The sequence below is a fragment of the Aedes albopictus genome, chromosome 3, assembly GCF_035046485.1.
Source record: "Aedes albopictus strain Foshan chromosome 3, AalbF5, whole genome shotgun sequence".
NCBI lineage: Eukaryota > Metazoa > Arthropoda > Insecta > Diptera > Culicidae > Aedes > Aedes albopictus.
In genome coordinates this window covers 180,177,443-180,321,621 of record NC_085138.1, presented here as the reverse complement: position 1 = coordinate 180,321,621, position 144,179 = coordinate 180,177,443, and the positions used below count along the sequence as shown (strand labels likewise).

At 39.0% G+C, this 144,179-nt stretch overlaps 9 protein-coding genes across 15 annotated transcripts; 4 read left to right on the top strand and 5 right to left on the bottom strand.

Moving 5' to 3' along the window:
• Nucleotides 1-8,749: 8,749 nt before the first annotated feature.
• On the bottom strand, nt 8,750-9,775 carry LOC134290468 (uncharacterized). Its single transcript, XM_062857617.1, has one exon. It carries the CDS (start codon nt 9,773-9,775, stop codon nt 8,750-8,752), a length of 1,026 nt encoding a protein of 341 aa, XP_062713601.1.
• Nucleotides 9,776-26,018: 16,243 nt separating this feature from the next.
• Nucleotides 26,019-30,406, bottom strand: LOC109403279 (protein unc-45 homolog B). 3 transcript variants are annotated; one of them, XM_029862786.2, is made up of 4 exons: nt 30,174-30,406; nt 29,216-29,421; nt 27,781-29,151; nt 26,019-27,705 (listed from the first exon to the last, which is right to left on the bottom strand). In XM_029862786.2, exons 3-4 carry the CDS (start codon nt 29,134-29,136, stop codon nt 26,188-26,190), a joined length of 2,874 nt encoding a protein of 957 aa, XP_029718646.1. In that variant the 5' UTR covers nt 29,137-29,151; nt 29,216-29,421; nt 30,174-30,406; the 3' UTR covers nt 26,019-26,187. The 3 variants fall into 3 exon arrangements, with proteins under 3 accessions (XP_029718646.1, XP_029718647.1, XP_019531629.2); XM_029862787.2 differs by having other exon boundaries at nt 29,216-29,375; XM_019676084.3 differs by having other exon boundaries at nt 27,781-29,126; nt 30,174-30,405.
• Nucleotides 30,407-44,682: 14,276 nt separating this feature from the next.
• On the top strand, nt 44,683-45,746 carry LOC109415065 (dnaJ homolog subfamily C member 30, mitochondrial-like). The gene is made up of 2 exons (XM_019688922.3): nt 44,683-44,826; nt 44,891-45,746. Exon 2 carries the CDS (start codon nt 44,909-44,911, stop codon nt 45,620-45,622), a length of 714 nt encoding a protein of 237 aa, XP_019544467.3. The 5' UTR covers nt 44,683-44,826; nt 44,891-44,908; the 3' UTR covers nt 45,623-45,746.
• A 6,307-nt stretch (nt 45,747-52,053) lies between these two features.
• On the bottom strand, nt 52,054-53,225 carry LOC109403285 (probable 18S rRNA (guanine-N(7))-methyltransferase). The gene is made up of 3 exons (XM_019676092.3): nt 53,069-53,225; nt 52,598-53,008; nt 52,054-52,477 (listed from the first exon to the last, which is right to left on the bottom strand). Exons 1-3 carry the CDS (start codon nt 53,105-53,107, stop codon nt 52,100-52,102), a joined length of 828 nt encoding a protein of 275 aa, XP_019531637.1. The 5' UTR covers nt 53,108-53,225; the 3' UTR covers nt 52,054-52,099.
• Nucleotides 53,226-57,363: 4,138 nt separating this feature from the next.
• LOC109415063 (uncharacterized protein C9orf85 homolog) lies at nt 57,364-58,207 on the top strand. Its single transcript, XM_019688920.3, has one exon. It carries the CDS (start codon nt 57,488-57,490, stop codon nt 58,145-58,147), a length of 660 nt encoding a protein of 219 aa, XP_019544465.3. The 5' UTR covers nt 57,364-57,487; the 3' UTR covers nt 58,148-58,207.
• Nucleotides 58,208-58,918: 711 nt separating this feature from the next.
• LOC109403287 (vacuolar protein sorting-associated protein 37B-like) lies at nt 58,919-59,908 on the bottom strand. The gene is made up of 3 exons (XM_019676094.3): nt 59,676-59,908; nt 59,405-59,576; nt 58,919-59,342 (listed from the first exon to the last, which is right to left on the bottom strand). The coding sequence occupies exons 1-3, from the start codon at nt 59,787-59,789 to the stop codon at nt 58,942-58,944; spliced, it is 687 nt and encodes a 228-aa protein (XP_019531639.3). The 5' UTR covers nt 59,790-59,908; the 3' UTR covers nt 58,919-58,941.
• A 15,952-nt stretch (nt 59,909-75,860) lies between these two features.
• LOC109415061 (alpha-tocopherol transfer protein-like) lies at nt 75,861-108,744 on the bottom strand. 2 transcript variants are annotated; one of them, XM_019688916.3, is made up of 4 exons: nt 108,293-108,744; nt 76,899-77,181; nt 76,475-76,835; nt 75,861-76,407 (listed from the first exon to the last, which is right to left on the bottom strand). In XM_019688916.3, exons 2-4 carry the CDS (start codon nt 77,171-77,173, stop codon nt 76,168-76,170), a joined length of 876 nt encoding a protein of 291 aa, XP_019544461.1. In that variant the 5' UTR covers nt 77,174-77,181; nt 108,293-108,744; the 3' UTR covers nt 75,861-76,167. The 2 variants fall into 2 exon arrangements, with proteins under 2 accessions (XP_019544461.1, XP_062711687.1); XM_062855703.1 differs by lacking the exon at nt 108,293-108,744 and adding an exon at nt 107,485-108,212.
• An 18,187-nt stretch (nt 108,745-126,931) lies between these two features.
• Nucleotides 126,932-128,673, top strand: LOC134290467 (uncharacterized). Its single transcript, XM_062857616.1, has 2 exons — nt 126,932-127,160; nt 127,214-128,673. Exons 1-2 carry the CDS (start codon nt 126,932-126,934, stop codon nt 128,671-128,673), a joined length of 1,689 nt encoding a protein of 562 aa, XP_062713600.1.
• On the top strand, nt 128,640-130,470 carry LOC134291802 (uncharacterized). 4 transcript variants are annotated; one of them, XM_062860023.1, is made up of 3 exons: nt 128,640-130,217; nt 130,275-130,344; nt 130,397-130,470. In XM_062860023.1, the coding sequence occupies exon 1, from the start codon at nt 128,720-128,722 to the stop codon at nt 129,746-129,748; it is 1,029 nt and encodes a 342-aa protein (XP_062716007.1). In that variant the 5' UTR covers nt 128,640-128,719; the 3' UTR covers nt 129,749-130,217; nt 130,275-130,344; nt 130,397-130,470. The 4 variants fall into 4 exon arrangements, with proteins under 4 accessions (XP_062716007.1, XP_062716008.1, XP_062716005.1 ...); XM_062860024.1 differs by having other exon boundaries at nt 128,640-130,089; nt 130,156-130,217; nt 130,275-130,464; XM_062860021.1 differs by having other exon boundaries at nt 128,640-130,344.
• The last annotated feature ends 13,709 nt before the right edge of the window (nt 130,471-144,179 follow it).

Genomic DNA, 144,179 nt, shown 5'->3' with positions numbered 1-144,179 from the left:
TCTTACGAAGAATATTTCAATAAATTCTTTTTACCCTTCTTACACCCATAAGAAGGGTATAAATATCGCTCGAAAAACCGACTTTCGATCCGAGGCCCGGAGGGCCGAGTCTCATATACCAATGAACTCAGCTCGACGAACTGAGCAAATGTCTGTATGTGTGTGTGTGTGTATGTGTGTATGTGTGTGTGTGTATGTGCGTTACAAAAAAAAGTCACGCACGTTTCTCAGCCGTCTGTCAACCGATTTGAGTTCTCTTGGAAGCAAATGAAAGCTACTATATCCTAGTAGAACGCTATTGAATTTTTTTTCGATTGGACGTTTGGTTACCGAGATATCTCTCGAAGAGTACTTATGAGTCATACTTCTAAACTTTTTAAGATTTTTGACCAAGTGTATCATAATAAATATTTCGACCGTTTGTCAATCGATTTGGGTTCTCTTGGCACCAAATGAAAGCTACAGCATCCTAGTAGATCGCCCAGAAATTTTATTTCGATTGGACATTTGGTTACAGAGATATCTTTCGAAGAGTACTTCGAATTTATACAACTAAACCTTTTGAGATTTTTGACCAAAAGTATCATAATAAATATCTTAGCCGTCTGTCAACCGATTTCGGATATCCTGGCACCAAATAAAAGCTACAACATTCTAGTAGAACCCTATACATTTTCATTAGGATTGGACATTTGGTTACCGAGATATCTTTCAAAGAGTACTTGGGAGTAATACAGGTTAACTTTTTGAGATTTTTGACCAAGGGAACCATTATAAATATCTCAGCCGTCTGTCAACCGATTTGGGTTCTCTAAGCACCAAATGAAAGCTACAATATGCTTGTATAAGGCCCTGAAATTTTATTTCGATTCGACATTTGATTAATGAGATATCTTACGTAGAGTATTTCAATAAATTATTTTTTTTATTATATTCACTTGTTATCTTGCATTTGTTTTTGACCAGTCTATGGGAAATTATTTTTCAATAAATAATGCTGATCTCATACAAAGTGTATTCTAGCAGGTTATTGTTTTCAACAAAATTATAATTAACAAATTACAAATACACAGGAATTTTATGAAAACTAACAATATGTTAAATGAAAGCTTTAAATTTATATATTGTGGGAAAAATGCAAGAACTGTACAGCCAAAATAACTAGTTAATGCCAAAACTGATTAACTTAGTAGATGTATCATTTTTGTCCTTTCAACACCATAACCATGAATACCAAGTACTTCGGAGTTAATTTATTCGACTGATTAAGAGATATTAGACAAAGTGCATCTTGCTGATTTTTTTATCCATTTGTTAATCGATTCAAGATTATTTGGCAGTTAACAAAAGATACAATATTCCAGAATATGAAAGCTATTTTTTTAACATTCCATATAAGATTCTTGGAGGTATCTGGCATTACTGGTAAGTCCATGGTCTATGCTATTTTGGGAACCATTTCACTAGATGTCAAATCCACAATATTTTCTAGAACTTTTGGCCAATCGCACAAAATAAATTTGCTTAATACGCATAATACAACAATATTTTTAATAAGTGTAAGAAGGGTTCTGTTCACCATAGGTGGATTAAATCGGGTTTTTTATTCCATTTCAGGTCCAAAATTTGAGCGCGATCTGTCATGCGATTTGTTAAGCCTACACTTTGCGCATCGCGATTTAACCCTTTGGAGACGGCATTTTCACCTCCCTGGATGCAACCTCGCTAGTCTAGAACACGATTGTGATGGTCGATTTTCTCGGCTGGGCCCATGCGACCCATCCGTCCCCAAAGGGTTAAATTTGTATGGGATTTTATATGGGAAATCTTACTTTTTTGTGTTTTCCTTATAAATGAATAATATTATGCTGAACATATGTAAATGTAAACCGATTATGTAAAAGTATAGCCTCAGATGTCCTTAAAATATTTACCAAATACCACAAAGCGATACGAGCCTTGTGACAAAACTTATAACCTACTGATCATCTGAGAAGGAACAACATCAATAATAAAATCTCAATTTTTAGTAAGAATTGCCAAGAGTATATCTTTTCCCAAATGCATCGGATCGCTTTGCGGTCTTTGACAAAAAATTTCGAATTATTCTGGGCTACACTTTACATGAGCGGTTACACAGCGCAACATTTTTTTGCCTCAAGAGCAAACTTGTGTGTCTCCGACAGATTTTGAGCCGTTGAATCCGAATCCGGGCACAGGTTTGCTCCAGCACGTCACAATTTTGAGCTATACCTCAGTTTATAGGACAAAGTATGCGATTTTGGGATTTTTTTTATTGCAAGCCTTTTGTATGCAATTCTCAATTGCAATTGGTAAATCGAATAAAATTGAATTTTTGAGGTAACTTTTATAGTGCCCAGAATAACATCATAAAACCCACATATTGTTCACGAATAAAAAATCATAAGAGAAGAAGTCATGTAGAGTATCTGGTTGAAATTTTATATCAAAACATGGATTTTTTTTTTAATTTTTATTTACGTGTTTTTTTTTTTTATTTAGGCTAATTCTACACTTAGGACATGGAATGATGATGAACCTGGACGTATTAGTGAAATACCTGTAAACACGAGAAACTGAAGACGACCTTGCAGTTGAGGTCAAATTACGTATATGTCAAAGGATGCAAATGCACGCAGAAAAATGGCGCTTGTTTAAAACAATAAAACGCATGGTTGATTTTCAAACTGAGAATTTACTTATTCCAAAGTTATATTTAATTGTTTTCATTTAGAGTTTATCGATAAAAACAACCGATTACAATCATTTCATATAATGTCAAAAATTTCATTTGTTTCAACAAAATAAAAACCATAAACATGGTCCGAAAGCACTCACACATCTATAAATGCTTACCGATGTTGGGCAATGTTGGGTCACAACGAAGAAAGTGTAGCAAATCCATCACGCCAACTTCCAAGTGCAGCTTTGGCCGTGATGGATAACGCGCAGGTACTCACGACAGCATCCACAAAAAGTTGATCGGTTTCGCCTTTTTTGTCTTTTTTTAGTCGTCATCCTCCCCATCCGCTTACCGACGCTCTAAAAATAGATTTCCGAACTGCCGCAGCTGCTGCCGTCACCAACACAATCACATTTCGGGTTTTTTAGTGGCAAAAGTGCAGTCGTTTGAATCAATCCATTATTTCATGTTGAAAATACCATATCTCTGTTTGTTTTAACAAACTGTCAAAAATTTCGACAAACGAAAATATTTGTATTATCAAACAATAGAACAGTTCTGTTTAAACTAGAAATCAGTTTGTCGCTATAGTAAACTGAAAAATCGGTTGATTTGAACTAGAATTTAATTATGTTTACAATTTATTTTTCTGCGTGTGCTTAGTGGAATTAAAAGGAAAAGTACTTAACCCGCTTTTCTTTCAAAAACATGCAATATTTGAGTTTGTGGGATACTGAATGAAAAATTATTTTACTTTATCAGAAATCATTATCTGTGTAAACTCTAACTTCTACAGTATTTTAACGTTTGGTTATGCTACACATAGTGACCACTCTTTATTTGATTTGCTTAAGAAATTCAAATTTGAGAAATGTTGAACACTGCAGGTGAAACTACATGAAATTACAAGGGCCATACATACATACTTTTATGGGGGGAGATTTCTGCTCCAGTTTATAAGTCCTTTTTTATTATTATTTTTGAGTGGTTTTCATCTCTCTCACTTGTTTGGAGCTGAATTGTATCTATACGGATCAGTATATAACGATAACGTAGAAGTTGTGCTGAAATAGAACTCTAAAACATTGTCAAGTATTGAGGACCTTCATTGAAGAATTTTTTTGCAACTAGACTTCCATTTTTTTCACCAAATCATGCTTATTTTATTCAAACTTGACTTTGACAACAAATTTATTTAGAAATTTAAATTGTGAGACACCCAGAAATTTAAATTGTAAGAAGCCCAAGGTCACATATTTTGCCCTATAATTGAGGTATAGCTCAAAATTGTGACGTGCTTGAGCAAATCTAAGCCCGGATTCCAATTCAGCGGCCCAAAATCTGTCAGAGACACATAAGCTCTTAAGACAAAAAAGTGTTGTGCTGAGTTACTCGTCTAAACGCCAACCGAAGACGTCCACCTTGCTTTCTGACGAGAATCTTCCCTGTTCTAATTAGCAGGTTGACAATAACATTAGGCCTCAGGAGAAACTTCACATGTGACAAGACATGCGACAGCAATCCTGATTGTAACGGTTCACGACACGAATGGGTCCAGCCAGACCAGGGAAATAATCAAAATAAAGCTTCCCGCACACCGATCATCGCATGGCGAACAACGACGCGGCATAAGTGGACTGCTGATGGGAAGCACACGTCCAAAAGGCACACTCCTCCCCCACAATAGTCCATTATTTTCGTGCTTTTTCTTTCTCTGACGTTTGTGCTCTTTTGGACCAGATGGGTTTTCCTGGTTAAGCCTCTTTTCCGCCCAAGCTTAACGCACAATGTCGGTCTCTTCCCAATTATTTGATTAATCTTCCAGCGTGCTCGTTGTTCGTTGCTTCCGTCTTAGTTTAATTTCACATCACGCTGGAAAAGTTAAATCATTAATCTAATTTCCCGGAAAGAAGTCTTCGGTTGGATTCTTTGTGTTGTAACGCGAGGGATGAGCTGCACATTGCATTGTTTTATGAGTTGCGATAACGTGATACACAATGAATGGATTTAAAAAAATTTAAATGGAAGTGGCTATGAGTAGGACGAGCCATGCGTTATTTAAAAAAAACCTCAATTTCAGCGCCTCTTCACTGATACATTCCCATGGATGAGTTCCTGGAGGAATCTATAAAGAAACCGCCTGAGTAATTCTTGAAGGAAGTTCCAGCAGTTTCTTCTGTAAGAATCCATAGGATTGCTTTTGAAGAAATCCCTGCTGAAATTCCAGGAGTAATTCTAGGAATATTGAAAAAGTCTCTAAGGATATTTCCAAAAGTATCGCTGAAGGAATTTCAAAAGAAATTTAGAAAAATTAAATAAAATTCTAAATCTGAAAATTTCTGAAAAATAGGAATATTTTAGGAATCCATAGATAAAGTTTCTGCAGAAATTCCAGAAGGAAAACAACACTATTACTTTCAAGCTTGATTTGCATAATGCTCTGGTTTTGTTATAGATTAGTAAAATTTACTCATTTAATAATTCGTATAGACTATGATTTGTTTTTGCTGTTTGTAATCGGCCAACATTATTAACGCCTAAATATGTTTCCTGATACCAAAGAAAAAAATAATTATTATTCTTTGCTGAAACACTTATATTACAGTTATAATAACTCTTGAAATTTTGATTTCACAAAATGTTTTTTGTGTTACTTGGGTAGAGATATCAATTGAGATTTATCTTATTTAATTTTCCATTGTTTTTGTATTATAATATATTACAATAGGACGCAATCAGTGAAGTACTAGATTGAAAGTAGTGAGCTGGATTTTTGTATGGTGAGATGATCAGTTCTCTATTTCTGCAATGAAATGGTGCAAACAGCGTGGGTTATATGCACTGATAAAAATAATGAGATTTACACGTCATGTAAACTTCATTTTAGTCAAGTAAATTTAGTGTTATTATGGTTTACATGATATATCATGTAAATTTGTGTTATATGTCATGTAAACTCTCAGAGTCATGCTGAATTACATGACATATAATGGAAGTTTACATGATATTTCATGAACTTCACATGCTAAGTCATGTAAACTTCTATGATATCCCACGCTCCAATCATGAGCATCATATGTCACAGAATTTTACACTCTTTTTTCGATCTGTGTGGTTTCTTGCCTAATTTGATGCTGTTTGAGCAAAACTTTGGGTAACTGTGTTGTTGAAGTTGCAAGAAATAAATAATACAACAACACAGTTATCCAAACTTTTGCTCAAATAGCATCAAATTAGTCAAGAAATCATATAACCCACGCTGTTTGGACCATTTCATTACAGAAATGGAGAACTGATCATCTCACCATACAAAAATCCAGCTCACTACTTTCAATCTAGTACTTCACTGATTGCTTCCTATTTCCATATGCATATGACGGGGTTTACACACCCCCGTATGTGTGGGGGGGGGGGGGGGTAGCCTAAGGGAGTTAAATGAACTGATGCCCGGACTTAAGTTCATTGAGTAGCCAGTCTTTTGTCATGAGTTAGCAACTTAATGTTGACTACCGAAGGAATTCAGGAATTTTAACTCACCCTGCTTCAACAAACCATCAGGTAGATCATTCCCTCCCGGAGTGATTCTGCAGTCATAGGTAATCCTTGCGCTGATGGTGGGTACACTTCAATCATCATCATCATCATCAAATTCCAGAAGGAAAACCCTTAGAAACACATGGAAATCCATAGTGGAATACCTAACAAAACCTATTGAGATATTAATGGAAAAAAGCTTAGAGAAATCCTCTAATAAAAATTCTAAACCATTTTTTAACGAATTCCTGTAGGAATCCATACAGAAATTCCTAGAGGTACACTTAGAGGGAATCCTGGAGGAATTTACCTATGAGACAATACAAAGCGGAATACCAGGCGGAATTTCCGATGAAATCTCTGTGTAAATTTCTGTAGGAATCTCTGCAAGAATGTTTTTCAGCTTTTCCATAAGAATCCTTATAAAAATCTCTGAAAGAATCTGTACAAAAATTTCTGAATCCTTGGAGAAATTTCTAAGCCATTCCGTGGAGAAATTTCTGGAAGAGATATGTCTTGAAGGAATATCTAAGGGAATGTAAAGAAATCTTGGGAATTTCTGTAATAATATCTTGTAGAATTTTAGAGCAATCCATGGAGAAAATTCTTTAGAAAAAAACTGAGAAAAATTTCGAAGGAATTCTGAATTTCTGATTCTCAATGTATCCGTGGAACATTTTCTAAAAAAAAATCCATGAAGTATTTTTGAGAATGTTTATGAAAGGTTTTCTAGATGAACGCTTTGAAAATTTTCTGGAAGAATCTATATGAAAAAAAATTGAAGAAATTCGTAGATGAATTTCTGGAACAATCTATGCAAGATTTTTTGAAAGGAATTCTTGAGGTATGTTCTAAAAGAATACATGCAACATTTTTGGAAGCTATTTTTGCAAGCTTTTCTTCAGGAGTTTTTGGAAAAATTTCTGGAGGACATTCTCAAGTCTAACGAAATACCTAGAAGATTTTGTGAAAGAATTTCTTCAGGATTTCATGGATGATTTATAAAGTAAACCAACGAAGAGTTTTCAAAGGTGTCCCTGAGATAGTTTCTATAAGAATCATCCCTGGGATAAGGACTTGAGGCCAACTCTGAACTATACAGCTTTCAAAAAACTTGACGAAGAGAACAAAACTGCCGAAAATACACAATTTCCCCTATTTCTGAAGAAATTATTAGTCGAATTTATAATAAAAGCCATGGGATTTTCCGTCAAAAATGTGTGAAGGATTCCCTAGAATTCTTGCAGAAAATTCCCATATCATATTTTTAAAGAGATTCTGGAGGAATTTCAAAACAAATCCCAGGAAGAATTTCTGAAAGGAATTCAGATTTTCAAAAAAAACCTTTTTTCCGAAGAGTCTTTCAGAAAAAAAAATCTAGTAAAGTCCCGAAAGGACAATCATTTTGTTTTTTATCCCTGTAGAAATTTCTGCAGAAACTCATACACAACTTTCTTACATAACTCTTTGTAAAACTTCTGGAGGAATCCCTAGTGGGAATCCATGGCAGAATTTCCAAAGTAACCCCACTTCGAACTTTTGACGAAACTTTCGAAACATATTCTGAAAAAAAAACTCTGGAATAGTTTCTGAAGGCATTGTTGAATGTAAAACTCTGGAGAATTTTCTTAATAAATTTCTAAAGAAATTTCTGAAAGAATCTGGAGGAGTTTCTGTTACAATTCATGGTTATGTTTTTGAAAAACATGGAGAAATTTCAGAAGTGAATCTTGCAAGATGCTTCGACAGAATTCTTTGTAGAATTTGTGAAATAGGAGAAAATTTCCGATTGAGTCCATGGAAGATTTTTTTAAAGAATCCGTGAGGGAATTTTTGTCCGAATACTCGAACAAATTTCCTAAAGAATTTTTTTTAGAAAGATTTTTTTCAAGAATTTCTGAAGAAATTTTTCGTAGATTTTCTAAAGAAATCTTCAATAGATGACCAACGAATGCCTAGAGAAATTTCTGAATAAATATACAAAGTAATCCCTGGGCGAATTTCTAAAAAAAAAAACTCTGAAATGATTTGCGAAAAATCATGGAGGAATTGGTAAAGTAATTCATGCCAGATTTCGTAAGGAATTCTTCAAACACGATGGTTTGATTTGGGAAGTTTTCTATGGAGACCGTCGTAATAAAGTTGAAAATTATGGGTTCACTTACTTTTATTTCACACCGCAGAATTGCAACAAAAGGCGACCGAGCAGATAGCGATAGAAACCTACACTACTCGTACCGAAAGATTGCTCGGCAAATACAGCACAACCAGTAACCAGGCTCTGTCAAGTGCTTGTCACGAAACTCTCAATTTCCAAAGGAACACGACATTCACAAGACGCGACACGCGAGACAAGACATAACACTTATCGTTCTTACAATCGTCAAAGGGTTAAAATTACCTTTGTTGTCGACCGGTTTCGGGTGCGATGTTACCCATCCTCGGGACAATGTCCGACTGGCTACGTCGAATAATTGTACGTTGTTCGTACTCGTCCGAGATGAAGAGAAATCAGTTGATCGTCGTCGTTTTTACCAGGCCAAAAAGACTTGATGTGATAGGGGGGTCATCTTCGTTCATCAATGGCTGCGTTTCGTTTGATATGAGCATAGACTCCCAGGCGTTGAGATGCGAAGCCTTTCTAACTGCCTTGATCAGCTTCGCATTCTTCCAGTCTATGCTATGGGTAGAAGCTACCGTATGTGCTGCAACTCCGGATTCGTTGGGTTTGTTGGTTTCCACTGCGTTTTTATGTTCTTTCAAACGTACCTTGACCTTGCGGCGTGTTTGGCCGATGTAAACCGCCGGGCAGTCGTTGCAAGGTACCTGATATATGCCAGATTGCTCTTCCGGTGGGACTTTGTCCTTCAAGTTACACAGTAGATCGCGTAACGTGTTGTCACTCTTATGTACAACATGAAGTCCTTGTCGTCGGAGTGTATTTTTAATTGGATTTGTGACTTTCGGGTAGAATGGGAGACTGATTCTTTTAACTTCTTCAGTTGCAGGTTGTAGGGTCGTGATGTTCTGCCGGCGTTTTTTCCGTTTATGTTTTTGGAGAATTTTGTCTACGAAACCCTTATCGTAGCCGTTAATTTCAGCTGCTTTAAAGATCCGAGACTTCTCTTCGTTAAATTCAATGTTATCCATGGGCACGTTGTGGAGTCTGTGTGCCATTGAATGAAATGCAGCTTTTTTCTGTGTGCCGTAGTGGTTAGAGTCGGCAGTAATGTATCGATCGGTTGATGTTGGCTTTCGATAGATACCAAACTTTAGCATGTCGTCATCGTTTCTACTGATCAGTAGATCTAGGAAGGGTAATTTTCCATCAACCTCCTTCTCGACAGTAAAGTTAATAGTGCTGTGCTGGGAGTTAAGCATTGCTAGCGTTTGGTCCAAATAGCGCTCTTTGATAGGGGCAAAAACATCATCTACATAGCGCTTCCAAACTCTTGGGAAGAGTTTGTGTTTTTGAGCTTCGGTTTCAAAATCGCTCATGAAAACATCTGCTAGCAGGGGCGATAGTTTGCTACCCATACTGAGCCCGAAATTTTGTTTGTAATATTTCCCTCTGAAGGAGAAGAAATTTTGATTCATACACACCTGTGCAACGGAGAGATACGCCTCGATGTGGTTGGGTGGTGCTCGGCTTCGTTCCAGGTGTCGGAAAGTCACAAATCCAATTAAAAATACACTCCGACGACAAGGACTTCATGTTGTACATAAGAGTGACAACACGTTACGCGATCTACTGTGTAACTTGAAGGACAAAGTCCCACCGGAAGAGCAATCTGGCATATATCAGGTACCTTGCAACGACTGCCCGGCGGTTTACATCGGCCAAACACGCCGCAAGGTCAAGGTACGTTTGAAAGAACATAAAAACGCAGTGGAAACCAACAAACCCAACGAATCCGGAGTTGCAGCACATACGGTAGCTTCTACCCATAGCATAGACTGGAAGAATGCGAAGCTGATCAAGGCAGTTAGAAAGGCTTCGCATCTCAACGCCTGGGAGTCTATGCTCATATCAAACGAAACGCAGCCATCGATGAACGAAGATGACCCCCCTATCACATCAAGTCTTTTTGGCCTGGTAAAAACGACGACGATCAACTGATTTCTCTTCATCTCGGACGAGTACGAACAACGTACAATTATTCGACGTAGCCAGTCGGACATTGTCCCGAGGATGGGTAACATCGCACCCGAAACCGGTCGACAACAAAGGTAATTTTAACCCTTTGACGATTGTAAGAACGATAAGTGTTATGTCTTGTCTCGCGTGTCGCGTCTTGTGAATGTCGTGTACCTAGTTCTTACGTTAGCAAAACAAACCAATAAGTGTTCCAAAGGAACCCTTTGAAGAATTCCAAAAGGGATTCCTGGAGGAATTTCTGAAGCAATTCGTGAAGTAATTCCAGGGTAAATCTTTGGAGACATTTTCAAAAGAATCCATGAATGAATTTCTAAACTTTTTGTTTTTTTGTTTACATTTGTGCAAATAACGTTATTGTGTATGTCCATTGCTCAAAATATTGTCTTTTGAATTAATCAAACATATTTTTTGGGACAAAAGAATTTGATCGTAAACAAGCTAGCGAGATAGTGGTTTATTCGTTATTTAGCGAGAATTACAAAATAAAAAATAAAATCCACGCAACGCACGATCTCTGTTATCGAGCACCCAAGATCATGAATAAAATTTAATAGATTTCAACGCCTCATCATCGTGCGTCAACAGGTGCGTGTGATCTGATAACAGCCGCAATGGCATTCATACACCATAAAAATAATAGGTAACCACGCACTGCACTATACACCGCATTCATGTTCCATTTCAATTAGCAGCCGTTAACGATAATAGAAACCTTAACATCAACATCGTAATTTGTAGCTGCATGAAATATTACACCATTACTCAGCGCTGCTCTACGCTCCTTCCGCTGGTGAAGTACGAGTGTGAACAAAGTAAAACATAAATAAGGTTAACCCAGTCTCCGATAATGTTTACACGATTGAGGGACGCTAGCTCGGTAGAATGTAGGTAAGTACTGCCACTCCACGGAAGACTCTCGTTTTGTCTCTCCCGTTCGACCCACGAGGAATTCCGATTCACATTGCATTCTCGTGATATTGTGCATTATTGCAATGCTCTGCTCAATGGACGCATCCTTTCGCTCCGGTACCGCATGTTGATAACTATACAGCGGGGAAATTGAGATTTTCTGAGCATACTCTCAGCAATACTTCCGGGTAGCATTCTCTTACTCACAATCGAATCCTTATGAAGGATAGGGGAGTACCGAACACGAAGTGAAAGGTGAACAAACTCACTTTTCACCAGTGAGCGAATGTGAGGCAAGTCCTATTTCATATTCTTCCCCTCTGAATGAAATCCACCAGTTGAAAGCTAGGGGAATCCAAACACGTGCTTGTGCCTAATGTTCATTCAAACCTCGGCGGTGCAACCGTTGGTATACACACATGCTATATAGACAGTAAAGAAAATGAATATCATTGACAGCTGAAGCTGAGGCAAAGCACATCTAAAAGAAACACATTAGGAAGAAAGTTGCAGCCTTTGCGATCCACAATAGGCATTCGATTAGTACAACGTCATTATATTCTTCTTCTGTTTTATGACATTACATCCTAACAGGGACAGGCCCTACTACTGAGTACTTTTAAAATTAAACTTAGAGTTTTTTCTCAATGCCACAGTGTTTCGGATCTACATTTAAGAGGAAAAATGGTTAGAAGCTACTAGAAGGTTTTATTGTTTTTCAGCAATCGCGTTTCATAATTCATCTTATGATTTTCATAATAATCTTCTTATGAGGTTTTTCATACGACAAGTCTTCTGGCTTTCGTTATCCCGTTTATGAAAAGCATACGAGAACTATGAAATCCTTAAAAAAACTGATTCATAAGGCGAAAACTATGAAAATCATAAGTGTAGTACCCAGTCAACCAATAAGCAGTTAAAATGGCATTAATTCGGCACTATATACGCCTTTACAGCAAGTCATTAAATGCCTATTTGCCATATATGCACCATAAGTGCTGATTAAATGCAGGTTTTGGCCCAATATACGGCTGATTAAATGCTTAAGTTTCATATCCCCCAGATTGTCAAAAACAAAAACCAAAATATTTTCCCCTGCCCATTTTACGGCTTCCCTCTCTTCTATTTTTATCCTCTCTCACGGTGTGCCAAAAACCGTTATTAACAAATAAAAATGTTCACCCAAATGGCACCCGGCATTCGAAAGATACACTATTCCAGTATCTCCTCTGAAAATTTGAAAATGTTTCATCGAGGGAAACTAAAGTTTTTGTTATTTGAAGATTTTGTGTTACTTCTATAGGATGTTCTTATACGAGTAAATATGCGCGCACGGGTTGCCTGAAACCGCTTTTGGCAATTAAAAATGTTCACCAAACTGAAACCCGGCATTCGTAAGATATACTATTATAGCATCACCTCCGAAAATTTGAAAATGTTTTATCGAGGGAAACCAAAGTTGTTACTGTTTTAAGTTTTTCCTCTTTTTCCATAGAATATTGTCATACGGTGCTCTTTATATCATAAACAAATAATAACACTGCTCGAAAAAACTTAAAAAAAGTGTTATGGGATGAGAAAAAAAGAACAGGGTTCTGGAATCGTAGAAGTGTCATAGTAAAAGAATTTTCGAAAAATTTTGGAATTGGACTTCACAGTTTATGCCCAAAGTTTGAATTAAGAACTCGGAACATTAGGGTTTCTAGGGTCCCAATCCCTCTTTTTTATCTCATCCCATAACGCAAACTAGTGTTGAACGGTGTAATGAGTTTTACAAATTCCAAAAGTACAATATTCAAGCAACTTCTCAGAAAATTAGACAACATTTTATAGAGAGGAATGTAAATTACCGTGGTTTGGGAATCTAAATTATATTTCATAGTTCTACCTGCTACTCGAATACAAATAAAAATGTGGCACGCCGTGAGCGTTGATTACATAAACTTTCTAAGAGTTTAGTACCCGTTTTATTTTGTTTTTAAGCACGTGGTATCTTGTCGGTAATTTTGAAAACGTTCATGGTGAAACGAGAGTTAATTCACAGTCCAAGGTTTTGGCATTCCTAGGAGGCTTTGTAAATCGTTGCTGTAATGTTAAAGATATTGAAGCTCTTAAAGTATACCTAAATGCTAATCGTTTTCCTAACCAGCTTTATATGTCATGTTACCAACGTGTTTTCCGTAAATTTATAAATATTTCATTTGAATGATCATCAGTAACAACGATTTCAAGCTTTGGGGATATGCAAACTATCGCTTTGTCTATAAGCACGTTAAAAACACATATTGAGTTTTGTAACAGTAATGCAAAAAATGTGATATGGTCTTGTACCGTTTGGGCAGGTGTACCTATTTTGGGCACTTGCCGCTATAACGAAGTCATTTCGAAACCCATGGAATTGATTTTTTGTATAGAGTTAGGCACGCGCAGTATCTAATTCTATACAAAAAATTAAATCAATCGGTTTGAAATTGACTTAGTTATACCAGTAAGTGCCCAAAATAGGTACACCTGCCCAAATGGTACAATACCCATATGATCAAAGTTCTAGATAAAGTACAAAAGATATATTCATTGCGAGGAATGATTAACATCTGAAATTTAAATAATATTCTATGAAGTTACTAACATTTTCAATATACTTTATCATATCTTATACTTTCAAACCACTGTAATTTGCCATTGTTTCAAAGTAATTTTATCAAATTTTCAGAGAAGTTGTTTGAAACGGTGTTTGTGAAACTATATCAGTTTTGTTTTATGATTTGAAGAACCATTGAAACACTCTATGACAATATTGCCATATACAGTCGGGTCTCCTATAAGACGCTGCCACCCCCTTTACGCCCACCACGTTTTTCAGGCTGTCTTCCAACCAATTTAGTTCATTTTTAGTATGTGATGAGTCTATAAAAAGCACTAACTGCACTCAAAAAATCAGCTGGATTGAATGCAAGACGGCTGAGAAATTGCGGTGGGCGTCAAGTGGGTGGCAGTGTCTAATAGGCGTCTCGACTGTATGAGCTAATAGAGGAGAATCTTCAAACAGTAAAAACTTTCGTTACCCTGGATGAAACGTTTTCAAATTTTCTGAGGTGATGCTATAATATTACATCTTTCGAATGCCGGGTGTCAATATGGTGTATATTTTTATTTGTTAATAGTGGTTTCAGGCACACCGTGCGCGCATATTTGCTCATATAGGAAAATTCTATGGAAATGGCTCAAAATCTTCAAATCACAAAAACTTTAGTTTCCCTCGATGAAACATTTTAAAATTTTCAGAGGAGATACTAGAATACCATATCTTTCGAATGCCGGGTGCCATTTGGGTGGACATTTTTATTTGTTAATTAACGGTTTTTTGCTCTCTCTCCTGTGCATCTTTTGAGGCTTGGGACACGTTTTGAAATGTTGTTGTTTCGGTGAAATTAGGATATGATCTCTCGATCCTTGGGTTGACGATGGTGCAGAACCGCGCTACAGGGTAAGCTAAAGATGATTTGATAATGTGCGCTGTTTTTTTTTTATCTATTTGAGGCTTGAATATTACACCGGCAGTTGCTTCGTTAAATATGCTATAGGCTCGGCATGTGCTGATAATTAACTCTCTTAAGATGTTAGGTTTCTGCCTGTCTGGGTCATGTTGACCCCAACATCCTACTAGAAAACTAACCATGGAATTTATTTGCCAAAGCGTGTTGTTTTCCATTGGTTTTTTTTTGTGGCTACCTATAAATGACCGAATGATAATGGCATCTACAGCCAGGGCACGTAAATTAGAAAGTGGAAATGTGTTGTGGGTTTAGCATCACTCATCTCACTTAGCAGTTCTATGGCAATAAAGTAGCAGTTAGGCGGCTTGTTATCCAAACATACCGTCAAGCATACCGTGCATTTGAAATGCTACATAACTGCTGTCACATTTTAAGTAGCATTTCAATTGCTAATATAGGGCAGTCTAGCAGTCCAACTGCTATGATACGGCAGTAAGCAGGTCTAATGCAGATGTATAACAAAAAAAAAATACGGCGTATTCAAATGCTTATTGGCTACCTGGGTATCCTCAGTGTTCCAAAGGAAATGACATATCATTTTCTAACCGAAAATCCGCATTTCTTCGTTCCTAATCGTCGCTAACCGCTGCTTATTGAGCAGCAGTTAGACGCAGTTAACGACGGTTAGCAACGGATAAATAAGGATTTTTCCGGTTAGTAAGGGAAGTGTCATTCCCCCTACTTCTTTTAAATTTACATGAAAATTAGTGTGGTCCATATTTTCAGGGAAGTCCGAAGCACCTTCTTCTCCCGCAAAGATAAACACAATGCCACCTGGAGATCACCCGACCATCAATCAGAAAACCAAATCGACCACTTTCTAATCGACGGAAAATTCTTTTCGGATATACAGCATCCTTTCGATAACTGACTGCTGTTTAACTGGACTGCTTTTTAACTGGACGCTCGATATATCGGAGACAAATTTCGTTCGTTTGAAACAAAAATATTCATGTTTATTCCGTAAACTTATAAAATATTTAAAACTAAAATATTAATTTTTAAAACAAACTCAATTACATATTGATTTCTACAATTCCCATTGAAGAGCCCCCCGTTCCGCCGTCGAGAACATAAACAAAACTCTCAAGTTCCAGCTGCATCACCCAACAAGATTTCCTCTTGCAAAAAAGGCAAGTTTCACCAAAAGTTTCCACGAAATCCCATTGATTTCGGGAGCGTATGTTATCTACATGATGTTGGCATTGAAAGTGCCACGCGGGAAGTGGATTTTCCTACAGAAGGAAATAATTCTGTAAATTTGATTGGAAAACAAATATTTCCGTAGGGCCGACCTGCCACAAAAAAACAAAAATTTTTACATTTGTTTCTAACATAACCAGTCAGAAGATACATGTTTGTTTCAAAAATGGATTGAATTTGCTTCAAATGTGACGTTCGATTTGCTCCAAACAGTTTTATTTTTGTTGCCAGAACAAATTGACAATTTATTTGAGTTTACCTGAAATATTTTTGATTTTACCATGCTTTTTTCTGCGTGTAACTGGATCTAAATTCAGTTAAAAAGCAGTTGTCTGTCAAAAATAAACGAAATTTAACCTCACATTTTGCAGATCAGTAAACAAAACAAAATATAACAATAGCCTCCGGCTCCGGGAGCTCAGTCCAGTTATCGAACGGCGCTCGCTAACTGAACTGTCGTCAATGCCCAGTTATCGAGCGGAAGCTGTAATCAATGTCCGCACATTCCGCAGTGCGAATATTGAGTTGTCCAAAAAATGTCTCACGAAACCTAATGCAAGCCTATCCATATACGTGAGAACAAAAGATGTTTACAAAGTTCTTACAGATAGATTAACACGGGAAATCTGAACACAAACCACTACCACACAGGAATTTGGATTGGTCAATTGATTCGGATCACTTAGTCGCTGTATGTGCTCAAAACTTTCGACAGTTACACCACGCGTCGAAGTCGAACGCCGCGGCTCAACATCGAGCAGCTGCGTAACGTAGAAGTGGCTCAAGACTACGTGTGGCAGTTAGCAGTGGCCCTACCAACGGAAGAGCAGCTTGGCGCAGCTACACTTGAAGATGGCTGGAGAGACATCCGGCTGCAGCACTGGGCTTCGCGACTCCGAATCACAGAAACGACTGGTACGATGGTGAATGTGAACAGTTGAAAAACGAGAAAAATGCGGAATGGGCGCGAATGCTGCAACGAACGTTACAGACAGGCACGGAACAGGCAGAACTCAGTCTTCCGGATGAAGAAGCGCCAGCCGGAATAGCGAGATCGCGAAGCGATGGAATAGCTGTACCGCGCTAAGGACACTCGAAAGTTCTACGAGAAGCTGAACCGCTCGCGCAGAGGCTGTGTGCCACAAGCCGACATGTGCCGAGATAATCACGGGAATATTCTTACGAGCGAGCGTGAGGTGGTCGAAAGGTGGCGGCAGCATTACGATGAGCACTTCAATAGAGATAAGTGACATTTCAACACACGAACACTAGCGCAAATTTTTCCTCACACAAAAGTGCACGCCGATTGAAAGGCTATTCAGATTGCATATGCAAATATTACCCAATCGAATTGGGTAAAACGGGTAAATAATGATAAAACTAACGTCCGGGGCAAGAGTGCAAATATTTTCCTCACAGTTTCACAACTACATCTACAAAAAAGGCACGCATACATTTGAATGTGATTACCTCTATGGCGACGTTGCAGGCACCGAAGGTGGCGTGGTAACAGATCTAAAAGTACGTGCGCAGAACGAAAGATTTCCAGCCCCTAACCTCCAAGAGATTGAAGAGAATGCTTTTTTTATGCTTGAATCACGTAACCTAATTTACAGCCCTTTTTGTCCACTAGGGCACTGTGTGAGCGATTCCAATTGCGGCTGCACTTACACTTTGTACAGCACCCAAATGTATTCTACTCTAATTCTACTGTATCGAACTGGTTGCCTTTTACGCTGCTGTCACTTTTCTACCCTGTCCATGGTAGAATGATGAGCACGAGGATTTGATGTGTGGGTCTTGTTCCTTTTCCAGTCCGATTAGGGGTCCATTATGAGTTGCCGTTTAGCCGATATCCAAGTTTCCGGGTCCGTTAGAGCATACGCTCAGAAGAGGGCCAGGTGTCAGCCGCTCTGGGGAATAAGAGCAACTGACGAAAAATTGCAAGTGCCGGGGCTGGGATCGAACCCATGACCATCCACATATGAAGTGAACGTGCAGCCACTACGCCACGGGCCCCGGCAGAAGAGGAGGTTAGCCGGTTGAAAAACAACAAAGTCACTGGAGCAGATCAACTATACTGGGTCATTACCAAGATTTGGGAGGATGAAGTATTACAGGAGGAGTAGATGGAAGGTATCGTGTGTCCCATCTACAAAAAGGGCGACCAGTTGGATTGCGGGAACTATCGCGCGATCACATTACTGAGCGCTGCCTACAAGGTACTCCCTCAAATTTTATACCGCCGTCTATCACCGATCGCAAGAGAGTTTGTGGAGCAATATCAGGCTAGGCTGGATTCATGGGTGAACGCGATACAACGGATCAGATGTTCGCCATCCACCAGGTGTTGCAGAAATGCCGCGAATACAACGTGCCCACACATCACTTGTTCATCGATTTCAAATCGGCGTATGATACAATCGATCGAGAACAGCTATGGCAGATTATGCACGAATACGGAGCCTCGGATAAACAGATACGGTTGGTCAAGGCGACGATGGATCGAGTGATGTGCGTAGTTCGAGTATCAGGGACACTCTCGAATCCCTTCGAATCTTGCAGAGGGTTACGGCAAGGTGATGGTCTTTCGTGCTTGCTGTTCAACATTGCTTTAGAGGGTGTAATTAGGAGAGTGGAGACACGAGTGGAACGATTTTCACGAAGTCTATTCAGCTGCTTGGTTTTGCTGATGATATTGATATTATTGCTCGTAAATTTGAGACGATGACGGAAACGTACATCCGACTAAAGCGTGAAGCCAGGCGAATCGGATTAGTCATTAATGTGTCGAAGACAAAGTACATGACACAGCGCAACGAGAAACTTTCACGAAGCGACCGAAAAGACAAAAGAATTTTCACACAGATTTGTGTAACACCGGATCAGCACATTTTTTTGTGTTGATGCAGTCGTACACAAATATGAGTGAAAAATCCTTTATCTTTTCGCTCGCTGCGTGAAAGTTACTCGTGCACTGTGTTGTTTCATTTAAGGGTGCAGGGAATCGAGCTTACTTTGGACTCCGCAGAACTCTACGATCGAACAAAGTTAGCCGTCACACGAAGTTAACTATCAACAAAACACTGATTAGACCGGTAGTCCTCTATGGGCACGAAGCATGGACCCTCATGAAGCCTACTTCATGCTTTCATGGGTCAATCGATTACAAAGACCGCCAGCTAAGAATTGTGTGCTATAATTTATGCATGGGGGCTGTCCATTTATTACGTAAGATTTTTTATATGAGAACCCAAATATTTTTATATGCAGCGTAAGATTTCTCCAATCCGCCTCCTATCTAAAACCCTTACGTAATTAATGGACAACCCCCAGACGTATTCGCACAAATTGTCAGCACGTTGCCCAAGTCCTCTCTGAACCAACAAACCTCTTCGAACTTAAGGCGAAGCTGGAAGCATTTCCTCACTTTTTGGTTTTTGATTTTTTTATTAAATGACGAAGCAATATTTTCAAAAGCGGTTTTCGTGCACATTTAGAGTATAGATCAAAGTAGGGTCTTGTACCATTTGGGAAGGTGTACCTATTTTGGGCACTTGCCGCTATAACTAAGTCAATTTCAAACCGATTGAATTTAATTTTTGTATAGAGTTAGATATTGTACGTGCCTAACTCTATACAAAAATTCAAATCGGTTTAAAATTGACTAAGTTATAGCGGCAAGTGCCGAAAATAGGTACACCTGCCCAAATGGTACAAGACCCTATTTTCTTAATTTTTTAGTGGTGGAAAATGTTTTTCGTTTTTGCAGAAACCATTTTTGAACAAAATTTCACGAAAAACTGGTTTCTGCACAAATGGAAAACATTTTCCTCCTCAAAAAAAATCAGAAGATACCTTGGTCCATACTACATGTGCACCTAAACCGATTTTGAAAATATTTCTTTGTTATTTAATAAAAAATCAAAAACCAAAAAAATGAGGTAATGCTTCCAGTACAAACCCAAAAGCAATAATTAACTAAAGAGTAAGTCGATTAAGAAAAATAGATAATTGAGGGGATTAGAAGTAAGGGGATGTATGTGACCCACTTTCGAGTAAATGAGGTTTAACGTTTTTCATCAATTCATCCCATACAAAATGTATAGAGTTTCAAAATCGACTCAATTTTCTCTGATTAATTGTAATGTTTCTAATTATCGTAAAAATAATCTTAAACAAAGTTCCTCAAAGCTTGAGATCTGAACATTTTTTTTGGTATGCTGAATCAACAATTAGCCGCCATAATACTCGATTTGAAGCTGCAGCTCTACAACGTGGGTCACACCCAACGTTCGCCAGATCATGCTCCACAATCGTGCTCGCTGCGCTCCACGCCTTCTCGTACCAACCGGATGGCTAGCAAATACCAACTTTGCAGGATTGTTGTCCGGCATTCTTGCATCATGCCCTGCCCACCGTACCCGTCCAGCTTTAGCCACTTCCAGGATGTCGGGTTCACCGTAGAGTGCAGCGAGCTCGTGGGTCATCCTTCGCCGCCACACACCGTTTTCCTGCACGCCGCCGAAGATCGTTCTTAGCACACATCGCTCGGAAACTCTGAGTGCCTGCAGGTGTAGGTCCTCCTCAACAAACATGGTCCAAGCCTCGTGCCCGTATAGGACCACCGGTCTTATTAGGGGAGACTGGGTAGACTTGATCCTTTTTTCTAAATTTAACTGTGACTTTAAGGAAAACACAAAACTTGATCCGTTTTCCGTACAGAATGACAGGTAAACATCTATTGCAAGTTTATGCACAACAGATGACCATTAAATTATTGTTAAAGTCTTCAAAACTCTGTTAGAAGTTTTATGGAGGCATGTCTTGGTGTATTTTTCATGTCTTTAATAAATATTAATAATAATAATTGATGTATTTTTCAAAAGTGGGTGACACTTGATCCCTCTTTGAACACATGAAGGGATTTTTTTTTAATTTATTTTATATTTTCAAGTTTTCTTGTATTTTCAATGAATATAGTGCATTTGAAATTTTAGATTTCCTTAAATTTTTAAGGATATACCGCATTTTCAAAATAGGGAGACTTGATCCCCTTTTTCATGATTTGTACTAAAATAATATTTATCCGACACATTTTATCGTTGGATATACTAGAATTCCAAGTAAATAGAGGCTTCGGAATATAATCTTATTTTTCACATGTAAATGTGTGTGCAATCCTCGAGGGATCAAGCCTCCTCATATCACTGTTGTGCATACTAAACTGTAATAATTAAAATATGTTCAGAACAACCTTATTTGGATAAGTACTGTGATAGTATTTTATTTAAACTATGTGCTGTGAAATTTTGACACGATTTAGTTCAATTTTCACAAAGTTTTTGTGAACCTCTACCTGAACAAAAAATCAGGGGATTGCTTGATCCTTCCTCTAACTGTGCACATTGGTCGGGCTCCATACAAAGGGGCGGTCAAAACTCTCAAAAAACGAAATTGACAATTTTAAACTTTATTTCACCTTATAACAAAGGTTATGTACTGTACTTTTATGATTCTTAATTAAAAGAATACCAGCTTTTGTATTTCAATGACATTTTCACTGCCAAAGTGGCCTAAGTCATAAAATTGAAAAATGAATTATTCGAAAAAAGTAAAACAATAATATTTTGAGAATGGAATATATGTTTTAAGTTATCCAGCATATGAAAGCTTGGTATTGGACTGTTTGAATGCACGTATGGTGCAAAATTAATATGTCACAAAACTTTTCAAATTTTCATATATTGTACCTTAGAAATTTTGAGAATTTTTAAGTTGAAAAACGGTTCGTGTCGTCACGTGTCGCCGCAATTTCGAATAGTACATCTTAAACATCATGCTTAGAGCTGCCTAAAAACGTTTAAATTTTTTGCAGAAATTTGCAGTTTTTCAAATTAGAGCTATTTAAAAAAGTCATGTTTTTTCATATATTTTACGTTATTTTTCCATTTTTTACTGAAATAAAATTTATCTTTCCACATTTTTCATACGTTTTGAACAAACTTGAATGGATTTGATCCAAAGATGATCATTTATTTAAATCCAAATTGATTTTCTAACAAAAAACGCAAAAAATATGGGGTTTACTGATTTTTACTGTTTTTGAAATTATTGAAATTACGTAATTTTTGAATACCCCTTTTTAAACACTGAAAACACTATATACCATATCTAGGCAACCTATTACTTCGATTAAACACATAAAAAGAGTTTTGGCCGAACTTTATCTTTTTCCGACCATTGTGCTGTGTACGAAAACCGATTTTGAAAATATTGCTTCGTTATTTAATAAAAAATCAAAAACCAAAAAGTGAGGAAATGCTTTCAGTTTCGCCTTAATTCGTCGGTTGATTTTAATTGCTTTTTAAAGAAAATATGAACAACATAGTCAAAATTCGAAAAGGCGACTATGACTATAATAAATTGCCAATCAAAATCAACCGATTAACGTGGGAAAGAAAGCCTAAACAACAATTTGAAGTCAGCTGGCTGTAAAAGGTTTTAAAACCTGTCACAAATCCTATAATACCTTTATTTCGATTTGCAATGATCATTAGAACCTTCTCAAATCCAACCGACTTGGAACTATTGCTGGGGAATAGACTTTGCTGAGCCCCGACGGTTCCTCCGTGTTTATCGAGCATGTCTGATGCATATGATCAGTCATACTCCATCTGCAGCAACCGGTTCGTGACGAACCGTTGGAGGCGCATTAAAGTGTTGAAGAGATGATATGTTCCACTAAATAACACTACATTACAATAATCTGCTATTCTGCTATTATCAACGCATCCCCTGGCTTTCGCCCATCTGCGTTGTCTTTTCACTAGGCAATACGTCTACCAATTGATGTTTATGGGCTTGCCGGACCAAGTCATGTAGCTAAGCCAAACACCCCACCTACAACTGTTGGGTAGGCACCATTGTCCCGCCCACTGGTCATTTACAGCTAGTTGTAGGTGCATGTGTGCGTGTAAGTGTTGGTGTAAGTGTGTTAGTGTTGGTGTATTGTAGGCGCCAACTCGTTCTAATCCACTCTGATTGCTAACACCCTATTGAACCATTACCCTTAAATCTGGCAATCTATGAAATAGAATGAGTTAAGCGCCTGTACATAAGACAGTTATTCAAACAAGGAATATTCCCAACTAACAATTGCAAGTCACAAACAAGCAAGCTTGCTGAATTGTTGCTGAATAATGGTAATGATAGCTGAACTAAAATTATGCTCTACACATTACTGTTTAAATGATTTTTCAATTGAGAAAGTAGTCAATGTTCGACTTTCCTCATCGGTATCAACAATGATAAATTAATACACTTTTCAAACGTTTAACAAGAAATTTATTCGACAAGCATTGATTCCTTAACAAAGGAGTTTAACAAAACATTTGTCTGCATCTTATTAAGCCGATGTATCGATAAGCATATTCTCCCGAACAATGTGCTTTTCACTTGTCAAATAAACGCCTTCAGCTCGTCATAGTTTGACTCGGAACTTTGTTCGGATTATGGAATAAATCATGGCTAAAACTGTTTAGACAACCAAGTTATTAAAGAACCAATATTTTAAACGAATCACATAAAATAAAACAGATTAGAATTATGTAGTTTAACAATGAGTGCCAAGAGACATAATCAACGTAAAAATGAGGCATTTATTTATTATTATTAGTCTGCAACAAGATATCTTGTACCTTGGTTATTATATTTATTATCTTCAGCAGCAGTTCGACTGAGCATGAGTAGATAACATGAACAGATGCTGTGAATGCACCATGTACAAGATCATACCGCACCACATATTGTCATACATTTTCAACCGTTATGTGGCCGACAGGGTGCCCGGGTACCCAACACCCATTTAAAATACACGACGTAAAAAAAGCAAAAAGTTTGTCGGGCACATAACGGTTAAAGATCGATTTAATTTAATTTATTCATAGCAATAAAAACATATTTATATCGCAATTAGTAAGTCTGTAAACAATATCTTCAATAAGGACCATTACTTTTTGGCCGCATTCGATACAAGTTTTCTCACCGTGCGATAAAAATACTGACAGCGAAATCAGAATGGAAAACACGTGTTTTGGGCTGAACAGCTGTTGAGTATAAGGCGTTGTTCAGTTGATTACCACGTGCTGTGCTTATTCACCACTGCTGAACACAAGTTCAGGAGTGATCATTATTAAGTCATGGGAAGATTATGTTTTGCTTTGGGTGCTGCATCTCACCATCTCTAGGATGGCGCAGATAGGAAGGCATACGGCTGGCAATCAACAGGTCTCGAGTTCTATTCCAGATTTAGGTAATTTTATATATAATTCTAATTTCATAATAGGTGTTCTCAACATGAGAGCAAATAATTACTCTCGTGAGAGTTCAACATTTTTGCATTTTATTTATTTTCAGTCATTTTTGCCATGGCTTAATAACAACTTTTCTGTACATTTGTAAAACGCTTTGAACAACAAAAAAATAAGTTGGTGCACAGCATGATGCTTTATAACTTCTCCAAATTTGTGTGAACAAAACCCGAACATAGGTTGTACGTGAAAATAATTCAAATGTTATTCAACATTATGCTGAATTAATTCGTCATAATGGTGCCTGTTAAATGAGTGATTGTTAGTTGGGTTAGTATTAAAGCGAAGATACAATGAAGCAACGCCCCGAACCTCGAGAGCACAAACCCCAAGAACCAAATGACAGGCTGCGCGAACAGTCGATCGACTGGCCACCACCAGTGAATAACCAATCGAGCAAACCCTCCAGCACAAACCGCCACCAGCTCTCCCGACCTGCGCCCAACAAATCCGAGGCACAGCCCAGCCATAGCTTCGCCTTAAAACCAAAAATCTAGATTGCAGAGCACAATACTTCCCAAGTAACCACGCAGCTCGGGCCGCAAATCACGCACAACACGTCACAAATAAGACAAACACTACCCCGCCCTTACAACCGAAACCGATCTAGGGTAGAGAAGGGTCTCTTTCCACTCCAACCCGTACTCAACTGCATCCACAGGGTAGCGCACCCCACACACACTGCACTCATGCATCCATCACGACCCGAGCCGCACGGTCACCTGGGTTGCTTCTATCTGCATGACCTCACCCAACCCGTAACGCAGAGTTTAAATCCCTCTCTTGCATTACAAAGCAGTCCCTCTTCCCAAAGTTTGTGCGTGGTATAAATGAGATTATAAAGCCGAAGAAATCGTCACCAACACAACCGCCAACAATGAGCACTCAATGGTGTCGGCAGAATCAATGACGACCCCCTCAGTCCCAAACCCAATTATCCTACACTACCCAAGTAACCACAATGCTGAAGCCGTACGCACTGCACGTACGAAGTACATACAGACCTACCCGCACCGCCTAAACAAACCACCTAGGCCGAACACAAGCGAAAAGCAGCGCCACCACTGTTGAACCACGACTATACCAGTAGGTATAATCGCAATTAAGCAATCGTAGATCCATTCCCCGCTCCTACTCAGCCCTAACGAACCATAGCAATGCTTGTCAATATATGCACCCCACACACGCAACCTTCACAACCCAACAGTATGGTCACTTGAGTATCCCTGGGATTTTGATTACATGATGGTCAGGGATCACAGCCATCAAAACGTTCCACACTTTACCAGGGCTTGCGACCTGTAACCATGATGATTTCCACTATGCGAAACCATGATGGCTAGCGGTGTTAATAACACTACATTACAATAATCAAAATGAAACTCCTTCACATTAATACCGTTAACTTCTCACCTTTCTAGTGGATTCTCAAAATCGGCGAAATGGTCACATACACTCCTTTGCATCTGGGCCTCCAATTGTAATCACACCTTTATCATACTAATCGCGAGATTGGTAGATGTTACAGACTACACAGTCGTCGATTTCAGTAATTTCGGAAAAACGAATAAAATCACATGTTTTCAAAATACGTTAAACATTTTATTAGAAAAAAAAACTAATCCTAGTTTTGATCGAACTCTTAAAAGTTTAATTACTAAAATTACAGAAAAATCGGAAATAAACAATCTTTCCGTGTAATGCACCTTCTTCAGTACGTTAGGGTTTCAGCGCTTAGGCCGGATCGTCTTACTCATCAATTTCCTCGATGGTTGCTTCCTGTTTCTGCTGTTCGAACACATCGGGGGCCATATCGGCATCCTTGTTTTCCTCGATAAGTCGGTACTCTTCGGCTACCTTGAGACACTTTTGCGCCATCTCAATTGCCTTGGCACGTTTTTCGTCGTTCAATTGGGTTACTCCAAACAGCATCCGGAGTAGGTCGGTATCGAAAATCTTTTCGGCTAGGGTTTTGTTGGATTTGATGACGTTGTAGATGGTGACAATGCCGCGATATTGTACTTCCGGGCTTGGGTTGGCCACTAAGGTGTTGAGGGCTTCCTGCCAACAATTAGGACTGAAAACTTTTTCGCAGCAGATGTCACTGACTGACGTCAGGTAGGCTAGCGCTCCCGAAGCGGCCACTGCAGTGTCCTCGTCTTCTTCCATTGTGAGCAGCACCAGGAACTTAACTCTATCGTTTTCTCCTTCGTGCATCTTGATGACATCCGGTGACTGTACCATATTACACATAACTTGTGTAGAGGCTCGCTGCAGCATCATGTGGTCCTCGGTCATGTAGGTTTCGATCTTGCTGATACCTTGCTCTTTGATGATACGCTGCCGGGTGGATTCGTTCATCGATGCCAGATTACAGAGGGCCATAAGGGCTTCAAAGTTCTCCAGCGAGGAACAGTCTGGATGTAATTGATTCAGAAGAGGCCTTATGACCTCTAGATTCCGCTGACCTGGGAAGGCCGTTTCCGGGTTGATTGTAATTCCAATGCGAGATAAGGCTTGAGCAGCGTGACGTTTTCCATTGGCGGTTCCTTTAAGAGACAGCGGAATCAATACCTTGGCTCCACCTTGTTGCACTACCTTTCCGCGAACTTCCTGCTCGCTGCAGAGTGCGTTGAAAACCCGGGCGATCATTTCTTTACTGTTGTCGCTCTCCGTTTTGCACAGAGCAACCAGACCGGAAGTGACTCCTTCATTTGCGAGCACAATGATACGACCACTGACAAAGTCCGGATCATCCAACTCGTGTTCCTCCGGGATGTGGTGTTTAGCAAACTTGGCCAGTTGAACCAATTCCGGAAGAAGTTCCTGTTTTTCGTAGGCGTTGACCAAATTGACCAACGTTGTCACGACGCCGTAGATAGCTGACTGATCTCCCGTTTTGGCCAGCTCAATCAACGCCTGTATGGCAGCCCGATCCTCAACCAGCTTCTCCTTCACGTCGGCATCCAGCGTAAGATAGGCCAATCCCTCGGCAGCGAACTTCCGGATGTCCTTGTCTTTGCCGGGTTTGATCAAAAACTTCCTGCATGCTTCGGCAAGTTTCTTCGTCGAACCATCTGCGAAAGGACGAATCGAAGCATCCAAACCACCGGAACTTCCCAGCTTGCACAGACCAACCAGAGCCCGGACACGGATTTCCTCGTTTTTAGAGGTGTAGAGTTTCTTGAGAATTTCTGCACCTGTTTCGACCAAACCCTTGGCCTTGTCCTTCTTAGAGGCGGCTGCAATGATACATTCGCAAGCAACCTGGAATTACAAGAAGAAAAATGTAGTTAAAGATTAGGTATGAGTCATATTCACCAAACAATTCTCAAACAATACCTTTTGTTCCAATACGACGTCCGACTGCGCCATTACCAGAATCATCTGCATGATACCTTCCCTCGAAATCATCGCATTCCCGGCGTCCAACGGACCCAGCAGAAGTGAGGTGATGGCCACCGTAACACGAACCTTGGATTCGTGATCCGGTGTCAGCAGCTTGTCCTTGACGAATTCGCCAATCTGTTCATTGAATAGTTCCCTAGCGGCGTCGTAGTACATGTTCTCGTAGATACGAGCAAGGCAAACCGAGGCAATGGTCCTCGACGATGGAGTGATGTTCATGGCGCTCTCGTATTTGTATTCTTCCAGTTCAGAACAAACCTCCATCAGCCGGAGAAGTCCCTTCATCTCCACCAGGCGCTCCGCCCAGTCGATCGTCTTGTAATGCACGTTTCGTATGATGAGTTCCATAATGGCATCACGTGCCAATCCGCTGATGGTGCGTTCCGTAATGGAATATACGAGACAGCTGAGAAGGGTGTCAATCAGCTGCTTGTTGGCCTCGACGAGTTCTTTGTTCGGCTTAGAGTCGTCCTTATTCTCCAGCCCGGATAGAGAATTCAGGACCGTCTGCATACAATGTTGCGAAGCAACAACGCGATCCTCAAGGTTGCTGTCCAAGATTTGCAGGAACCATGGAATACCCAGCTCTTTAATCACGGTCTTGGTTCTTTCCGGACTCTTGGCGCAAACTTCATCAATGGCTCGAACCGCATTGATGATGATGTCGTTATTCTTCTCCACCTTGAGTAGTTTGCCAATACGCGTGACCAAACCGTCCTTTAACATAACTTCAGCCCCAGCAGACTCCCTGGCCAACACCACAATATTATTCATAGCTTGTTCACGTTTCTCCTTGGGTGCAGCCAAATCGAAGGCGATCTCGAACATTTTGGTGACCTTATTTGACGTCTGGGCCCGTTCACGAGCGCGTTCCTGAACAATTGCATGCAGTCTCTCTAGATGCGGTTTGATCATTTTGTTGTTCGGATCGTAAGTGTGGATCGTTCGCAGATCTTTGTACGCCTCTTCGAACCGCTGCAGCGCTTCATAGGCCTGGAATCTGCGGAACAACGCCTTAGGATCATTTGGACAGTGGTCCAACGATTTGCTGCAATCGTCTGCGGCTTGCTCAAACTTCTCCAACTTCAGATACGCCGCGGCACGGTTCTTGTAATACACTGGCAAGTCCTTATGCTTTTCGCCCAGCTGGATAGCTTTGGTGTACCACGTAACTGCCGAATCCCAGTAACCATTCTTGAACTCCTCATTACCTCGCTCCTTGCACGCATTCGGATCCTCTTGCGGCTTTTGCGTGTTATCGTTCACCATCTTTTTGTCTCCTGAAACCATAATTAGGAACAATAACTTAAATTTAACTTTTCTTTTTCTCCTGACTCCTTCACTTCTATCACTGATGTATGATACTGACCTGTTAGCACCGTTAGTCAACGACTTTTATAAGGCTTCTTCGGCCGGCGACGTTGATTCCCAAATAATGGCAATACTTTCGTCAGAAAATCAGAAGATTCTCGATTATTCTATCGGGTTCTAGAGCTTCACTTCTGTTCCGAAAAATGTGCGACTTACTTCTGACACCGTGCAAAGACGAAAGAGAGATGGAAACCGTGAAAAGCACTGCCGGATGAAAATGGGTTATTTTTAGAACTAGATATGCATGTACCTATCGCCACTGATGAACGCTAGCTGGTGAGAGGCTAAACATTGCCGTGAAACATGTGAAAGCCAGAAGGAAAACAGCGTGCCTTTTAAAACAAGTTTGAGTGAACCGTGCAGCGGTTTTTAACTACAAAATCATGATCATACAATTATTCATATTCATGAAACTAATATTTTTCGAATGTAAGAAAACTCCATGTAAAATTATAACGGCAAAAACATATTGTAAAACAATTAATGTGTAAAACGTGAATTGTTTGGTATATAAAAGAAATAAAACACTATTGCATTATTGAAACTACATTACAAAATGAATACAACTCAAACAAAAAGCAAATTTTACTAACGTTAAAATGTAATAAGCTACAAATTGAATCTTTGAATAGTTATGAACTGAAAGTAAGAAATCATTCAATAGAAAATATCAGAACAGATAGTTCAATGTACCCTACTTGTGAATTCAACAAGCTTGTATGTACAAATTCAAATATAAATTTGGGAACCACTGCACAGCCGGCTGAATCATCTTCAAGCACGTTCCATACATCTTACTGCAATGTTTTGGTGTTAAACTAGTTAAATGCACAACAAGAACAAACAAATGCCGTTCAATAGCATTAGTATCATTGAAAATGCAATCATCTCATTTATTGCTTTCTTCCATTAGCGAAAGGTAGATGTATAGCATATTGCACTCATCGTATACTTACCTGTACGAACCGCCTGTGCAACAACTTGATTAGTATACATGCAATATCACCGCCACGAGCACATTTAAGTTTACCAGTCCTTAGTATTACACGAAAGTTGACCTATTTTTGGTTTTTTACCCACCACCAAATGTTTAGTAGCGATGTTTTCACTGAATTTTGTTAGATGCACACAACCGCTACCTTTTTTTTCCGTTCGTCGACGACGATAACTGGAAAAGGAAAATAATAAACATCTGGTTTTGACGTTCGCTTGATGTTCTTTGATGGTTCCTCTCACGTCAATTGAAAAGACTTTCAAAAGAGGGATATGAAAGTGAAAACAAACGAACAGTCCAAACGAAATGGGCGCGTTTGCGGTAGCGAGACTGTACCCTAGTATAGCTACATACATTGCCGTGTGCAGCACCCTAATAAACCAACACCATACACGGACCGTAATGTAGACGGTTAAACAATACCACATACTGTTCGAATTTTATTCCGAATGGGTGGTTAAGCACATCTTATGGTTATCGTTTATGCGGGCATAGTTGTCCCATGTTAATAGGGAATCATATAGAACTTAAGGCAACTATTCTGCACACGACAGTACATGTAATAAAGCTCCGAGTACGGGGTCAAATATTTGACATGGAATCAACTGTTTGATAATTATGAAAGTTCGATCGAGACAAACCAGATGTTATACGGTAACAGCTAGCTTGAATCAAGAACGTACGTTAGTTCTTCTTCTACTACTACCAGCTTGACTTACGTGCTACGTCCTACGATCTCTTTTATGGGTAGTAGGGGTAGGCGGGGCAATATGGACACCCTAAGGTTTTTGCCAACTTTACCTGGCAATATGTCAAAAAAGTTTAGTTTTTTGATACATGTATCCTTTTGAAGTCTATTTAGTATCTATTGCATAAGAATGCTCACGAAGAAAAATTATTTATCCACTTCAAAAAATGTTTTGAAAAATGTTAGTTTTTCATGACCGTCTTCAAGCATACGGGGCAGAATGGACACCCCCATGGGGCAATATGGACACCATGAGACTTTTGCGAATTTCGTACATTATTTACACCTATAAAGTCATTTCATTACAAAACAACTATTATGGATGAATAATACGCCGAAGTAGTTCATTTTTGTTCAGTTAATTTAAATTCAGGCTGTTTTGGATAAAGCTTCGTTTTTGTCGGCTGTACAGCTGTGCCTAGGACAACTATTTTTCACTGCTGTCGTTTTTTTTATTTTATTTTATTTTATTTTATTGATGCACAAGGGGGTCATAGGGCCAAGTCTCCAATGCAAGTCCGAGAACTCGCATTGTCCATAATACACCTTTGAATTTGGGAGTAGGCATAGCAACCTCTTTAGCTCTGCGGCTTTTAAGTTTTGCGTGGCCTTAAGGATTGGGAAAGGTGGGAAATCGATGTGGTGTATTGAGCTGTAAGAGAATGTATTTTTAGTTAAATGGTCAACGTAATTTACCTTTGGATCGCTTGTTTGGGGTAAGCGTTTTGAACATACTGGTTTTGCTGGGTTCGTTCGAATGTGTTGTTTTATGTGGTAGGAAGTTGTGATTAAATTTTGGTTATGTTCTTGAAATGCTGCTTCGTCCTCATCGCCATCTCCATCGAAATACGATAAGCCTATGTTTGCCTATTTGCTGTCTGCGGTTTCTAGCAAATCGTCTTCGTAGTCCAACTTCACCATCTCCTGCTACAATCGCTTCGTCGCTTTCTCAAATTCGGCTGTCATTACCAATGTCCTTCCAATTCCAACGAACATCCGTCCATATCCACCTCTTGTCTACCGCTGGATTTCCAAGTGAAATAAGGTCTTTCAACTTTTCTCCGGGATTTTGTAGATTAGTGCTTCATGCATGCTTCCTTTCCTGAGACTTCGGAGCACGTCTTAGACATGGCTGAGTACAAACAATGCCCATCTCCAGCGATATTTTTAACCAGCATCTCACCACCGTCGTACTGCATTACTTCCATTTTTCACTGCTATCCCTGCTTACTGCTATCACTCATGATACTCAGATACATGAAAATATAAAAGAAATGTTAGTAGCGCTTTTGGTGATACTTTCACGACGGCCATTCAGAATGGTTCAACGGATGCAGATGCGAAGATCATCCCTGCTGACTAGCAGCGTTCATCAAACTCAGTTGAAGATGAAACTTAAAATATACGAACACGAAGAGCAACGAATAGACGAACGCGAATATTCTAAAAAAAAAATAATGATCTTCCATCCGATCTTCAAGTGATCCTCACAAGCAACATCTTTCGTTCAGGCACTTTTGAATGTCCGTATGCAACTTGTTCTCACAAGAAATCTGCCTCGACCAAGTTGGCAGAACGCGCCCATACCCCTTTCTGAACCGAAGGGCAGGGTATTTTCCACTGCTGTCGTTTTTTGACCAATTTGTTTCACCCTATGTCTACTATAGTGAACATTTAACAGAAAATATACTGATATCGAAGAATTTGGTAGGTTTGTGATTTAGGTTATATTTTTCCCTTGCCGCTTCTTTCAAAAAAATGAGTGTCCATTTTGCCCCGGCAGCAGAAGATATTTCCAAAATTGATTTTTGATATAATAAAGAAGAAAATATAAACATGTTAAGCATGTAGATACAGCAAAACTACTTGCATGTGTTCTAGAAATATCAGGTTTTAATCGACCTGCAATAAATTAATCACTAAATCTTATTTTAGATGGTGTGAAAATTATAACTTCCATGCACAAAAAAAAAACGGAGGACGCAACTTTTTCGTGTAGAATCAAGTATAATTTTAATTTCGAATGTTTCTTTCCTGAAACTACGTTTTAGACAAATGGACTATAATCTCTATTCATTAAAAGTTCAAAAGAGTTCGCATATTTCTGTTATAACGGGTAAAATATCTCAAAAGTTAAACTTTCTTTCAGTACGATGAAGTACAACTGGTTACGACGGTAGTCATCTTCAAACTCACATCTTTATTCATAAGTCCAAAGTCACTTCAGAACACCCAAGAGGGTTCGGTAGTTATACCGAGTGGCTTCTGCCACTACAGTTCCTCTTCCCTTTAGTCAAAACTACAATAATTCAGAAAACATGATTTGCTTATTGTTATTACATTCACAAAACTAAACAATAACATTCGAAAACTGAACCAGTTCTTCTAGTAATACATTTTCACTATCTCAAGAATTCTCAGCACAGCAAATGTTTCTCAGAATTTTTATCCCCCATAGCATCCGCAGCACGACCAGGTGTGGTACACTTTCCGGGGAAGTGGACTTCTTGGATTTCTCGTATGCGTTTCACAGATTCTACAACTATACAGGAATCTTCCTCCCAAACAAGAAAACAATAACGAAATCCATCATTTTTGAAGCACATCTGTGCGTAGTAGCATAGGTCACTAACTAATTACAGCTTCTTAGCACTTGTTATAATCCACAACCGCATAGCGATTTCATTCACTTTCCGTTCCTCAGCAAACTCCTGCTATATCGCCAATACTACAATCTTAGGACTGCATAAAAAAACAACGGTACCATGAAAACACAACAGGAACAGATATTTTCTCTCGAGTTACAAAAGCTTCGCTCGTTCAGTGGCAAAACACGGCATGATAAATATGATTTTGCTAGAATCATTAAAATATCACCTCTGATGCCTTACACGGTGATAGAAATCATTGAAACGGACAGAAATCACAACTTAAATAGGCACCACCACTGAGTCGAAAAAAAAACTTTCCGAAACAACAACAAAATGCACTTTTGCTTTCCTTTTTGGTCCATGCGAAAACACACACAGCTGCTATTGCTTGTCGTCGATTTTACCGCCCGCTGGCCACAGTTGATCGTCAAATGGGCTTGTGGTTGTTTCTTCCCAGGTTCTTCGCTCCGTGTTGTCGATAAAATGGAAATGGAGTTCGAAAAAAAATAGAAAACGAATACAACAAAAGCCACAGCAAAAAAGGCTTGCGTTTCCTATTAGAAAAAAAATCGTACTAATATAAAAAGTACGCTCCACTTTCATCGAAAATAAAAACAAAATGGTTTGTACCAAAATCAAATTAAAAGCAGTTTTTACGCCATGTTACCACAAAAGAAAAGGTATCACAATACCAGTTTTTTTATGCCCAACTGTTTGTACAGAAGCACAAACATTAAAAAAGGTAACACACAAAATCACGCCAAATACGAATGCACGTCAGCGGTCGTGAAGAAAGCTGCAAACATAAAAAAACACAATTCTACCGGTGCATCGTCACTCAGCACATAATATCACCGTCTAATTCACGCCAAAAGTATAGATTTACCGGCGGTCGTGAACATGTTTTACGTTAAAAAGGAACAAAATTAACCATTGTACTATCCTCAAAATTAAAATCACACGAAAAATCACGCAACGAAACACATACCATGAACAGCGTGAAAAAATACACTTGAGGATGTATTAAAACAAAATGCACTACACCAAATATGTACGCATATCGCCAAAAAAATCAACTTGCACGAAAAGTTCACGCCAAAAGGTGATATTCACACCTGCGGTCGCGAAACGTGCAGCAAGTTGAAACTACATTTTCTCCTCGTCGACACTGTTATAACGGGTAAAATATCTCAAAAGTTAAACTTTCTTTCAGTACGATGAAGTACAACTGGTTACGACGGTAGTCATCTTCAAACTCACATCTTTATTCATAAGTCCAAAGTCACTTCAGAACACCCAAGAGGGTTCGGTAGTTATACCGAGTGGCTTCTGCCACTACAATTTCAAAATATTGAGGGCGTCCATTCTGCCCGGGTGTCCATATTGCCCCGCCTACCCCTACCGTAGTACGCTGATCGCAAGAAATTTCTTGGCCTATCTCGATGCGTGGAACATTCAGGCAAGGAATCGCTCAAGAAATAATAAAGCGTCGCTTTATTCCGGATCCTAGTACGCACGGAACCGCCAAACTACCCAAAATTGAGTTTTTTTGACGCAATCCCATAGTTCGGCCCAATAAGCCAAATTTGAGTAAATCGATTAAACTCACACTAGGTAAATTGCCTTCACCTCCATCAAAAACATTTACTTAAGAGTAGGTAAATTCAACCCAAGACCCCCCCCCCCTCATTCAACCCAAATTTGAGTAAACCTGCATTTACCCAAAATTGGCTTATTGGGCTCAAGGACCCCCGTTGGGTAGATGCATCTCTGTTTGTTTTTGACAACATCGGTGAGGGAAAGAGGGAAAACTACCTAATTTTGGGTAACTAGTTTATTCGATATACTCAGCTTTGAGTAAAATCGACCCAAAAATTAGGTAGTTTGATTTCTCCGTGCGGAGCTGAAACGAAATGTCAAATCAAATGAGGCTTGCTGTGTTAAATTTCTTGACCATTCCGGTCACGGAAAAATAATGCACTGAGCGAAAATTACTTGAGCGATTCCGTTTGAAGTCCCTCGCATTAAGAGGAAAAAAAAAACCATCATCGTTTTTCAAAAAGACAAAAGCAGTTTCCTCGCTCAAAATTAAACAGCTTTCAATGAAAATTTATCGCTGTACACTGTACTGTACCATCAGGATAACAGTGAAATAATTTTCATCTTCGGTTTTGCAAATTTGGACGAAAAAACTGCTTTTGAACAGTTCATAGCTGAAGACTAAATGATGGTTCCTGCCACCAGCTTGTACATGACGAAATATGATCGTAGTCGGCTATCCAAGTAAAGATGACAGCTTCTAAAGTCTGCTAGATCGCTATTTTTTCACCCATACATATAAAATTGGTTGTGGGCTTCGTGGCCGTGCGGTTAGGGGCGTCAGTCGTCTGGCCGTTTCGTAAGTCTCGGAGTGTGAAAAACTGCTATGTACGAAGATAAACAAAAAAGCAAAAGCAGGATTGTATCTCTGTGCTGAAGCAATAGGGCACTGCACTGTTTTGATTTTGTATGGGATTTTGACGTTTCTTGGCCTTGTTGTTTACAAAATTTCTGTATGAGTGAAAGAGAAGGGGAGTACTTTGTGCAGTGTCCTATAGCATACAATTTGTCCCATTTTGACTCAGGATCGGTGTACCATTTTTAAAGCATAATACGTGATAAACGATGGAATAGTCGACAGTTATTTGATTAGGCTATGAACATTCATTAATTGTAATTCTAGATATAAATTTCTGTTTTCGTTAAAAAAAAAACACCGGGTGTTTTGTGTGTTGTCCGTTGTCTAATGTCAGTGCAAAGGAGGATCTAAAGACCACGGTGTACAGAAGGTGATATATTCCCGAAATCTGACAGCTTTTTGATTACGTAATTCGTTCATAGGTGATCTAGTACTCCACACCAATTTGATCAACGTGAAAGGCGATAAGAACGACATCACATGTTTATTTACATCCAAAAAAGAAGTTTACATAGGTTGCTAGCCTGCCTTGTGCTTGTGATCTTTATACCGTGCTATAGATGCTATAGCATAGCTAAGAGAACTGCCATCTATACTTGGGTCACCCATGCTGATTGTTATGGGACTAGATTAACAAAATGAAATTTTTGTAACGTCATTCATGGACGGTCTCACCTTCAAGAAAGAAGGTATGTAACACAATCCCACTGTAGGACAGGGAGCTAGCTGTCCAAAATCTTTAGGAATTCTTTAAACAGCATCAGACAATTTTGTAGAAACACCCTGTAGAGTAAGGTGGGGCAAAAGTTCGACCTTAGTTGAAAATTCAACCTATTTCAAAAAATCGAAGCAGATAAAAATAAATAAATACCGTGTGGTGATTCTACCATCCATCAGCTAAAATTTTGCTGAACAAAGTTACGCCAAATGTCTTTTCAATTTTGAGTTACAACACTTTTTGTATGTGTGTGTTTTATTCGAACTCTTGCCCCACCACTGGGGCAAAAGTTCGAATCTAGTGTTTGTGGAATTTCGCTAACAGAAGCACACTATTTTGACACTTTGGTAATTGGAATACCTGAAACCACTTAATATAGGATGTTAGAACTGGTATACACTTTAAAATTCAATTTGGATTTTACCCAAATCAGGGTTAAATTTACTACACCAAAAATTAGTAGTTTTCCGCCAAATTCAGATAAAACCTTGGATAAAACAACATTTTTTTCAACTTTAATCGAATTTTCTCACTAATTCCATCACTCTTAGAGATAATATGTACATTTTGCAGAATTTTAGGTTTATACCTAAAGTTGCCACATGACTCGAACTTTTGCCCCACAATTCGAACTTTTGCCCCACTATGTGTAAAATACGATTTCCAAATCTTTTTTGCAAAAAGTTATATATGCTAGAGCATCTTCAAAATATACCTAGTTACGCCCCAAAATAAAATATCGAATTCGATTTCATTAAAATTTCATTCCATGCGTTGGAAGGGCCATCGCATGTTACAATTTTTTGATCAAAAACCAACATTTTGTCATAACTTCTCGAAATATTGATCAATTCTCATAATTTTTGGAGTGAAACACTCTTTTTCAAAAAGGGTTCGAAAAACCTTGACACCAGAAAGAAATAATTTGAATTGAGCTAAAAAACTTCAAAAGAAACTCTTGCCCCACTCGAACTTTTGCCCCACTTTACTCTAGTAGTAATCTACGCTTCCAAATTCATCCTATTGGAACCCAAAGCAATCATGGCATCGCATCTCTCGGATATTGTCTATAAGGCAATCTTAACAACGCCGCCCTGAATTTTCTCTCGGATAAAGGTTATACCGGATGTCGATGTGTTTTATCCGCTTATGCTCCCTGGTTTCTCAGCGATGTGGATACAAAATTGCTTGTCTTCGAATCGGGCGATGTAGAGCAACATTAAGTTCGTCAAGCAGATTCTTGAGCCAAATCGCATATCAGGCAGCTTGACTCAAAGATATGTACCATGAGGTCGCCATTCACCGCTCATTTTGGGTCAATCGTACAAAAATGATCAAATGTTAGTATAGTATCGTAACAAAAGTGAATGTAATATGCTGCCACATCGAAAAACTTTCATTTCACCAAGTTTTTATATGGGTGTACCTGAAATCACGTTCTCAAAAAAATATTTCTCACACTGCGCTGCAGGCAACATGGGAACTGTTCAGGGCAAACAGCGGAAGAAATATCCAACAGGTTATACCCGTTAAAGATTCCATTTTGACAAAACAGGATGATCTGAACGTCATGAATCATCAATACTTTGGTAAATAAAAGTTATTTTGTTTTTATAAGGGCAACTCTCGCTGAGACCGTCCCACTTTTTACACCATGTCTTTAAAAATGTTTAAGGTGGTGATTTTCTGAAACTCCTCCTCAAAAAAGTAATAAAAATGCATTTTGTCAATCAATTTGATGGACCCTCCTGTTAGTTAGAGCCACAACCATTTTTGTGGACCCCTCGATTTTGATCAATTGTTGGCTCATTTAAACCGTTATAACTCAAAAGTTTCTCCAAAAACCACCTAGCCGGGGCCCGTGGCGTAGTTGGTCACACGTTCGCTTCATATGCGGATGGTCATGGGTTTGATTCCCAGCCCCGGCACTTGCAATTTTTCGTCAGTTGCTTTTCCTCCGAGAGCAACTGACACTGACCCTCTTCTGAGCCCCATGGCTCAAACGGACCCGGATACCTGGACATCGGCGAACTGCTACTCATAATGGACCCCCAATCGGACTGGAAAGGAACAACGGTCATCCATCATCATCCTTGTGCTCATCATTCTACTAGGTATAAAGTAGAAAGAGTGAAAGCAGCAAAAAGGTAACCAGTTCGATATAGTAGAATAGAATCTAGGCGCTGTACAAAATGTAAGTGCAGCTGTCAGTTGAAATTGCTCACGTAGTGCCCCAGTGGACAATAGAGCTGTAAATTAGGTTAAGTGATTAAGAATAATAAAAAAAACCACCTAATATGTTGTTGAAAAGAGGAAAGATAGGGCTACTATTTGCAATTATAAAAAGCTGAGTCGGCCATATTGATTTTGGCCGCCATCTTGGATTTTTATACCAAAACTGTTTTTTCACCATGTCGGCAACCGCCGATTTTCAAAATTTTTGCGTCAACCGAAAGCGGGGGCATTTTTAGCATTAGCATTAAGCGAGTCGCACAAATTCGTAGGGGGTACAGTCCTAGACCGCTGTTATAAGGGTTGCCTCCTTCCCGTCCGAACCAAAGCACAAAGATTTGGGACTAATCTTTGACAAGACAAGACTGACGCAATCCTCCAATGGTCGAGCACTGTCCTGGCCACGTCCTTGCGATTGCTGAGGAATGGGAAAGGATGATTAGTTTTGGACACCTATGAAAAATTTAGACAACTCTACGATCTCTCAGGCCTAGGTGTCACGGGAATTTGGGTGTTGTTAGTGGAAGGGTAAACTCCAAAGGATACACTTGGTTAACGTTCAGGCACACCATTATTAGACTGCTCCGAATCAGTTGTCTGCCCAATTCATCCTGGTTTCCTCGTCATCTTGTTAGCATTTGGTTGAATTACTAGATTCTTCGGTTGATAATCTGAAATATAAAATAATATTAACATCGTACTTCAAATAAGCTACATATTAGTGCTACGCTCGCCACAGTTACTTATTTTCAAAAAAATATTTATATCGTACGATACATTTACCCAAATCCTGATGAAATAAAATGTTAATTAGCAGTACATTGAAACACAAATACTACAAAACACAAGGAAAAGAGCATCAAACTTGGGGGCTGAAAGTCTCTTTAATAAAGACAAATCAATCAATCAGCATCAAACTTTGATCTTGGAATATTTCAAAATACGGTAATTTTTTTTTTCTTCTTGAAAGGTTCCTAGCGGCACGCTGAGGGACGTAGAAACCTCTCCCATCACTGTGCGCACAATCGTCTCGCCTCTATATGGAGGAGTACGATGCGTTTGCACGGACAACGACAGTTCACTACCCAAGTAACAATCCTAATTGTATTTGGTTTTATTTGTTTTTATGATAGTTTTATCGGAACATTGAATATTCTAGTTGATCTTATCGGAGTCTCAGCTGAGCACAACTATTCTTCGTCAATATGTGGTTTTAAAAACACCTCCAAGAATACTTGAGGTTCAGTTCATAAAACCATAAACACAACAAGAACTGTTGAACTTATTTTCAGTTTCATAAGGTTCTTGTAGTTATCTTCAATCATCCGTTCTTGATCAAGAGTAACTGTTCTCGCATAAGAACAGTTTGGTACATTAAAAAATACAAGAAAAAACTCAAGCATCAGATTTTGATTCTCATCGTTCCATTATTGCTGCCAATCAAGAACACCTACCCGGAAACCCAACCGCAAGGCGGTGCAGTGCCAAGTTCCTCCGGTTGCAGCATTCGAAATGAGGTGGGTATGGTCATCTAGGACGTCGTTTCCCGTGCAATCGGGGCTCCAATCATCGATCTTCAAAATCAACAACTACTTACCTGTTGGAAGTGCTGACCGGAGGAATGAGGCACTGCACCGCATCAAGGCCGGTTATCGAAAAAGGTCTGCCTGCTTAGCAACGGTACCGGGCTGATAAATAAATTCATCGGACGACATTCACAAAATCCACCGCGGTGCGATAATTTATTGTTTGTTTACAATTTGGCGTACATGTTTTATGACGTTCTTGGCGGAGTTTGCATAAACCTATATCAAGAACGTTATAAACCTGAGTACTCTTGAGTAATACTTCTTACCCTTGCATAAGATGAAATAAATTTAAGGCGTTCTGGATGGAGGCCAACCAGGCTGCATTGAGAACGTTATAAATCCTAGTATTCTTGAGTTATGCTTTTAGCTCTGGCATGAGTTGAAAGAAATTTAAGACGATCTTATGCTGATGTTGATTAAAACCATCGATGATGGACCGACCACCGGCCTAGATTTCAATGGAAGCCATGTTGAGAAAACTCATTAGCAATGTTCGCATGACCAGGAATAATATTTTTAAATATTTTATTAGTGCGTTATAATGGAAGCGCGTTGCAATTTTTGGAAGTATCTTGTAACATTAACGATGAATTTTGCTTGGCATTTGGCATCCTTGTTACACCACGGAAATATTTCCAATTTGTGTAATAAATTAATCCCGATTACAATAATGTGTCATTTTCATTATGTTTTTAATTTCAATTTAATTCACCAAACTTTTCTGTCGACATAAAAGCTGCATCAGCAACAACACTGACAAATTTATTATCGTTTTATCGTGCACTTGAAGAATTCTACAAGGAGAGAGCAATTCGCCTTGAGGACAACTTGGGAAGTACAACAAGTTTTAAGATTAGATTAGATTATGATTTATTAGCGACACTTTACCTTTAGGAGGCATTCGTGTCATAAGTTTTAAGAGAAATTTAAAAACAACTCTCCAAGAGCATCTTAGGATGGGCCTCTTTGGTCTTATGGCGGGTTTATGGTTGAGTTGATGTCGTGTTGCAGAGCAATTTGGTTTATGCATGGTTTTAAAGAACAGGTGTTGAAGAATACTTCAAAAGCATTATAAAATTAATTTTGTTACTTGGGTAGGCCTTTGGATAGGATAGAGAACGTAATCCTTCAGAAGCAGTTCACCAGCCGTGCACGGAGCAAGTCGTCCAGTAAGACACTGTTGCGTACTGACTCAGAAGGTTACGGTAGAAGGTGTGAAAGTTTTGGTTTTGTCATATGGTCGATTTTGTTTGAATTTATTCTTTTGTCATGTCACGGTTCAAGGAATGTTATTGTTCAAATTCATGTTGTGCCTTGTAATCCACTAATCTTTGGTGTGTCTATGATCCGTTACATGGTCGATGTGTTCGTTATGTAAATTTTTTGATCCTCATTTTAGTACTGTTTTTTTTTTATCTTTGAAAATTGTCTTCCGTCCATATCCCTAGCACTATCAGCATCTGTCCAAACAGGTCCTAACTAAAGAAAACATTTCATACACTTAACGTCTAATTTGTCATAAATAGGTTACGTTAGTCAATGTCGAACTAGTCAGTTTTAGTCGATTTCGTCAAATATGCGTCTTAAGTCTTGATCACACGTTAGCTTCGAATCTATAAGCAAGCACTATTAAATGCTGCACTTTCCACTATTAGTTTCTTAGTTAAATTAAATTGATATTGCGAGAAAACGTTATTAAGCATCAGGCATTCGAAATATATTAGAGTTTACTCAAAAAACTATCAGATATAAAAATAATAAAAGTTAAAATTAAATCACGTAAGCAAATCAAATGTTGAGAACTAGGTATAAGCAAATTGAATACACTAGATACAACTAATTATTACATTATCGATTTTTATAGTGTTTGTTAAAATTAACCGAATAGTGGGAAGCTCAGACAACAATGCAGTCTGCTGACTCCAAAAAGATTCTAAGATTCGTCACAAAACACAAATATTTTCATTATGATCCACAACGACTCTCAAAACCCTTCCAAAATCAACCGACCGGAACTGTTTTCTGAGTATAGAAACTACTGAGCCCTAGCAGGTCCCTCCTGTTTATCGAGCATTTCTGATAAATCAGCCATACTCCATCTGTAGCAGCCGGTTCGCAATGAACCGTTGGAGGCGCATTAAAGTGTTAAAGGTGATATTTTCAATACAAGAACTACAATTAACATCCTTCACTTTAATACCGTCAAACCCTGTGATCTTGGCCAGGGATTTAAAAATACGGTAAATATCAAGATCAAAATTTGATTTGGTAGATCTTACACCGCAACGCACCATTCTAAGGTGATCTACCCACGTTACGGGGTGTAGGTGATTGATTTTAGATATGACGAAATGAAATTTTTAGCACTGGCTACTCCATTTGTCATAAAGTCGCAAGTTATAAGCATAAGATCACTATGCATATGCATAATGTATTTTATCATAAAGCAATTTAGTACAATCCCGAAAGCGGGGGCATTTTTACACAACATATAAATATTCAGAGATGTATCTTTTTCCTATCGAAAGTTATCTGCACTTTTGTAAAACATGACACTTTAGCGCACTGGGCCAGGTGCCGGTTGTTTATATGAATGCAGCGATATTTCACAGTGTTTACGAACATTTATTTAAAATCTGAATCCACTAAATGGAAAGTTGAAAGTTTCAGCTTTCCAAAACATCAAAAAAGTTTAAAAAGCAATGTCCGCATCATTGAGAAACAGTTAAAACTGGAACGAACCTTTAATTTTCCCTAATTTGGCTGCAGGTGCCGTTGTGCCGGGTGTTTCCCCGTCGGATTCCGGGGAATTTCAACCAAATTAGCCAGGACCTCAAGCTTTCAGACATTGCTTTGAACAAAACGAACGACTCATTTTTACCGTATATTCGGACGACTACTCTGTCGTACATATGGATTTCAACTGTCTATATTGACTGTGGTTACAATTCATTTGGATAGATAAACAAAAGATAATGCCGCAGATTTACTTAGAGGTGTTCATTTTTCCTACAATATACATGCAGGCGTATTCTCTGATGCTATTGGGTGTCGTTGCCGGTGCGCATGGAAATGTATGAAGAAAACGTGTCATAATTAACAAAAGTGCAGATAACTTTCGATAGGAAAAAGATACATCTCCAAATTTTTGATATGTTATGTAAAAATGTCCCCGCTTTCGATTGACGCAAAAATGAAAATCGATGGTTGCCAACGTGAGGAAAAAACAGTTTTGGTATAAAAATCAAAGATGGCGGCCAAAATCAATATGGCCGACCCATGTTTTTATAACTGTAAATAGTAGCTCTATCTTTCCTCTTTTCATCAACATGTTGTTATGAGGTGGTTTTTGGAGAAACTTGAGTAATAACGGTTTAACCCCTCCTTTGGCTTTAGGATCATTTTTGACCAAAAACATACACTACGTCAGCGAGCTGCTGCCAACGTGATGCAAAAGGAAGGTTAAATGAGCCAACAATTGCTCAAAATCGAGGGGTCCATAAAAATGGTTGTGGCTCAAACTACCGGGGGTCCATCAAATTGATTAACAAAATGCATTTTTTTCCTTTTTGAGGAGGACTTTCAGAAAATCACCACCTTAAACATTTTTAAAGACATGGTGTAAATAGTGGGTCGGTCTCAGCGAGAGTTATCCAGTGTCAATTAGTCCGGTTGGATGGTTTCCTGCGCCGTGATTAGTACATCGTACGACTTCGGCAAGGACAGCAAAAGCTGTCAAACGACGTCTTCCTCTTCGATTTTCTCTCTGGTGGCCTTTATTTCTTGGAGCACTTTTTCGCCTTCTTTTAACCGCAACTCCTGGAACTGTTTTTTTCAGGAACAGCTTTCCGGCAGTTCCGACGCGCTCGAATGCGTTCTTCAATGCGTCCCATGCATTTCTCGCCGTCTGTTTGTCCTATAAGTAATCAAGTTTATCCTCCTCTATGCGCCATGCGCTCGACGAGTTTTTTCTTCTTCGCTCTGACAGTGGAGATTCTTCCGCGTATCTAGTTAGGTTGCTAAGTGCTAGGCGTGGTCGGTTACACACTCAACAGCCCCTTGTTACCTATAGCTTGTCACCTGGTCCAGATTTTAACGAGTACAGGCTCTTCCTGACTCGCACCTTTTGAACAGTCTCGGTTGTCATTTGATGATCATACAACGAAAACACAAAACAAGCTGACATAACATCTGTTGTTGAAATCGTCAGCTTGTTTTGGTTTGTAGATTTTTACGTAAAGCTCTGAAATATGAACAGTTTTTAATTGTACAAATAATTCCAGTTGGTAGCGCGTTTGGAGATGAGTATTTGGAAATCTTCAAACGTAATAAATAGCCTCCTAAACCAAAGCAAGTTGAATGTGGAAAGCAAAGGCCAAGGTGCAGTGTATTTGTTGGTGCATCGATGCATAAGTTTGTGCAACATCCTGCAGCGGTCCCATTACGATTCGCTCGGATTGACCCCCCGCGCAACGCAGAATGACATCAAGCAGGCTTATTACAAGCTGTCGAAGCTTTACCATCCGGACAAGAACGAGGGCTGTGACAACGCAGCGGATAAATTCCGATCCATCACCGAGGCGTACGAGGTCCTGGGAAATTATCGCCTTCGAAAGTTGTACGACAAAGGAATCCTACACACGGCAGGTCGTCAGTATGCCCAGCACCATTCAACGGTGGAAAAGGAGCCGGAAGAGGACGACCCGCAAACTCGCTTCTACAAGAAACGCATGACCCGAACTCACGTTCCGACGGCCTCGGGGCGGACACCGATCTACGATTTCGACGAGTGGTCTCGGAACCATTACGGGAAGAACTTCGAGCGGAAGAAGGCGGCCGATGCCAAGTTTCGCGCCAAGGTTGAAAGGGAGGAAACGATTGATTCGCACGTGCTCCAAGGGTATGTTGTGTACGCGATGGTGGGACTTGCGGTGTTTTATGGATTGATACTTTTGAACGAAAGTTCACACGATAGGCCCAAGGCGTTAGAAAAGAAACAGGATGATATAAAGTAGAGATACATATAATGCTAGTAGAGTCAACAACAACTAAAATGTACATAAAAAAGTGCTTCAAAAGCAAGTAAATAAAAAGATTGTTGAAATAGGTGATGAGAATAAAGCTAATTTATACATTAAATTGACTTTGTTATAAAATAACGAATTTCACGTCGATCATCCAAAAAGCGGCGCATTCCAACGCCGTTTAAAATATGGTTAAAATAAAATAAACTAAAGTTTAGGGTCCTTAAGGTCTAGCTAGAACATAGAAGTCAATTAGGGCATAGCTTGAGAATCGGAGGAATTCCCGAAAGTACACCACTAGCAATTCTCGAAATAACTTCTTCAGGAAAACCCGATGGTGTTCCTCAAGTAATTCCCGAAGGAACTCCTGGAAGAATTCCCGAAAGAACTCCCAATGGAACTCCTAAAGGAATATTCAATGGAATTCCTGGCCTGGAGCAATCCGTGATGGTAAACCTGGAGAAATTCCCGAAGGAACACCTGAAGCAACTCTCAAAAAACTAACTCCTTCAGGTAATCCCGGCGGAGCACTTCAAGAAATTCCAGAAGGAACTTCTAGAGGAACTCACAATGGAGGAATTTTCGAAAAAACACACGCATTAGTTTTTGAAGATCTTCGTTCAGGAAAACCTGGAGGAATCCACGATGAGCTGCTGAAGCTGTTCCCTAATGGACTCTTGAAGGAATTTCCCGAATGAATATCTGGATAAATTTCTGAAAGAACTCCTGGAGGAATTACCAATGGAACTCCCGAAAGAAATTTCCTTGGATGAATTCCCAGCTGAAAGATTTGGGTCTCCAGATAGCCTAGTGGTTAAGGCTATGGATTGCCAATCCGGAGGCGGCGGGTTCGATTCCCATTCCGGTCGGAAAAAAAAATCTCGACTCCCTGAGCATAGAGTACCATTGTACTTGCCACACAATGTACAAATTCATGCAGTGGCAGGCAAAGAAAGCCCTTCAATTAATAACTGTGGAAGTGCTCAAAGAACACTAAGTTGAAGCGAGGCAGGCCAAGTCCCAGTGGGGACGTAGAGTCATAAATAAGAAGAAGAAGAAGAAGATTTCTTTAAAAAAAACTTTATTAAGAATTCCCGATGGAGCACCTTAATGTATTCTTGAAGGAACTCACAGAGGTGTTCCTGAAAGACCTTCTGGAAGAAATTCCTGGAGGAATTCCCGAAGGAACTTAGAGGAATTTATGAAGGAACTTTTTTAGGAAAACTCGATGGACCTCCATAAGGAACTCCCAAAAGAACGCCGGGAGAAATTCTCAAAGGAACACCAGGTGTTATTTTCGACTGAACTTTTTTGAAAAATTCCCAATGAAACTCCTCATGGAATTCTCGAAGGATTTCCTGAAAAAACTGGTGGTGTAATTCCCGAAGAAATACCTTGAGAAATATCCTCGTAGGAGCTTAATATGAATGCCCGAAGTATCTGCTGCAAGGATTCCTGAAGGAATTCTTCGAGGTATTTCAGAAACAACTCCTGTAGCTAATGCCGAAGTTTTCGGCTCCACGAACCTGACTGAATTAGCAACGAAACTCCTGCATGAAAATCTGATTAAATTCCTGGAGAAACTTTTGAAACAATGGGGCACGTTCGGTGTAGTACTAGATTTGTAGTAATGAGCTCAATTTTAGTATGGTGAGAAGGTCAATTCTCCGTTTCTGCAATGAAATGGTACAAAAAGCGTGGGTATTATGATTCCTTGCCTAATATGATGCTGTTTGTGCAAAACTTTGGATAACTATGTTGTTTATGTTGCAAGAATTGGAGAAAACAACAACACTGTTGCCCAAAGCTTTGCTCAAACAGCATCAAATTAGACAAGGAATCATAATACCCACACTTTTTGCACCTTTTTATTGCAGAAACTGAGGATTGACCTTCTCACCATTCTAACATTCAGCTCATTACTACAAATCTAGTACTTCACCGATCTGTCCTATTGGCGAATAAAAACTCCGTGGATTTCCCAAAAGAACTCCTTGAGGAATTCTCCAAGGAAATCATTCAGATGTTCCCGGACGAACTCCAGGAGGAATTCCAGGATGAATTTCAGAAGGTGGTCCTGAAGGAATTCCCGAAGGTAGTCTTGGAAAAAAATCCCGAGAGATCTTCCTAATAAATTCCAGGATGAATTGCTGGAGCTCTTAGATAAATTTTTGAAGAAGTCCCGAATGAACTCCTGGATAAATTTTCAAAAGAACTCCTAGGAAAATCTATAAAAGAACTCCTGGAGAAATTTCCGAAGAAATTCTTCAAATTTCTCCTGGCTGAATTAACAACTCTTGGAGGAAGTGCTGCATAAATTTTCGGATAAATTACTGAAAGAATATCCGAAGAAAACCTTTGGGTAATTCCCAAAGCAAATCCTAAAGGACAAAGGACCATCCCAAGAAACTCCTTGAAGAATTCAACAAGACACTCCTTAAGGAATTTCCTAAGGAACTCCTGGAGGAAATCTCCAAGGAACTACTTGAGGATATCTTGAAGGGATTTTATAGTAATTTCAAAGTAAATTTCCGAGCGAACTGTTGGAGGCATATCCTGATGAATTCCGTGAAAACTCCTGGAGTAATTTATGAAGAAAATTCTGGAAAAAAAATCCGACAGAACTGAAGAAAGCGTTGTCGATGAAAATCTAAGAGATACTCCCGGATAAATTTTCGAAGGAACCCGTGAAGGAATTTTGGAAGGCGCTCATGGAAGAAGTTTTGGGGAAATTTCTAATGCTACTCCTGAATATTCCCTCAAAGACTTCCTTAAAAAACATCCAGATGAAAGCTCAAAAGAGCTCCTGAAAGAATTTTTGGCGTAACTTCTAGAGCAATTCCCGAGCGATCTCCTTGAGGAATTCCTGAAGAAACTCCTGGAGTCATCTCAGATAGCTTTCCTAGAAAGTCCCCAAAATTCTTCCTTCAAGGGAAATTTGAAAAGAAATTCATGCTAAGAGAATCTCAGAAATAATTATTATTGCCGGAGTCTTGGAAGAAATCTCCCGGCGTTCTTTTGGGAGTTCCTTATGGAGGTCAATCGAGCTTTCCTAAAAAAAGTTCCTTCATAAATTCCTCTAAGTTTCTTCGGGAATTCCTCCAGGAATTCTTCCGGAAGTTCCTTCAGAAACACCTCTGTGAGTTTCTTCAAAAAGACATTAAGGTGACATCGGGAATTCCTAATAAAGTTCTTTAGAGAAATCTTCCAGCTGGGAATTCATCCAAGGAAATTTCTTTCGGGAGTTCCATTGGTAATTCCTCCAGAACTTCTTTCAGAAATTTATCCAGATATTCTTTCGGGAATTCCTTCAGGAGTCCATTAGGGAACACCTTCAGAAGCTCCATCGTGAACTCCGTTTAAACAAATTTAAGTGAAATTCCTGCTGAATGAGAGGAATATTTCAACACAATATAACGCCAGGGGATCCGTGTAGGGCTCCTCAAAGAAACCCCTTGATGAATCCCAGAAAGAATTCCTGCTGGAAGAATGCCAAAGGTAATTCCTGTCGGAGAAATCTCAAGAGTTCCTGTTGGAGTAATCCTCAATAAAAAAAAAAAAGATCTCCTGGAGGAATGCCAGTCATTAGTTTGATTCCAGGGAAATAACAAACGTATTTAAACACTCAGAACATTTTCTTCTCTGCAATTCTTGCGTTTATTATCATACGGGCGTATCTGCAATGATCGATTTCTCTTCATCGATTTTCTTTTTGAATTATTCCGAGAAATACGAGCGATATTCGGATGATCTCTCAATGGATTTCGGTGAAGGTCGACTAGAATTCAAGTGCTTTTTGAGGTTTCCTTCAGGAATTTCTTCAGAGATTCTTTAAGGTATTTCTGCAGATATTCCTTCAGAGATTTTATCAAGGATTTTTACATATATTTCTTTCAGAATTTCGCAGTAGATAGCTCCAATAATTCCATTTGGAATTATTCGAAGTATTTCTGCAGGAATGTCTTCCATAAATTCTTTCAGAAAATTTTACTAGAGGTTATTCAAAAATTAATTAAGGAATTTCTTTAGAAAAAACATTAGGAGTCCATCCGAATATTTCTTCAATAATTCGTCCAGAAATTACTGCAGACATGGATTTCTTCAAATTTTTATCCAGGCATTCCTACATGAATTCTTCCAGGCATTCGCTAAGAAAGCTCTCATGAGATTTCGGGATTCATCATGGGGTTTCCTCACAAATGTCTCCAAGGTTCCTCCAGGGATTCACCTGGGAATTCCTTTTGTAATTGTTTCGGGAACAACTTCCAGGATTATTTTGAAAATGCCTCCGAGAACTCTTCTTGGGATTCCTTCCTGTTTAGATTGATTGATTGATTTGTCTTTATTAAAGAGACTTTCAGCCCCCCTGTTTAGATTTCCTTAGGAATTCCTCTTGAGATTGCTTTCAAGCTTCCTTCTGGGGTTTCTTCAGGAACTCCTCCAGGGTTTCCTTCAGTTATTGCTCCAAAAGTTCCACTGCGTACTCTTTTTAGGATTCCTTCAGGATTTCCTGTGGAATTTCAGTGATTTCTTCAGTACTTCTTCCTGGGATTTTTCAGAAACTCCTCCAAGAATTCCCTAAGAAATTGATCCTTGTATTTCTTCAGGAATTCTTCCTGAGATTCACCCAATAATTCCTCAAGGGATTTCTCCAGGAATTCTCCTAGAGATTTCTTAAGGATTTTTTTAGAGATTTCACCAGGAATTTCTACAGGCATGTCTACAGGAATTTCTTCAGGGATTCCTCAAGGCATATCTACAGGAATTCTTCTTGGGCTTGCTCTAAGCCTCCAGGAAATCCTTAAGGAATACCTCAACAATACCTACGGCAATCTCTCCAGAAATTTCTCCAAAAAATTCTCTGGGAAATCCCTTAGAAATTTCCTCAGAAATTTCTCCCGGAGGTTATCCATGAATTATCCCAAGAATTTCTCTAGCAATCCTTGCATGAATTCCTTCTGAGATTCTTCTAGGAATTCCTTCAAGGATTTATTCAGGAATCCTCCTGGAAATTCTCCAGGGATTTCTTCAAAAATGCCCCCAGGAATTGCTCTCGGAATTTATCCAGGGATTATTCCAGGCATTCTTCCAGGATTTCATGCAGGCATTTCCCCAGGGACTCTTCTGGGAATTTCACCAAGAATTTCTCCAGGGATTACGCCAGGTATTTCTTCAGGAATTTTTACAGGAATTGATCCAGGAGTTCTTCCAGGAATTGATCCAGGAATTTCTTCCTTCGGAAATTCCTACAGCAATTCCTCCATGGATTCCTTCAGAAATTCGTTCTGGAATTCCAGGGTTTCCTGCAGGAATTCCTCTGGGAACTCCTCTAGGAATTTCTTCAGAAACTTCTCCAGCGATTGCTCTTATGATTCTTCCAGAGATTCAGAAATTTCGCCGACGATTCCACCAGAAATTCCTCCAGATCTCGGGGAATTCCTCTAGAAATTTCTTCCGAAATTTCTCCAGGGATCCCTCCCAGAATTCTTCAAAAGATTACACCAGGGAATCAGGGATTTCTTCAAGAAACCTCTATGAATTTCTCCAGGAGTTCCACCTGGGATTCCGTCAGGAATTTGTCCAGAAGAACCTCCAGTCATTCCTTCTGAGGTTCCTCCAGAAATTGCTTCAGGGATTCCTCCAGCGATTTTTTCAAAAAGTCCTTCAAGAATTCTTCCAAGAATTTCTCCAGAAATTTCTCTTTGGAGTCCTCCAGAAATTCCTCAAGATGTTGCTCCTCCGAAGATCCCTCCCAGATTTCCTCTAGGATTTCATCCAGAGATCAAGATTTCTTCCAGAATATGCTCTAGGTATTCATCCAAGAATTACTTCAGGGAGTCCTCCAGGAAATTTTTCATGAATTCTTCCAGGGATTCCTTCAGGGTTCCCTTCAGGTATGCCTGCAGGAATTCTCCACGGATTCATCCAGGAATTCCTCCAGAAACGGTTCGATGTACAATTTTTAATATTCTATTTATTTAGACAAATAAATCATCCCATTAACTTGTACTCCATGCTGCAAACATTTTATGGTTTTGCAACATTGAATAATACCGAATCGATGTGAGAACATCGATTCAAAGTAATCGATTAAATCGATGAATCGATTCTGCTGGTCCGATTCGAAAGGATTCACAAAAATCGAAGTCTCAGCCAAACTTGCCCACTATAATACCGAATGGTCCGCTATGATGGCGATACCCGTTCTCCACTCCGCAACTGCCTGCCACAACATTTGCTGAGCTGCGTCATAGTGGTTCAGATTCAACTGCGTCACCTGCACTGTGACTTGTCAGCCATGGCTCTTCTGGAGGCAGGGCACCTTGGCCCTCCTGTTGGGTGCTTGCTGTTCGCGGATTTCCCGGAACATTCGTGTTTTTGTAGCCATACGATGGATATTCGGACAAACCAAAACTCTCCAATTTCATTTATAATAATTTATACAAAAACCGTACACCTCCACCTACCTTAGAAACGGCCACTTCGTTTCCTCGCGGTATACCTCGAGTCGGTTCGGGTATCATTTCCTTGCTGGCGCCGGCGTTCCTTCTTCTGCAGAACCCACTCTCGGGATTTCTTCAGGGGCTTTCCGCGAGCGTTACGTGCCAACTCGCGCTTTCTACTGTACGGAATTTGGCTCGAATCCTCGTCTGTTCCGAGCGCTGCCGGCAGTTTAACCATTCCACCCGTCATCAGCACCAGAAAGTATTTCTTCGCCTTGGACGAATTCGGGTAGTCCACCACTAGGCCACCGTAGAAGCCGGCCTTCATTGCCTGCGTTGTCACCAGTTCGATTTGATCGGAGTTCTCCGGGTAGAACTGAAACACTGCCCGGGCGTTTCGCGTCTGGTTAGAAGGAATTGTATGTTAAATTTAAATTGGTAACGAAATCTCCAACAAAACTCGACGGTATTCTTAATAGGTATTCTAGCATGAAATCATTAACACAACACATGACCAACTAACCAATGACGAAAACAGTGTGCTGAAGAACTGGTACAATCTCTTGTGCGGTTCGTGCGACTTCTTGTCGGCATTGCAGAGCCACTGCAGCGCCGAAATCGAAACGGCCCCATCGAAGGTACCGGCCTTGAATGGCATTCCCTGTCCCATGTCGCCCAGGATGAGGTCGCCTTCGACTTCCCGCTCGACGGCCACATCCAGCATGGCCTTGGCGATGTCAACGCCCACCCAGACGTGACCCTGCTCTTCCAGTACGCTGCCGGAAAGACCCGAACCGCACCCGATGTCCAATATCAGATGGGTGTCGTCTTCCGGCAGCGCTAGCAGCTCGATGGCCCGTTCGCACATCTGTACCTGGATGTCGATGATGCGGGTATTGTTTGTGTATTTGCGGGCTTCATCTTCGTTGTAGAACTGAAACATAAACGAACGGAATAAGCTCGATAGCATTCAAGTACCAACCTGGATTTTTACGATTTCTGGTGGAGCCAAATGCTCAGGGCGACGTGCCATTTCTAGGGGATGAACTAATTGGCTAAATAGCAAAAAAAACTGTTTTTTTTAACAAATTTCTTGATAATTTCTGCACCGGTAAAATGACATGTGCTCATTCTGGTACGAGAAGCGGAGATAAAAACAAAACAAAAGAGGAATGAAAAAAAAAATGCACACCTACAAAAGGGCTAACTTCCACGTTGCCAAGCACACGGAAAAACTTTGTTTTTTTTTTGTTTTTGGGCTGGATAAAATTCTAGATTGAGTTTAAATAAGGGCGAAAGTAACATGAGAGAGTTCTCTTCATCGACTGTCTCTTCTGCAAATTAAAGTGACAAGATGCAAATTTAATCGAACTTTTTTACACTTAGACGCTAGATTGCATCTCAACCTAGCGATTTATGACCAAAAAGTGCAACCATACTTGCATCTTGTCACTTTAATTTGAGGAAGAGAGAGTCGATGAAGAGAACTCTCTCATGTTACTTTCGCCCTTATTTAAACTCAATCTAGAATTTAATAATTCTAGATTGAGTTTAAATAAGGGCGAAAGTAACATGAGAGAGTTCTCTTCATCGACTCTCTCTTCTGCAAATTAAAGTGACAAGATGCAAATTCAATCGAACTTTTTTACACTTAGACGCTAGATTGCATCGCTACCTAGCGATTTATGACCAAAAAGTTCAACCGTATTTGCATCTTGTCACTTTAATTTGAAGAAGAGAGAGTCGATGAAGAGAACTCGCTCATGTTACTTTCGTCCTTATTTAAACTCAATCTAGAATTCATTCGCTGTTCATCGTTCGAAGGGACAACATCGGAAGTAAAACGAGCTTGTGAATTTTTTGATCGCGTCGAAAAATATAGTTGTATGTATATATGTATATTTGTCAGCATTACGAACATCCATGAGATACTTGAAATCCACTCCCAATCATGTCGTTTTATTCGAGACTGGTGAAATGCCTTTAAAATTAAGAGCAGAAATTCTTGCTTCGAAAGAGGTAGCTAAAACAATATATTTCAATAATAGTCCTATAATTAGTCATCTCACAGAACTGATGCAAATAGATTTTTTACCTAGACACATTTCATATATAGAAAAGATAGCTTCTGTAAACAATTTCCATTACTCACAGCTTGCTCAAAACATAGTTTTAAAATCACCTTTCACCTTCCAAACCAAACTTAAAGTGAAGGACTCGATAAAAAATCTGAAAAAGGCAAATGTTAGCATAGAAATTCAAAAACAGATGGTAGCAGAACTGATAGAAACTAGTTATGCAAACACATATCATATTTATACGGACGGTTCTCTCATGGATACAATCCCTGGTTTTGGTTTTTATGACCCAGTAGAAAGAATATCCTTCAGTTATAGGCTTAAAACTGGTTTCACAATAATGAACACTGAAATAGCAGCAATAATCAAAGCAATAGAATACGCTAATAATAAAAATGCTAAAGAGTTGACAATATTCACAGATTCAAAAAGCGCTTGTTCATTACTAAACAACTCACAACAAACAGATAACTATTTAATTAAAAATCTTATAAACTTAGTTGAGGATTCATGTATAGATAAAGTTTTTATTCAGTGGATCCCAGGGCATATAAATTTGTTAGGAAATGACAGGGCGACAGAGCAGCTAAGTTAGGAACTACACGAACGACAATAGAACAAATAAACTTCACCTTACAAGACTTGATCAATATACTTAAAATGGAAACGGTAACCATCTGGCAGGATCAATATACGCAAATTTCATCCGATAAACGAGCCGATAAAGGTAAATTTCACTTTGAATATGCAAAAATTATAACTTTAAAACCGTGGTTCAAACACTTCAACTTCGAAACGCTAGACACCATCATGCTATCACGAATCAGATCTGGACATATGGCCACGAAAGACAGGTTAGCAAAATGGAATTTAATTCCGAATGACCGATGTGACGATTGCTCAATCACAGAAGATTTAGAACATCTTTTGTACGACTGCCCAAATTATCTTTCGATTAGAACCCAATATCAAGATTTAATAAATAGAGTTCTGATTCAGCAAATTCTAGCAAAAAATAGTAAATCCAATTACACTGCAATAGTCGAGTACCTTAAAACAATCAATAAAAATGTTTGAGATTTTGTATTAAATTCGCATTGTTTGTAAAATTAAATAAAGTGATAAGTCTGAACATAAATTTAAAATCAGCTACTTAAAAGCACAACAGGGGAATCAAATTTCGCGTTCGGTAAATACGATTAACTTGGCAACACAATTCACAAGACTTGGCTTTATGGATCGATAGGTCTGAGCCAGATGACAGCTAGAAGAAAAAAAAATTAATAATTAATAATTTAATAATTGAAATTCAATATATAAAATCACGGTATACTCAGAAAAATGAGCTCTTTCGATTAGGCTATAGAAAATAGCAATATTTCATTCACTAAACAACCCAATTGGAACAGCTTTTATCTGTCAAATCCTTCCCATTCCAAACGAGCAGGAGACCTGTCAAAATTGGAACCTGACGCCACTCTTCCTACCAGTCACTCTAGTCTAGCTAGACGGATAAAAATATAGCACAGAACAGATGCGTATCTTCGAACAAATTTGAAGTTTCGAGGTGGAAGTCGTAAAATTTTCACTTGGAGAACTAGATTGGAATGAATTTCCTTGGAGAAATAAAAAATCATCAAAGCGTGCCTCGCTCCCGCCCTAGGCTCGCTGTACAAAAAAAGCTTGCTTTCCACCACCAGGTTCGCTAGTGTCCAGCAATCAAACGAGTGGCTCTTTTCGTGATGAAGATAGTCTATTTTACGAAACGACAACAGTGTTGATATTGATATTAACACTCACGGGCTTGGGCGCAACCTCCTTTCATTCATGAAATGAGCGATCAGCTGATCGGAAACGTCTCGTAAAATGGCTTATAATAATAGAGTTAATAAACTATAGAGGACGAATGTCGCTGCTGTTCCCTTTGTTCTCGCTCGCAAACATGTCGGGTATCTATCTGTCAAACTGCATACTTTTTCGCTTTGACACTTATAGCCCGGCCCTCGGCCCGGCCTATCTGTTAGGAGTACAACGGTGCACCCCTCATTCCCGGCAGTGCGTCTGCCATACCTAGAGTATAAACCTCATTGACCGATAACTGAGCATACCTGAATTTCCATCAACCTTGTTTTGATAATGTCATCAGTAATAAAGCTTTTCAAAGTACCGCGTGCTTTTGTAATTCGCTTCCGACAAATTACTTTCGTTTGCCGTTTAATTCCTTCCTTCGAACGCGTAGTCCACTTGGAACCTATTCCGCCCAGCCCACACTATCTCCGCCAGCAAGAGATGTTTCGGCAGCGACGCCAGCGACATTCTTCCTCTATAGTTTATTATTGTAAATATTTATTATAAGAATAGTCTATTTTATGAGGCTAGTCAAACGACAGAAGTACGCGCTCTGATGTTTACGTTTTCAATCATCATCCGGTTGATGATGGTTAATGACTGCGCGCAAGTCAAGCGTAGTTTTTGAAACTGGCTGAAACCATAATTAGAAATTGTTATTTAATGTTTTTTCGCAAGTTAACGAGTCAATCGCAGCGAAAAAAATACCTGATTAATTATTGAGGTTTGTATTGCTTTTAAGACAGCTTTTGAGCCTATTGTGGCTCAAATTTCTTATATCTCCAATTTATCGAACAAGTACCTTTTCAAAAATTACACGATATTCCAGCAAAACAAACGTGCGTGGAATTCTGTCAGTTGACGCCGCTGCTGTGATCAGCTGTTCTGAAACGTCTCGTAAAATGGCTTATAGAGGTAAATACATTTTTTAATTTAAAAACCCAATTGGGTTCTTTAGAGGTATCCGGATTATTCCATAATCGGATTCTCCGCCCAATAATTAGTCGAAATCCAAAATTTCATAATTTTCGGAGTTCGGGAACTATTTTTAAAATGCATTTAAAGTTTGTATGGGGAAATTTTTTTGTTCGGGTTGAACTGTCACTTTATCGATTGAACTGTCATTCTATCCACAAAAATGAAAACTGTTTTGTTAATTTAACCATCAAAACAAAGGTATTGGAATAAAAAAAAACACGTTATACTCAGAAAATTGAGCTCTTTCGATTAGGCTATAGAAAATAGCAATATTTTATTCACTAAACAACCCAATTCCGAAAAACGCTGGACGTAATAAATGAATCGTCCCTGGCGGTGGTGGCGCGTGAGGGATGTTAGCCCATTATTGTCATGATTTGTCAAAATCTTCTGTTGTTTCTTTTGTTTACGGTCCGTTTCTGCTTTCAACACGTGAAAAATGAAGTGCTACTAAAATAAGCATTAAAATTGACAAATTATTCAAAAGTTAATCAGTTTTACCTATAAAAATGAGCACAAGACGTGGTGACGGTGGCCGCAGGTCACGCCCGCAGAAGCACCAGAACTCATTTGCCTTCAAAAACGATCTCCACGACAAGCACACACCGCTCATCAAGTTGATCACCACGCTGAATGTTTGCGAAGTCTGCGAGCGGTGCAAGGAGCAGATCGAGTGGAAGATAAAATACCGCAAGTACAAACCGCTGACGCAGCCCGGGAAGTGCAACAAATGCAGCGAGCGGAAGGTCAAACGGGCGTATCATGTCCTCTGCCGGGATTGTGCCCTGTCGAGTAAATGTTGCGCCAAATGTTTGAAGTCGTCCGAAGAAGTGAGTATCGTTCCACCCGAACCAACTATCGAGGAAAAGATTAAGCTGAAAGTGGAAATGGACCAGCTCATCAAGTCGCTGCCGGAACGCAAGCGGAGGACTTTCCTACGATACATGAACAAGGGCAAGAAGAAGGAGAAAGCCCAGGACGGTGATTCGGATTACGACGACGATGAGCAGAAGGGGCGGAAGAAGGCAGAGAATATGCCTCGAACCAGGGAGGAGTTGATGGAGAAGTTCGAACAGCTCAAACTGGCCGTAAATGAAGATGGAGATGATTTGTTCTCGGATGACGATGACGATTACGAGGACTTGAGCGATGAAGATTTTTCCAACTGAGAGATGTTTGAACAGGAATAGATTGTAAGCAATGTAATAAATGTATCGTACATACCTTAATCTTTTTATTTCATTTCCTAATTTTACAATCAGTATTTTTTTGTCAGAATTGAAATTTTAAAGCTGTAGAATAGTGTAACACAGTATCAGGTATCAGAGAAAACGTAAATTTTATCAGCAAGCAACATAAAGGGATATGCTTATGACTTATAAAAATGTTGAAGCATTGTAGCTAAGATGAGACGAAGGGCAGTCTAGGAAACAGAGCGAGATCACGCTTTTCCAATACATAGGTGAATAGACAAGTTGTCTCCTTAAAGTTCCAGCTTGCTTGTAAACAAACGTGATTCTACAGCTTCATTGATAGCAGGCTTGTCCGCACTGAGCGCATGAAAATTCTGCTCTTTTGATTTACACCACCAAAACCATCGTATTTATACAATCTTCCTATCTTACCTGATAGAAGGATGGTGAAATATTCTAAATGTCATTTCGAACTGTCAAAAAATCTCACCGTAGTGCCGCACTGAGCGCTCAAAGAGAAATTCACTGGGGTGAATTCACCCGGGTGAAATTCTCTGCGCGCACAGTGTGGCACTACGGTGCGATTTTTTGACAGTTCAAAATGACATGTAGGATATTTCAACATCCTTCTATCAGGTAAGATAGGAAGATTGCATAAATACGATGGTTTTGGTGGTGTAAATCAAAAGAGCAGAATTTTCATGCACTCAGTGCGGACAAGCCTGATTGATAGAACGTTCAGACGAATAGTTAGTGAACATTTATTTGTCTCAATATGGCGGTCGGAACATTCCCGGCATAGGCATCGAAATGGGTCCAATCGGATACGGTATACTGCCAACAGAGGGCTGCGGAGGCGGTGGATAAAATCCACTGCCATGCGAAGGATACGGAGAAATTCCGGGCGCCGGAGAACCATGCAGTGGAGGCAACATGCCTGTTCGTTGTTGATTCGTACCGTTCCGAAGGAGTTCAACCATCTTCTCTGCTTTGAGCTTCCGACTGTGCATGGCTTTTCGGGGAGTCATAAACTGCTCCAGATAGGCATCAATCGACAGTTCGCCGTCCAAAAATGTTTTAACAATCTTTTCCGACTCTTCTTCACTTTCCGCCGCCGCTGCCTGAAGGAGCGCCAAGACTGTGTCGGGATTTGTGCTACTGGATTTGGTCTCTAAAATTAAAACAAAAGAATCTTCAGCATCTCTAACCCAGCCGGTTCTACCCCAATCCTACTTAGTTCCTCGGATTTTTCCTTCACCGAAGTCGCTAGCGCTCTGCCCTGTTCGGAGAGTTCGTTCACTTTGGATCGAAGTTCAATCAATTTGGGCTCTTTTTCCAGGTTGCTTTCGGCCAAACTGCGATTTTCGCTTAAAATGACATCTTTCTCAGACTCCAATGTTTGCACCTAAAAATAAATAAACGACGTAAAAATATAGCATCCCAACAAAGGATGAGTCACGATCGCAGATCAAGAGCAAGAGAGATTGATAAAATTTTCACTTACGGCCAAGTCAACTCGTTCGTCCAGCTTGTCGTCATCGTTTAGCAGATCTTTGAGTTCGTCGGAGCTTAGATTTTGCAGTGTCCGAACTGCTTGGTTTAGATATTGTTGGTACATGTGAACTGGTACCGATTATTTACCGAAAAATAATAGAACTTTAACTTTTACTAATCCACTTTACTTTTTATGTTTTTATCGTCTTTTTATTATTTTGACAACTCGCTCATAGCGGAGGTTGGGTTCAAAGGCCTTGGGAATATCAATATAGGGCTAACTTTGCGTACAACTAATTTACTGTGCCGACATGTGAAAAGGGTCCAACTACAGTCTGTAGCTGTCAAAAAAATGTCACGATAATGATTTTTTTAAATACGCTTTACAATACACCATAAACTGTTTTGAGATATACAGAACAGTCCTGAATATCAGCCAAAAATTAAAAAAAAAAATATTTTCCACGAAACAAAGATAGGGTAACCAACCCCTGTGTGAACTTTGGTCGTTGGCTCACAAGGAAGGGGGGGGGGGGGGGGATTTTGCTTCGGCAAACCTGAGCGTCTGTTCTCCAGGAGGAGCGGCTCACAACAGCGTCTGATCCCCATGTTAGGGGCGGCTGATCTACGTCCGAGTGCCAGGGAAGGACTCTAAGCTCAACTGTGCACTATGGTCTTCCCGAAAGTACACTCAGGAAAATTGCCTCATACTTAATGGCCATGTGCCAAACCACATCCAAAGTATATGCAACCAATACCCGCTTACGCAGGCAAATTAGCACATGAATAGTATGTGCTTCAAATTGTATGAGTCGCTGCTGTATGGTGCCTCATCAAAAGTATGAATCGCACTAATGAAAAACATTTATTTACCCCAATTGCAAAAATCCATGTCCCGGACACATAGAAGAAATGAAGATTTTTTTCCCAGTGTATGAAAATTAAAAATGATCGTTAAAAGCGTGGTCGATGAAAATTTTACGTCTGTTTGTCTGTGGCTGCGGCATCACACGCAAGCTGGGAACAGCTTTCATAGTGATGGGTGATATGCAGAGGCGCGTGATCGGTTGGTGGCCGATCGACGAAAGAATGTGCAGGTTGAGGATCAAGGGCCGATTCTTCAACTTCAGCATAATAAACGTGCACAGCCCACACTCCGGAAGTAGTGATGATGACAAAGGTGCATTACGCGCAGCTCGAACGCGAGTACGATCGGGATCGCTGCCCAAACCACGACGTCAAGATCATCATAGGAGATTTGAACGCTCAGGTAGGCCAGGAGGAGGAATTCACACCGACGAAAACGGCCTACGACTCATTGATTTCGCCGCCTCCAAAAATATGGCCATACGTAGCACCTTTTTCCAACACAGCCTCCCTTATCGTTACACCTGGAGATCACCACAGCAGACGGAATCTCAAATCGACCACGTTCTGATTGACGGACGGCACTTCTCCGACATTATCGACGTCAGGACCTATCGTGGCACCAACATCGACTCCGACCACTATCTGGTGATGGTCAAACTGCGCCCAAAACTCTCCGTCATCAACAATGTACGGTACCGGCGACCGCAACGGTACAACCTAGAGCGACTGAAGCATTCGGATGTCGCCTCAGCATACGCGCAGAATCTCGAAGCCGCCCCAAGCAACCAAAAGTTCGGACAAAAGATCAATTTTTGGCTTATGAGCCTCTGCACGAATCTGGTGTACTGCTCACTCCCACAGAAAATTTAAAAACAGCGCGCACAGTAAAAGTCAAATGTGACTTTTACTGTGCGCGCTGTTTTCAAATTTTTTGTGGGAGTGAGCAGGACAGGGCAAATTCGTACAGAGGCTCATTCAGCCAATGAACGATTCACGAATAGCATTATATGCAGCCCACATTTTAAGTAATTAACCGAACTTGAGTTCACAATAAGTTCATGTATGTGGTTGGAAAGAATGCAATTCAGCTTAAAAAGAACTTGTTAAAGAACTGTTGAAAAAAATGTATTTCTTGTTTTCCCAAATTTCCAATCGATTTTCACCAGCTCAATATTTATTATGCTTGAATTAGGTTCTAATTAATATATGCTTGTTTTAAATAATTACTTACACCAAGATTCGAACTCGAGTTTTCCTCGTTGCAATCATGCTTCTTACCACTGCTCCATGGACGTGTTGTGTAACAGCACATAATTTAACTTAAAGTGCTGATTCTATTCAGATTCAATGTCACACAACATGAAATTCTCTTAGAAGTTCACTTTAAATTAACCGAACTCTAAGTGAACTTCAATATTTGACACTTCTCTCAGGCACCCTCTCCGGTTGGTTTCTTCGTGCAGGTGCAGTTTCATAATATATCTCTTCATGTTTTGGAAGTGCAAAGAAAATTAGTTGCAGTGAGGATAAATTGTGTTCAACGGTGATTTCGTGAATCCGAACGGGTGTGCTGAAGAACTGAGCATTCTGAGAAATGCAACACGGGAGCTGTGCATAACTTGGTGCGTAATGTGGTGATCAATTTGATGTGGCTGCTGTTCGAGAAAAGTGATCTTTATTCCGGCCTTTGTTCAGTGTTGTGCAGTAGAAAAAAGGCTCAGTTCGACGGTTTTCCTCATAGAAAAACGATTCAGCTCTTCAATAAAGGTAGGTGTGAGTGCATTATAGAGTGAATTTACAAGTTATCGTGGAAGCAAAAACATAAAGTCGGAATTATTGTGTGTGTGTTTTTTTTTCCTCTCGTGGTGTTTTATTTTTGTTTTCTCCGAGGTTCGGTTAACGTTCATTGAAAGTACGGTTAACGCTTAAATAAACTTTGTGCAATGGAGTTCGCAACAAGGTCCCAAGAGAACTTTTTGTGAACATTCAAGTTAAATACTAAACTTTTTTGAAACTTTTGAGTTCTAACAAGTGCTGGTCGTCCCATTATTACGCGTTAAGTTCGGTTTGCATGTATGCAGCTTTATTTGAACCAATTGTGTGTTGTAATAAACACTGAGCACGGAGGTCCACAAAGCGGCCCAGCGGAACCGACTATCGACGGGGAAAACTTTCGGTTCGCGTAACGGCGGAGAACACGGAGCAACACAAATTACGTGTGCTCGTCGCGGCGGTCGGTTTATTTTACAACAACAATCATGTACAAACAATAACAACTTACGTACATACATTTAGCAGGGTCGGCGCAGGGCATTGATGATAAACATCGCACAACATATATTAGGCTGGCCCAAATATTCCAACACTCCTCCTCGATGTTGGTCATCACAATCACAAAGTCCGTTCACAAAGGTTACAATTTCACAAAGTTCACATTGGACAACACAGCCTACACAAAGTTCCTCCTCCTGCACCGAACACTTCTGCGTCAAGTATTACACAGAGTCCTATCACAAAGCCACAAAGTTTGTTCACAAAGTAATACTAGTATCGGAGTCCCTCGTCATTACAATCAAAATATTCTTCTTCTTGGTCGAACTCCTCTTCATAGGGATGCCCAGCTGTATTCTTCCGGCGGTTGCCGCTCTCCACACTCAGGGCATACAGCTCTCCACTAAGTTCCGCGACGGCTTCCACTCTTCCGCTGCGACTGACGATCTGGCACCTGGATTTCACGAAGGTTACACTAAGTCCTTTCTGTGCCAGCTTTCGGACCGACAACAGTCCGCAGTCCAGCTCCGGGACGTAGAGCACATTCTTCACTGCGACTTCGTTCATGTTTCCGTCTCCATCGACGCACTTCAGGAAGCCTTCTCCAACACCGGCGGAATTCAACACCGAGCCGTCCGCCAAGTTCACTTCCTGCTTTACACTTCCGTCGAACTTTACGAAGAACTTCCGGTCACTGGTCATGTGGCTCGAGCAGCCACTATCCACGTACCAGCTGTTCCGTTTCCGCTGACCTCCCACGCCGAAACAAATTCCCGGGTTCTTCTCTGCCACCTTCTTCACTTCCGGATCCTTTCTTCCACTTTCACCAAGCATTGGGCACTCTCTCCGGAAGTGGCCTGGTTTCCGGCAGTTGTAGCAGACTCGCTGTCTCACTCGTCCGTTTCGTCTGCTTCCGTTCACTTTCAGCACCCGGTCGTGGCGCTCCTCGGACGTTCCTTGCCGCTTCTCCACCCGTCGGTGGTACTCGTCCATCAGCCGCTGCTTCACAAATTCTAGCGACTGGTCGGCATCCGGACGGCTCTCCAAGGCCGTCACCAGTCCGTTGTAGGATTCCGGCAGACTCCGGTACACCATTGCCACTTGCAGCGAACTCTCGAGTTTCTGTCCCGCGCACGACAGTCGATCGAATAACTCTTCGATCTGGAACAGGTGCTTCTCCATGTCCGCACCATCTTCGTAGTTGAAACTACACAGCTTCTTCAGAAGCGACACTCGCGACGTCACCGTAGCCTTTTCGTGGTACTTCTTCAAACGTTCCCACACTTCCGCCGCAGACTTCAAGTCTTTCACTAGCGGCAACTGATTGTCTTCCACATTCAGAATGATCATGGCTTTCGCCTTTTGATCCTCTTTCGACCACGCCGCAGTCACTGGCGCTGGCTTCGCTTCCGAAACCGCATGCCACAGGTCGAAAGTAATCAGCAGCATCTGAATTTTCACCTTCCACGTCTGATAATTTTTATTACCCAGACGGGAAATTAAAACTTTCTCAGTCATTTTGAAAATGTTCTTTTTCTGTTGGCGCACACTGTACAGCCACGAAGGTACAGCCAACAACACACGCGAACGTACCCGACGGCGGTACACACAGACTCCGTCACTTCTGTTCGATTTACGTTCGATCACCACGGCTACGGCAACGATTTCCTGCACAAAATGGCACTTCTCACACAGTAATCTTCTTTCTTCACTTCGGCTGCGGGACAAAATGGTGCACTAGGAGCCACCGGCACTTTCTTAATCGTTCTAGGCGCCGCTCCAACCAAACGGGAAATATTTCCGCCGACCACTTTTTCAACACTGTCCCGGTCACAGCTGTTCTTCCACACAGCAGCTGATTGCAACCGAACGAGCCAAATTAATTATTTAGCTCCCCACCGACCGGCACCACAGGAAGCAATCGTCCGAGAAACGATTTCACACTCCGCGACTTTCACAGCACTTTTTCGGTTCTTCCGCACCAACTGGGCCCATGACCTGTTGGATATAATCACTGAGGCCAACACTGTCCTCAAAGGACCACTGAGCTACCCAGGAGCACCGACAAATCACCGGGGGAACTTTCGGTACGCGTAACGGCGGAGAAACACGGAGCAAACACAGAGATGCGTGTGCACGTCGCGGCGGTCGGTTTATTTAACAACAACAATCATGTACAAACAATAACAACTTACGTACATACATTTAGCAGGGTCGGCGCAGGGCATTGATGATAAACATCGCACAACATATATTAGGCTGGCCCAAATATTCCAACATTGTGAACTTTGGAGTGCGCTTATAAAGTAGAGTCCGAGCTTTTGGTTGCTTGGGGCGTTGCCAGAAGAGCGCGATCTCGATGAGGCCCCTCTAGAGAACTACTGGAGTACAGTGAAAGCAGCCATCAACGACGCAGCAGAGAGCACCATCGGGTACGTGGAACGAAATCGACGGAACGAATGGTTCGACGAAGAGTGCAGAACGGTTTTGGAGGGCGCAGCGAGGGCGGTAATGCTGCAGCAAGGGACTCGATCGAAGGTGGAACGTTACAAACAGAAGCGGAAACAGCAGCCCCGCCTCTTTCGGGAGAAAAAGCGCCGCCTGGAAGAAGCGGAGTGTGAATAAATGGAACTGCTGTGCCGTTCCCAAGAAACACGGAAGTTCTATCAGAAGCTCAACGCATCCCGCAACGGCTTCGTGCCGCGAGCCGAAATATGCAGGGATAAAGACGGAGGCCTCTTGACAGACGGACGTGAGGTGATCGAAAGGTGGAAGCAGCACTTCGATCAGCACCTTAACGGCGTGGAGAACGTAAGCACGGGAGCCCACGGCAACGGAAGAAACGACGACGCCAGTGTAGCGGAGGACGGAAATGAACCAACTCCCACGCTGAGGGAAGTTAAGGATGCCATTCACCAGCTCAAAACCAACAAAGCAGCTGGTAAGGATGGCATCGCAGCTGAACTCATCAAGATGGGCCCAGAAAAGTTGGCCACCTGTCTGCATCGGCTGATAGTCAGGATCTGGGAAACCGAACAGCTACCGGAGGAGTGGAAGGAAGGGGTAATCTGCCCCATTCACAAGAAAGACGACCATTTGGAATGTGAGAACTTCAGGGCGATCACTATTTTGAATGCTGCCTACAAAGTGCTATCCCAAATCATCTTCCGTCGTCTGTCACCTGAAACGAATGAGTTCGTGGGAAGTTATCAGGCTGGCTTCATCGACGGCCGGTCGACAACGGACCAGATCTTTACCGTACGGCAAATCCTGCAGAAATGCCGTGAATGCCAGGTCCCAACGCATCACCTGTTCATCGACTTCAAAGCGGCATACGACAGTATCGACCGCGCAGAGCTATGGAGAATCATGGACGAAAACGGCTGACTAGACTGATTAAAGCAACGATGGACGGTGTGCAAAACTGCGTAAGAGTTTCGGATGAACTGTCCAGTTCATTCGAATCTCGCCGGGGACTGCGACAAGATGACGGACTCTCATGCCTACTCTTCAACATTGCTCTGGAAGGTGTGATGCGACGAGCCGGGCTCAACAGCCGGGGAACGATTTTCACAAAATCCGGTCAATTTGTAAGCTTTGCGGACGACATGGACATTATTGCAAGAACATTTGGAACGGTGGTAGAGCTGTACACCCGCCTGAAACGCTAAGCAGCAAAGGTCGGACTGGTGGTGAATGCCTTAGACATGGGTAACTCACTCGCGAGTCGACTCAAAGAACCGATTCGCGAATTCGAGTGAGTGAATCACGATTCTTTTCAAAAGAGTTCCGATTCGCTGAATTCATTTACGAGTACAACAAGTGCCGAAATTAGTTGGATCAAATGCGTTCTTTAGTAATGTTTAGACACAGAAAATCGCAAACAATCCTTTCCAATCGAACATTTTTCATTCGTATATTGTATGGCCGGCTCGCGCTAGTGAATCGACTCTTTAGTGGAAGGAACGAAAATCTGTGTATCCTGTATTTATTGCGTCGACGGCTGAGTCGACGTCCATATCTTGCGAGCTGATTTCCTAAAAATCTGGACATATAAAAAAGGAGTCGGCTAACATCGAAAAATGACATTTTTCAACAAGTTACGGAAAAGAGTTGCTGAATCGGTCAAAAGAGTCGACTCTTTTTTGAGAGTGAATCGTTAGCGATTCACTTTAAAAATTGAATAATTCTCCCATCTCTAGAATGCCTCCAAAACAAAGTACATGCTGGTTGGCGGAACCGAACACGACCGGATCCGTCTGGGTAGTAATGTTACGATAGACGGGGATACTTTCGAGGTGGTGGAGGAATTCGTCTTCCTCGGATCCTTACTGACGGCTGACAACAACGTGAGCCGTGAAATTCGGAGGCGCATCATCAGCGGAAGTCGGGCCTATAGGCCCATACTACGGGCCTATACTACGGGCTCCAGATGAAACTGCGGTCGAAAAAGATTCACCCACGCACCAAATGCACCACCCAAGTAACCAGTAAGCATTTAAAATAGCATTCCTTCAGCATTATAGTAGCCTTTACAACAAGGCGTTTAATGCTAATTAGTCGTATATGCGCCTATAGTGCTACTTCACAGCAGGTTTTGGCAAAATAACGGGCTGTCTTAGTGCTATCCCTTCAGGAACGTCGTGACGAAATGTCAAAGAAGCGTAACGCCTCGTCGAGCGAGAAAAAACAAAAATAGATTGACGTCTGCTTCTCGTTCTCTCAGCATGCTTCCCCGCTTCATCGTCCTTCCGTATTCCAGCCGGTGCTAGGTGGGACTTTTTTGCTGATGTTTGTAGTGATGTAGGTTTGAACTTACGATCCGGAGATTGATAAATCATATCTGCTTCGGATTCTGTTGCTCCTGATCCACGATGCTTAAGCTGTCCCGGTGGCGTGCATTGATTTAATCGCCAATATAAAGAATGATTCGATAACAGCTTCAGATTCAACATCCAAAACTTGTTTTCATTGAGATATTTCATTGTGGTAGAGCATTACGATCCCTTCTTTTAAATATCTGTGGAATGTGATTGTTTCTTCCCTCTTTCAAACAATCCTATAATCCACCAAAGCATCCACCTATTCGGCACATATTTTCCGACGAAATGGAAATAATTGGTGATTTTTTGTTGGACAAGTTCCCAATCCAACCCAGCTGTAGTAATTGTTGGCAAACCGGCGGAAACAGGTGCACAGCGGAATGTCCGACGACGGGAGACAACCGACTAAGGGACGCGCGTTAGCAGACAGAAAAGCGGAACGACTTTATTGGGAAACGGTTGGTTGTGGAATGATTACAATATCATGACTGTATTTGTTTTGTGATTTGCTATCTCTCGGTCGTGCGTAGTTGGCGGCGACGTCAGCTCGAACATCCATTGGCGGCGGGTGTAAAATATCGCCCCCACCAACACTCCTCCTCGATCTTTTCATCCTGCCGATCCTATCTTACTTCCTTCGGAACTCGCTGCCTCATCATGGATGCTGCGAAGACTCGATCTGGGTGGCCGACGCATCGCTCACGTGCATCTTCCCCATCTCAACTTGGTTGTTCAGTAATCCGTTCCTGCGACAATCGATGACCTTCATCCAGTATTCGAAATCTTCATCTTCACAATCTTGGAACTCCTCACTTTCTTGCGGCACCTTCAGCTCCTCCTGACTTCGATCTCCGGATCCAGAATCCTGTTGCTTGACGTTCATCTTCTTCGGCTTCTCGCTCCTGACAAAACTGCAGCTTGGCAAACACTTGGCTTCGTTCTTCGACAATCCTCTTCCCATCTTCAGCTCGAACAGATTCTCGCGTAGTTCTCCAAGAGCCACAACACCTCCTGCTTGACCGATGATGCTGCAACTTGATGCTCCGAACTCCACCTTGAATCCTTTCTGCAGCAGTGTGCGAACGGAAAGCAGTCCGCTGTACAAGCTCGGTATAAACAACACATTCTTGACAAAAATCTTCTTCGGATTCCCGGCTCCATCAATACACTGGATTGATCCTTCACCGACACCAGCAGCCTTCACAACGGAACCATCAGCCAGTACTACGTCGACGTCCGCCTTTTCCAGTTTGCTGAAGAATTCCTTGTCATTGGTCATGTGACCTGAACAGCCGCTGTCAATGATCCAACGACCCTTCTGCCGATTCTTCCTGACTGCAAAACAGACGCTTCTTTCCTTTTCCGTTGCTTGTTTGGCCTCCGCGGTACCTTCATCGTCGTCGCCTCGCTGCTTCAAGAACAGACGACAATTTCGCCGGAAATGTCCCGGCTTCCGACAGTGGAAGCAAACTTTCTCCTCCTGTCGCTTTGCTACCGATTTCAATGCGCTTTCGCCTGTACCGAAAGAGGAACTTATCGACCGCTCCGTTCTGCGCTGCCATTCATCGAGCAGCTTCTGCTTGACGATCTCCATCGTTAGATCTTCATCCTTCCGACTCTCCAGCGCAGTCACCAAAACGTCGTAGGAATCTGGGAGACTCCGGAGAACCATGGCGATCTTCAACGACGGTTCCAGCACTTGTCCCGCACACTGCAGGCGGTCGAAGAGTTCATCCAGTTCGTAAAGATGTCTTTCCATGTCCGGTCCCTCTGCACGTCCTTCGACCAGGTTAAGACTGCAAATGCGCTTTAAGAGCGACACACGGGATGTCATACTTGCCTTCTCATGGTACGATTTCAGCTTGGTCCATGCATCACGCGCCGTCGTGACGCCCTTCACCAGATTCATCTGGCTATCCTCCAGAAATAACACGATCGTGGCCAACGCTTTCTGATTCGCCTTCCTCCAATCCGAGGTTACCGGTTCGGGTTTCGAGTCCTCCACCGCAAACCAATAGTCGTCGCGAGTCAACAACATCTCCATCCGCACTTTCCAAGTGGAATAATTGCCGTTGTTGAGGAGCGGGAACGAAATTTTCTCAGCCATTTTTGCTTCGTCCTGTACCGTAAACAAACTTCTGACCAGCACTGTTGATCCAAAACAACTTTTCACTCTTCACGACTCACTACAATCAGTGTCTCAGTCCTGCTGCACTACTACTAGCACAACGAAATCGTCTTGGATGCTTTCAAAACAAACGTCCTCACATCCGGAGTCCACTTTCGCAGCAGCCACCAGAGAAAAACAATCACGCACCGAACAAAACTGCACACCGAGCCAATCAAGTTCCCGGCGGCGGAGTTTTCTGCCGATCAAGTTCTTCTTTCTCACTGCACTGCTTTTCAGCTTTCAGTCAGCCAACTCTTCCGCTCCCACAGCTCCGAGCTACAATCAAAGGATGAGTTCCTCCACACCTTCTTTATATCACATTGGATCGATACAGCCACACCAACACACGCGCCGAAAACCGAACCAACGCCAACGACAAAGCACGAAACTTTTCACCCGGCGGGAAGATTCCCCGATCGTTTTCGCTAACTCAAAACTTACTTTTCTTCTGCGCAGCCTGGGCACATTACATGTTGGCAAACCGGCGGAAACAGGTGCACAGCGGAATGTCCGACGACGGGAGACAACCGACTAAGGGACGCGCATTAGCAGACAGAAAAGCGGAACGACTTCAAATAAACGACTTTATTGGGAAACGGTTGGTTGTGGAATGATTACATTATCATGACTGTATTTGTTTTGTGATTTGCTATCTCTCGGTCGTGCGTAGTTGGCGGCGACGTCAGCTCGAACATCCATTGGCGGCGGGTGTAAAATATCGCCCCCACCAACAGTAATGTTTTCTTTAGTGCTTTTGGATAAGTAGGGGAAAATGAAGAAACAAATAAGATGCACAAATTTATAAAAAGAAGCATATGCTCTGTAAGAGAGAGAGACAAAATGTGTTGCCAAATGCGTAACATATCTCCCAACCTTTTTGCTCCTAGCATTTAAAGAGCAGTTGTATGCTCCCAAGTGAAACCACTTCAAGCAGTTGAAATGCTAATTAACCGCCGAAAGCTTTTGAGCAGCACAGCTTATGCTAACTCAAGGCAGCTATGCATTCGAACTGCTTATGTAGGGCAGCAAGCAGTTTAAATGCGTAATACGGGCTGATACACGGCTTATTCAAATGCTTAGTGGTTACCTGGGCATGTACAAAACGCTGATAAGACCGGTGATCCTCTACGGGCACGAGACATGGACCATGCTCGAGGAGGACCTGCAAGCACTCGGAGTTTTCGAGCGACGCGTGCTAAGAACGATCTTCGGCGGTGTGGCGGAGAAGTCTGAACCACGAGCTCGCTGCACTTTACGGCGAACCCAGAATCCAGAAGGTGGACAAAGCCGGAACCCAAGCAACACACATGTTATATATAAGTTACGACAGCGCAAGTTTTGGTTGTAAAGAAGTTAATTCGGCGTTATTTCAACATTGTGTTAGAATTACGTAAAATAAACTTATATACAACAAAAACTTGCGCTGCCGTAATTGTTATATAACATGTGTGTTGCTTGGGAAGGATACGGTGGGCAGGGCATGTTGCAAGAATGCCGGACAACAACCCTGCAAAGCTAGTGTTTGCAACTGATCCGGTTGGTATGTGGGTATGTATGTAGCAATGGTGTCTTCGACAAAATTGATGGGCATGACCAGCGCCATCTTTTGGCAGTTAGAGTTTTCGGACCAATCTCCCTAAAAGTGAGATGCAATAGTTATTTATGTAACGAGTTGCAAAAAGTTGATTTTTTCAGCACGAGTCGTACATTTATCCAACGAGGCTTGCCGAGTTGGATAAATACGAAGAGTGCTGAAAAAATCGAGTTTTGCAACGAGTTCCATACAAAATTTTATGCAATGATTTTTTTCATAATGCAACCCATTTGAGTTGCATAATGTTCATAATGCAACTCAAATGAGTTACATTATGAACAATATACAACTAGTTTTCATTATGCAACTAATTTCAGTTGCATAATGAACCAGTTCGGAAAAATTGGCCATCGTACCAAAATTAGTTTTATAAAATATAAATTATGATACTGAATTGCATAAAATTACTTTTTTGCAACTCCGTATCTATTTTTATATTTGCCTTTTTGATATCGTAACGGCCTACTTTTCTTCACTAAATCAAAGAGTTGCATTATGATTCATAATGCAACTCATTTCGGTTGCATTATGAATCATAATGCGATTGTGTGGTTGGAAACCGGAATTTCCACGGTAAGAGCTTGAAATATTGTGACGATTGTGACGGTCATAGCACACGACTTGCTTGATTCAAATTTCTTTGGATGGAACACGTGGGTGCTCTCATTCAGTCATGTTGGTCATGATGGTACTGTTTGAATAAATCTTTACAGCACTTGTCATATTCATCCAACTCGGCAAGCCTCGTTGGATAAATGTATGACCCATGCTATAAAAATCTTCATCTTACAACTCATTGCATAAATAACTATTTCTTTTTAATTGTTGAGATAAAGTGTTGACGACTTCAGCAAAGCTGTAGCATTTTTCATTTCAAACAACTTATCTGAAGACGTGAATGTTGTAATTTTAACACCAATGGAGATAGAGGCCTGTGTTTGAAAGTTAACCCTAAAAATACGTTCTCTAAGCAAAACATACATTTGTTGATTTTTTAGACCCACACAATGTTCTGAAAAGTTGTGTTGCGCATTTAGTTCACCACTGGACTGCGCACTCATTCTGCGAAAACGTTAATAAAAGTGCGCGATTGCGTCAAATCCAGTTGATGCTTCGGCGCACTATTTCTTTGATTTATGCTGAATAAGTGCTCTGAACACACCAAGTTGATTTGTGGCAATCGCACACTTTTATTAATGTTTGGTGAAATAAATGCGCTATATCTATCAATAAAATACGCAACTTTGCCGAATTGATGTGTTCGTATGAGACGAGTTATCGGGAAATGTATGATAGTTTCCATCGACTTTTGGGGATTAATAGGGTGGAGTGGGGCAAAATGGGTCACCTAAGGATGGATCACAATAACTTTGTAAATACAAATCGTATTGGTTTGTATTCGTCCGCTACTCTTTAATACACTAGTTAGCTATGCTAAAAGTCGATGAAAAGTTTGTTAAATACAAAATATGATGTTAAACAATCAGTTTTAAAAAGTGATCGATTTTGCGCCGTGAAAAAAAGTGCGGAGCAAGATGGGTCACCTTTTAAGTAATTCACATTTTCTCAACGAAAAACGTCTAAATATAAGCACAGACAAACAGACGTAACACTCTTCAAAACGGCTTGGCATATGCATTTAACGATCAATTCAAATTTCATTTGATTTGCGCGATCGTTCCACCAGATGCGCTAGTGTTCGATCGCTTTGACGTTCGCCAGTGTACACGTTGCTGAGTGATTCAAATGAAAATTACAGGTAATTTGTGTAGTAGTGTGCGTGTCAGCAAAACGTCAAATCGAAATCCATCATGACCGACAGTGTCGCGCGCGGTTCTACCAACAGGTGGCTGTGTGCTCATGAAAATGACACCGGGCAAAAGTTTTTGATGAATTTCCTCTAAGAGTTACGTCTGTTTGTCTGTGATATAAGATTTGTTCCGCATTCATATATGCTCCATATCCATACTGAGTAAACAAGAGCTACTAGTTAACATTTTATAAATTTGTTTGGAATATAAAAAGACGACTTGAAAATCGATGTTTTCACTAAAAAATTATCATAATTTTATGTTATAATTTTGAGCGTTCATTCCGCTGGATTGAAGTCATTTATGAGATAGTCTTGTAATAAAAAATAAATAACTTTTGAGTGCCCCAAAAATACGTTCAAAATTGAAGGTGACCCATCTTGCCCCGCGGCCGTTTATTTGGAGATTTTATGGATTGTATCGCATAAGAAAAATGGCTAAAACATTTTATTTCCAATGAGAGTGAATATTTTTTTTAATCAATGCCAAACTTTTGTATATTCATGTTGGTCATCTAACAAAATTATTAACATAATCAAAACATAAGTAATTCGCCCGAAAATGGCACTGACCCATCTTGTCCCGCCCCACCCTATCTTCCTTATGGGGCAAAAACACAGAGAACAGACATCCAGGCTAGAACAAATTTCATTCGGAAAGTTGGGTAAGGATTTGAATCTTTACTTGAGTAAGGTTGCAAACCAATGCACGATGACAACACTAACGCCGCCAAACACCATATTGCCACAGTCAGTGGTGAATTGAAACATTTCAAGTGGTGAATTAAATTAGTATGGAGAATTAACCGATTGCAGCGCCACGCTATTGCCACTTATGTTGCCGATTTCAGATGGCCGTTAAATTCCTTACACAGTTTCGAAACTGGACTTGGATGTCTGTTCTCTGTGGCAAAAAGTTGTACATTGGGATACCACAGACAAACAGACGTAACTCTTAGAGGAAATTCATCAAAAACTTTTGCCAGGCATCTTTTTCATGAGCACACTGCCACCTGTTGGTAGAACCGCGCGTGACACTGTCAGCCATGATGGATTTCGGTTTGACGTTTTGCTGACACGCACACTTCACAAATTGCCTGTAATTTTCGTTTGCATCATTCAGCAACGTGTACACTGGCAAACGTCAAAGCGATCGAACACTAGCGCACAGACAAACAGACGTAACACTCTTCAAAACGGCTTGGCACATGCATTTAACGATAAATTCAAATTTCATTTGATTTGCGCGATTGTTCCACCAGAGGCGCTAGTGTTCGATCGCTTTGACGTTTGCCAGTGTACACGTTGCTGAATGATGAAAACGAAAATTACAGGTAATTTGTGTAGTAGTGTGCGTGTTAGCAAAACGTCAAATCGAAATCCATCATGGCCGACAGTGTCGCGTGTGGTTCTACCAACAGGTGGCAGTGTGCTCATGAAAATGACACTGGACAAAAGTTTTTGATGAATTTCCTCTAAGAGTTACGTCTGTTTGTCTGTAACTAGCGCGTCTGGTGGAACGATCGCGCAAATCAAATGAAATTTGAATTGATCGTTAAATGCATGTGCATGTTATTTAAATCTATCCGTCCACGATCGTCTACTGAGAAGATATGACCATAATAAAAATTGTTCATACTATGATTTAACAGCATTCAAATCTACGTTGACAGCAATATTCATGGTTACTATGATGATAAGTTAAATCCACTATCGTCTTATCTTAACCGTCTAATACCCAATTTTTTGATTTTGATCTAAATATCATTTTTCGTCATCTACAATCGATTTAAGCATGTTTTGGAAGATGATTCTTTTCAATTCTCGATTTCGTGAATTTCAGTTTTTGATTTTTCTAATTTTTATTTTTGAACATCCCCACACTTTCATATTTTTCCTGGAAGCATATTTGGGGTACGGACTTTTCGAGATGAAAACATTTTGAGGTTTTATGATTATTGTTGAAATATTTTTATTTTAAATTTTTTTCATAGAAAGTTTTATTTTCCGTGTAATTTTGAGGAAAATAATTTTAGAGTGTATTCGATTCCCTTAAATTATTAAACTATGGTAGAATGATTTGGGAAAAATTTAAAATATGTTAATTGTAGCGATTCAGTATAAAATAAACAATGACTTCTAAAAGGTGACTAAAACATCAATTTTTCAATGATTTTTAAAAAATATAAATACGCTTTAAAATACACCAAACACCATTTTAAGATATACAAAACAGTCCCAAATATCAACCAAAAATATAAAAAATCTGATTCTCCACGAAACAAAAATTACAAAAATGCTCGAACTATACCCCGTCTAAAGGCGGGGTTGGGTATTAGAGGGTTAATAAAAGTTCATTGCGTTGATTATCTTCATATAGAATTTCAAATTGCTTTCCAGAGGTACTCGTGAGTTATTTGGCTCTGTGAGGGCGTATGAAACCCCGATTAATATTTTCTAAGATAAATCTTTTTATCAGATTTTCTCATTCTTCGGAAAAAAAAACAATACTGGAATGAGATGCTATGAAAAAAAAATATAAATAGCAATGTAGGCAGCGCGGCCCCGGTAAGGTAGCCTGCTGAAAACCTTCAAACACCCAGAAAAGCAATAGTAGAAAATAGCAATTTGGTCCTGTGAACATACAATAAAACACATTTTAAAAAGAATATGTACCAATTTATTGTTTTGCTCAACTTGAAGCCACGATTCAGCTTAACAACTCTTTTTTTACAATTATTCCCAAGCCCAATTAAAATTCCACCTAAACGAATTATTCGAATATGTAAGTTTCACTTGAGCAATTGCATAATATCACAATTAGTTTCCTTAAGCTCAAAGCTCACATTGAACGAGCCAGATGAATGTAATGGATAGTGTATGTAAAATATTTGTGCAGCTATTTTCGTTATTTTGGCTAAACATCATCTCTATGGGCAAGCGCGATATGTAGAAGAACGCCCGCTAATCGATGTCCAAAGATTTAATCTTGTTGCTCGTTTCTTCTATCAGCTTGGAATCTCCCTTCCGTTGTCGCTCTTCGGCCAGGAAGTACGGCCGAAGTGATTGGTAAGTTTTCAGGTGCTCTTGATGTAACTCAGCGACAGATTTCAGCTCACCACCGTAGTCCGATGGTAAGCAACTGCGGGGAATCCACTCGTCATACAACTTTTCCAAGCTAGTATTTGTGGGGTATAGAAAGAGCTGGAATGCAGTTGAGACACGATTAGAACTGTTAGGTATCTGTTTCGTCACGCTGCTCAATACTTACCATATTTAGAATTTCAGCATGCATGAATGGTTTGATGATGTAGAGAACCTTATCGAAGAAAGAGACGGCGTTCAACACGTGAATGGCTTTCAGCTTGGCCGGCAAGCCCTCCTGCAGGTAGTGGAAGAATTTTCGAATGGTGCCGATTTTGACCCGCAGCAGATGCGACAGCCCCACGTTGTTCATGTCGAACAGGCAGATCAGGCCCGGGCGGGGACCTTGATGGTACATACAGGTTTCTATAAGCATGAAGTAGGTTTTTACTGCTTCGTCGAAGTGGTAGTTGGACGCCTTAGGGTTGCTCAATCGGTGGAAGATCACGGAATGGCCAGCCGGGGTAGGTGGCAGGAAAAAGTAGTCCCTAAGAATGTGAAAGGTTATTTTCTAAGTCACTGGTTTGGGCGGATATTCGTCATAAACTCACTGGTTTTGGAAGCATTGTTGGATTTTTGGATTCAGCGGGTCACGATTGTCGAACAACTCCGGAGCCTCTCGACGGTCTTGGTAGTAGATTTTGATGACTTTCCGTGTTTCGGGGACATTTTTCCTACATGCATTGAGAAAGCAGGCCAGCAACCTATCGGTGATGTCCAGTGGGACTCCTTCGATGGGAGGCGTTCGCAACGCTTGCAGATCGGCTCTGGACAGACCTTCTCTTTTGATAGCTTCCTCCAGGTCGAAACCGTAGTCGTGATCCATTTGGAAAGCTGGTTGTAAGAGAAGAAGTTTTGTATTGTGTGAGTCAGTTTAGTTGATATTCAATGCACAATTTTTGATAAATGGTTTACTCAGGTCAAGATTCAGGTGTGGTCGACCTCAACGGAACATTCAAGATTAAAAAGTCTAAGTATTAAAAACCGTTTAACGGCTTTGATTTGAGCAGATGACGCGGAAAACATTGCTTATTTTATCTTGTTACTATGATTCTTGCAATCAATTCCAAAATTAACGTTTGAAACTCTATCTTCGTGACAATTTTATTAGAAACATTTTAATATGCCACTTTTTATGTAATATATAATGTTACTTTATGTTTTCGTCCTTTTACAACGCTTTCAAGCAACAAACACTTTATGAAGACAATTACACTGTCTTCGACTTTACGGCCTCTACAGACTGAACATTAGGATTTCTTCAAGAATCTTCTGGAATTTTTCAATGAAGTTCTTCTGAAATTCCTCGTTTTGAAAATTCCGAGATTCCTCCAGGAGTTCCTTCCGGGTTTCTTCCAGGAATTTCGTCCTGTATTTTTCTAGAATGTATACGATGTCTCCAGGAGTTCTTTATGAGATTGGTGTAGGAGATCTTTCCTGGATTCCGACAAGAATTTCTTGCGGGATTTTTTCATTAACCTTCCGTTAATCGCGCTGTTGTACTTTGTTCAACACATGAGAATTATCGACTATTACTTTGAAACCATCGTTTCTATAGATGTCAACCCCAAATGTATTCTACAGGAATCTTATTTGGAATATTTTAAGACCTTTTTTGAAAACAGTATAACTCCTTATAATGCGGAAAATTGTAAATCGCAATATGAAGAACGTACTATATTTAAGATAAGATAGACAGTTGAATGTGAATTAGTGTATTTCAAAATTTATATGATCAAGAAATATGGTGTCTTCGGCAAAGTTACTTGGGATATCATGGGCCTTCGCGAGGTGATCTGAGAAATTCAGATTTCAACCGATAGGCAGCGCTAGTGAGCATGTAATTTTTATATCCCATATAACTCAGGATCCTGAGTACTTAGAAAGATGGTGTCTTCGGCAAAGTTGTTTGGTTGGTTAAACACTAACTGATGGAGAGCCGTTTGGTTTGAGACTCCACATCTAGGTAGCGCTAGTGGGCATTTAAATTTTATAACTCATACATCTCAGGACCCTTATTACTTAGAAAGATGGTGTCTTCTGCAAAGTTGTTTAGTAGATCAAACACTAACTGATGAAGACAAGTATGATGTGGAATTCCACATCCAGGTGGCGCAAGTGAGTACTCAAATATTATTTATTTATTTATTTATTCATATACCATCTTCAACACTAGGTTGTACAGACTACTAACTTATATGTATTATTGTATTAAATATCTTAATGTACTTAATATATAGATACAAAAAACACAAAATAACAGAACATCATTACATTTTCTCCAAAGCAGTCAATTAACAGCATATTTCCGAGGAACTCTAACTTACATTAAAAGATACAATAATCAGCAAGAAAAAAAACAAAATAATAGACAACATTCCAATAAACACTTATCATAACAACAAAACCAAAGCGTTTTTCACAAAGTCTTTTCAAGTTACACAATTTCGTTTGAAAGACCGACGTTCGGTCTCCAAATTGTCCTACGCAAACATACAAATTCTCTAAATTTAATTCCAGTTGGCCATGTAGAAGGATTCAAAGCAATATTTTTCCATCTTACATTTAAAACGATTTTAAAAGATGCGTATTCAAGCTGACTGATGTCCTTCCAGCTAGGTACTAACTTTGAAACATTAATTTCTTCTTCGTCATTCACTCCAACTGATTCACGGACCATACATTCAATCTCCCTAGTATTAGCGTAGCTATCAATATTGGACAAAAAAAGCGAAAAAGTGTCTTTCTGCTGCAAATTCGATTCAAACGAGCGCCTGCTCGTTTGGAGATCACTATCACTCGCAGGGGGGCCGGACAGTGATGCCACATACACAGATTTATCTAGAATTACACAGATTTTTTCCCATTTTCGCCTACAGATATCTGATCACAGATCAAAGATTTTTGCAATAAAAAAGATTTTTAAGATTTTTTAAACAATGACCATGACTATCGTAAAAAAAGCTTTATTATAATTTTCAGGTACTCAAATTTAAATAATAGAAATTAAATCTTCTAGTTGGATGGCGCATTGTTTTCGACGTTCTTGTGGTTTCTGATAATCTTCAGATGCAACCTGGGAGTGTTTTGGTCGACGTTATTCTAAGAACATTTTTTTTTCGTTTTTTAAACAAATTATTCAAAAATATTCGATTTTGGAAACATTAACCTATCACAGATTTTTACTAAGATTTTCTGAAATTTCCTACAGATGAAAAAGATTATTTTGACCAAAATCACAGATGAAAACCGAAAAAAATGTGGCAACACTGGGGCCGGAGTCGACTTGTAATTTGGTTGATGAAAGCGGACTTGACGATTGCAAGGGCACCTGTGACGATGATGGCAATGTAGTGTTCGACAGCTTGTATGCGATGAAATCGATCCGAGATTTGATGTTAGCAAGCTCGGATTCAATTATCGTCGTATCATTAGGCGGCATTTCCAACGATGATGTACGTCTCTTTTTGTAGAATGCATCTAAACAAACGTCACACATCCAAAGCATATTCTTTGCTGCCAAGCTCACTGTGTGCGACTCCAACAGTCCAACACAATTAGCGTGGTAGCTTTTGCTACAATCTTCACACACCACGAACGATTCGCATGTAGCGTCTATCGAAGAATGGCATTCATGGCACTCCATTGTAAACACGGCGTGATGGTAAAAATAATCGAATGCAACCACAGGGAAATGAATACGAAACTTTTGTTTTTACTACGGAAAATACGTAAAAAAGAGACCACGATCGCGTTTCACGTTTGTTGTCGTTTTAGCGGTAATGCGGTGATAACTCATATATCTCGAGATCCTGATTACTTAGAAAGATGATGTCTTCAGCAAAGTTGTTTAGTAGATCAAACACTATCTGATGGAGAGCCGTATGATTTGAAACTCCACATCTAGGAGGCAATAGTGGGTATTCAAATTTTATAACTCATATGTCTTAGGACCCTGATTACTTAGAAAGATGGTGTCGTCTGAAAAGTTGTTTAGTAGATCAAACACTAACTGATAAAGACAAATATGACGTGCAATTTCACATCCAGGTGGCACTAGTGAGCATTCCCATTTTATACCTCATATATCTCAAGATCCTGATTACTTAGAAAGATGTGTTCGACATTGTTGTTTGATGGATAAAGGATGGATGTACTTATCCCGTGACATTGACAACCTTAAGATAGAGTATATTGAAATACGACGATCAGATATTGAATATTTTACTAAGCGCTTTAACTTCATGTAAAATAATTCAATCAAGTGCAAATTTAAACAAATTATAATCAACTAGTTGTGTAATTTTCAAATTTTGAAAACTTTCGGAAGTATAAAAATTTACAGCTCGTTGATTTATTTTCTAGATGAATAATAACACGTTCATGCTTTTGCAAATTAACAATTAGCGTCTTCTGGTGGCAGAAGCACGAATCAAATGGTCAATCAACTGAAGGCCCTTGATCTACCAACCAACCTTGCCAAAGATATCAACTTCCCAGGTAATCAGACTCGTAGATGCACCACTTACTGGCGAAATATTGATTTCAACGACCCACCAACCAAATGCACTTAACCTATTTGACAACTTTGCCGAAACCACTAGAGATGGGAGAATTATTCAATTTTTAAAGTGAATCGCTAACGATTCACTCTCAAAAAAGACTTTTGACCGATTCAGCAACTCTTTTCCGTAACTTGTTGAAAAATGTCATTTTTCGATGTTAGCCGACTCCTTTTTTATATGTCCAGATTTTTAGGAAATCAGCTCGCAAGATATGGACGTCGACTCAGCCGTCGACGCAATAAATACAGGATACACAGATTTTCGTTCCTTCCACTAAAGAGTCGATTCACTAGCGCGAGCCGGCCATACAATATACGAATGAAAAATGTTCGATTGGAAAGGATTGTTTGCGATTTTCTGTGTCTAAACATTACTAAAGAACGCATTTGATCCAACTAATTTCGGCACTTGTTGTACTCGTAAATGAATTCAGCGAATCGGAACTCTTTTGAAAAGAATCGTGATTCACTCACTCGAATTCGCGAATCGGTTCTTTGAGTCGACTCGCGAGTGAGTTACCCATGTCTAGAAACCACCATCTCTCTTCTAGTAACCAGGATCCTGAGAACTATCGCATATACATTTTTAATGTTCACTAGCGTCATCTAGTGGTGAAATTACGATTCAAACGGACAACTATCTGTAAGTTTTCGATCTTTTAGAAGGTCGGCACGAGAGGTAACTTTTTTTTTCATTTGGTCTTTGATCTACCAAACAACTTTGCCGAAGACACCATCTTTCTGAGTAAAGTGGAGCTTCGTGGCCGTTCGGTTAGCGTTACCAAGCGTGTAACCGCACCATGCTATCCACTGGTGTATGTAATGTATGTCGTGTTCATGGTCTAGTGTTAAGTTCTGTTCAGTCTGTACAGCCTCTGGCTGAAGACGGTGTCCCGTGCCTTTTTAGTCAGGATCCTGAACTACATGAGATTAAAAATTTACATGCTCACTAGCGCCTCCTAGTGGTGGCATTTGAAATCAAACTGTCACTCATCTATAAGCCCTATCTTTCTAAGTAATAAGGGTCCAGAGATACATAATATGTAATATTTACGTGCTCACTAGCGCCGCCAAGTGATGAAATTTTAAATTAAACTGCAAATCATCCGTAAGTACTTGACCTACCAAACAACTTTGTCGAAGACACCATCTTTCTAAGTTATCAGGTTCCCGAGATACATAGGATATAAAGTATATTTGCTCACTAGCGCCGCCTAGTGGTGGAATTTCCAATTAAACGGCCAATAATCTGTAAGCCGTTGACTTACCAAACAGCTTTGCGGAAAACACCATCTTTCTAAGACATCAAGATCCTGAGATATAAGATATAACATGATATTGCTCACTAGCGCCGCCTAGTGGACGTATTACGAATCAACTTTGTCAGCATCAAGTAGCCCATGAAATTTACAACAACTTTGCCAAAGACAGTCCGACAGGATTCTTAGATATTTCAGAATGTATGAATGTTGTATAAAGTACAACGCGCGACTGCTCGCGTTACAAAAATTGGCGCGAGTACTGAAAGGTTAATATTATCGGAATTCCTCCAGGAAAACCCCTTAGAATTCCTTCATGAATTTCTCCCACACTTTCTTCTGAAATTCCTTCAGTATGTTCTATGAATGTAGGAATTCCACTCTGGATTTTCTTCCAAGTTTCCTCCAGAAGTTCTTTTCGGGATCGCTTGAGGCTCAAATAACTATCATTCAAACATCAGCAATCATCAACTATTAAAAAGCAGTTTTTTTTCGCTTAAATTCACGAAGTCACTATTGAAAATTATTTCACTGTTACCAAGATGGTGAACAGAGTGCAGTGATAAATTTTTATTACCATTGGTTGAAATTTGAGCAAATAAAACTGCCTTTGAGTTTATCAATACGGATCCTCTTAAGGTTAAGAAAGGTATGTCGAAGCCACACCCGGAATTTTCAAGAGCACAAATCTGAAGAAATAAATGACGATTTGCGCTGGAAAGTTGATCGATTGTTCACCTCCAGCGGGTAACCGATCGATCTAATTCAACTCAAACTAACATACGGTTCTTCAGATTTGTGCTTTTGAAAATTCGGGATGTGGCTACGTCATATATTCACCTTAAGAAGTTTCTTCCAGACATTTCTTCAGAAATTCCAGATTTTTTTTCTTGGTTTTATCCAGGAAAAACTTCTTGGGGGATTCCTCCTAGAACTTATTCCGAAATCATTTTAGGAACTCCTTCCGGGATTACTTAGGGAAAGCCTACCAGCGTTCCAAATTGAAAGAAATCTCAGAAGGAAATGTTGGTGGAATCACAAAAATAATTCCTGGAGGATTTCTGGTACTTCTGGGTGCATGAGGTTCTGTCTGGCATGCACCCAGAAGTAGAAGAAGTTAAAAATTTCTGAAAAAAAAACCTCTGGAAGAATCACAGAGGGAACTTCTGAAGGAATCCTGGATAGACCCCTGGGAAAATATTAATTAAATTGCCCAAATAAAATCGCGTTGGATATTTACAGAGTTATTCCGGAATTTCAGAAGAAACTCCTTCAAAAATCCCAGAAGGCTCTCGTAGAAATCCTAAAAGGATGGATTCAATTCCAGAAGGAACATTTAGAGGAATCACGGTTGAAATTCCTAGAAAGAGGAATTTTTGAAGGAACTCTTGGATAAATCCCAAAAGCGACTCTTGGCTATTCTTGGAAAATCTTGGAGGATTCCCAGAAGGAGCTTCGGGAGGCATTCGTAAAGGAATTTTTGAGGGAATCCTTGAAGAAGCTTCTGCAGGAATAGGAAGAAAGACTCCAAGAAGCTCCTTGAGAAATCTCAGAAAGAACTCTTTGAAAAATTGCAAAAGAAACTACTAAAGAATTCCTACAAGGAAGTGCTGAAGAAATCCTCAAAAACTTAATTCCTAAGAAACTTCTTGGACGAATCCTACAAGAATTTTTTTGAGGATTCCAAGAATTAATTCCTGGAGGAACACCCGAAGAAACTGCTGGAATAATTTCAGTAGGAACTCCTGGGAGTCCCTCGAAGGAACTATTGAAGAAATCTTAGAAATAACTTTTGGATAAATCTCTGAAGGCACTCTTGGAGGAATTCCAGAAGGAGCTCCTAAATTAATCTCAGAAAGCACTCGAGGAGGAATCTGGAGAGAAATTTCCGTAGGAAAATAAGAAGGAATTTATAGAAAAATTCACAAAGAACTTCTGAAGGAATGTCTGAAGAAATTCATGGTGGATTATCACTCTGCAGCAGGCGAATTCGCTGGAATTTTTACTAACTGAAGTTCACCTAGTAGCCCATGACTGTTTATATAAAAAAGTGATGGAGACGTATGGTCATTCCATACAAATATTGACAAATCATTCCTACCGAATTTGAGCATTATCGGAGCACTATTATTTTTCCATGGCATGGCTGTATGCAGTGTATCAAACAATTTTCCGTACAGTAATTTTTTGGACAAAATAATTTTTCATTTAAATGTTTATAACTTTTTTTACATCAATAAAAAAACGCTGAAATATTGACCAATTATAACCCATATATTAAAGCTCCATTGTTAAAATTTTGAGCGAGATCGAATAAGTTTTCTGAAAGTTATAGAACTTTCAGTAAAACTTATAAGATTTTTGAACACATTTTTAAAACATTATATCCCAATATGCACTTGATGAAACTTTTTCAATTCTTTTTGTGTTACATCTTATACCTAAGGCTTTCATGTGCAGCTTCGTTTGAGGTTTTGAGGTTTTATACTTCACTTAAAAAAATATGAAAAATCTGTATATGTTCAGAGTGTCATTTGAAAATTTATCATATTTTGATCAATAAAAGTGCCAAGTGTTTTCAACTTTTTTAAACTTTCCTAATGTAATATTTTTATACAGGACCTACTAAACTACATATGAAGAGTAGGTTCTATGGATTTTTCGTTCAGTCAATGCACTTTTATTGGTGAAAACGTTTGGCAGATTATATGTGCAAAATATAGTAAATTTTTAAACATCGTCAGCTGCATAAGCACATTTTTCATATTTTTTGTAGTGAATATAAAACCTCAAACATAGCTGCATATGAAATCCTTAGTTATAAGATATAACACATAAAAAATTGAAAAAAAAATCATCGAGTACATATTGAAATATAATGTTTTAAAAATGTGTTCAAAAATCTTATGAGTTTTACTAAAAGTTCTATAACTTTCAGAAAACTTATTCGATTTCGCTCAAAATTTTACCAATGGAGCTTCAACCCTTTAATACCCAACCCCGCCTTTAGACGGGGTATAGTTTGAGAATTTTTGTAATTTTTGTTTCGTGGAAAATCAAAATTTTTATATTTTTGGCTGATGTTTAGGACTGTTTTGTATATCTCAAAATGGTTTTTGGTGTATTTTAAAGTGTATTTACATTTTTTTTAAATCATTGAAAAATTGATGTTCTAGTCACCTTCTACACGCATAACTCGATGTACACAGCGCAACGAGTTACTTTCACGCAGCGACCGACAAGACAAAAGAATTTTCACGCAGATTTGTGTAACACCGGATCAACACAAAAAATGTGCTGATCCGGTGTTACACAAATCTGCGTGAAAATTCTTTTGTCTTTTTGCTTGCTGCGTGAAAGTTACTCTTACGCTGTGTTGTTTCATTTAAGGGTGTAGAAGTCATTGTTTGTTTTGTATTGAATCGCTACAAATAACATATTTTTTATTTTTATTTTTTCCCAAATCAATCTATCCTAGTTTTATAGTTTAAAGGAATCGAATACAATCTAACATTATTTTCCTTAAAATTACACGGAAAATAAAAATTTCTATGAAAAAAGTATAAAATAAAAATATTTTAACAGTAATCATAAAATCTCAAAATATTTTCATCAAAAATAAAAATTAAAATAAAAATAAAAATTAGAAAAATCAAAAACTGAAATTCACGAAATCGAGCATTAAAAAGAATCATCTTCCAAAACATGTTCAAATCGATTTTATTTTTGCGTTCATCTTACCCCTCTTGTATGCTTAACAACAATCGGCGTCACTGACGCTATACACTTCAAGTTGATTAATTGACGATTGACATTGACTATCTACTGCAGCTCCCCATCTTTAGTCAATATTGAGATTTTATGACCAGAGACCCTTTTCGCCTATGCTTAATGTACACGTTGAACTAACTGACCACGACGATATTGTTAACATAGCAATAAGTATCGTCGACTTGCGCTGTGTTTAGCCTTTCTCACGAAGTCAGTGAGTCAGATCAGTGCCGGTAATTGCATGAAACGCGGTTCGCATGGTGGGTTTTCAGGTTAGTCTGGGCTCTGGGGACCACTTGTACGTACACTATGGTGGTTTGAAACTTGTTCAAGCTTTGGAGTTTATTCGAAGCAAAGAAATACCAAACTATCGTAATCGAATAGACTATTTGATAATATTGAGTTTCTCATTAATGTTTAGACCAGAGTTGATGTACACGTGCTGTAGTTCCATGTACGGGAGCCACATTGCAAGCAAGCTCCCAGGCAGAGTTTCCCATTGCTCATGTGTACATAAATGTGACAGCGAGCCTCCCACCAAATTGTCTCCCAGCTCTTCAAAATCGCAGTGTGCTGCGCTGCTAGGAGGCTCACGAAAATCTGGTGGGTGCGAGCCTGCTTGCAATGTGGCTCCCGTACATGGAACTACAGCACGTGTACATCAACTCTGCTCCCAGGAGCACAGTACATTTTGAGACTGAAAGTTGTGCGCCTCATTTTTCTCAAGATGTGTCTCATGAGCTTCGTCTCATGTGCTGATTAAATTAGAAAATTTGACGACAAAAACTTCCTAAACGAACGAGAATTGAAACCCTAACCTTTGCATTGAGAGTCCCTAGTCGTATCGCATAGACCAACCAGACACTTGTGTTTTGTACGGAAAAAAGTTGTTGAGGTTCTTCGTTACCAAGAAGGTGTTTTTCACCTTAGATACCAACAGCTCACGCAGCGCATGAGACGAGCTCCCTGGGAGCTATGTGCCTAGCTCGCACCCACCAGATTTTCGTGAGCCTCCTAGCAGCGCAGCACACTGCGATTTTGAAGAGCTGGGAGACAATTTGGTGGGAGGCTCGCTGTCACATTTATGTACACATGAGCAATGGGAAACTCTGGTTTAGACTACTGTGATAATTTGAGAATCCATTGAATCATCATTTCCCAGCGAAATTTAACACTAATCAAACTTATTTTGTTTACCTATTATGCATCCGACGCCCCTGTCATTAACTCAACCGAACTTGTGTATGCCAGTCGCTGCGAAGTCGTGTGCGAAATTCGACTGTGATGATAATGAATTTCGGCCGAGTCTAACTGGGTGCAAATGTCGCAATATAAATCACTTATGATGTTTCTCTCAGGTTCAGATTCGTAAGTTTTAGTCGTATCCTTATCAAAAATTTTGACACAATTTTGCAAGAAATAAAAATCAATATCGTGCGTAAAGCCAAATAGCATGTTCGGCTGTGGGATGCCTTTCATCTGCTCGGAATATCTGATTAAATATTGCTCCATCGAGTACAATATTGAACAGTAAATTTGATAGCGGTTCACCTTGCTTCAATACATCCAAGATCACAAACGATGTAGACAGTACGTCTGCGATCGGAACACTTGATCATGATCTATCCATCATTGCATACGTATCAGCCTAATTGGTTTTACCGGAAACCCATGTTTTAACATTACCTGAAAAAGTTTTTTTCTTACTTAAAAGTTTGTTTCTTACTAGGTACTACTGCTTTAACAGATCTGCAAGTTTTTGTTCAGAAATTTGTCTACACCCAAGTAACATTTTAAGTTTTGTTCCGCTCTACAAGAGATCTTCATGACCAATTTGCAATAAAACTGAATCATACATCAAAACCTCTTGATAACCTCTTTAAGAGCATCTTCCGGCTAAGTGAAACACTCTCGGAGAGGTTTTGCAAACCGCATTAAGAGTAGCAATAAACCCGCTTTAAAACCTCTCGATTGTTATTGTTTTTTTCTCAACAAAAACTATGACAGCTCAAAATGCAGAGAAGCTTCTTCGATGGCACGTTAAGTTCAGGAGGATACATCATTCGTAAGTAGAAAGCGATCATTTCAAAGTTATATTTTAGTAGTTATTGTGCTGGTAGGCTTATGCGCATTCGAATTTACCGTGAATATTGGGTTTGCAGAATCATAAAATTAATGCGCTTCGAAAATAGTGAATATTATCATCTTGGAATGAAATAACTCAATTTGTGAATTTAGTAAAACTATCTCGAATCACAAGAAAACTCAGCAGAGAGAGTTTATTTATGTGAGCATGTTATGAAAATGGTGGCAAACTATCAATTTATTACTTATTTAAGCAAAATTAACTATTTTCCATTCACGTAAGGTAATTCTTCAATATGGCGACGACCATAATCAGAGAAAAAAAACGAAAGCAAGTTTACTTTTATGATGACCGCAATAAACCTAGCAGTGTCATAGTTTCTGCTTTTCCACCAACAGATGACGTTACTAATCGAACGGATCGCCATCTGTTGAGAGTTTTAACAGTTTTATTGTGGTAATAATGATTGCCAGAAGGTTTACATATCGGAAAGTTTTGTTTACTCTTGAAATCTGTCTTTATGGATATCTTCATGTATACTATAAAACATTTTATCAATGGTTTTCATAAAAGCAGTCATAAAACTGTAAGTTTTAATTATTGCTGTAATAAAACCTTAATAAAAATCAATCAAAACCAATCAGCAATGGAATTGTTACTTGGGCAATCATCCGCAGGTTTTTTTTTCAATTCCTTTGCAAATTTCCTTGACAATTGTTTTGTGATTTCTTGTCTCACTATTTATGAATTCTTTAAATTTATTTTTATGCTTCCGAAAACTACCTCGGCAGTTTGTTTATAAATTTTGTCGGCATTTCTTTTGAAAATTTATTTGAAATTTTTTTAGGGATTTTTTCATTCAGAATATTTTCAGCGATCGATTTGTGAATGACTTCGGTGTTCAGCCCTTTTTTTGGAAATTCATTCTATAATTTGTTTGGATAATATCTTTTGAATGTTCATGGGAAGTTTTTCGGCCATTTCTCGGGGAATTCCTTAGGCCATTAATTTGGGAATTCCTCAGGTAGTTACTTTAGGGATTCTTTCCACAACTGCTTCGGCATATTCTTTGGGAATACTTCCGGTACTTTATTTGTGAATGTCCTCGGGCATTCTTTTGGAAATTTCTCTGCTAATTCATTCAGATATTTACCAAGGAATTGCGATTTTCAAAAATATCCGAAGAAATTCGAAGAGGGTATTGTCCAATCGATTGGAAAGGAACTCTCAATGATATTCTCATAAAAAAAACTTGAAGAAATTCCCGAAAAACTTCATGAGAAATTCCCGAAAGAATTGCTACATTAATTTCTATAAAAATTGCCTACTAAGTATCCAAGAAATTGAGTTTCCAAAGAAATTCTTATAATTGCCATAGGAGTTGCCGAAGAAATTATAAAAGATTTTCAAAACATTTGAACAAATCTTATCCCAAGATAAATTGACGAAAAATATTACAAAGTAGTTCCAGTAAAACATTTTAGAATTATGCACAAAGAAATTTACGAAGGAAGAGGTTTCGGAAAGAATCTCAAAAGAATTGAATGAAGAACTGTTTTCCAGAACCACGATAGAGAAATTTTCAAAATAATTGATGAAAAATAAAGAATAAAGAAAAATAAAGAAGAAATAAAAAAGGGATTTCAGAAAAAAAAATAATAAAATGCAAATTCTGAGAAATTAATTAAAAACGGGAATTATAAAAGAAATACCGCAGTGCTTGTTTAAAGAAGTTGTCAACAGATTTCTTGAAAAACTTGTCGAAAGAACATTAAATGACAAAGATAAAGAAATTCAGAAAGTATTACTGAAAAAAATCCCGAAAAAATGCAAAATAATTGTCGAAGGCATTTCCAAAGAAATTTGCTAGTATGTTACCAGAGTCACTGCTGAAATATTTTATTGTTGCATTACATTTGAAGCGCGTTGCACTTTTCGGAAGTATCGAGCAACATATATACGATGAATTTTACTTGGCAGTTGACAACCTTGTTACGCCACGGAAATATTCCCCATTTGTGTTTACATTAATTCCGGATAATTTTCATTGTGTTTTTTTTTAATTTAATTTAACTTAGCTTCCAACATAAAATCTGCAGCAGCCACAAAAAAAAAAAACTAACAAATTTATTATCGTTTTATCGTGCTCTTCAGGAGTTCTATAACCCGAGCCAGAACCCATAACTGCACATAACTGCAGCATACCAAAATCAGGTATCATACCAAAATGAGGTATTAGTCGGTTACCCAGGTATTGAAAATAACTCATCTTGGTATTTTATATGTATTGATAAAATACCTCAACGAGTTATTGGTTTGGTGTTGAGGACTACTTGAGGTATTATTCAAGTAATGGAAAAATCACTATTTCCCGAGCAGGAGGAAATAGCTGAAGAATAACAAACTCAGATATGGAAAACCGAATACCTACCACCTGAACGAGCTATTAAGAAGCCCTGCATAAGAGGTAAAATACCTAAAATAATAACTGGTGTGTATTCTGTGCATAACACGTGAATAACGACATCAGGTATAGCAATACCTAAATAATAATCGACGATTTTTTCATACAAATAGTGATTTTTCCATAATTGAATAATACCTCGAGTAGCCCTCAACACCAAATCAATAACTCGTTGAGGTATTTTATCAATACCTATAAAATACCAAGACGAGTTGTTTTCAATACCTCCCGAGCAGGAATGAATAACTGCCACATAACTGGAGCATACCAAAGTCAGGTATCATACCAAGACAAAATATTGGTCGGTTGTTCAGGTATTGAAAATAACTTATTTTGGTATTTTGTATGTAGGTGTTGCTACAATATTTCAACGAGTTATTGGTTTGCTGTTGAGGACTGCTTGAAGTATTATTCAATTATGGAAAAATTGCTATTTGAATGGAAAAATCTCCGATTTTTATCTAGGTATTGCCATAACTGATGTCATTATTCACGCGTTATGCACAGCATATACACCAGTTATTATTTAAGGTATTTTACCTCTTATCTAGGAAAGTACAACAAGTTTTACGAGATTCTTCAAATCAATTCTTCGAGAGCATCTTAGGATGGGCCACTTTAGTCATATGGCGGGTTTATAGTTGAGTTGACGTCGTTTTGCAGAGCATTTTGATTTATGAATAGTTTTAAAGAACAGGTATTGAAGAATATTTCAAAAGCATTATATAATTAGTTTTGTTACTTGAGAAATGACAAGACGGATAGCGGGTATTATGTAAGTTGTGCTGTGAACAGATGAAGATCCAGCAGCAACGTAGAGTAATATGCAAGATCATGTCAAGATTCATAGGTCATCAACTACGAATGCATCAGCAATCACGCACCAGACAGACAATGGTTCATCATCTGAACAAAACCATACCTAGTAGGAATAGCAGCACCAGTATAGTGGTATTCCTATATTCGCCTTCGATTTCCCATTAGGTAGGGCTGTTTATAAGCCACGTAGACCAAATTTTGGCCATCTCAGACCACCTCAATTTCCCCTCGTAGATTTTCGTCCATACAACAATTTTGAAATTTGTATGAAGCGTAGAATTTGACCAGACCCCCCTCCCCCTATAAAGTCTACGTGGTTTATGAATGGTCCCGCAGTTCAGAGAAGATCCAGCAGAAAAAAACAATTATTCTAGTGATCATTAGCTGCAAGCAGCGATAAATGAAATGGCGAGACTAATTATGCAAATTTTGTTTGAGCTTCTAGTCGTTACTAATAGTTAACGGCCGTAAAGGCAAGGTGAATATTCACTGAACCGACTACTTAGTTACAGTGAGTTGACCCGACGACACCTGAGCACTCACGAATTATTTATGACGGCTTCCAATGTTTGGATTGAGTTGTATTGATAGCACCCAAATCCAAAATTGACTTTACAAAAATGTTAGGAAATCATTTTTTACTCATACATTTTAGTCTCATATCCTACGGTTCACCTTATACCGTCTACCCCCGTTGGTTTGAACTACACCTCATGCAAACCATCGAGGTTCATTTTTAATTTGAACTTCTAGTTACCCTGTCGGCATCGAAAAACACACTAATGGTAACCCTTTTTGCAGTTTTGTTTTGATTCTGCGTTCCGTTTCACCCCGTTCCATAAGAAGAATGTCGTTTGAACCTTTTTCAGTTTGAACGATGTGCAGATAAGCGGGGGTCAAATTATTTAAAAAGTGCTCAGATTAGATGCAGTCAAACCAACGAGGGTAGACGGTACTTAGTATATAGTTGGCGTTAAGTCAGAGTGGACTAGACTTGACGATATTTTGGGCAGGTTATCAATTTCATCGCTAGTCGTTTAAATTACTACTTGCCTAATTCATAGGATTCTTTTTGATTTTATCGTGCTATTTCTAAAACATTACAAAAATAAAACAATATTATACAAAACATAAACAAATAATCATGAAAATTCTTATTATGTAAATCAGGTTCTTAAGTTTTGTAAGTTATTAAGTGGCCATTGACAGAGGAATTTCTCAATATAATGAATGCTGTTTACATTTTTATTGATTGCTCTCAGTTGGCGCCAGCAGTGAAAATTGCATACAAGAACTTTTATACCATTTAGTTCCCAGCGCTGACAGCCCGGCGGCGACACCACCACTTATATTCAATGCATCGTCTGTGCTACACTTAGTTATCAATTTTCTCAAATTTTCACCTCAAGCTCACGGAAGCATGGTAGTCAAGAACTGTCAAATCGTATGGAAAAATCGCAAAAAACGTTAATTGTTGGAAAACGGGATAGTTTTGTGAAAACTTAGTGAATAGAAATGAAGAATGGTTTAAAAAGGCAACTTTTTGCGTTTATTTCATATTCCGGAATAGTTTCTTCAACGAGAAAATTTGATTTTACTACCACAAAAAAAAGGGCCATCTGTGATATTTTTAGCTTGGAATGCCGATCTATTAATCACTGTGGAAACGCTCATAGAAGACTCAGCTTAGAAACGGGCCTCGTTCCAATTGAAACGTTGCGCCAAGAAGAGGATTATATAGCGGTTGAGTTTTTATTACACAGCCGTTATCAAACCAGCCTTCAAAATAGGATAGAAATCGCTGCCCGAATAGTCCATCACTTCACTACAAAACGAACCCGGTTTATCTTTTCTGGCGATTTTAAGCGCTTTTTACTATTTAAAACTCGGTCTATGGCGAAGAATTCATCTTGCTCATCTCTGCTAGTCGTAAATTTTGCGAAGTTAATCATTTAGGCGACATCCGTCTCCTCTACGATGTTTCACGTCGCCTTAGTGCAACTAAGATGAACGCTACGATGCCCGTGAAAGACACGTCTGGACAGTTACTGACCGACCCGACTAACCAGCTAAAACGCTGGTTTGAGTACCGTAAAATGGGGTAACTTTGATAGTTTTTCAGCGAATTTTCTTAATATTTTTCCATGTAACAGTATTTCCCCGAGTTTTATATTTTTAAAACAAGTACTGGGGTATCAGTCATCAATTGCAATTGAAATATTCGATAATCTGAAATATGTTGGGTGAATTTTAGTTTTCCATATGAGCGAGAATCACGTTTTCATTTTGGGGTAACTTTGATAATGCCCTGAAAAACACAACAAATCTTTAAAAATAATTACAGATTGAAATCTTAGGAGTATGAACATAACTGGAGAAGCTTTGTGGATTATGTCAGATAGAATTTTTATATCAAAACATTGATTTTTACTAAATTCCTTATATAAGAATGTGTTTGGTGAGTACTGAATGAAAAACACAGTGAATTTAGCTATCAAAAATCAATATCTTTGTAAAAATATATGTTTAACGGTACATCAGCATATGATAACATGCTATTCATGGTGAGTTCTCTTATTTTTTGGGTTGTTTTTTAATGTTTTATTAACAAATTTCAAACAACACCGATTTATCTACATGATATTACAAGGGCATTGCATACTTTTGGACGTTTATCAATGTATGGAGATTTGTGTCACAATTTATAAAACTGATTCCATTTCGTAAAAACATACTTCGTTAAGAGATTCAAGGCCAGATTTGGAATCTACTATGATGATTCTAACGAGAATAAGAGTCCATTCATTGAAAAAATAGTTGTAACGAAGTCGTATAGCAGATTGTTTGATGGGGTCGACAAATGACAAAAATATTAAGAATTTTTATCTTTGTTTATCTGTGTTTATCTAAGTTGTATTTAAACTAGGTTTTAATGAAAATACGTCTAAGATGAACTTTCACATGTGTAGAATTGATCTACGTTTGCCTTTTTCTTAACTAGCTGAAGGGATCACAGTTATAAGCTAAACTATACAATGTCTGTCGCACTATCAAAGTTACCCGCATTATCAAAGATACCCCGTTTTACGGTACTTTGGAAACCTTTTTTAAGTGTCGGCCACGCTACCAACACCTCAGCATTATCCGCCAAGGATTCGACGCATTACCCGTGTCAATACCGAAGCTCCATCAGTGCAGGAGATAGAAACAGCCATCCGTAGCATGGAATCGAGTCCCGGGGTTGATCATCTGAAATGCTCAAAGCTGATCCCGTAGTATCTGAACAACTGTTGCATCAATTTTTTGTATTGTTCTCAAAGTCCTCTGCAAAGGGATCCTCAACCGGATATAGGACAAGACTTACGGAGCATTTCGGCGGCAGCAACCAGGATTCCGTGCCGGATGATCATGTGTGGACCATATTGGACCATAAAACATGTGGGGAGCCCTCAGGTGCAGGGGTACCCATGAGAAAATCATCGGCCTTATTGAAGCACAGTACAGAACATTTTTGTGCAAAGTACTGCACAACAATGTTTTGTCCGATACCATCCGGGTCGTTGCTGGAGTGAGGCAAGGATAAGGATGTATACTATCACCGCTACTGTTCCTCATCGTAATCGACGAGATCCTGGTAGGTGTGATTGATCGTGAACCAAATCGTGGGTTGCTGTGGCTCCTAAAAGACTTCGAATTGGCTGATGACGTTGCTCTCCTAGCTCAACAGCACTCTGATATGCAGAGTAAGCTCGATGATCTTGCCTATCGCTCTTCGGCGGTAAGTCCTACCATCAACGTCAACAGGGCCAATTCGTTGGATGTAAACACGGTCAACTCTTCCAGCTTCACGGTAGTTGGGCAAGCAGTGGAGAATGTTGAAAGCTTCCAATATCTTGGTCTTCTAATGGCGGTCAATGGCGGCACCAAGACCGGAGGTTCCCACTCCAGTCGGAGAAATTAATATTTCGTGAAACGAAAAATACTCCCATTGGGTGTTATGAGTGTAGTCCGATATGTTCATTGTTACTAAATTTCGGACTATGAAGACCCAGGTCTGGAGAAGTTGTGAGTTGTCTTTAGTTTTGAAACAATGCGCGTGTCGGAAGGTTAAGCTATATTGAAGAGAGTTACTCGAGAGTTGATATAAGAATGCAATGAAAATTTATTGTTCCTTTACTGCCGGCGGACGCAAAACTGTCCCATGTGCAAAAACAGAGAATCGAGAAAATCGCGTCCAAAGTTCAAAAAAGTAAGTTACCTCAACTATGAAGCATAAGTGCTGAATCAACGTTCGCTTCATAAGCAGATTGTCATGGGTTCGATCCCAGCCCCCGCACTTTCTTCAGTTGCTCTTTCCTCCCTGAGAGCAGCTGACACTGGCCCTCTTCTGAGCCCAAAATGATCCCGGATACTTGGACATCGGCGAACGGCAACCCATAACGGACCCCCGATCGGACTGGACACAGGAACAACCAACAGCCACACATCAACATCCTCGTGCTCATCATTCTACCATGATAGGGTAGAAAGTGAAAGCAGCGCAACGGCAACCAGTTCAAAGTACCGTAATCCGGGGTAACATTGATCAGAATTTTCTATCTTTCGTGAATAATTCTCTTGTTAAAACAAACGTTACATGTTTTATATTTTTAAAAGAAGTACTAGCCCTCTGAGTATGTGTTAAGCTACTCGAAAAAGTATTGTCAAACTTTAAAACATGTTTAAATAGGTTTTTATTCTAATTTTTGATTGTGTTGATTTGGGGTAACATTGATCATGTCAGTGGTCAATGTTCATTTCTGTTGAAAATACCCTTACTTACTGTAGTAGCTAGACGCGTTCGGTAAATAGGACAAACCCTCTGGTAGGGTTCTCATACATGCTCTGAGAGAGAGTAGCCGAAGAGTGAAGCATGGGCTTCAGATATTACCGAATACGATAATAAAGTTTAGTTTTATTTCGACTACCAACTGACTATAACGTCTTTTAAGTAGCATCTGGAAAACCCTCTAATATACCTGAAAGTCCGCAATTAACACTTACTAAATTCGGGGTCGCTGATTTCAAATATGTTGTCCAAATTCTTACAAATAATGTACTTTTTAAGTTATATAGGATTAAAATCCTCTAAACCACGAATAACGCCTAAAGATAGGCAATGGCTTAAGGAATTGATAGCTTATTTTTCATAAATCGTATATTTTACTGAAAAATAGCATTTTCATAAAAGTTTCGTTTATTAAATCCAACTCTAGGATATCATATTGAAGTAATACGGTGATTTCGAACCTCATATTGTATCTAGTATTCACGCCAAGCATGAATGTTTGACAATGTATCTCATTGCGTTACGAAACACAGTTATGGAAAAATCGATTTAATTCAATGTTTATGAAATTCAATTTTCATTAATTGCATGTCATTTAATAGCTAAATGATAGCAGATTACGATATACCATTCCATAGTTGAAATTGATTCAATGTAAAATGCTTGTTTGAACATGTCATGAGATGGGTCAAGCCGATTAATGTTACCCCGCTGATCAATGATACCCCGGATTACGGTAGTACAATTAGAATAGATTACATTTAGGCGCTGTACAAAGTGTATGTACAGCTTCCAATTGGAATCGCTCACGCAGTGCCCTAGTGGACAATAGTGCTGTAAATTAGGTTAAGTGATTTAAGAATAACAAAAACTGCTGAATCGTGTTATAACATCGACCAATTTTGAATATGAGCATTAATTTTTTTGAGCGATTTTAATGTTCCATAGGATTTGCAATGAAACGTGACGCTTATGCGTCCACTTTTTAGAATGTGTAAAATCGGCGTTGCAGTCCTTCGACAATTTTCGGAACAAACTACTTGTTTTTATGTCCCTATATGATAGTACACTATGATTCATGTTCATAAGCTGCAAAACCTCAATATTTCCAAAAATGCACATGGGACAAATATGCTTCCACCGGCAGTTTAGTTTTATTCATGCAATCCATTAATATTATAAGTCAGATAAATTTGTTTACTTCGTACATACATTTATCTGTGGATAACAAAGATGAGTTAAGCAATCATGCGTCTCCATTGATTATATGATTACACTGCTCGACAAAATTTTACAAAATTTGGTGTTATGGGATGAGAAAAAAAGAACAGGGGTTTGGGACCCTAGAAGTGTCATAGTGAAAGAATTTTTGAAAAATATTGGACCGGGCCTTCACAGTTTAAAACCGAAGTTTGTATGGAGACTTGGGGTGTTCAATTGATATGTGCATATTATCTAACGCCTAAATATATGCACAGCGCGTTCTAATGTACATATTAATTGAACACCCCAAGTTTTCCATACAAACTTCGGTTTTAAACTGTGAAGGCCCGGTTCAATATTTTTCAAAAATTCTTTCACTATGACACTTCTAGGGTCCCAAACCCCTGTTCTTTTTTTCTCATCCCATAACAAAATTTAGTGTTGAACGGTGTTATTTATAATGTCATTTCAAATAGTTAGGTTAGATGGAATAAGATGACTGTTCTGAAACATTCTTCGTTATTTTATCTTATTGCAAATTCATTTAAAATGCTAGCAGTAATCGTTTTCAAAACTTAGCCCACAAGCCCACAAGCCGGTTGATAGCAGTTTTGTTTTTGTTGCCAGAACAAATTGACAATTTATTTGAGTTTACCTGAAACATTTTTGATTTTACCATGCTTTTTTCTGCGTGTAAGACTTTTATGTACAACCGAGAATGGTGAATACAAACAATGAATTTCTGATAGTTTGCTGATTACACCAATCACTGTGCAAACCTCGACAAATTTTCTGAAAAAGTGTTGATATACAAGCAATCTTCATTTGACAAAACAATACCAAGACCAAGACCAAGCCCAAGACTAAGCCCAGTACACATTAGTTAAATAATTAATTAACTAATCATTTATTTACAAAAAATATTTTTTATTTATTTATTTATTTATTTGAACGACTTAGTCTGAACTGATATTTTAATGAAATTGGACAAGGAAAAACCATGTTGAGAACAAGGAGTCATAAAACCCCTTTATCTTTTAAAAACAATTCAAAATTTCCAACCATGAATAGAAATACTGTGTTTAATTTTCCATGTTGATGATGATGTTGATGACAAATTATGTGTTATTGAAATGGTTTATTTGATACAAGTTTTCTCTAAGTGTCACATAGTGGAAACCTTTCCATTGATGAACGTTAATTCGACGCAAAGCCTTTGATGGCGCTAACAGACAAATGCACACTTGGAAGAAGCTACGCCGGGAATACAAATGAGAGTAGCTTATTGTGGAATGAATGATTAGTTAAGTATCAACGTTGGGCATAAGCAATAGGGTATTGTACCATTTGGGCAGGTGTACCTATTTTGGGCACTTGCCGCTATAACTAAGTCAATTTCAAACCGATTGATTTGAATTTCTGTTCAGAGTTAGATACTGTACGTGCCTAACTCTATACAAAATTTCAAATGGATCGGTTTGTAATTGACTTTGTTATAGTAGCAAGTGCCCAAAATAGGTACACCTGCCCACATGGTGCAAGACCCTATGAGTAGTTTCAGTTGAACAAATAATCTGTCGTTTATGGAAGTATGAGACAACGCGTGCGAACTGTTTTGGGAATAAAACCATTTAGACGAACGCAAACTTGTTGTATGTAGGGTAGGATGGGGTATTAAGATGACCTTTTCAAACTTTCGTATTTTTCAATGATAGTCTCATTTGTAAGACAATTACAGTGTAAATAGCAACAAAACAACATTTGCTCAGTGCTTCAGCAGAAACATCCACGACATGAATGCGTTTTCATCGATTTTTCGCATTTTAGTTAGTTCGTAAAATGGAAGTGGTGCAAAAAAACCACCACCCATGGAGTAGGATGCCACACAGCATAGGAAGCATAGGCAATAACAACCATGCGCATCCATGCGTTTCTCAATCTCTTTGGAAATATTGCTGACTGCACTCCAAATTGGACTGACACAATAGTGTGCACACACCTTCAAAGTGTGATTGCAGCGCAGGGCCACGTCGGATCGAGTTGAGGTCTTCGGTGCACTTATTCCTTGTAAATGGAGGAATAAGTGCACCGAAGACGTCGAGACGATCCCAGGCAAATGGGCACTTTTATCACACTTTTTAGGCGTACCAAAAAAAGTGTGATAGTCCAATTTGGGATGTAGTCTGCAATACATGTCTGATAACAAAATCACCAGAAAACCTTTGCAAGCACGATAAACCGGAATATCTGAAGCACATTGACCAGTTTGGACTTTGATTGTATTTATTTACACCAATAAAATCTTCAGAGTCGCAAAGAGGGCCCACTTCAATCCGGGTGCGAGATTCGCATATCTAATGTTTAGTAAATAATCACCAATTCCGTCAATAAGGCACGCACACGTCATGCTACACGTCTGTCTCTAGTGCGGCCACTGTTTATGCAGACAATTAAAGACTTATCCGTTTTTTTTCGTTTGTGCTATCGCTTTTCTGCTGACTTACCAATCTACCTACATGTTTACTTTCAGAACCTGTTCGGTGCTTCTAACTACATGTATACACGACGATTGTTGCACGTTCCGATGCTTTTTCTAGGCATGTTGAGCCGTTTGGGCAGTCGCTTGGCGGTGCTCATAACTTATGTAACACGTTGCTTGGGAACTGAGCTATATGCTTTGTCAAAGTTCTATATGAAACAATGTTTCAAATGGGAGAGGAAGACAATCGAATCTCTCCAATATTACCGTTACGTAGTTAATGAATGACATCCGCACTGAGCAATTCTTTGTAAAACTTACATACGCTATAGGCTTTGCTAATTGCTTTTAGGCCTCGATGTTTTCGTCGGCATGGATCGTTCGATTGAAAACTGGTTTTCGGGCAAATTGCTGGGTGATCGTCTACGATGTGTGATTGGGAAAACAACAAAATGTGCGAAAAGTATTGACGGAAATAACTCAATAAATTTTGAACATGCTATTTGCTAACTCAATTTAACACTTGTTGAAGTATGAAGTCGATGCATTAATGTCAAGGTGAGTTGTACAGTGAAAACGAAATTACGCATATCACACGTTTAACTCTAAAAACCATCCCCACCCTAAGGCAGATTTAGGTTGAGCGAGCATTTATGTTTTTTTTCTGTCTCTAATAAATCAAATATTTTATATTTTTACCTGATACTGAAGACTGTTGCACATATCTTAAAATGATTTTTGATATATTTTGAAACGTATTTACATTTCTTTAAATCATACAAGTTTGGTGACTTTCTAGATGCCACAGTTTCTTTTGTATTGACGCTAAGGAAAAACATAAAAGTGCCGAGATGTTGAAAAATAGAAATTAGAAAAATCAATAATTAAAATCCACAGAATCGCGAATGAAGAAGAATCGTCTTCCAGAACTGTGTACTGCTGTACGCCAGTGAAACATAGTGTGTATCAGTGGACAACACTTAACGGCTGCAGGTCTTCATTAATAGATGCCTGCGGTATATAATTCGTGCAAGGTGGCCCCACAACTGGATCTCCAACGGAGGCTCCATCGTCGATGTCATCAAAAGCCGATAGTGACAGAAATTCGGGAGCAGAAGTGGAGGTGGAGCAACTCCACTCTACGCGAGGCGGGAACGAAATCTGCAAGCAAGCGTTAAATTACTCTCTCTGTGTCATCATGGGTGCTTAGGACTGAGAGTAAATAGGGCCACACGCAGAACTCGATGTACACAGCGGAACGAGTAACTTTCACGCAGCGACCGAAAAGACAAAAGAATTTTCACGCAGATTTGTGTAACACTGGATCAACACAAAAAATGTGCTGATCCGGTTTTACACAAATCTGCGTGAAAATTCTTTTGTTTTTTCGGTCGCTGCGTGAAAGTAACTCGTGTGCTGTGTTGTTTCATTTAAGGGTGCATGGAGATTTCTCGGAGAATTTATTCAGGAATTCTTTCGGAGATTCCTTTAGAAAATTCATAGTTTTCTTCGGAATTTTCTTTCAAATTTTCTAAAGATTACCTAGGAAATCGATTTGAGAACTCCTTGAACTCCTCTCGAAATTGATTCCTTCCTTTGATTTCTTTTGAAAGTTATGTTAGAATCTTTAGCTTCAGAAATCATAGAGGATTGTCCAGTTTTTTTTTCTAAGAATTCGTCTACAAAAGCTTCCATGTGTTTCCTTATAAATTCCTCAATTTTTCTGGAAATCATCCACGGATTCCTTCAGTGGTTTCTTCAGAAACTTTTGCAGAGATTCCTTCAAAAATTCCTACACATATATTTTTTCAAGATGTCGACGAGAGATTTGTTGAGGAGTTACTCTGGGGATTCCATTGAAAATTCCCGCAAGAATGTGACCATTAATTTCTCTAGGCGTTTGTCCAGAAAATCCAACAGAAATTCATCTCTGATTTTTTGATATGTTACGCCAAATTTCCTGAATTTTCTGATAAAAATATAAAACCAGGGTACCTCTTTGGTCCCGAGACCATGAAAACGTGAAAAAACTAATATATTTGCCTATTTTATAGTACTCTTTACATTTAAGCCCCTTGAACGTATTTTTCCTGAAAACTACAATTCAATAGCTTTCAAACAAAAAAAGAAGTTTAAAATCGGTCAACTGGTACAAAAGTTGCAATTTTTTGAAAATTTTTAGTTATGAAAAACCTTGATTTTTTGGACCACCCTCTATGAAAATTGGTCACCCTAATGACGAAATAAAAAAAATACGGGTCTAAATTTCTTGACCGATTCTTGAATGAATTTATTCAGAAATTTTTCCTAGGAATTTCTACCGGAATTTTCCATTATAAATATCTCTGGATTTTTTTCCAGCAATACTTTCAAATTTCTCCATGGTTTTTATTAGAGGCTCGGAAACCACCAGGTTTCTCGATGAGTTTCTCCTCGTTTTTCCATGAGGAGTTCTTTAGAAATTCCATGTGATATTCATTGAATAATTTGCTTAGGATTTTGTGTTGATACCTTTGGAGATTCTTATGAAAAATTCTAGAGAATTTTTGGAAGAATTCCTGAATACAAATTTCTGAAACCATTTGTGAAGTTATTTTTGGTGGAATTTCTGGATAAATTCCAGAGAGAATTCTTGACGAAAACCATCAAGACGACTCTTTAATTCATAGAAAAAAAACATGAGAACCTTCTGAAGAAATACTGGAAGTAAACCCAAGGGAAAATTGCCTAAGAAATTTCAGGAGGGATTTCCGTAGAGGAATTTCTGAAGGAATTTCTTAAAAAAATGTCTGTGGATATCCCTGCAGAAATTGCAGAACATTTACTGGTAGAATTCTTAAAGAAAACTCTTAATGAATAACTGAGAACTTCCTGAAGGGTTTTCTGAAGTAATCCTTAGAAAAACTCTTGAAGATACCCCTGAGGCCCTTCAAAGAAGAATTTCTTGTACAATTACTGAAAAAATAGACACAACAATTAAAGTACAACCTATAATTCCTAACCGCTCTTGCAAAAATTACTGAATTTCTTAAAGAAAACCCAGGAGAAATCTTTGAAAGAATCTCTCTTAATTTTTTTTCTTGAATTGCATCTTTTGAAAAAATATTCGAATGAATTTTTGGAAAACCCCTGGAGAAATTCCTTGAAGAATTTTTGAGAAATGCCTAGAAAAAATCGCAAAGAAAACTTCTGGAGGAAATTCTAATAATGTTCCTGAAAAAAATCCTCCAAAAATGATTTAAGAAATACATGAAGGGATACACGCACGAGCTTCTGTGGTAATCCTTGAAGTAATTTCCTAGATAATCTTTAAAGAAATCCCAGGACAAATTTTCAAAGAAACCCGTGAACTAGTTCCATTTTTTTTATCTCTATTAACGAGATTTTTAGCCCGGGTCTAGTTTTTCTCCCACGTTTTACTTCCTGCAACTGCAACGACTGACAGACGTCAAACCGTGCTGGCAGAGGAAGCTCTCGATGAATAACTGAGGAAGTACTTAAAGAAACTATATTATGTTTTCAGTTCAAAGCCGAATTAGCGACCTTTTTTTTTTACTTCCGCTGCCCTTGCCTTACGTTAAACACAATGTCGGAAGTGGGGCGCTGTAATGTACACCTGGTACTCTATACAGCGCTCCACTTCCGACATTGTGTTTAACGCAAAGCAACGCGACATTGTGTTTAACCAATAAATTAAAGAAATCTAGTAAATAGTAAACTACCATTGATAACAATACAAATACAATAAGTTGGGGTCAATTGAACCGATGTTGAAATAAACATGCAATTATATGTGTTGTTATATAAACCGATTTCACCTTTGAAAAACCATAGAAATCATATTTCTCGGTAACATTTTTCTCCAGCATTTACAGGTACTAATGGCCACATGAATTGTGAACGATTTATGTATGGATCATATGACCTGAGGTCTGACTTGTGATATTTCGCGAAAAAATGCATGAAAACTTTTTCAAAATTTTATGCTTAAGATACTTAACGACCACCATTTTTTATTGTAAAAGTGTCATTTACCATTCGCCGAATGGTATAGGACAATAGGGGTGATGGTGAGTGTGCTGTGCAAATTACAATACGTTTAAAGGTGAATAATTTTCGAAAAAATGGTGTTGTAAAAATTAAATTTATCTTATTTTCATGATATTTTTTATCAGGGTGAGGTCAATTTTTATTTGTCAAAAAATTAATTTTACTCCAAATAAGAAGGGAAAAATGTCCTTCACCTGACACATGGGTTATTTAATGTTGAGTTAACGAATTGTACTGCTAAGTACATATTGCAGTGTTCAATTTAACTTTTTCGCATTGTGAAAGGCGCCTTATAACTTCCGTTGGAATAGTAGTATCGCCCATGTACTGAATTTTCGAATCAATGTTTCTAGTTCTAAATAAACATTTAGTAAAGTTGTTAGAGTTCTGCTGCGCTTTTCTCATCTAGAACGTCAAACTCAATGGATCGCTAAAATGACTAAAACGGCCACTATGGAATGAACAGATAGCGCCACCGTAGCCATGCGTGTTTGACATAACTCCACAGCTGTCATAATGTCCATATAGGGTGGCACCTCTGCTTACATGCGGTGAACGCTAGAAAAGTTGCCTTCGTTGATCCATTGGTAAAAACATACCCAGCTCTTCCAAAGCCCTTTCTCTGATAGATCAATTTCACCTCGAAATCAGAATTATTGATTTTTTATTTCAAATATTTTTTATTACATTTAAATGATTTGCTGTAAAAGTTTTAATGTCGTTAGCAGATAAAATCCATGCACATACTTGTTTTAAGGCATTGAGTTCAATGATATCGAAAACTGTTCGAAAATTATAAGCCAAAAACACCCGAAATCACGGTAATCGCGGAGACATTTCTTAAAATATAAGGTACACCGGGGCAAGTTGAAACGGGTGGGGCAAGATGAAACGGCGGGTTAACATGATTTTTTCTAATGATGCTAAACAGTTTGATCGTCATAACACATAGTTTTTGATTTAAACAATCTTTTAGCGAAGGAAAAATATCTAAATTGTATTGAAATCTATTTCATAACTTCGTGTTTCATCTTGCTCCACCCGTTTGAACTTGCCCCGGTGTACCTTACATGGGAAAGAATATACACGCGAAATAAACAAATATTGTGCCAAATAAAAAAGGTATTATGTATAGCTTATATTTGCTCAACTTTGCATCAAACGGAAGAAAATGGGCTAGTGTCAGTGATAACTACTCAGTATCGATTTTATTAAAAAAAAATACATTTCTACACAGGTGAACAGGTAACTTTGAAACTTTTTTCTGACACATCAAACTATCAATCCACATGCAAATACCTTTAGGATATAGTTAGAACAATACTCTACCACTTTGCCGAAGACACTAAGGTGTTTAAATTGCGTATTTCGAGGTTATTCAACAATTTTAGTTGAAAAATCACAAAAAACACGACATTGTTACGATTTGACATATAAAAGTAATGTATTTTTACATTATTTTACGTGACTAACTTAATTAGCTATTACTCCTTTGTACGAACATTTTGCCCATACATCGTTTTTGTGTAGGAATTCGTTGTCATTGACTAATCGAAAGTATGTCACGTTGATACTAAAAATCGCACAGAGATACCAGCACGAATTAAAACAAAGTTACCCATGATTAAGACGTCATGCCATCGTATTCTAATGTCTTTCGATTTAAGTATCACAAATGGTGCAGATGATAAGGCTCGAGCCTGCAGATCAGAAGGTCCCAGGCTCAAGCTCAAATACATGATACACTTTTTTTTTCTTTCTTAGTAGCAGTTAAGATGACGAATCTGCCATGACTTACAACGCAATCTCCCAAATAATAATGATCCGGACCTGCCAATTAAGCCCATTCTAGGACTAGCTAGATATTTAGTTTACTTGTTGACAATAAATCTTGTCGACGAGATCAGCTGGGCGAAATATTGAGCATCTGTTTGATAACGATCAATTTAGCTAAAACAATTCAATACGATGATGGAGCTGTTTCTGGATGCAACATTTTACATACATACAACTGTGGGTGGAGCTTACTTGCATCTATCTACCCACAAATCAACACAACTACGATGTTTCGAAACAAGGCTATGATTTTTTCGAATGAGTGTAATCAGTTTCGTACCTTTTAATTCAGCCCTAATTGCTTATCCTTTGACAGATACGCGTATTTCGACTACCACTTGTAATCTTCCTCAGTGTCAGTAATAGTGGATAAATTTGTGATTTTTCTATGAAAATTGTTGAATATATTTTAACGGTATTTTCGGTACCTTTTCGGGGCAATTTTCTGGATATTGTAGTACATTTTCGTGAAAATGCTCGAAAAAACACAACACCGATTTGATACACCTCCCAACCTTTATCAATTTGGATCATTTTTGAACTGAAGCCTTGTTTTTACATGTGGATTGATAATTTGATGTGACACGGCTAGGTCAAAAAAGTGAACATGTCTACTACACATAGATTTACCTATGTAACTAAATAAAGCGTTTGTAGAGTTCGACTCCAATTAGCCTAGTGGTTAAGGCTATGGATCGCCAATCCGGAGACGGCGGATACGATTCGGGAAAATTTTCTCAACTCCCTGGGCATAGTGTATCATTGTACTTGCCTCATAATATACAAATTCATGCAATGGCAGGCAAAGAAAGCCCTGCAATCAATAACTGTGGAAGTGCTCAAAGAACACTAAGTTGCAGAGAGGCAGGCCAAGTCCCAGTGAGGACGTCGAGCCATAAAGAAGAAGAAAAGTTCGACAAAGGGTTAAAAGCTTACATAATGATGCAATTAATTATCTGCGACATTTATGATGAAGACGATCAAGTCTTTGCGAACCACCAGTCAGTGAATCGCGAGTCATACTTTAAGAAACGCTGGTTGTACCTATACTCTTTTTGTTTGTATTTCACAAAAAAGGTGTTATCTTTGATTTTTTTTTCCAGATGGATGATCAATAAAATATAATTTGAATATTGTACAATACTCTGGGTTATAAAACCTGTTTCAATGGCTCCGGTTCACTCAAAACTAAGCATGCTCAAGAACGGTTTCAGAACCCTGCCCGAATAAGAAATCGTCAATTTTTATGATTAAACCTGTTTTACCCCATTCAATAAAAAGTGGTTTCTAATGTTAAGCCTTCTGTAGAACTCCGCAGAAATGTGCTATGATCCAAGGTCACCAATGTTTATTTCACGGTTGAATACCACGCATAATCATAAAAATTTACTGTTCAGCATGATTTTTCGTATTGTTCGGTTCATTCCAAACGACACCATGCTTAATAACCACTTCCCGCGCTTGGTCACTAGGGTATTGGGTATGTGTGCCCAATCGAAGTGCGTTGCGGCGGCAAATTGTTTTTGCCTGTGGCGAAAAAAGAGGTCAATCGGATTCATTCGGTGCTATGCTGTCCCAGTTTGCCAAAAAAAAAAAACAGTCATTTGGTTTGGTACGGCTGGATTATCGTTAACATACACTTGCAGTTGCACTAGTGGGCAACTGCCACTAGTAGTGGCACTATGCGGTCGCAATTTCCTGCCCTTGTATACTAATCCATCAATAATGGTGTTGGCCTGCGAAATGGGCCTAAACATGTTTGCGCTTATGATTCGTACCTGCTCACTCCAAACACTTTCACTTTCAGCTTTATTTTTCAATCGCCGATTCTCGGCTTCTACCGTTGCACTTTTCCTATTAATAGAACACACCTCGCGAATAGGTATCAATTTGCCAACTCAGATCGAGCAGTTCCACGCCAAATGGGTAGAGAGTAGATGCGGCTTAAGTCTGTTCGATGTTGATTTTGGTCAAACCCTTCTTGATTAATGTGTTGTTTGCATTTCGATTAAGTGTTCTTGGACAGCCAGTTTGACGAATGGTTAAACTCAGGCTTACTTTTAGATAAGTTATCCAATTTGGTCTAAACAACTAAACTATATAAAATTTAAAAACTAGAAAAAAGCTTGTGGAATGTTTTTTGCACCTCAAAACAATTTTGAAATGAGCTTGAAAAACTTTTGGGACGATTTGACATAGTTTTGTAAAAAAAAAATGCATATTATTTAAGACTTTTATTATATTTATCTCGATTTTTCTTGAGATATTACTTCTGCAATACTAAGTATGGTCTTCTAGTAGTACATACTGGAATGCAAAAAGATTTAAACCACAGCATGGAACTACTATTTCAAAAAAAAAACATTTTTTTAATAAAACAAGGAGAAGCTCAAGTGTTACTAAAATTAAGAGGCACTGTATGCAAAACTCTCATTTTCACCTCAAACTGAACGATGCATTAAATTTCTCAAATAAACGATTCAATTGTCAAGTCCACGACCCGTACGCAACAAATCCAATATCTTTCTAGCATTTGCCCTGGAATTGCTTGATCAATGTTTGCACAATGTGTGTGTTCGACTTTACCTTAGTTTGTTTTCAAACTGTTGAATGGTGTTTAACGACTCCTATTGTTCCAGCACGAACACTGCACGCACAGCTATCCAAAACTTCCCGCAGAACTTTACCCAATCGCGCCCGCAAATTGCAAGAAGGTCGTCCGCTTCTGCGATGTCGCAACGAACGCAACGATTCTCGGTACCAAACGCGAAACGATTTCCTTCTCAGAAGAATCACACTCAACCGTGCTGCTGCCGTATCATTCGCGCGCCGTTTCGAGACTGAAGCAAGGCTAGGTCCGAGGGGCGCTTCTTGGAGGCGTCTCGCGATTTGTTCTGTCTGTCATGCTGGGGCTAGCTACCTACCGCGCCGCGTGTGCGAAGGCATTCAACACGTGTGCGTTGGTATTCGTCGTCAACCAAAATGTTGTTGTCGTCGGTCGTTCGGTCGTTCGGTCGGTCGGTCTGTCGGGCAATGCTGGTGTGCATGGTTTTAGTAGTTTTTCTCATTCCTAGCTACTTTATGGCTGCACAGTGACCCTTTGCAATGAATAGACTGACGACACTGTTGGTGTGTTCAAAAAATGCATGCTTGTTTTGTGCGGAGTCTCTGCAGAAAAACCGGTACGCCATGGTTCGTTAGATAAGTAAATGTGGTTATGCAATCCTTAAATTGCTAGATTGAAGAGTGGTCTCATGGAGATCACTCTTTGGGATTTCGCACTGCATCTGAAGAGGTGGGCCATTCATCAATTGGTTGTATCATTTCATGTTTTGATCTCGTTAAATTTGAAGTTTCAATAATTTGACTTATACTAGATACACTAGTTTAAAATATCAGTTATGGGGTTTCAGGGTTTCCTAAGTGGTGGTGTCATTATATTGGGGTGAATAACAATTTCCCAACGCAAATTGTTCTTAATGATCAAATGTAATCAATCGAGTTTCTGGGTCCAGTGTGTGGCCTCACTCGTGATATAATTGAGAACGCCAGGTGACAACTTGGGAGTAGGCATTGTAATGAAAATTGTCATCAAATAAAGTATGGGTCAACTATTGAGTTCAAAAAAATATTTTTTTTTCTTGCACAAATTGGATTTTATGAATGGAGACCTTCGCCCCCTTATACCCTCAAATTTCTCAAATATAGGAGAACGAAGCCGACCTACTGATACTGATATTTCTCGGATGTATTATATAGAATAAAGCTCAACAAACTTTTGGGATCTTTGGAAGACTGTTGAGGTCCATACTATTCATTCTACAGGACAAATTGGTTAAATTTGAAAAAAAAAATGGAAACAAGCTACGACGCTAGACATGTGGATATGAATATGAAGATTAATTTGGTTACTTACTACTTTCAGTCCCGGGCACCCACGGTGGTGCAAAGGGCGAATTGAACGATTTCCATCCTGGGCGATTGCCAGACATCATCGCCTTGACCTGTGGCCAGGTCAACTTTCTGTCGACTTGTTTGATTTCGTTGTTAAGGCTGCACCGCCATGAGCCTCTGGGTCTGCCTCTGCTGCGATGTCCGGCTGGATTTCAATTTGACGCTTGCTTGTATATTTCGTTTCCGCCCCTGCGTAGAGTGTGGCCGACCCAACTCCACTTTCGCTCCCGAATTTCTGTCGCTATCGGCTTTTGATGACATCGACGATGGAGCTCCACGATGGAGATCCAATTGTGAGGCCACCATGCACGAATTATATACCGCAGGCATCTATTGATAGAGACCTGCAGCCGTTAAGTGTTCTCCACTGATACACACCAGGTTTCACTGGCAGCACAGATTTCAAATTCGGATTTTGGTGCGTCGACTAGTCTGGTTGTTTTTCCATACATGTCTTAAGCTCGCAATAGCAGTCCTCGCTTTCTTGATCCGTGCACATATGCCGATCTTGGTGCCGCCATCGGCCGCCATTTGGCTACCAAGATATTGGAAGCTTTCAACATTTTCCACTGATTGCCCAGCTACCGTTAAGCTGGAAGGGTTGACCGTGTTTACATCCAACGATTTGGTCTTGTTGACGTTGAAGACCTGCCGCTGAAGAACGATTGGCAAGATCATCGCTTGCTCTGCATATCAGAGCGCCGTTGAGCTAGGAGAGCAACGTCATCAGCCAGTTCAAAGTTATTTAGGTTCTCCATGGTAATGGGCTGCCAAAGCAATCCACGATTTGCTTCACGGTCAATCGCACCTACCAGGATCTCGTCGATTACGATGAGGAACAGTAGCGGTGATAGTATACATCCTTGTTTCACTCCAGCTACGACCCGGGTGGGATCGGACAAGACACCGTTGTGCAATACTCTGCGCGAAAATGCCCTGTACTGTGCTTCAATGAAGCCGATGATTTTCTCAGGGAGACCCTTGTGACTAAGGGCTTCCGACATGTTTCTGTGAAAGCTTTTTCGTAATCAATGAACACCAGGTAGAGAGACTCTTGGAATTCATTGATTTGCTCCAGGATGATACGGAGCGTGACAATATGGTCCACATAGGATCGTCCGGCACGGAATCCTGCTTGCTGCCGTCGGACAGTTGCGTCAATCTTCTCCTGTATCCGTTTAAGGATCACTTTGCAGAGGACTTTGAGAACGATACACAGTAACATGATGCCCCGCCAATTATAGCATACAGTCAGGTTACCCTTTTTGGGTACCTTTACGAAGACGCCTTGCATCCAGTCGGCCGGAAATGTCGCAGTTTCCCATATGTTGCAGAATAATTAATGCCGGTGGCGATGAAGGCGTTCTTGATGGCGCTCCATTGATTTTCTACGCTTCCACCTGCTGGAATATCCGACGAAGGACCTTTTCACCGCAGCGTCTTCCAGTCGGCGTGTGTTGAACCAGCGCCCGATTTTCTCCTCCTGTCACTGGATCCTGGCAATACGCAGTCGGATCTCGCCGATTAGGAGATGATGGTCGGACGCAATGTCGGCGCTACGTTTGTTCCGCACATCAAGAAGTCTCCGTCTATATTTTCGGCTGATGCAGATGTGGTCGATTTGATTTTCCGTGACGCCATCACGGGAAACCCATGTCACTTTGTGCACTGGTCGATGAGGAAAGAGCGACCCCCCAATCACCATGTCATTGTTGCCACAAAACTCTGCAAACAGCTCTCCGTTTTCGCCCATTTCTCCGAGACCATGGTGTCCCATGATGTGCTCATAGTCCGAGTTGTCGGAACCAACCTTCGCGTTGAAGTCACCCATGAAGATCTTGATATCACCTTTCGGAATCTTGTCCACGACAGCATTCAGTTGACTGTAAAAGTTCTCTTTGTCTGCATTCAGCAGCATCGGTTGGCGCGTAACATGGGATCCTGGTAAGGTTTCGAACCCGTGTTCTGAATCTGGTTACAATTATCCTCTCATTAATAGGTTCCCACTTCATGAGCGCAGCATGGGCGTGAGCGCTGAGCAGGAAACAAACTCCACGGTGGCGATGAGCGTGTTCACCTCATAGGCCAGAGTATAGCAGAATTTGACCCGACGCCAGCATGTGTCATTGGCTAGTTGTGCCAGTTTACTCTGCTGGGCTAGGGTTAATACATTCCAAGTTCCAACTCTTGTCCGTTGTTTCGCGCTAAAAGTCGTTGCCGTTGAATCAGTTCGTAATCTTTCATTTTCGTTTTCTGTAACGGTGTTTGGGTTTCGGAAACAGTAGATTGTTGGTCTAGGTCCCTCATCCACCGTGGTGGGGCTGCCACCTTAGGTATAGCTTTCAGTGGAGGAGCATTTCATACTCAGCCGCTGTATGCCAGAACAGACGCTGTTTGAGCCGCACCTCCTTGGTGAACAGATGCTCGAGACGTACCTCCTCAATCTAGCTGAAGTCAGAAGGACAACAGTGCCCAGACTGCGCTACCAGCTAAGCACACAACTCTTAGCTGGCGGTCTTTGCCATCACTTGACCCGTTGAAGCATGAGGTAGGAACTTGTGAGGATCAGAGCTATGTTGGACGCTCTCCTTTTCGACTCACCGTTTTGTATAGACTACAGCATGATGATCTTAGGTGGCGATGAGCTACGGGTACCATCATAGAAGGCATTGATTATGGATAAATGTCAGAAAAATGAAAACGAATTTCAGTTCTTCAACGAACGTTAAGCAGTGAAGATATACGAAAGCGAAGAGCTGCCGCAACGTTCCGTCTTCCAATGAAGACTGAAGACTAGAAGAGGACCTTGGAGAACCTCCGGTCACAACATTGGCGTAGTTGTGTCTCCCACAAGTGGAATTCGATTGGATAGAAAAATATAGAAGTTATGAAGGCGAATATATGAAGTAATTATTCACTGTGGAATACGGTATGCTTGAATTGTATTTGATTTTGTTCTGTTGCCAAACACTCTGGGCTCTGATAGATAATGCAGAGACCCCTAAAATGGACTCCGATAGAGAAGGCGGAGATTCATAGATAAAATAGGGCTCTGATTGAGAAGGCAGAGACCCTATAGATGGACTCCGATAGAGAAGGCGGAGATTCATATAAATAGAGTTGGGCTCTGATGGAAAAGGCAGAGTTACCCTTTAGTAGGACTCCGATAGATAAGGTGGAGTTCCTTTTGTACAAATGATAGGAGGCGGAAGAATAACCTAATTACCAGAATTTTGAAGTACGAGGACTTCCTCCGATTGGAAGAGAATATTTTCCCCAAGATTATCCCACTGATCACCGAATCAACAGGATACGGAAGTGTAAGGACTTTCGTCGGTTGAAAAGGAGAGTTCTGCTTCTGAATCAGCAGTATTGGAAATCATTGAATGTCTAATGTTCGTGGAAGGTATTTGCCAGCAGTTAAAAATCTCAGGATCGGTTTTGTATTGGAATTGGATTGGAATTGAAATTGAACCATTGCGTCCAATCAACTTTACGTGAGTGACAAGATTTTTTATTAAATATGGATAAAACTTTGATATGATTAAAATTGGTTTTGTATTGAATAATGATTAAAACTGGATTTTATTTTGATTGGATTTGGATTGGATTCGGATTGAATTAGGATTGGATTTGAATTGGATTTGAATTGGATTTGAATTGGATGTTGATTGGATTTGGATTGGATATGGGTTGGATTTGGAATGGATTTGGATTGGATTTGGTTTTTATTTGGATTGGATTTGGATTGGATTTGGATTGGATTTGGATTTGGATGTTGATTGGATTTGGATTGAATTTGCATTGGATTTGGATTGGATTGGATTTGGATTGAATTTGGATTAGATTTGGATTGGATTTGGATTGGATCTGTTTTGGATTTGGATTGGACCTGGATTGGATTTGGATTGGAACTGAATTGGATTTAGGTTTGATTTTGGTTGGATTTGGATTAGATTGTATTTGGATTGGATTGGATATGGATTGGATTCAGATTGGATTTGGATTGGATTTGTTTTGGATTTGGATTGGATCTGGATTGGATTTGGATTGGACCTCATTGGACCTGGATTAGATTTGGGTATAATTTGGTTTGGATTTGGATTAGATTATATTTGGATTGGATTGGATTTGGATTGGATCTGTTTTGAACTAGGATTGGACCTGGATTGGATTTGGATTGGACCTGGATTGCATTTAGGTTTGATTTGGATTGGATTGGATTTGTTTTGGATTTGGATTGGACCTGGATTGGATTTGGGTTTGATTTCGATTGGATTTGGATTGGATTTGGATTGAATTTGGATTTGGATTAATTTTGGATTACATTTGTTATGAATTTGGATAGGATTTAGATTGGATTGAATTTGCATTGGATTTGGATTAGATTTGGTTGGATCTGTATTGGATTTGGATTGGACCTGGATTGAATTAGGGTTTGATTTGAATTAGATTGGATTTGATTTGGACTGGATCTGGATTGGATTTGGATTAGCTTTGTATTGGATTTGGATTAGATCTGGATTGGATTTGGATTTGAATTGAATTATAGATGGATTGGATTTGGACTGGATTTGATTTGAATTTGGATTGAATTTGGATCTAATTTGGATTAGATATGGAATGAATTTGGATTGGATCTGGATTGGGTTTGAATTGGACTTGGATTGGATTGGATTTGGATTGGATTTGAATTGGATTTCATAAAAAAAATTGAACACGTATTGCAGCAAGATAATATTTGATTACGATGTGTTTGTCTTCACTCCGTGTCGTCAGGGAGCGTTCGAGACTCGTAAACTCTGAAGGAATGTAATATCAGATAACAAGTAGCATTTTTGAGTTAAATCATTTCGAGGAGCTAGGTTAACCAACAATAAACCGTTATTTGAATAAGGTGTTACTGTGTTTTTGTAAAATACCATCTACTAGTTGATGTTATGACTCGTTGTTCCCAGATTAATGTTAAATCTATAAGTTCATATTTAAGTCAATGATGAAATAAGAGTAGAGGCGGGAAGTAATGTTGTATAGACTACAGCATGATGATCTTAGGTGGCGATGAGCTACGGGTACCATCATAGAAGGCATTGATTATGGATAAATGTCAGAAAAATGAAAACGAATTTCAGTTCTTCAACGAACGTTAAGCAGTGAAGATATACGAAAGCGAAGAGCTGCCGCAACGTTCCGTCTTCCAATGAAGACTGAAGACTAGAAGAGGACCTTGGAGAACCTCCGGTCACAACATTGGCGTAGTTGTGTCTCCCACAAGTGGAATTCGATTGGATAGAAAAATATAGAAGTTATGAAGGCGAATATATGAAGTAATTATTCACTGTGGAATACGGTATGCTTGAATTGTAATTGATTTTGTTCTGTTGCCAAACACTCTGGGCTCTGATAGATAATGCAGAGACCCCTAAAATGGACTCCGATAGAGAAGGCGGAGATTCATAGATAAAATAGGGCTCTGATTGAGAAGGCAGAGACCCTATAGATGGACTCCGATAGAGAAGGCGGAGATTCATATAAATAGAGTTGGGCTCTGATGGAAAAGGCAGAGTTACCCTTTAGTAGGACTCCGATAGATAAGGTGGAGTTCCTTTTGTACAAATGATAGGAGGCGGAAGAATAACCTAATTACCAGAATTTTGAAGTACGAGGACTTCCTCCGATTGGAAGAGAATATTTTCCCCAAGATTATCCCACTGATCACCGAATCAACAGGATACGGAAGTGTAAGGACTTTCGTCGGTTGAAAAGGAGAGTTCTGCTTCTGAATCAGCAGTATTGGAAATCATTGAATGTCTAATGTTCGTGGAAGGTATTTGCCAGCAGTTAAAAATCTCAGGATCGGTTTTGTATTGGAATTGGATTGGAATTGAAATTGAACCATTGCGTCCAATCAACTTTACGTGAGTGACAAGATTTTTTATTAAATATGGATAAAACTTTGATATGATTAAAATTGGTTTTGTATTGAATAATGATTAAAACTGGATTTTATTTTGATTGGATTTGGATTGGATTCGGATTGAATTAGGATTGGATTTGAATTGGATTTGAATTGGATTTGAATTGGATTTGAATTGGATGTTGATTGGATTTGGATTGGATATGGGTTGGATTTGGAATGGATTTGGATTGGATTTGGTTTTTATTTGGATTGGATTTGGATTGGATTTGGATTGGATTTGGATTTGGATGTTGATTGGATTTGGATTGAATTTGCATTGGATTTGGATTGGATTGGATTTGGATTGAATTTGGATTAGATTTGGATTGGATTTGGATTGGATCTGTTTTGGATTTGGATTGGACCTGGATTGGATTTGGATTGGAACTGAATTGGATTTAGGTTGGATTTGGATTAGATTGTATTTGGATTGGATTGGATATGGATTGGATTCAGATTGGATTTGGATTGGATTTGTTTTGGATTTGGATTGGATCTGGATTGGATTTGGATTGGACCTCATTGGACCTGGATTAGATTTGGGTTTAATTTGGTTTGGATTTGGATTAGATTATATTTGGATTGGATTGGATTTGGATTGGATCTGTTTTGAACTAGGATTGGACCTGGATTGGATTTGGATTGGACCTGGATTGCATTTAGGTTTGATTTGGATTGGATTGGATTTGTTTTGGATTTGGATTGGACCTGGATTGGATTTGGGTTTGATTTCGATTGGATTTGGATTGGATTTGGATTGAATTTGGATTTGGATTAATTTTGGATTACATTTGTTATGAATTTGGATAGGATTTAGATTGGATTGAATTTGCATTGGATTTGGATTAGATTTGGTTGGATCTGTATTGGATTTGGATTGGACCTGGATTGAATTAGGGTTTGATTTGAATTAGATTGGATTTGATTTGGACTGGATCTGGATTGGATTTGGATTAGCTTTGTATTGGATTTGGATTAGATCTGGATTGGATTTGGATTTGAATTGAATTATAGATGGATTGGATTTGGACTGGATTTGATTTGAATTTGGATTGAATTTGGATCTAATTTGGATTAGATATGGAATGAATTTGGATTGGATCTGGATTGGGTTTGAATTGGACTTGGATTGGATTGGATTTGGATTGGATTTGAATTGGATTTCATAAAAAAAATTGAACACGTATTGCAGCAAGATAATATTTGATTACGATGTGTTTGTCTTCACTCCGTGTCGTCAGGGAGCGTTCGAGACTCGTAAACTCTGAAGGAATGTAATATCAGATAACAAGTAGCATTTTTGAGTTAAATCATTTCGAGGAGCTAGGTTAACCAACAATAAACCGTTATTTGAATAAGGTGTTACTGTGTTTTTGTAAAATACCATCTACTAGTTGATGTTATGACTCGTTGTTCCCAGATTAATGTTAAATCTATAAGTTCATATTTAAGTCAATGATGAAATAAGAGTAGAGGCGGGAAGTAATGTTGTATAGACTACAGCATGATGATCTTAGGTGGCGATGAGCTACGGGTACCATCATAGAAGGCATTGATTATGGATAAATGTCAGAAAAATGAAAACGAATTTCAGTTCTTCAACGAACGTTAAGCAGTGAAGATATACGAAAGCGAAGAGCTGCCGCAACGTTCCGTCTTCCAATGAAGACTGAAGACTAGAAGAGGACCTTGGAGAACCTCCGGTCACAACATTGGCGTAGTTGTGTCTCCCACAAGTGGAATTCGATTGGATAGAAAAATATAGAAGTTATGAAGGCGAATATATGAAGTAATTATTCACTGTGGAATACGGTATGCTTGAATTGTAATTGATTTTGTTCTGTTGCCAAACACTCTGGGCTCTGATAGATAATGCAGAGACCCCTAAAATGGACTCCGATAGAGAAGGCGGAGATTCATAGATAAAATAGGGCTCTGATTGAGAAGGCAGAGACCCTATAGATGGACTCCGATAGAGAAGGCGGAGATTCATATAAATAGAGTTGGGCTCTGATGGAAAAGGCAGAGTTACCCTTTAGTAGGACTCCGATAGATAAGGTGGAGTTCCTTTTGTACAAATGATAGGAGGCGGAAGAATAACCTAATTACCAGAATTTTGAAGTACGAGGACTTCCTCCGATTGGAAGAGAATATTTTCCCCAAGATTATCCCACTGATCACCGAATCAACAGGATACGGAAGTGTAAGGACTTTCGTCGGTTGAAAAGGAGAGTTCTGCTTCTGAATCAGCAGTATTGGAAATCATTGAATGTCTAATGTTCGTGGAAGGTATTTGCCAGCAGTTAAAAATCTCAGGATCGGTTTTGTATTGGAATTGGATTGGAATTGAAATTGAACCATTGCGTCCAATCAACTTTACGTGAGTGACAAGATTTTTTATTAAATATGGATAAAACTTTGATATGATTAAAATTGGTTTTGTATTGAATAATGATTAAAACTGGATTTTATTTTGATTGGATTTGGATTGGATTCGGATTGAATTAGGATTGGATTTGAATTGGATTTGAATTGGATTTGAATTGGATTTGAATTGGATGTTGATTGGATTTGGATTGGATATGGGTTGGATTTGGAATGGATTTGGATTGGATTTGGTTTTTATTTGGATTGGATTTGGATTGGATTTGGATTGGATTTGGATTTGGATGTTGATTGGATTTGGATTGAATTTGCATTGGATTTGGATTGGATTGGATTTGGATTGAATTTGGATTAGATTTGGATTGGATTTGGATTGGATCTGTTTTGGATTTGGATTGGACCTGGATTGGATTTGGATTGGAACTGAATTGGATTTAGGTTGGATTTGGATTAGATTGTATTTGGATTGGATTGGATATGGATTGGATTCAGATTGGATTTGGATTGGATTTGTTTTGGATTTGGATTGGATCTGGATTGGATTTGGATTGGACCTCATTGGACCTGGATTAGATTTGGGTTTAATTTGGTTTGGATTTGGATTAGATTATATTTGGATTGGATTGGATTTGGATTGGATCTGTTTTGAACTAGGATTGGACCTGGATTGGATTTGGATTGGACCTGGATTGCATTTAGGTTTGATTTGGATTGGATTGGATTTGTTTTGGATTTGGATTGGACCTGGATTGGATTTGGGTTTGATTTCGATTGGATTTGGATTGGATTTGGATTGAATTTGGATTTGGATTAATTTTGGATTACATTTGTTATGAATTTGGATAGGATTTAGATTGGATTGAATTTGCATTGGATTTGGATTAGATTTGGTTGGATCTGTATTGGATTTGGATTGGACCTGGATTGAATTAGGGTTTGATTTGAATTAGATTGGATTTGATTTGGACTGGATCTGGATTGGATTTGGATTAGCTTTGTATTGGATTTGGATTAGATCTGGATTGGATTTGGATTTGAATTGAATTATAGATGGATTGGATTTGGACTGGATTTGATTTGAATTTGGATTGAATTTGGATCTAATTTGGATTAGATATGGAATGAATTTGGATTGGATCTGGATTGGGTTTGAATTGGACTTGGATTGGATTGGATTTGGATTGGATTTGAATTGGATTTCATAAAAAAAATTGAACACGTATTGCAGCAAGATAATATTTGATTACGATGTGTTTGTCTTCACTCCGTGTCGTCAGGGAGCGTTCGAGACTCGTAAACTCTGAAGGAATGTAATATCAGATAACAAGTAGCATTTTTGAGTTAAATCATTTCGAGGAGCTAGGTTAACCAACAATAAACCGTTATTTGAATAAGGTGTTACTGTGTTTTTGTAAAATACCATCTACTAGTTGATGTTATGACTCGTTGTTCCCAGATTAATGTTAAATCTATAAGTTCATATTTAAGTCAATGATGAAATAAGAGTAGAGGCGGGAAGTAATGTTGTATAGACTACAGCATGATGATCTTAGGTGGCGATGAGCTACGGGTACCATCATAGAAGGCATTGATTATGGATAAATGTCAGAAAAATGAAAACGAATTTCAGTTCTTCAACGAACGTTAAGCAGTGAAGATATACGAAAGCGAAGAGCTGCCGCAACGTTCCGTCTTCCAATGAAGACTGAAGACTAGAAGAGGACCTTGGAGAACCTCCGGTCACAACAGCCAGCATGTGTCATTGGCTAGTTGTGCCAGTTTACTCTGCTGGGCTAGGGTTAATACATTCCAAGTTCCAACTCTTGTCCGTTGTTTCGCGCTAAAAGTCGTTGCCGTTGAATCAGTTCGTAATCTTTCATTTTCGTTTTCTGTAACGGTGTTTGGGTTTCGGAAACAGTAGATTGTTGGTCTAGGTCCCTCATCCACCGTGGTGGGGCTGCCACCTTAGGTATAGCTTTCAGTGGAGGAGCATTTCATACTCAGCCGCTGTATGCCAGAACAGACGCTGTTTGAGCCGCACCTCCTTGGTGAACAGATGCTCGAGACGTACCTCCTCAATCTAGCTGAAGTCAGAAGGACAACAGTGCCCAGACTGCGCTACCAGCTAAGCACACAACTCTTAGCTGGCGGTCTTTGCCATCACTTGACCCGTTGAAGCATGAGGTAGGAACTTGTGAGGATCAGAGCTATGTTGGACGCTCTCCTTTTCGACTCACCGTTTTGCAGCCCATTTAATTTGGTTGGGAAGGATTTAACACTCTTTGTTCAAAAAAAATCCTTCATGGCAAAATGAACAAAACATGAAAAGTATAAAATTATTTGAAAATATTATAACTCTTTAATGATTTTTCTTAGACTATTAAGCCACTATAGTCTGATCAATGTTTATGGTAGAACTTGTAAAAACATTAGTTATGGGTATTCTAGTGAAATTCTAATGATTTAACTCAAAACATTATCGAAATACAATTTTCAATAATGACATTCATATTTGTCGAAGAATCATCAAAGTAATTCATGAGATACACATTTGAGATACACATTGTGGGAGACTGGGGCCCACATAGCCGAGTCGGTAAACGCACGGGTATTCAGCATGACCATGCTGAGGGTGGCGGGTTCGATTCCCGGTCGGTCCAGGATCTTTTCGTAAAGGAAATTTCCTTGACTTCCTTAGGCATAGGGTATCTTCGTGCCTGCCACACGATATACGCATGCAAAATGGTCATTGGCAGAGGAAACTCTCAGTTAATAACTGTGGAAGTGCTCATAGAACACTAAGCTGAGAAGCAGGCTTTGTCCCAGTGAGGACGTTACGCCAAGAAGAGGAGGAGGACACATTTGAGAAACTTATGACAGAGTTAGTTTGGAGAAGGTTTAAGGAATTTATGTAGTAGTGCTTTGACTATTTCAAACAGCTGTCCTTTAAGACTTTTTGTCTGCATTTTTATAGAAAACTAGCTGTACCCGACAAACTTTGTCTTGCCTTCTGCGTTTTTTGACGTTTCAAGTTTCTAGCCAAGGCCAAATTCCCGGTCAAAATGTATGGAAGATCGATTTCCAAAATCTCTCAATTTCTCCATGTTTTTTGCCTCATAAACCTTCCTTGGGTGAATACTAACAGAACAAAACTAAGACGACCAAAATCGGACCTTCCGTTCGCAAGTTATGCGCGGTCCCACGTATGCCACTGCATTTTTATATATATAGATTGAAAAAAAAAATCTGTCTACACAGATAAAAATAATGAGATTTACACGTCATGTAAACTTTGTTTTAGTCATGTAAACTTGGTGTTATGATGGTACATGGTGTATTTTGTAAATTTGTGTTGTAATGTAAAACTTCAGAGTCATTCTGATTGTCATGTAATTCAGAATGACTCTGAAGTTTTACATTACAACACAAATTTACATATAATAGAAATTTACATGACTTTTACAAGATATGTCTATAAACTTCTGTGATATCCCACGCTTCAATTATGTGCATCATGTCACAAAATTTTACACTGTTATTTTTTGATCTGTGTAGTCTAGTCTAGTCTACACATACACAGCAATCTCTTGGAAGAATCCTGAAAAATGTTATAATCAACTTTATGTATTGATACACAAGTGTGAAAGTTGCGCGAAACATGCTGCACCTCATTTCTGCTAGCCGGACCGATTTCGGAAAATCAGGCCATCCAGCCGACGGCTTGAACAAAGTGGTCGAATTATCGGAACATAAAAAGTTGACAAAGGTACCTATGCCACAGGCTTTTAACGATAAAACGGGACATTGTTAATTCCTAAGAAGAAGGCACAATAAAAGTGTCCTAAACATCAGATGACATAACATAAGAATCCGTTTTTAATAGCAACAGACTGGACCCCGAATCAACATATCACAGTCTTCTCTAAGATAACAAATTAATAAAAAGGAACTACTTATATCCGGCGCAACTAAAAAGCCGTCATCAGCAACAAGGTGCCGCGGTACCACCCAGCTGTTCCTTCAAATGTCCTTCCGTCGAAATAAAATACGTTTCTACCATCATTGCACGCACTCCAGATAAAAGGAATGTGTCCAAAATTCTGTCAAGTCCCGGATCGATCAAGGTGTTCCGGAGTTATAGCAATTCCAGTGATCCGGACCAGCACCGGTAGAACTGGCCGTAGGCGCTGTCCATAAACTACGTAGAATGAATTTTGGCATTCTTAGAACCGCCCCCCCCCCTCCCCCTTGCAGACTTTCTTCTATACAAAATTTCGGAAATTTGCCTTCCCTCCTTCCGAGTCTACGGTAGTTTATGAACAGGCCCGTATATAAAACCGAACCAAGCCTAATTCAGCGACACATCAAACTGCGGCGATTCTTGTAACCTTTAGCATGGTTGACGAGTTGTTGGCGTAAATAGTAGAATAACTAGCCACAAGTCCAATGTCGCGACTGCTCGTGTGATTAACATCTAGTTTGCCACGCCCTTACAGCGTCAGTAGCGGTACTAGAAGTGTCAAATAAATTTTGTTTACCAAAACAAAAAAATTTCTTCAAGCTGGACACTTAAAAACAATCAAAAATTACAATAAATGTTATAAATTTAATTAAATAGAAAAAGTGACTACAGCGCCATTGGAGTTCTAGTATATTTCTATTGCGTAAATCTACACTGGAGACCACAAATTCCACGATGTCGGCTCAAAATTCAAGATGGCAGCCTGATATTCAGATGGTGGCTTCAAATTCAAGAAGCCGGTTGTTTAATGGTGTTTTAAGCTCTAAAACCATGAAATATGGGTATATTTGGTATGGGAAAGAAGTCTGAACTCCGAAAATGGCGATCAGAATATGCAAAATGGTGTGGAGCGGACCTGGTGTGATGGTTAGAACACTTGACTATAACGCCGAGGACCTGGGATCGAATCCCACTCCCGACAAACTCACAGCGTGGGTCCCGAGATGAACTAGCCTAGGGCTAAAAATCTCGTTAATACAGATAAAAAAATGCAAGATGGTGGTCTAAAATCCAAGATGGCGGCTCCAAATTCAGGATGATGTCTGTTTAATGGAGTTTTAGGCTAAAAAACCAAGTAATATGGGTATATTTGGTATGGGGAAGATGTCCAAAATCCAAAAATAGCGTCCAGAATATTCAAGATGGCGGTCTAAAATCCAAGTTGGCGGTTCCAAATTCAAGATGGGTATATATATGGGTATGGTATGGGGAATAAGCCTGGTCTTCAAAAATCGTGACCAGAATATACAAGGTGGGCGGATCCATTGCGGCTATTTAATGGAATTTTAGGCTCTAAAACCATGCAATATGGTGACTAGAATATCCAAGATGGCGGCCTAAAATCCAAGATCGTGGTTCTAAATTCTAGATGGTGATTGTTTAATGGAAGTATATCCTCTAAAATCATAAAAAAGACGACCGGAATATCGAACATGGCGTTCTAAAACCTAAGATAGCGTCCCAAAATTCAAGTTGGTGGCTGTTCAATGGTGTTAAGGCTAATAAATCATTACAGTTTAGTACAGGTACTCTTCGATATATCGTACACAAATTTTTCTTTTTTTTTTGATCTCCATACCTATTTAAAATTTAACCCAAAATCACACATAAATAAAAAAAAAAACAAACAAAACCAAAAGTTTTCGCGACAATACAAAAAAAAAACGAACAAATTTTTAAGGAAATTTGTAACAAAAATATAACAAATATGGCAGTAAATGTGTTTCGAAATTATGACATACACAGCAAAACTTTCTGAAAATTACACCAAACGTAAACAAATTTGACATATAAATTTTTATTCCATCTCAAAGAATTTCACATCAAACAATTGCTTATATGGAATGTTGAACGCAAGCTTCATGCTGAAGCAAGCTGAAAATTTAAAAACTGATGGAAAAATGTGTGCCATATGACGGATTGTTTTTGTTACAGGTTAAATGATGCAACATTTTTTAACTATGTAAGCAGTATTGTATTATGCAAAATGTAGCAAATGTTGTTACACTTCTGTTTCAATAAATAAAATAAGTTATGTTATACATTTGTAATCAAAATAATAACAATTTTTATTATAATTTTGTTATGTATATTTACATGGAATAATCATTACAATCAGTTTTGTACCTTTCTAGTCCGCCCAGTTTTGTGCCTTTATTTTTTTTTAAATTTAATTTTGTTAACAGGGCGGAATTTAAAGGCCCAAAACTCATTGGCGTAGCTAGCTTTTTCTTTTTTCCCACTCACTCTCGTAAACAAAAAAAAAAACAAATACGAGAAAGAGAAGGGTGAAAGAGGGAGCACAGGTCCCCTCTTGCATCCCGCTCTTACTCGTGTTTGTTTAGGAGAGTGAGTAAGAGAAAATAAAAAGCTAGCTACGCTAATGACAAAATCGATTTCTCTCTTACAAATTGTATTCTGCTTAGAGGGTTTGAAAAGTCGATACAAGTACAAAATTATATAAAATTTCGTTATTTCTAGCAATTCTCCACCCTCCCCTACTTGAAGGAGATGCAATCAAATTTTATTTAAAAAGAAGACTAAAACAGCACGAGACCGGAAGAAAAGACAACACCGGATGTCATAATAGTATAGTTCCAAGAACCATCTAATTTGATCTGAACTAACGACATCTAGATTTTCGTTTAGATTTTGGCTTTTCTAGAGGAAATCTCATCTTGACATTGACCTGTTTGTTGATTTTATATCTGTTTGGCACTCTTCTCTTACCGAGCATCCAACGATCAAACAATCTTGCATCTTCAAAACCTGTTTCGGCATCGGAACCTTCATAAACTAACGTACTGATGATCTGCATGCGCCCCGTACTATTTGCTGCATGTTAGGAGAACTATTTGTGTTGTATTGCCATCAACTTTACAGCGTCCACTCACCTCGGGGGATTTTTTTCTGATAGTTTCTAGATGTTTTATAAGTGTTTTAAAGTTCATCCAACTATAAGTGACAACATAGAATACAGTCTGGTTCTAACAGTGTCAATGTAATATACGGAGTTACGTAAGATTTGGTTTATGAACTTGATGCTCAGAGTTTGTACCGTCCGTCGGTGAAGTACTTTTGCATGAAAGCAAAAGTAACCACAACCACACCACGGTGGCTTATGGGGGGAATAATTAAACCTAACTAGTTTGTGTCACGGTTGTAGCGTTTAAATGTACTGCTGCGGAGGTAAATGACGCCCGAGAACAGATTTATATCGCTTGTTCGTTCTAAAATACAACCAACAACGAATGAGATCATTAATTTTAATGGAACGGTTCTTAAGCCAAGCTTTTGAATCAAACTAGTCGAGGTTTATGATCTAGAACCTAGTTGTTTCCGATGATTATCTTGTAATCAAGGTTAACATATCCTGTTAATTTAAACAAGTTTGTGTTTATCAAATGTGTGCTTTACACTCATCACTGATGAACAAGGAATTTATAGTTTATATAACAATTAAATCCTGTACATAGTTATTATTGTCATAAAAATGCCGAAAACGACCTAAAGAAACAAATCTCTACTCAGACACATGTTACAGTGAAACAATTGAAATGCACAAGTAACGTACGTGACTATAACTATGTCTACGATTCTACGAGTTGCAAAATCAGTCAACTCATTATTGATTGTTGCATGCGTAACGATCACGCGAACCTTACACTAGTTCATGTTTGAGACATTTTAGCGCTCACTTTCCACTACAAACAACGACGTTGTTTGTTTTTTCGTAGTAATGACAAGTTTTATGTCGTTTACTGGATGTTCAAATTATGGACTTGCCGCACGTAAACCTTCACTGTACTGCATGATAAACAAATGTGTAGATCACCTGAAATATAAATACTGAAACAGATCAATCTATCCAGTGGCAATGGTATTATCTTTTTTTACGGAAATATATGCAGGGCACAATCAGATATTAGCAATTACAGTAAACTCGTAAAAATTGCAGTGAAAGCCGATTTTCATTCAAAATGATCAACTTTGACGTGTTTAAGCTTCGTTCTCCTGTGATTGATTTAGCTAAAAAAATAACAGTGAATTACAAATACACTGAAGTTTTTTTTTACGACGGTAATGGTACCGCGTAAAAAAACGGCGTTATTTCAAAAAACGTCGTTAAAAAAGTCAAGTCACGTTAGATGTGATCTTCACTATTTTGCGCTTGTTTTTGAAAAGAAAAACTCGTTTTTAACGACGGTTTTTTTTTAAATAAAGCGGTTTTTACGACGTTTTTTGAAATAACGTGTTGTTTTATACGCGGTACCGCGTAAAAAAACTTCAGTGTATGATGAATTTGAGAATTTTCGAAACACGTGAAAGCAAAATTAAACACTACGTGATTTTTTTTTTTTCAAAATACTAGTAGATTGAGATTTTTTATTTCAAAAATAGATGTAACACACAATTTTCCAATGAAAAAACAACTGTGCACACCACGACCGTACTTAAGTGACAACAAATTAAAAAAGGCAACACATAGAGGTAACAAATGTTACTCGAAAAAAGTATAGATTTACATAGTATCTTATTTTGAAATCTAAAATCTCAAAAAAATGTTACCTTCTGGGAATATGGATTTCTACAAAAAAAAAAAAAATAATAAAATATTCGAAAGATAAGGTTTTTGTGATTGTCACGTCACCCCCCTGCAACAGATCAACTGTGGTCGATCCTCTGTGGTCAAGCTTGACCACTACAGCGATCGAGGAGGAGAGGAGAGAGATTATGTAGAACATACAACGGTGGAACCAAAACAAACCGAAGTTGATAAAATACATTGAAATCAACGATATAGTGCAAATCATTGTGTTCAATCTACAACTAAATTCCAGTTTCGGGGGATATCAGGGAGATGTTCCTCCAAATTAAGTTGCAAGCGAGTGACCGGAGCGCTCAGATGTTTGTATTCCGGCGCAATCCCGATGAAGCCGTTCAGGTCTACGCCATAGAAGTCACCATGTTCGGTTCCACCTGCTCTCCATCTTCTGCCCAGTTCGTGAAGAACGCTAATGCCGAGCAATATGCGCAACACTACCCTCGAGCAGCTGCGGCCATCAAAGAGCACCACTACGTAGACGACTACATGGACAGCTTCCGGACAATTGACGAAGCCGTACGAGTGTCAGGTTCGTCCATTCCAAGGGCGGGTTTGAGATTCGCAACTTTTTATCGAACGAAGACGAAGTTTTAAGACGAACTGGGGAGATCGAACCAGATTATTCAAAAGACTTCGCTCTTGTACGTTCCGAGACGACCGAATCAGTGCTCGGGATGAAATGGATTCCAGCGGACGACATCTTCACGTACACCTTTTCAATCCGTGACGACTTGAAGCCAATCCTCGATGAGAACCATGTCCCAACGAAACGTGAAGTTTTGAAGGTGGTAATGAGCCTTTTCGACCCACTGGGATTCGTTTCATTCTTCCTGGTGCATGGAAAAGTATTAATGCAGAACGTCTGGGCCTCGGGGATCGGTTGGGATGAAGAAATCAACGAGCGACTTTTCCTTCATTGGCGCCAATGGGTAAGTTACTTCCCGCATCTGGACTCGTTGCGCATCCCTCGCTGTTATTTCGGCTCTCCGTTTCCTAAAAACTTCAACCGGCTGGAACTCCATGTTCTCGTTGACGCTAGCGATTCTGCTTACGCCTGTGTTGCGTATTACCGACTCGAAACCGACGATGGCATTCAAGTTTCGCTGATTTCCTCTAAAACCAAGGTAGCCCCTCTCAAGGTCTTATCAGTTCCCCGTCTGGAGTTGAAAGCGGCTGTCCTAGGAGTCCGGTTGATGGAAGCTATCGAAGGATACCATACTTACTCGATTAGCCGTCGAGTCCTGTGGAGTGACTCTACTACCGTTTTGGCTTGGATCCGATCAGAGCACCGTCGATATAACAAGTTCGTTGCCGTTCGTATTGGTGAGATTCTAACAGCAACCGACGTCCGAGAGTGGAGATGGGTACCTTCTCAATTAAATACAGCCGACCTAGCCACTAAGTGGAAAAATGGACCAAATGTTGCCTCCACTAATCCTTGGTTTAGCGGACCATCGTTTCTTCACCAGACGGAAGCTTTCTGGCCCCAGCATTCGGTATCCGCCACGACGTGTGAAGAACTACGGCCAGTTCACACTCATTCTACACTATCCCCGTTGATCGATCCATCCCGATTTAGTAGATGGTCTCGTCTACAGCGAACAATGGGGTTCGTGCTTCGATTTGTCGACAACATTCGCCGTAAACGGGGCGGCGAATCGCTGCGATTGAATTTCCTCAGTCAAGATGAGCTGAGACGAGCTGAGACAATCCTCTGGAAGGTCGCGCAGTTCGAGGCGTTCCCAGAAGAAATCGCAATACTATCGGAAACCCAAGGCCCTCCCGAAGCTCGTCACCACCGCGTTGATAAAAGAAGCCCGATCTACAAATGTTGGCCATTCCTCGACGAACACGGAGTGCTGCGACTACGTGGCAGGATCGGTGCCGCAACCTTCGCATCCACCGAAGCAAAATACCCGGCGATCCTTCTAAGGCAACATCGAATTACGTTTCTGCTTGTAGATTGGTACAGATTGGTACCACCGTCACTTCCTCCACGCCAATCGAGAGACAGTAACCAACGAGATTCGCCAACGCTTTGAGATTTCCAAATTACGCACCCTTTTGGAGAAAGTAAGGAAAGGGTGCATGATGTGTCGAATCAGAAATGCTCTGCCAAGTCCTCCTGCAATGGCACCACTCCCGGCGGCCCGACTACAACCTTTCATTCGACCGTTCACCTATGTTGGGGTAGATTATTTCGGGCCAATATTGGTCAAGGTTGGAAGGAGTCAGGTGAAAAGATGGGTAGCTTTGTTCACCTGCCTTACAATTCGCGCGGTTCACCTGGAAGTGGTGCACAGTTTATCCACCGAATCTTGCATCATGGCGGTGCGACGTTTTGTTGCGCGACGTGGATATCCGGCCGAATTTCATTCGGATAATGGGACGTGCTTCCAAGGAGCGAGCAAGGAGTTAGAGAGAACAGAAACTGATAAGCACAACAATGCAATGGCAACTACATTCACGACTGCTAAGACCAAATGGGTCTTTATACCACCAGCGACGCCCCATATGGGAGGGGCATGGGAGCGACTAGTACGATCCGTAAAGGTAGCTATTGAATCCATATCAGATGGTCCACGAAGGCCAGACGACGAGGTCCTGGAGACGATCCTTTTCGAAGCAGAAGCATTGATAAATTCGCGCCCACTCACTTACATACCGCTTCAGTCAGCGGATGAGGAAGCCATCACACCCAACCACTTTCTTCTGGGGACTTCGAGTGGTGATAAGCTCCCACCAACCGAGCCGGTTGATTCGCCAGCAGTACTCCGAAGCAGCTGGAAACTCGCACAGGCTATGACTCTGCGATTTTGGACGAGGTGGGTGAAAGAATATCTTCCAGTTACCACTCGAAGATCAAAGTGGTTTGAAGAGACCCGGGATATCGCAGTAGGAGATTTGGTATTGGTAGTAGGAGGGACAACCAAAGACCAATGGACACGAGGACGTATTGAAGCCGTTATTCCCGGACGGGACGAAAGGGTCCGCCAGGCCTTGGTCCGTACAGCTGCAGGAGTTCACCGACGACCAGCGGTTAAGTTGGCAGTTCTCGACGTGATGGAGCGTGGTGAACCCCAAACGGAAGTCTCTGAGATAAAGGGACGTAACTAGGGTTCACGGGAGGGGGGATGTCACGTCACCCCCCTGCAACAGATCAACTGTGGTCGATACTCTGTGGTCAAGCTTGACCACTACAGCGATCGAGGAGGAGAGGAGAGAGAATATGTAGAACATACAACGGTGGAACCAAAACAAACCGAAGTTGATGAAATGCATTGAAATCAACGATATAGTGCAAATCATTGTGTTCAATCTACAACTAAATTCCTTACACTAAAATCCTAAATATTGTTAGTATCTAATGCTATAAATAGTTAAAGTTCAAACTTACCCTGAAGTACTTGCCATCTAGTGGTATCGTGCAATATTGGTCTTAAATCTATAGTGCAAAGGTAGGATAAATGAGTCTTAAAACTATGCGGAATATTAACCTAAAATGAATTCGTTATCTGTTTAAGGTTTTGCTAAATATACACCACGTTATAGACAAGGAACAATAATTGAAATCCTAGAGTAGTTTGTAAGTATGTCCACCAGTAACTAAAAGTTTTATAACTAAGAACTCTTAAACCTATAGGGCACATAAGAGCAGTAGTAAGCCCGATCTGGTGTGATAGAACCCTACCGTTTGAAGGTCACCAAAAATTGTAAGTTGGACCAAAATAATGTTTCTGGAATTATTCTAATAAAGTTTACTAGCTTTTAGCTTACCTACCACCTACAAACGCGGTTTGCTCAAGAGAGTTTGGGAAACTTTCCACCCCCACAACAGTGATATTGAAATCATATAATATCTTACATAGATCCGCGATGTGTATTATTCTCAGTGTATTTTTTTATACGTTTTACAAATACATCTGCGAAGACATCATTTCAATCCAACATACTGTTTTCGAGTTATAATTGAAAAAAAAAAGAAAATTTGTCTATTTTGAAGCAAAAGTAAATGATACACGAAATCTATTTCATATGCAAAACCTCATTCAAATTGCAAAAAAGTGGAGTCAAAATGAATATTTTCGTGTTTTGAGCTGGAAATGCACAATGTTGAATTATTTATTTATAATATTTAATATGATATTTAGTAACATAATTAAACTCAATTCCAGCATTTAAACTATGATAGTTGCATAAATAAAAATTTTGATTGTGTGATATTTGCCAGAAAACCATTCGCCATAATGCCATTGGTCAGAAAGACATATTTTACGCGGCCGCGTAAATGAAAACTCCATACAAAAAATAAACATCAGCTTCTTATTTTTGCATGATTCGTCGAGAAATGGTGAGACTTTTTTACGCGTTTTTTTTAAATTTTGAACAATTATTTTTTTTTACGTGGTACCTATCCCGCTATTAGGTACCTATCCGTCCCGTGTAGCTGCCGGCTTAGAATAGCACTACAGATCACCTGTTACGGGGGTAAAAGTTCACCAAACAGGGAACCCCAATCCAAGGTATCAGGCGACCCGTGCTGAGGGATGAATGGTTGAGGGGGTTTAAAATATGCTCGATCTTTAACGAAGCCCGTAGCATGGATAGATCACCTTTTTGGGTTGCGTTGCGGTGAAAGATCTACCAAACCGAAATCTAGTATCGCCAGAGCCGTAGCTGGTCCCATGGCGCCCTTGGCAAGCATCCAGGTTGGCGCCCCGCGATATTGTTAATTCGCCAAATTTGTAGTTATTCATTTTTTTTCAAAGTTTCTTTGAAAGTTGCACTTAGTGTTTCTAAGAAACAAATTCCCCTCGATTTTTTTTTGTTTTCTTTTAATGTTTTTTATTCGTTTTTTTTTTTAGGAATTCCAATGGGAGTCACCTAACAATTTTCCGACGTAGAATTCTTTTACACGAACATTACAGGTTTATAACATAAATGATGCATAATTTTCTTCAGCGAATCTTACAGTAGTTTTTGATTTTCTGTTTCTGGATTTTTCAACTGAATTTTGTTCTCAAAAATATTTTATTGAGTTTTTGGGGGTTTCAGGAATCCTCAAATGATGTATTTTATAAATTTTCGGCGATTAGTTTAATAAGCTTCACCAAAATTTCCCAATACCTTCACCAAAGAAGTTTTTTTCAAAAAATTTCTCAAAAGATCTGTAAGAAAATGTTCAGTAATCATTACACAAAACATGGACATGGTTGAACACCAGGAGGAATCAGGTTTTGTTGAAATCTCTGGAAGATTTCCCGCTGAAATCACGAGAATAAAATATGCTAGAATCTCTGGAGGCATTCCTGCAGAAATTTCCGGAGGAATACTTGATGAAAATCCGGGAGAAATTTCCGCAAGAATTTCAAATGGAATTCATGGACTAACTCTTGAAGGAATTGCAGGAGCTGTTCGTGAAGAAATACTTGATGGAATGTTAGAATTTGTAGATAATCACTTTTGGAAGAATTTCTGAAAGAAAACTTGGAAGGAATCCCTGAAAAGGTTTCTTGAGGAATCTTTAAGAAATTTAAAAAATCTCTAGAAAATTTTATGAAGAAATCCCAGGAAGAAGTTCTGATAGAATCCCCGGAAGACTTCCAAAATAAACCTTATGAAAAAAAAATGGATGGAATCAATGGCAGATTTTCCAACGAAATGCCTGGAGAAATTCCTGAATAAATTACAAATTTATGATTTTCTGGAGTAGTTAATAAGGAAATCCATGGGAGGTTTTCTACCGGAATTCTGCCACAAATACATGGAGCAATCCCTAGTGAGCATATAATAATTTCGGAAAGTATCAATGAAGTTTTTCTGATCGATGTGATAGATTTTTTTTACAAAGGAATCTATAAATGACTTTCTGAAGGACACTTTGGTCGAATTTCTGAAGAATTCCATGGAAGACTGGAAGAATTTTCATGAAGAATTCTTGGGATTTCTAACGGAGCCTATGCAGTATTTTCCAAAAGAAATCCATGGTGGAATTACTGACACAGTCTATTGAAGGGTTTCTAGGCGATTAGGTGCTAGATATTTTACCAGTAATCACTATACGAATTCCAAAGAAAATTTAGGAACTCTGAAGAAATTATGGAAGATTATTCAATGAAATCCTTGGGAAAAGTATCGGGAGGAATCCATTGACTAATTTCTGAAAAAAACTTCTAGATAACTTCCTGAAAGCCTCCCTGGAGGAATTTATAAAGGAATTTCGAAACTTTTTTGAGGTATTTCAAGAAAAATCTTCAGAAGAATTTATGATTTGAAATTTGTTTTAAAGAATCTCTGAAAGAATTTCTAAAAGAATTTCTAGATAAATTTCTGATATATCTTTTAAAACGAAACGCGACGCGAGATATGACACGACACTTATGGTTCTTACAATCGTCAAAATAATTAAAAAAATTACCTTAATGCCGACCAGTTTCGGGCTCGATGCAGCCCATCTACGGGACAATGTCCAACTGGTCAGTCGGACATTGTCCCGTAGATGGGCAGCATCGAGCCCGAAACCGGTCGGCATTAAGGTAATTTTTTAATTATTTTGACGATTGTAAGAACCATAAGTGTCGTGTCTTATCTCGCGTCGCGTTTCGTGATTGTCGTGTTTGTTCTTACGTTAGCACTAAGTACACAAATTGAAAGTGATCTCTTAAAAGATTTTCTAAAGATAAAAAAAATCCAAACAAACACCTGGTGGAGTTTATGAAGGAATTCCTAGAATATTAAATTTGTTTTGGGGAAATGAAAATTAAAAAAATACTGACTGGTAGTTTGTTGGTTAAAAACAGCTTGAAAGATTTCTACTAGATTTGCTAGTTTAAAAGTTTAAGCCCAAAGAAACATTTACTGGAAATAAAAATTGGATGAACTTAAAGAGCATTAGGAATTTTCAGAAAGAAACATTCACTAGACTTTCGAAAGCTTATTTATTTTGTTTTGCTCATTAAAAAACTAAAATAGTTTCTCAAACCAAAAAATCACATTCTTATAATCGTCTAAAACATCTATTTTTTGAGAATACAGAAGGACGTAAAACACATTATCAATCTTAGATACTGTAAATAGTAAAATCTAATTCATAACATTCAAGAAAACAACAGCATCATCCTGTTTCCTTCTAGCCTTAGGCCTTTTCGGCGCCCCTCTGAAGCTGGCGCCCTTGGCGGGGGCCAACCTGGCCAACCGCACGCTACGGCTCTGAGTATCGCCCTATTTTTCAATTTTGGAATATGTGTTCTGGTAATTGAAGGAATTATATAGTATTAAGTCCTTGCCACTGGTGTTGTGGTGACTTCCAGTTATTGAACGAAACAAAGTTTACCAACTTTACTTTGCATATAGTTAAAAACTTCCACATCTGAGGCAAAACTCAATGCAAGGAAATCTAATTGGGTTAGGGATCCATGTATGTACTAACTCTTCGTAGACTGGAAAGTGCTAGTTCGCAAGGAACATGCTAGAATCCTTATTACTGAACACATGTTCCATTATTGGAATGATATTGCTGCTAATGTTACACACTCAGTTGAGTTCGGCTAATTTTCATTCTTTTGCCGAGATCCGCACAGCCGAGCGCTCGGCAGTCGCATTTTAACTGAGATATCAGCAAAAATTAAAGATTATTCATAGCAGCCCCCATTGGTGCTGTCAAACGTCAAGCGTTTAGCCGATATTTCAGCAAATGAACTTTAACCGAGATCCGCACAGCCGATCTCGGCATTCTGTTTTAAGTGTGTAAATCCCGGGTTCTAAACTTCTCACTGGGGAGAATTTAGCAGTAAAACAAAGGTTTCCGATGCATGGCCAATTATCAGTGCTCTTGTTTTTTTTTTCTATAAGAAACAAATTTCTGAGAAAACAAAACAAAACCTGTATCAAAATCTATACTTTATTGCTCTTCAATGGTAATTGAGTAATGCGACATGTACTACTACACTAAGGATACGGATAGTGACACAATAGATCTAAAAACTGGTCGCAGTGACAGACCCGAAAAGGAATAAAACAAAATCTGATAATGACAAAGGAACATAGACTGATTTCATTCACATACCTTTGGAAATATAACGTTGAATATATGGATGTCGAAATCGTCCACGCGCCAGGAGCCGTTTTTAAGGATATAATTTTCTTTCAATTGCTTTCAGTCACATTCATTCAAATTTTATTTTCACAATAGTACTATCATAGATGGACAAGGTTTTCAGGAGTTCGTTGGTTCGTCGGACAAGAACGAAAAAAATTGAGTTATAAATTAACCCACGAGCGATCGCGCTGTTGTATTTTGTACAACACGTTGAAAAAATCTCGCGTTTTGTACTCAGCATTAGCGTGGTGCTGACGCAGGTAGTCAACCGCGCGAGTTACGGAAGGTTAAGAGAAATTTTCTGAAAATTGAATTACTTGACAAATGATAATTTTTGGAAAATATTATGTTTCAAGCATGAAATTGTTTTTATGCAATTCAGTGTCTTAATTTCTATTTTATACTACTCATTTCAGCATCATAATGACCAACCGGTTCATAATGCAACTGAAATGAGTTTTATGAGTTGATGAGTTGATTATGCATTATGAAAAAACCATTGCATAAAGTTTTGTATGGAACTCGTTGCAAAACTCGATTTTTTCAGCACTCTTCGTATTTATCTAACTCAGCAAGCCTCGTTGGATAAATGTACGGCTCGTGCTGAAAAAGTCCACTTTTTGCAACTCGTCACATAAATAACTATTATTTTAATTCATTTTGCTCTGAAAACATGATTTTTTTTTAGAAATTGTTATCAATTATAAGGTATCCCATATACACAGCCAATAAATATTTTGATAAAAAAATAGAGATCCTGTATGACAATGACCTCCTTATTGTATCCTAATCCAAAAAAAGTTTAATTCGTTAGGATTATTTCATTAAAAATCATCAAATAGCGCAAAAAAATGGAATGTCGCATTTTTTATGGGTCATTCTATAGTGATACAACCGAAATCAAAGAAATGCCGCTTTTTATCCTATTTAGCACAATTTTGCTTGCATTACCACAGCGTGGCAGAGTAATGCGGTATGTACTGCGTATATGTGAAATTCAGCACATACAGTGTTAGTTAGTGTACCAGTGCAAAACCAATCCAAAAAAGTTAATAATTGGTGCGACATGCTTCTTTTTCTTAGTGCAACGTCCCAACTGGAACAAGCTTGCTTGCAAGTTTTATGAACACTTCTTTAGTTATTAATTGAGGGGCAAGTTACCAGCTTGCAGATTTTAAGCTAAGAAAATAACTAAATTCTTCAGATTTCATGCTTTTAGGAACTTGTTTAGGATTCTTTCTACGATAATTGAAAAAAATACAATAAATTGGGTTGATTTTGAAACTAAATATATTTTGTATGGGACGAAAAATTGGTCAAAACTTCAAATCTAATTTACTCGAAAGTGAATTTTTGTGACTTACACCCTTTTGCTTCTATAACACCTTCAATTGAAGGCTTCCCTCGTCAATGAGGATTTTACATTCGTACACACCAAAAATCGATTTGGGATTTCAGCAAAATGGATTACTGAACAAATATCAGCAATCATGCATTTTACTGAAAATATCAGCAGTTTGGATTTATTAGCTGAAAATCAGTAAACACGTCGGATTTGCCGAATTTTCAGCAATCTCGTCTGCCGTCAGCCACATCGGTCATCTGTCAAAGCAGAACAAATGTTGGCGTAGTGCATACCACCACGGAATCGTGAATTCGTTTGTTTCCTATCAGTACGTTTTTCCGATTAAGTGTAAACCAGAAACAAATTATGCTTTACTTGTCCATGGCATGCGAAGGTGAGAATATAAACTTCGAATAATATAGTTCTAAACATCAGTGTAAAACTCTTTTTTTTTGTTGAACAGGTTAGATTTCAGGAGAAATTAGTTCATCCTCATCCTACGAGGTTCAAGAAATTGTCAGCAAGCCCAACAGCGTTCCTCTTTTTGGATATGTTTTATATTTACCTTTTGTGAGCGATAATGATTATTTCAAATGCAGCCTGTACTTATTTTGTGCCACGTTTCAATCGTTTTTTCTGCATTAAAGTTCAATAAAATTGATGAACTTCAAATAAAACAAATATGTTCTTTCATTGAGTTGTTTTTTGTAAGCAAACAATAATCATTTCAGTATTTTGCTATGATTTGCTGAAACTCTTCAGCAAAACGATGGTGAACTCCACCTCGGTCGAATTTACTGAAATTTCAGCACATTGTACTGATCGTTCAGTAAACACCTGTCAACCACGATGACAGCCGAGATTGCTGAAATTTTCAGTAGATTTTTTTACTGAATTGATTACTAAAATTACAGCTCGGCAAAATTCAGCAAAACTTTGCTGATTTTCAGCGAAAAAAATTTGGTGTGTATATCTTGTGGCAGATACGAAAACATGCTATATCCAAGAAAAACAAGGAAATTTATATTACGAAAACTTCCTGGACCAACCGGGAATCAAACTCATCGACCTGAGCATGGCTACATGGTGTGTAAAGTAATAAAGTAAGGTCAATCAAGCGCCCTAAAAATCCTACCTCCATAATATTGTTTTCAAGAGTTTGGAAAACAAGGAAAAGACGGTTTTGATAATCGTGTGTTCTCATAATTTCGCCCCTCACTGTTTTATAACAGCATAAATTATAGACGAATATCGCCATCTACTATGCGTGTTGTCTACTGTTAGGCTACCGTGCTGCATCCAGCTATATGTGTGCTTCGCTACCGGTTCTCGCACCAAAGTGCATCGAAAAGTGTGCTCTAGAGAGTCAGAGAGCGAGCTTACCGCCCGCCGAGCTTTACCGCAGTTCGCCTTTGCTGCTGGCGAATGTGTATGCACTTGTGGTGGCAAACGGATAGTCAGGTACTTGCAGTCTCGTGTTGCTTTATAAGAAGTTTTATGCGCTTGAAAATAATTGGACTAGCACTTTTCACTGGTTTCCCATTGTACGGTACACTGATGAAAATTCTGAACATTTTTTAGTTTGATTAAGCAAAACACTTAGAATTCGACAATTTTAGAATTTGGCACAGTGCCCTCAAACATCCCCAGAGAGAATAAATCATGACATCCTGATGATGAATGAAAATGGAACAAGTGCAGCTTAGTTATTCTTTTATGCAATGTTGTTCACAAAGCACTAAAAAAAGGCATAAAGGCAAAATGAAGACATCGAGCTGGATCGTGATTTCTTTCCGTTCGCAATGCAATGCCAGGGCTTGCTGATAAATTTGCGTCTCATGCATGAGTGTGGTTCTCCCAGGTTCTGCTGGAGAGCATGTATAATTGCAACACTTTTTTTATATGCATTTGTTAGATCAACTTGAGGGGAATAAAAAACAACCCATTGGAATGAAATGATTCAGAATATTTTTTTTACGTTATCACTTTGTAAACTTGTTCAGGGATTAGAGTAATTTAAAATCACTACTACCAAAAGTAGTGATGGGCCTGCTCATATTTTTTTTTCTATATGATGTCACCAGGATCTGGTCGAATTTTCAGATAAGCAGAAAGAAAAAATATAAAGAAAATGGTATAACGAAATTTATGATTTACAAAATTGAAGGTTACAATTTTGAAAGAATTCTTTAAATAAATTCTTGGATAAATTGCGAAACATTTTATGACCTCACTTCTGAAAAATTATAAGAAAAGCATGGAGTGTGCAACAATTGGCGATTTACCCTACTCCATAAGTATAGCAGGGAACGAAAAAGTTCTACAAAAATGTTGACAAAACAAAAACCCCCTGATTTTTTTTAATGAAATTCAACAGACTGTTGTTTTTTTATCTGTCTGTTGTTTTTTTATACTGTCTCTTTTTTATCAGTATTAAAAAAATATAAGCAGCTTATATAACGTCTTCTTAACCCTTTGGAGCCGGAGAGGTCATATATGACTCCAGCATAGAAACGGCTGTATAAATTCACCCATTCGACAAAACAGAATACTGTCTTCGGCAAAGTAGTTGAGTCTTCTATTGCGGAAAAAATGGAATATTTGTATTTGGGACTTCATTGATAACTTAGAACATCCTGAACACCATGAAATTTGGAAAAACGAAATAATTGACATACCAGTTGTTCCAAAAGCTGAACTTGGTTGTGGATTACGTTTATATGTATTTATTAAGCCATCGTCAAGAATATCAAAAGGTGTTTTATATTCTGGGATGTTCTAGGTATTCCAAACTGTCCTACAATGAAGTCCTTCAAATCTACAAGAAAAACTTTATGTGTTTTCGTCATAAATAATAGTATTGCATAACCTACTGGGATCCACGAAGCTCTTGAAATCTCAATTGTGATTTAAAGACACTACATGGATATTCCAGGTCAGCCAAACTACCTTGGAGCTCAGGGCTTCAGGTCTACACTCGTAACAATAGCCATATCTGCTATACTGAGTAACGTTGCATATTTATCCGTGATTACTGGATCAATCTGAAGTCTACTAACTTATTATGAACCTTTGAGTTATTCCGGTTCGTCCAAACTGTTCTATAATTAAGTCCTTCAAATCTACAAAATAAACTTTATGTGTTTTCGTCATAAATAATAGTATTCATAATCTACTGGGATCCCCAAAGCTCTTGAAATCTCAAATGTGATTTAAAGACACTACATGGATATTCCAGGTTAGCCAAACTACCTTGGAGCACAGGACTTCAGGCCTACACTCGTAACAATAGACATATCTGGCATACTGAGTAACGTTGCATATTTATCCGTGGCTACTGGATCAATCTAAAATCTACTAGCTTATTGTAAATCTTTGGGGCATTACGGTTCGTCCAAACTGTTCTATAATGAAGTCCTTCAAATCTAGAAGAAAAACTATATGTGTTTTCGCCATAAATAATAGTATTGCATAATCTACTGGGATCCGCGAAGCTCTTGAAATCTCAAATGTCATTTAGAGACACTACAGGGATATTCCAGGTAAGCCAAACTACCTTGGTGTCCAGGACTTCAGGTCTTCACTCGTAACAATAGCTATATCTGCTATACTGAGTAACCTTGCATATTTATATATTTATCCGTAGTTACTGGACCAATCTGAAGTCTACTAGCATATTATAAACCTTTGAGGCATTCAGGTTCGTCCAAACTGTTCTATAATGAAGTCCTTCAAATCTACAAGAAAAACTTTATGTGTTTTAACCATAAATAAGAGCATAGCATCTGCTGAGATCCTTGAAGCTCTTGAAATCTCAAATGACATTTAGAGACACTACAGGGATATTCCAGGTCAGCCAAACTACCTTGGAGTTCAGGACTTCAAGTCTACACTCGTAACAAAAGCCATTTCTGCTATACTGAGTAACTTTGCATATTTATCATTGTTTTCTGGACTAATCTGTTGTCTACTTTTTATTATAAACCTTTGCGACATTCTGGTTCGCCCAAACTGTTCTATAATGCAGTCCATCAAAACCACAAGAGAAACTTTATGTGTTTTAACCATAATTAATAGCATAGCATAACCTGCTGAGATCCGTGAAGCTCTTGAAATGTCATTTAGTTACACTATGGGTCAGCCAAATTATCTTTGAGTTCAGAACTTCAGATTTACACTCGTAACATCAGCTATATCTGACGTACTGAGTAACGTTTAATAATCAATCTTCGGTGACTGGACCAACCTGAAGTCTACTATATATTATGATGAACCTTTGGGACCTGAAGTTTAGTAACAGTAGTATTTCTCACAATGAACTCACAGTTCAATCTGTAATCCCCCTGGCATATCATTAGTCATTTCAAGATCAAGACCAAGATAGTTTGAAGATATTTCAGATCAACAACACTACTCCGGAGACCATAGTTTCCGGTCTACACTTGTGATAATAGCTAATAGTTAGAGAAACAATAGGTGTTGTTATTTTTGGGATACTTTGGGCTTCCTTACTGTTATGAAACTTAGTTGATAAAAACAACCACTGTAACTTTCAAAAGACATGATAGATAACAAATCGTAGCTTTGTATAATGAAAGAAGCTACCGTTACACCCGCCCAGACAACCAATTTGCACGTATAATGAAGTTTATGCTCATGTTATACGTACTATTATACGGTAAAGTTACATCGCATAAGATGCAGTAAAAGTGCCTTATGCGTACAAAAGTGGAGGTGCTATACGTGCATTGACGGGAAAATAATGACGCTATATGACTTGAAGCGATATCTTATGCGATGTACGGTATGCACTATTGCGACGTGATATAGCACCTTATGGGACTTAAAACATTCGAAATAAAAAAAATCTTGTCACCTAAGTATCGAACTAATAAACTTGGGATTATCGAGCCGCACTTCACACTTAGCACCAAACACTACTTATGAAACACACTGATTAAATGTCATGACATTCTAACTCATCTCAATGCTTGTTGGAATGCACTTGGTTTCCGTGCGCTGTACGTGTTCGGCAGGCTCTATGGAAATCAAAATGATGTAGCATGATTTCCCGCACAGTTACCACTACTCCTCTCTTGCTAGCACCACCCATTGTTAATTATAAGGTCAACAAAACAAAAATGATGACTTTGTAACTTGTTTTGTAACCATAATGATGACTTTTCACTTTCTTTTAACTTTTTGGCACTCCAACAGCACTTCTTTCATTGTTATCACATATCACATCGCAATATGCCAACGTTAACGATTCTAGCTTATGCAAGTTTGTATGTACATTTGAACGAGTTTATTTTCTCTTTTATGCGATTTAGTTTGTACACCAATGCGAGTTAAACTGACATAATTAGAAAAGCACCAAGCGAAGTCGTATAATCATCGCAGTACGCAATTATGCGAATTCGATTGACACTTTGCGAGTTCACTCGAACGCTTTTGCGAATAAGCAAAGTTCGTTGCAACAAAACATCGGAATGTCATCTACTACCATGTAGTCATGCATTATAAAAGTTAATTTGCACTCTTATATGATTTTACCAGATACATCGCAGCACAGTGTTCGAAATCGATGATTTTACGATCAAAATTAAATAACTTTTTGTAGGTTGGTTCTAGAGGTTTGGCGTGTTCTACAAAGTTTTTCTGCATGTTAGAAGGCATCCTCTGATAAAATGTAATTAATAATCAATCCTCCTAGAAGTGAGATAAATTTATTATTTTTTCAAAAAATTTTTTTAGAAGTTTGATGTCTTCGGCAAAGTTGTAGCTCATAATAAGAGAAAAAAAATTGTAGAACATGTCAAAGCTCCACCTCTTACGGTTTTCGAGATATGGAGCGTTTTGTGCGAAGTACCCCTAAAACTAGTTTTTTCAGTTTAGCTTCAACAGATAAAATCCTACAGTTTTGTGACCTTCTACAATCTTGTTCAGGACGTCAAAATACACATTTCTTCCGAAGATATTTAGTCATTATATCTTAAAACAAAAAAGTTATAGGCAAATTTATCATATATTAAGGTGTACATTCACCTTAAATAACTATTTCCGGCGCAAAATGGCGCAGATGGCTCAGTCGGTAGTTGAAAGATTAGACTTTTTACTATCTCTTGATGGTGGAAACCCTCGTGGGCAATAGTGGGAAAGGTGTTTTAAATACAAGGCAAAAACTTATTATTTTGCCTGTAATACAAGAAAAATAGATAGAAATAATAATTTAGAAGCCCAAATTGAGCATTTCATAAAAACGATTTGCTTTATTTTCACCAGAAAATAGTCAAAATATAAAAACAATCTTAATACGGTTTTTGAATATTGTAAAATTTATTGATTTTTTTAGTTTTATACGAAAGAGAACCTCTTTCTGAGCCACTATGATTTTTTCAGATTTTTTGAACTTTATTTTGATACCTCAAATCAATTACAAAGAGATTTTTTTAAATCGCCTTTTGACAGCTGGGCAATTGCTTGACAGCTTCGCCCAATACAAAATGCGACGAGGGGTAATTCGACAAATCGCCCCTATACAAATCTCAAACTGATTTTTAAATAGGTTCCCGGGCACCAAAATTAATGAAAATTTGGATTTCGGCTCAGCTTGGCATGAAGATTTAGAATATGGAAGTATCTCAACAACGCTAAAGAAGACAATTAGAGCTGCGAAGGTATTTATCAAAACGCATTTACTATTCTAACCATTGTAGACATTCAATTTTATTGAATTGGGTAGGTAGTCAATCGTTTGGGCATATGTTGTCATAAGTTTGAAAAATTCAATACTTTTATTTAGAACTAACTATAACTATAACTCTCGGGTTAAAACAATATTTTTCTTATGGTTTTTCAATTTTCAGTGATAAAAACTCACCGTTTTCTGTGAAAACGTTGTAAAGATTTTGCCGGAAGCAACACAGGGCATTAAAAATTACTGTGAAATTCTTAATTTTTTTTTAAATTTATTTTTCTTGTATTACAGGCAAAATAATAAGTTTTTGTCTTGTATTTAAAACACTTTTCCCACTATTGTCCACGAGGGTTTTCACCCTCAAGAGATAGTAAAAAGTCTGATCTTTCACCTACCGACTGAGCCATCTGCGCCATTTTGCGCCGGAAATAGTTACTTAAGGTGAAAGTACACCTTAAAATATGATAAATTTGCCTATAACTTTTATGTTTTAAGATATAATGACTTAATATCTTCGGAAGAAATGTGTATTTTGACGTCCTGATCAAGTTTGTAGAAGGTCACAAAACTGTAGGATTTTATCTGTTGAAGCTACACTGAAAAAACTAGTTTTAGGGGAACTTCGCACAAAACGCTCCATATCTCGAAAACCGTAAGAGGTTTAGCTTTTACATGTTCTACGAAACTTTTTCTCTTATTATGAGTTACAACTTTGCCGAAGACATCAAACTTCTAAAAAAATTTTTTGAAAAAATAAAAATTATATCTCACTTCTAGGGGGATTGATCATTAATTACATTTTATCAGAAGACGCCTTTCAACATGCAGAAAAACTTTGTAGAACACGCCAAACCTCTAGAACCAACCTAAAAAAAAGTTATTTAATTTTGATCGTAAAATCATCGATTTCGAACACTGTGCGCAGTAAGTTCAAAAAATAACATCATATGCGATGAAAATTGTCCCTAAGCCGTACATATATGCGATAGTGACTTAAAATAGTACTTTATACGATGTACAGCGTGCATCCTTATGCGATTTCTGGTTGTCTGGGCATACACTTTTGGATCTAAACTCAAGAACAGTTTGGATGACCTAGATATCCCGACTGATCTGATATTGTCTATTAATCTTTCAGAAGACTTACTGGACATGATAGATTACAAATCGTAGCTTTGTATAATGAAAGAAGTTACCGTTACACCCGTAGGCTTTAGGATCTTAACTCAAGAACAATTTCGATGACCTAGGATATCCCGACTGATCTGAACTTTCTATTGAACTGAATCTGAATCTATTGAACTTTCAGAAGACTTACTCGACATGATAGATTACAAATCGTAGCTTTGTATAATGAAAGAAGTTACCGTTACACCCGTAGACTTTTGGATCTAAACTCAAGATC

Bases quoted from the DNA above. Each gene is read 5' to 3' on its own strand.
- LOC109415063 (XM_019688920.3), top strand. From the start codon at position 57,488: ATGAGCACAAGACGTGGTGACGGTGGCCGCAGGTCACGCCCGCAGAAG.
- LOC109415065 (XM_019688922.3), top strand. From the start codon at position 44,909: ATGAGTATTTGGAAATCTTCAAACGTAATAAATAGCCTCCTAAACCAA.
- LOC109403285 (XM_019676092.3), bottom strand. From the start codon at position 53,107: ATGGCACGTCGCCCTGAGCATTTGGCTCCACCAGAAATC. The intron at 53,009-53,068 runs GTAAAAATCCAG...TTTATGTTTCAG, and splicing joins ATTTGGCTCCACCAGAAATC to TTCTACAACGAAGATGAAGC. The intron at 52,478-52,597 runs GTTAGTTGGTCA...CCTTCTAACCAG, and splicing joins GCACACTGTTTTCGTCATTG to ACGCGAAACGCCCGGGCAGT.
- LOC134290468 (XM_062857617.1), bottom strand. From the start codon at position 9,775: ATGGGTAGCAAACTATCGCCCCTGCTAGCAGATGTTTTCATGAGCGAT.
- LOC134291802 (XM_062860023.1), top strand. From the start codon at position 128,720: ATGATGTGTCGAATCAGAAATGCTCTGCCAAGTCCTCCTGCAATGGCA.
- LOC109415061 (XM_019688916.3), bottom strand. From the start codon at position 77,173: ATGGATCACGACTACGGTTTCGACCTGGAGGAAGCTATCAAAAGAGAA. The intron at 76,836-76,898 runs GTGAGTTTATGA...TCACATTCTTAG, and splicing joins CAACAATGCTTCCAAAACCA to GGACTACTTTTTCCTGCCAC. The intron at 76,408-76,474 runs GTAAGTATTGAG...ACTGCATTCCAG, and splicing joins ATGCTGAAATTCTAAATATG to CTCTTTCTATACCCCACAAA.
- LOC134290467 (XM_062857616.1), top strand. From the start codon at position 126,932: ATGTTTGTATTCCGGCGCAATCCCGATGAAGCCGTTCAGGTCTACGCC. The intron at 127,161-127,213 runs GTTCGTCCATTC...TATCGAACGAAG, and splicing joins CGAAGCCGTACGAGTGTCAG to ACGAAGTTTTAAGACGAACT.
- LOC109403279 (XM_029862786.2), bottom strand. From the start codon at position 29,136: ATGGTTTCAGGAGACAAAAAGATGGTGAACGATAACACGCAAAAGCCG. The intron at 27,706-27,780 runs GTATTGTTTGAG...TTGTAATTCCAG, and splicing joins ACGTCGTATTGGAACAAAAG to GTTGCTTGCGAATGTATCAT.
- LOC109403287 (XM_019676094.3), bottom strand. From the start codon at position 59,789: ATGTACCAACAATATCTAAACCAAGCAGTTCGGACACTGCAAAATCTA. The intron at 59,577-59,675 runs GTAAGTGAAAAT...ATTTATTTTTAG, and splicing joins ACGAACGAGTTGACTTGGCC to GTGCAAACATTGGAGTCTGA. The intron at 59,343-59,404 runs GTAGGATTGGGG...TTTTAATTTTAG, and splicing joins GGAAAAATCCGAGGAACTAA to AGACCAAATCCAGTAGCACA.